The sequence below is a fragment of the Chiloscyllium punctatum genome, chromosome 31, assembly GCF_047496795.1.
Source record: "Chiloscyllium punctatum isolate Juve2018m chromosome 31, sChiPun1.3, whole genome shotgun sequence".
Lineage (NCBI taxonomy): Eukaryota > Metazoa > Chordata > Chondrichthyes > Orectolobiformes > Hemiscylliidae > Chiloscyllium > Chiloscyllium punctatum.
The window spans coordinates 63,300,756-63,444,934 of record NC_092769.1 but is presented as its reverse complement, the minus strand read 5'-3'; the positions used below and the strand labels follow the sequence as shown (position 1 = coordinate 63,444,934).

At 45.2% G+C, this 144,179-nt stretch overlaps 4 protein-coding genes across 5 annotated transcripts; all 4 read right to left on the bottom strand.

Moving 5' to 3' along the window:
• Nucleotides 1-11,793: 11,793 nt before the first annotated feature.
• On the bottom strand, nucleotides 11,794-17,406 carry LOC140457218 (uncharacterized). 2 transcript variants are annotated; one of them, XM_072551322.1, is made up of 2 exons: nucleotides 17,051-17,406; nucleotides 11,794-12,912 (listed from the first exon to the last, which is right to left on the bottom strand). In XM_072551322.1, exon 2 carries the CDS (start codon nucleotides 12,802-12,804, stop codon nucleotides 11,935-11,937), a length of 870 nt encoding a protein of 289 aa, XP_072407423.1. In that variant the 5' UTR covers nucleotides 12,805-12,912; nucleotides 17,051-17,406; the 3' UTR covers nucleotides 11,794-11,934. The 2 variants fall into 2 exon arrangements, with proteins under 2 accessions (XP_072407423.1, XP_072407424.1); XM_072551323.1 differs by having other exon boundaries at nucleotides 17,288-17,387.
• Nucleotides 17,407-24,557: 7,151 nt separating this feature from the next.
• Nucleotides 24,558-25,598, bottom strand: LOC140457211 (uncharacterized). The gene has a single exon (XM_072551300.1). It carries the CDS (start codon nucleotides 25,596-25,598, stop codon nucleotides 24,558-24,560), a length of 1,041 nt encoding a protein of 346 aa, XP_072407401.1.
• A 19,580-nt stretch (nucleotides 25,599-45,178) lies between these two features.
• Nucleotides 45,179-129,746, bottom strand: LOC140456896 (uncharacterized). Its single transcript, XM_072550806.1, has 6 exons — nucleotides 129,526-129,746; nucleotides 98,212-98,334; nucleotides 79,132-79,254; nucleotides 70,709-71,363; nucleotides 47,658-47,747; nucleotides 45,179-46,082 (listed from the first exon to the last, which is right to left on the bottom strand). The coding sequence occupies exons 2-6, from the start codon at nucleotides 98,322-98,324 to the stop codon at nucleotides 45,303-45,305; spliced, it is 1,761 nt and encodes a 586-aa protein (XP_072406907.1). The 5' UTR covers nucleotides 98,325-98,334; nucleotides 129,526-129,746; the 3' UTR covers nucleotides 45,179-45,302.
• LOC140456895 (uncharacterized) lies at nucleotides 118,943-121,555 on the bottom strand (the record flags this gene model as incomplete). The annotated part of the gene is made up of 1 exon (XM_072550804.1): nucleotides 118,943-121,555. A coding segment is annotated over one exon (963 nt), but the record flags the coding sequence as incomplete, so codon positions are not given.
• Nucleotides 129,747-144,179: the final 14,433 nt, after the last annotated feature.

Sequence of the window (144,179 nt, the reverse complement as noted above, 5' to 3'; positions counted from 1 at the left end):
GGAAACATCTTACCTTCATCTACCCTGTCCATACGTTAAGCAGGTAAGAGCTAGGAGCAGGAGTAGGCTATCGGTCCATTGAGCCTGCTCTGCCATTCAATAAGATCATGGCTGATCTCTTCATGGACTCAGCTCCACTTACCCTTAAACTGTTCAAAAATCTAACTATCCTTGTCTTAGAAAAAAACATTAAATGAGGAAGCCTCAACTACTTCACTGGGCAGAGAATTCCACAGATTCACAACCCTTTGGGTGAAGAAGTTCCCTCTCAATTCAGTCCTAAATCTGCTTCCCCTTATTTTGAGGCTATGCCCCCTCGTTCATTGAAACTTTGTAAGTTTCAATGTGGTCATCTTTTTTTTCCTAAGAATACAGACCCACTTTTCACAATCTCTCTTCATAGGATGATCCTGCCATCCTGGGTCCAATCCAGTCAACCGTGGTTGCATTCCCACTCTGGCATTATTATCTTTCCTGAGATGAGATCAAACTTGCACACAATATTCCAGGTGCAGTTTAACCAAGCTGCTATTCAATTAAAGCACTATTCCTGGCTCAAATCCTTTTGCGATCCCAGTAGCTTGCTGCATGTTAGCCTTCAGTGACTTATTGACGAACACAACTGGATCTCTATGTACATGAACACTTTCAACGTCATACCATTTCTGAAATACTCGTACACATCTACTTCTTCAAAGTGGATAACCTCACAGTTTTTGCAAGTTACATTCCATCTTCCATGTTCTTGTCCATTCACTAAGCCTGCCCAAATTGTCCTGAAACCGCTTTCTATCTTCCTCACCACACACATTCTCAGTTGGCTTTATAACACCTGAACACTTGGAAATGTTACATTTAGTCCCAAGTTCCAAGTCATTGATACATGTTGTGAACAGCTGGGGCCCAAGAATTGATCCAAGTTAATCAAACATGATTTCTCATTAGCAGATCTATGCTGACTCTGCCCAATTAGATCATATTTATTCCAAACTTTATAATAGGTTCGAGCATTTTCCCTATTGCTGATGTAATGCTAACAGGTCTGCAGTTGCTTGTCTTCTCTCCTGCTCCCTGAAGTAATGGAATCATGTTTGCTATGTTCCAATCTGTTTCTTCGTGCTTAACGAATTCCATTCGTACATGTTTAGTGTACAAAACTTGTGATCTTAGTTTGCCTCCCAATCAGAAAATATGTCTCTTGTAAAATGTGAATGAGTTTCTCTTTAGATCTGTGTTGATTAATACAATTTGAAATCTAAAACTGAGCTGTGCGGATATTCTCGGTTGAATGCTGTCTGCCAAACTGGATGATTTCAGTCAGCTTGACCATTGAACTGGCTTCAGCGCCCTGGATCCGGGAGGGGAAAACTTCAATGCGGGACAGTGATGTGCTGGAGATTTCATGTACCCAGACATGAAATAACATCATAACTGGGTTGGCTACTTCTGCAGTTAAATGATCTTCTTCACACCTGGTAAACACTGGTTCCCATTGAATCGTATCCCTTAGCTCCAGAAGTGTGTCATAACGTCTCTGAATAGGTTGATTTAAAAAGTAATCTAGCTGTCATTCCTTTCAGGATGGTCGAGGAAAACAACACACTGTCACCTGTGTGAACCAAGATGTGAGTGTCATTGCTGCCTGTAGCAGAGACAGAGCTATAGCAATGTGTGACTCTCAACTGCCCTCTGAAGTGACTTGGCAAGCCGCTCAGTTGTATCAATTGCAATGAAGTCTCAACAAAGCAATGAAACTGGTTGGACAACCCAACATTGATTTCAGCACTGGAAATGGCAACGGAAAAAACAGCCCGGTTTATCCTGCAAAGTCCTCTGTATTGATATCTGGGGCAGGGAGATGCTAGTGCCAAAACTGGGAGAACTGTCCCACAGACTAGTCAAACAACAGCCTGACATTGTCCGTAAGGTATGATTCCACAAGTATGACTATGTTCCAGGCATCACTATCACCATCCCTGGAGATGTCCGGTCCCACCAGCAGGACAGATCCAGGAGAGGTGGGTGTCACAGTGGGATACAGACAGGAGGGAATTGCTCTGACAGCCCTCAACATTGACCCTGTTAAGTCTCGGGGCATCAGGTTAAACAAATACATGGAAACTCAGCTGTTGAATCACTACATATTGAACAACACTTGGAGGAAGCACTGAGCATGGCAAGGGTGCAAAATGTATTCAGGTTGGGGGGATTTCAATGTCCACCACCAAGAGTAGTTCAGCAACAGCATTATTGAGCTGCTAGACTGGATCCGCAGTCGGTGGGGAGGGAAAACACACTTGACCTCATCCTCACTGCATATGTCCATGACAGTATCGGTAAGAGTGACCACCACCTTCCTTGTGGAGATAACAATTAGCCTTCACATTGAGAATATGCGCCATTGTGTTGTAACGCATCATCACTGTGCTAAATGGGTGTAGATCTGCACAGATCATTGAAGGTAGCAGGACAGAGTGGGAGACTAGTTCATAAAGCGCACAATGCTCTCAGCTTTATTAATTAGCGCACAGAGCACAAGAACAAGGAGATGTTGAATGTGAGTGTGACGCTTGTTAGACGTCAGCTGGACTATTTTGCGCAATGTGGGCAGCACATTATAATTGAGATGGGAATGCACTGCAGATAGTGCAGAAGGAATTTACACAAATGGCCTCAGGAATGAAAATCTTAATTAATGAGAATAGGTCTAAGAAGAAATGTCTGAGAGGAGATTTTATACCGGTTTTCAAAATCATGAGACAGATCAGAACAAACTGTCCTGCTCGTAAAAGGGACAAAAATGAGAGGTCATAGTTAGACAGTCTACATGTGTTTAAACACTTAGCTTAAAATGTAATGCTGAATTATAGAGCACATTTACGACACTAGAAAATAGACAGGCAGAAAGGCTCAGAAAAAGGGGGGGAACTCAAGGAATGCAGAAGATAGGGACATCTGGGCTCACCAAGTGGTAATAGGATACTGTAAGACAACTAAGAACATTTGCCTTAGCACCGGTGAATCTGTGTGAACGGGACACCAATTGATAACATTCACAGCCGTTTCCTTGTGAAATTAAGGACAGTGTTCGATTCTGACCCTGAAGCAAAACTCAGTACTATCGAAAGCTTTGTAATTAACGGTCAGATGCTGCCAATTATAATGGATTCTTATTACCCCCTTGCAAGCGGGACAGACACAGAGAGAAAAAAAAACTTTGCTGTTACAGGACCCTGACTTGAGAGTTCAAAAAGGACCCTAGAGAGAGAGAGAGAGAGACCATTTTAGTACTGAGGCTGTTGGAGCCAGTAGAAGATTAACACTTTGTGCTTATCTGCTATGGATTGAATTTAATTGCATTTTGGGACTTTATGATGATACTGAGTAGCCATTACTGGTTACTAAATACAAAGCTCTGTAAAAGGTAGTAATCATGAAGATTTAACTTACTTGCTATTCTTGCAGACCACTCCATAGATCTTACAGACTGCCCTACTGTCAATTTTAACTAATCAGATCTTATTTAAATTTGAGTCACAACCTTGAAAAGAAAGCATGTTTAATTCAAAGACTAATGAGTTAGTTTATATGCAGCCTTATGGTAACATCTCAGCCTCAGGTACAGAGTGATTCAGTGCTTAAAATGCAGGGGTCTGCTCCTAGCGTAGAAATTATTCTAAGCCTAACATTGAAGAGATTCTGGCACAATATGTCAGGAAGCCATTTTATGATCAAAAGTTTTGTAAAACAATTGTATCTGATAAGGGAATATCAAGAGGTTCTTCATCCTCAAAGGTGTTCGGGAGGCGAGAGAGAGGTGGGGAAAACTGTCCCAACTCCAGGAAAGTGCACAGAACCTGCTCCTGCTGCAGACGATGGGGGTCGATGTCACGGAGGACCTCCAGGAGGTGAAGGGCCAGCAAGCTTTGCTCTTTGCCTCGGAGGCCTCCAAGATAATCTTCCAGTCCAGGGTCTGCTCACGTTTCTTCTTCCAGAAGGTGCACAGAAAGAGCTCCGTGCTCATCAGCCTGAAGGAAGAAGATAGCTTGGTAACGTCATCTCAGGCTGACATCATGAGAATCAGCAAATCCTTCAATGCCAGTCTGTATGACGCGAAGCCGACCGACAGCGCGGCCTCCCAGTCGTTCCTGTCCTCTATCATGGAGATCTTAGACGACAGAACACGGGAGAGGCTGGACCAGCCGCTATCTCTGGACGAGCTGACCAAGGCCCTCGAGTCCTTCAAAAAGAATAAAACTCCCGGAAGCGACGGCTTACCGGTCGAGCTCTATTCTGTTCTATGGGACTTGATTGGCCAGGACCTACTGGAGGTGTATGTCAGTATGCTTCTGGCAGGTACCATGAGTGGATCCACGAGGAAAGGCATCATCACCTTCATCTACAAGCAGAAGGGGGACAGGGAGGAAATCTGAAATTGGAGACCAATCTCACTATTAAATACAGATTACAAAATCTTGGCAAAGGTCATCACCAACCGGGTCAGGTCTGCTTTGGGATTGGTGATCCATCCTGACCAAACCTGTGCTGTACCGGGCAGGAAGATCGCTGAGAGTCTCGCAGTCCTCAGGGATACGATCGCCTACGTGCAGGACAGGGGGTTGGACACCTGCCACATCAGCCTGGACCAGGAGAAAGCCTTTGACAGGGTATTACACACGCACATGAGAGATGTCCTCTCCTAAATGGGCATTGGGGAGGGAATTTGTAATTGGATCCGACTGCTCTACACCAACATTGTCAGTGCAGTCTCAATCAATGGGTGGGAATCAGATAGCTTCCCAGTCAGATCTGGAGTCAGGCAGGATGTGAGTCCATCAGGAAGGATGTGAGCCTGAGAGGGGTGACTATTCCTGGCAGTGGGGGCCTACAGGTTAAGGCCTCCCTGGACATATAGTGTCCTTGAGACCCTTCGGGAAAAGGAGAGGGTAGATCCTGTCGAGCGGTTCCCTAAGCAGACTGTCAAAGTCATTTGACAGAATGCCTCATCACCAGAACTTTCCAACAAGCACCAAGACATGAGCCTGTGAGATCCTACATAGAGGCCTGGACTCTCTGCCGCACCACACACTGCCCTCAAAGCAGCTGTGGAGGGGACGAGACTCACACACCTACTTCTGGAATGTGCCTACGCAAAGGAAGTCTGGAGACGAATGCAGTGGTGTTTGTCGAAGTTCGTCTCGAGCACCTCCGTGACACGGGACTCCGTGCTCTACGGTCTGTTCCCCAGGACGCACACCGAGACGAACATCAACTGTGCCTGGAGGATCATCAACTCGGTCAAAGAAGATCTTTGGTCTGTATAAAACCTATTGATCTTCCAGCTGAAGGAGCTGACCCCAACTGAGTGTTGCGGACTGGCACATTCCAAGGTCCAGGACTACGTGTTGAGGGCCGCGCTGAAGCTTGGGGCAGCGCGGTGGGGAAAGACGACTGAGTAAGGTCTGCCTGCCTAAGAAGAACAGGGGGCCCACTCAGAAATAGGGCCCCGCTGATGCCTCAGCTAAATATCCTGATGGTCAATGTACAGACTTGTACATACGAATGATTAATTCCGATCTCTGTATGGAAAGAAATGCAATGTGTGCATAAGAATGGCACGACCAATTGTATAGATATCAACATAATTTTATGAATAAAATATTATTGAAATTTAATAAAATCTACTGCCTGCAGGATTTCCCCAGTCTGGGCTATTTTGATGTGACCTTCAGGAAATGTGAAGCAGTGCGAGCAGCTCCTGAAGGTTTTCAAGGAGAAGGAAGAGGAGTCTCTGTTCCCCATCTTGTCTGTGGTCCTGTTGTGTGTGCTCCCAGCACAGAGGAGTTGGGTTGTCATCATCCATATGTACAACCCCCATGTCTCAGCAGCTGATGTCCTGACCTTTCTGGGATGGTAATTTCAGGTCGAAGGAGACAGCAACTGATGTGGTCGACCCTTTCAGAATCTGGACCAGCAAGTGGCAGGTCACGGTGGATGCCAGCGGGAACATCCTCCACCCATCCTCCAGCTTCGCAATCCGAGGGAGCAGACCTGACTTACACAGGGCAGCCGAAAGTGTGCCGAACCTGCGGGAGGTCAGGCCACATGGCGGCGGATCTGCAGGAACTGTAAGCAGGAGGGTCACCTGACCAAGAACTGCAAAGAGGCGAAGAACTGTAACCTGTGTGGAGAGGCGGGCCACATGTAAAAGGCCTGCCCAAGACGAGGGGGGCAGGCACTTACGCGCAGATGGCCGGAGGTGGCAAGGTGAGCCATGGACCCCCAAAGACCAGCAAGGTCCAACCAGACAGCAGGGAAACGGAGTCTGGGGGTACCTAGAAGGAAGGACAGGCTGGAGCAGAGCAGACGGCAGCCAGTGGAGAGGTACAGCAGTCGGCCCAAGCTCTAGTGGGACGGATGGAGGCAATGGAGGAGGAGGTAACCAAGGAGGTAAGGAAAAGGAAAATCTGCCAGATCCCCAAAACCTCCCAGCAAAGGGGGAAACGGCAGCTGCACGAGGAGGATACAAACTGCTCTTCAGATGGTGAAGGTGGGTGCAAGGAGGGTCGTCACCTTAAGAAGAGGCAGAGCATTGAGGGGAGAAAGGAGGGTAGCACCCTCCAACCAGGAAGCGAAGCACCCTCTGTGGGGGCTGGTAAAGCCAAATCCCCCCAACCACTGAGAACCAGGAGGTACCCACTACACCAAAGCTCCAGATAACTGGGAGCCGCAAACCTTTGGCAGCCCCACTGTCAGACACAGAACTGGACTATGCGGACTCTGCTCCCGACCTGCTGACACCAGGGCGGGGAAATGACCCCCAGCGAGGAGCTGGACAGCTACCTCAGCCCTGTGAGGGTCCTGCAATTCGCCTTCACTATGGGGATGCAGACAGCTGCCCCAGAGACAGGACCATTGACAAATGGACAGTGATAACTTTGTAAACTGTAAAATGGATGTTAAAATTGCAAGTATTAACATATTAACACATTCTATGTGATGTGTTTCTACATTGGCCTTCCTAGCCAGCGTTAAAGCTGATGTCCTGTTTCTGCAGGAGTGTGGGATACCGCACCTGAGCAGTTACAGGAGGTGGTCGAGCTTGTGGGCCAATGGGCCGTCAGTTTGGTCGAGGGTGGGCAATGATAACCACTCCTCCGGCCTGGGTATCCTGCTGTGAGGAGGCAACTTCACCATCTCCAAGGTTAAGGAGGTGGTGGGCGGGCGCCTCCTCGTCACCGACGTCATGTACAGGAATGCTCCCCTGAGACTGATTAATGTGTACGCCCCAGTGGGTAAGAGGGAACGGTTGGCCGTCCTGCAGCAGCTTCCACTGTTGCTGGCTACGTCCAGGCCGGTCATTCTGGCCGGAGACTTCAACTGCATCATTGATGCAGATGTACGATCCGGCGGGGGGGACAGTAAACTGGACGCCATGTCCAGAGTTCTGATGGAAACTGTCAAAAATGCCAAGCTGCATGACGTCTTCATCAGCCCTGCAGATGGAGCGCAGCGCACCTGGTCACGGGCAGACGGGTCTATCCGCTCAAGGATAGATTACCTGTTTGTGTCCCGAATGCTCTCGGTCAGATCCACTGACGTCAAGCCGGTGTTCTTCTCTGACCACTGCCTCCTGCTGGCCAACTGTCACCTACAGGATGAGCAGCGGGCGGGTAAGGGAACGTGGAATCTGAACACAAAGCTGTTGACCCCGGGAAACATCGAGGAGCTCAAGAGGGACTACGCAGGTTGGAGAACCATGAAGCCCCTCTTTGAGTCCCCAGCGGACTGGTGGGAAACGGTTAAAGGGAATATCAAGAGGTTCTTCATCCTCAAAGGTGTTCAGGAGGCGAGAGAGAGGTGGGGAAAACTGTCCCAACTCCAGGAAAGTGCACAGAACCTGCTCCTGCTGCAGATGATGGGGGTTGATGTCATGGAGGACCTCCAGGAGGTGAAGGGCCGGCACGCCTCACTCTTTGATTCGGCGGCCTCCAAGATAATCTTCCGGTCCGGTGAAGCAGGACGAGATGTGCTCACGTTTCTTCTTCCAGCAGGTGCACAAAGAGAGCTCCGTGCTCATCAGCCTGAAGGAAGAAGATGGCTCGATAACGTCATCTCAGGCTGACATCATGAGGATCAGTAAATCCTTCTATGCCAGTCTGTATGACTCGAAGCCAACCAACAGTGCGGCCTCCCAGTCGTTCCTGTCCTCTATCACGGAAGTCTTAGACGACAGAACACGCGAGAGGCTGGACCAGCTGCTATCTCTGGAGGAGCTGACCAAAGCCCTCGAGTCCTTTGAAAAGAATAAAACTCCCAAAAACAATGGCTTACCGGTTGAGTTCATTTCTGCTGTGTGGGACTTGATTGGCCAGGACCTGCTGGAGGTGCATGTCAGTATGCTTCAGGCAGGTACCATGAGTGAATCCATGAGGAAAGGCATCATCACCGTCATCTACAGGCAGAAGGGGGAGAGGGAGGAAATCTGAAATTGGCAACCAATCTCACTGCTAACTGTAGATTTAAGAATCTTGTCAAAGGTCATCGCCAACCGGGTCAGGTCTGCTCTGGGATTGGTGATTCACCCTGACCAAACCTGCGCTGTACTGGGCAGGAAGATTTCTAAGAGTCTCACACTCCTCAGGGATACGATTGCCTACATACAGGACAGCGGGCTGGACACTTGCCTCATCAGCCTGGACCAAGAGAAAGCCTTTGACAGGATATCACACATGTCCTCTCCAAAATGGGCTTTGGGGACGGAATCTGTAATTGGATCCGACTGCTCTACACCAACATTGTCAGTGCAGTCTCAATCAATGGGTGAGAATCAGAAAGCTTTCCAATCAGATCTGGAGTCAGGCAGGGCTGCCCTCTCTCTCCTGCCTTGCTTGTGTGCTGCATAGAGCCATATGCCGAGTCCATCAGGAACGATGTGAGCCTGAGAGGGGTGACTATTCCTGGCAGCGGGGGCCTACAGGTTAAGGCCTCCCTGTACATGGATGACATCGCCGATTTCTATTCGGATCCGCTGTCCGTGCACAGACTCATGTGCATCTGTGACCAGTTTGAACGGGCCTCGGGGCCAAGGTAAACTAAGGCAAGGGCGAGGTCATGCTCTTCGGGAACTGGGCTGACCAATCCTCCATCCCCTTCACCGTCAGGACTGACCACCTGAAGCTGCTGGGTATTTGGTTCGGGGAGGCTGGGGCATGCGCCAAGTCTTGGGAGGAGCGTATCAGCAAAGTGAGGCAGAAACTGGGCAGGTGGAAGCTACGGTCGCTCTCCATCGTGGGAAAAAACCTGGTCATCAGGTGTGAGGCACTTCATTGCTGTTATACGTGGCACAGGTCTCGCCTATTCCCAGAACCTGTGCTGTCGCAGTCACTCGGGCCATCTTACATTTTATGTGGAGATCATAGATGGACCGGGTCCAAAGGGACTCGACGTACAAAGCTCTGTGCAATGGGGGAAAAAGCACGCCCAATGCCACCCTCACCCTGATGGCCATTAAGCTGTGTGTGGATCCCTGGTATACAAACACCAAGTGTCACTATGTACTGAGGTTCTGCCTGTCCCTGGGCCTGGCCTCGCTGCTGCGGAACGCTCCAAGTAATTGGACTGTTCTGTATCACCTGTCTTTCGTAGAGAAATTTATGAAGAAAAACACTTTTGACCACAAATCCATCAATATGTGGTCAGCACGTAGTGTCCTTGAGACCCTTCGGGAAAAGGAGAGGGCAGATTCTGTCGAGCAGTTCCCTGGGCAGACTGTCATTTGGCAGAATGCCTCATCACCAGAATTTTCCAACAAGCACCAAGATATGGCTTGGCTGGTGGTGAGAAGGGCTCTGCCTTTATGCAGACCCGGACTCTCTGTCGCACTGCACGCTGCTCTCGAAGTGGCTGTGGAGGGGATGAGACTGTAACACACCCCCTTCTGGAATGTGCCTACGCAAAGGAAGTCTGGAGACAAATGCAGTGGTATTTGTCGAAGTTTGTCCCGAGCAGCTCTGACACGGGACTCTGTGCTCTACGGTCTGTTCCCCCGGACTGCACACCGAGATGAACATCAACTGTGCCTGGAGGATCATCAACTCGGTCAAAGACGCTCTTTGGTCTGCCCAAAACGTGTTGATCTTCCAGCTGAAGGAGTTGACCCCAATTGAGTGTTGCAGATTGGCACATTCCAAGGTCCAGGACTACGTGTTAAGGAACACGCTAAAGCTTGGGGCAGCTGCCGTTAAGGTGCGGTGGGGAAAGACGACTGAGTAAGGTCTGCCTGCTTAAGAAGAACAGGGGGCCCACTCAGAAACTGGGCTCCACTGACGAGTCAGCTGAACACCTGGATGGTTAACATACAGACTTATACATACACATGACTCAGTCTGATCTCTGTATGTAAAGATGTGCAATGGCATCACCAACTGTACAGATATCAAAAGATTTTTATGAATAAAGTATATTTTTGAAATTTAAAAAAATTGTATCTGACATATGAGCTGTGCAAGGTTATCTTATGAACTCTCCAATTAGCTCAGACTTTATGATAAGAGTTTATCTCACTAGCTGGCGCCTAACTCAGCTGGGTATGTTTTTCCCACCTAATGAATGGTTTAGGACCTGTAGGAGTGATTAATCAAGTGTGCACAGACCTGTCAACTAACTTTTCTCCTTTACGAATTATTGTCTTTCATTGTCTAATTAAGAACAGGCAACATTTTTTTAAACTTTTGTATAAAGTAAGCCAATGTGTATCACTACATCGGAGAAGCTTGCTGGGGCACTTGAAGAGTTGGTACCCTACTCTCCTAGGTTAGTAGAACCTAGTTAGTTTAGCTTGTAGGAATCAGTGTTATATTATAACAGTGATGCTACTCGTGAATAAAGGGGATGGCTAAAATTAAACTAAACTGTCCGTAAGAGGGTTTTATTCCAGACTTCCAAAGAGTACGATCTCCGGGATGAACCAAGAGAGAGGCTTTACAGGTCTGAGTCCACAGGGATTCCCTCAAATCTCCACTTTAACAATAGAGTTAAAGTGACGTGCAAATAAAAGCTCAAGCAATGTCGGAAGAAAACTTTTTCACGCAGTGAGTCTTTACAGAGTATGGAATGCACTACCTGGAAATGTGGTGGAGGTAGGCTCCATTGATGCATTCAAGAAAATATTGGATGGTTATTTGAAGTAGTGTTCAAAGGTTTGGAGAAAAATCACTTGGTAATGACGTTTATCTCAAGAGACAGTGCAGGCACAATGGGCTGAATTTATTGAGAGGCGCAACAATTCTGAGAGTTTGAGACAAGAAGGTGTTTGGAGGTGGGGGTAGTAGTTTTCAAGAATATTGCAGTCAAGTGTATACATTTTGAGCAGATGGTGATGACAGCAGATTTGAGGAGGAGAGACAGTATTTGAAAAGAGAGCGATCTTTGAACAAAGTAACGGACATGAGAACATTGTGGGGGGGGGATCAGGCCTTTCGTAGTAATAGGGTCAATGGACCAGGAGGGGGACTGCTGAACATGAGCGGTACAGAGAGTGTGTGATGAGACAGAGGAGAAAGCTGTGGATTCAAGGCTCAGGCAAACAAGATGTATTTAGGTACTTTGCTGCCTATGATGCGTGGAAAGCAGGGAGGCAGCCGGTTAATGTTAATCTTAATGACAAAAGACGTTGCAGAAGCTCCCTTACACATGTTGTTGGAGGTGAGGATGAAGGAGACAGGAGAGTGACATCCCATCAAAAGGAACATTACTTCTATTAGCAACGTTTAAAAGACTTGACAGACTGTGTTCATGACAAAGCTGATTTATTTGACTTTTATCCAGAATATTAATGCTTATGACTGGGCAGAAGTTTATTAGTATCAGCAGGAACCCAATGAACTTGGTCCTGTCCTTGATCTGATTAACAGCAGAATCTCATCAATGTAGTTATTTATGAACTCGCTGGTGTCTCACCAAGGTGGATGACTTAGTAAATCCCATTCCACACTCAAAGCAGTTGAATGGCCTCTCCCCAGTGTGAACTCGCTTATGCTCCAGTAGACTGGATGAAGTTGCGAATCCCTTTCCACACAAGGAGCAGGAGTACGGCTTCTCCTGAGTGTGTACTCGTTGGTGCCTCAGCAGGCTGCAAGACTGAGTAAACGTGTTCCCACACTGCGAGCAGGTGAATGGCCTCTCCCCAGTGTGAACTCGCTGGTGTCTCAGCAAGCTGAATGACTGAGTGAAACCCTTCCCACAATCGGAGCAGGTGAATGGCTTCTCAGCGCTGTGAACCTGCTGGTGTTTCTGCAGGTTGGGGAACTGAGCGAATCCTTTCCCACACTCAGAGCAGATGAACGGCCTCTCCCCAGTGTGAACTCGCTGGTGTACAGTGAGGTGAGATGATCGTCTGAACCCAGACCCACACTGAGAGCACCTGAAAGGTCTGTCATCAATGTGAACACCTTGATGGCGAATCAGTTCCCCAGAGCTTTTATAGCACTTGCCACAGTCTGGACATTTGAAAGGTCTCTCGTCAGTGTGAACTCTCTGGTGTGTCAGTAGGTTGGAAGACAGAGTGAATCCCTTGCCACACTCCGGGCAGGTAAATGGCCTCTCTCCAGTGTGACTGCGTCGATGAATTTCCAACTGAGATGGGGATCTGTATCCCTTCCCACAGTCTTCACATTTCCATGGTTTTTTCCCAGTGTGACTGCACTTGTGTCTCGACAGGCCAGATGCTTGACTGAAACCTCGTCCACACACACGACACATGTATCGTTTCTCCTCACTGAGAACAGTGCTTTCACCTTCCATGTTCACAGTCCAATGTTATTCAGGTGGGACAAATTGGACAATTCCATCAGATCTGGATGTGATTTGGGGTTTCAGTTTTCCGATTTCAAATCCTCCTGTTCTAATTCCCTGGGAAATTGATTTGAAACAGAGAAAAAAAAGGAATGAGAAATCCCAAACAAATGCAGGTTATGAACTTGACCTGGATGAATCGAGTAACTTGTGGTGCTGGCATGAGTAAACCATTGACCGTAAGAACCTCAAGACTGTCATAAAAATCCAACTGGCTCACTACTGACCTTCAGTAGTGTCCACATTGCTTTGTTTAGACAAGGCTCTGGTCTCTACATAAGTCGAAAGAGACCCAAGGGGTTCCACAGAGCTACAACATGACCAGGACTTTGACAGAAAATCCCAACCTCCATCCCTGAGAAAACACTACAGCAGCAGGCAGATGTGAACTCCATCAGCTACAAGTTCCTCTCCACACACTTCCTTGACTGAGCCGAACTGCAGAAAGGATGAGAAGAAATCTCCATTGGGAAGACTGAAGCCACTGTTTCAGTCTCTGCTACAAAGGCCAGTTCTGAATACACCCTCCAAGCCTCTTGAGGCTGAACTGAATTGTCACAATCATGCTGAAATATTTCATTCCAAGTTGAGCTTCCCACCACAAATCTACATCATCTAAATTACTTTGCTCTTCAGTAGTGGAGTCAGGGAGAGTGCCAGTGAACTCAGACATTGCTAAAGTAATACCCCTGTTTAAGAAGGGAGGGAGATTGAAGACAAGAAACATAGGCTGGTTAACCTGACCTGGGTCATTGGTAACACTTTACAGTTCTTTATTAAGGATGAGATTATAGAGTACTCAGAAGTGCATTAAATAATAGGGCTTCGTCACGGGTAGGTCATGCTTGACAAAGCTGTTACAACTTTTTGAGGAGGGAACACGCAATGGAAAGCCAGTGGGCATGATTTATTTGGATTTCCAGAAAGCCTTTGACAAGGTGCTGCACAGGAGGCTGCTAAAAACGATCAGAGCCCGTGGTATTAGAGGAAAGGTATTGGCATGGATAGAGGATTTACTGACTGGTAGAAAGCAGAGTCGGAACAAAGTGGTGTTTTTCAGGATGGCAGCCAGTGACTAATGGAGTTCTGAATGGGTCCATTTTGGGACCACAAGTATTCATGTTATATACTAACGATCTGGATGAAGGAACTGAAGGAATTGTTGCTATGGTTGCAGATGACAAAAAGGTAGGAGGGATAGCGTTGAGGGAGCAGGGAGGCTGCAGAATGACTAGATCAGGCTACGAGAGTGGGCAATGAAGTGGCAGATGGAATATAAAGTGGGTAAGTGTGAGGTTATGCATTTGGTAGGTAGAATACAGGCATAGACTATTTTGTAAACGGGGAAAGGCTTCAGAAATCTGAAGCATGATGAGATTTGGGAGTCTTAGTTCAGAACTCTCTTCAGGTTAAAACGCAAATTCATTAGGAAGGCAAATGCAACGTTCGCATTCATTTCAAGACAGCTGGAATACAGGAGTCGAGAGTGTGATGCTGGAAAAGATTTTCCTGCTACTCAGATGCTGCCTGACCTGAAGTGCTTTTCCAGCACCACACTCTCGACTCTGATCTCCAGTATCTGCAGTCCTCACTTTGTACTGGCTGGAATACAAGAGCAGAGATGTACTGCCGAGGACATATAAGGCTCTGGTTATACCACATTTGGAATATTGGGGGCAGTTTTGGGCCCCATATCTAAGGGAAGATGTAGCAGCCTTGAAGGATGTCCGGGGTGAAAGGTTTGTCATTTGAGGACTCTGGTTCTTTACTCAATGGAGTTTAGAAAGACGATAGAGGATTTTATTGAAACTTACAGAATATTGAAAGGCCTGGAGACAGTGGATGTCAGACAGGCTAAAACTCAAGGGCACTGCCTCAGATGAAGGAGAGAACGGCGGCACAGTGGCACAGTGGTTAGCACTGCTGCCTCATAGTGCCAGAGACCCGGGTTCAATTCCTGCCTCAGGCGACTCTCTGTGTGGAGTTTGCACATTCTCCCCGTGTCTGCGTGGGTTTCCTCCGGGTACTCCGGTTTCCTCCCACAGTCCAAAGATGTGCAGGTCAGGTGAATTGGCCATGCTAAATTGCCCATAGTGTTCGGTAAGGGGTAGATGTAGGGGTATGGGTGGGTTGCGCTTCGACGGGGCGGTGTGGACTTGTTAGCCCGAAGGGCCTGTTTCCACACTGTAAGTAATCTAATCTAATCTAAAGAACCCTTTAGAATTGAGATAAGAAGGAACTTCTTCATTCAGAAGGTGGTTAATCTTTGGAACTAATTGTGACAAATGGCAGTGGAGGCAAAACTATTTAGTGTATTTCAGATGTATGTTCTCGATTAGTAAAGGTGATCAAGGGTCACAGGGACAAGGCTAGAGAATAGGGTTGAGAAACATAGAAGCCACGGTGAAATGGCAGAGCAGACCTGAAGGGCTGATTGGACTAATTCAGCCCCTGCATCTTATGGTCTTAATAAAAACAGAAAATGCCGGAAAGACCCAGCAGGTAAGGTAGCATCAATGGACATGTGGGATATAGGTAAATTAATGTTACTTCTGCAATTATGCAATTCCATCTTACAAAGTAAAGTGAACTCACACCAGCGTGTAATTGTTTTAGCGAAGAGCTGAGTCAACAAGAATGGAAACGATGTGGAGGAAATATATAATTGTTTTTGTATTAGCTAAAACTGTGTGTCAGAAGGTAGACATTATGGGCAAGTAGATAAGATGTTGTGAGGGGATGAAGTTAAGCTAGATACGCCTGTACAAACAGTAGATATAAACATGTGCTTCCCACTTTTACAAAAACACAGGAACAAACCCCAATTAAAAGGGTCATAGAGATCAGAACGGCCTCGGGAAAGGCACAGATGAAGGGGGTAGATAATGATGAAGAAAGGATAGGCCTAACAATGACCTATAGCAGGATAAGGTCAAACAGCCTTGTGAGACCAGAAATAAGCATTTTATCACAGACAAGGCCGGATAAGGCAAGAGGTAAACAGGGGTAATGGGGGCCGGTCTTAGGGAAGTGGACGATGTAAGCAGGGGAGGGAGCAGTGTAAAACAATAGACATCAAATCATATAAATGTTATGTATGAATTGAATTTAGTGTGTGTATGTCCGCTGCCTTTTTAGACACTGGACAGCACACCCACTTGCAAGTGTAAAATAAATGGCACTACTGATTCAGATCTTGTCTCGGACTGAAATTATTGAAGTGAGTGAGCTTTGTTTCTCACAGACAGAAAGATCGTATAGGTTTCCATTCAGGTGATCCTCCCTCAGAAATGAGGAAAGAGAATTAAGTGTGTGAAAGTCAAAGGGGGTGCAGGGGAATAGGGGGAGGAAACAAAACAGCAAGTCTGTGATCAGGCAGATCCACCTCAGTAACATCAGCCAACTTTCCTTCCGTCTCAGCTGTTTCTCAAACTCTCATCAATTCCTTCTTACTCTCTAGACTTGATGATCCTAACACCTTCCTATCCAGTTTTCCATATTGAATCGCTATCAACTTGGGACCATACAATCTTTGCTGTGTTCTTCCTCACCCCATGTCCCCTTTATCCATTGCGCCTTAACTCTGCCTCTTGATCTGCAAAGGCTCCTGGTTAAGCACTCCTCAATATTAAAATTTACCTCTAAAGTATAAAAAAGAACTTTGGAGACTGGAGATCTGAAACAAAAATAGAAGATGCTGGAGAAACTCAGCAGATCTGAGTCTTCAAAGAGTTGGTCATGAAGTATTAACTCTGCTTTCTTGCCACAGTTTCTCCAGCAATTTCTAAATTTGTTTAAAATTCACCTCCCTATTATAATTTCTCCACAGTCTTTTCCTTTCCATTTCGACGTTCAAATTTTTCTCCACAGACGACCTGCAATCCTTCCACATTCAGAAGCTGTTTGCATTCATGTTCTGATTAATCGACGATTTCAGATCTTGATCTGGGGTTCTTCATTTGAGTACCCCCATTGAGAAAACTTTCCCTTCAAACCTCCTGCAGAAGGAGTTCTCCAGAGGCGGGCACCAAGGGAGATGCAGTGCTTTATTTCCCCCTCTAGTTACATTTTGAGTTAGTCCATTCCCTTCCTCCCTACCACCATTTCACTTTTGATGGCTTGCATTGCCCATAATGGGATAAGCCCCATCGGGTTCCCTGATGTCCTGCAGGGGAGAGGATCTGGCCATCCTTACCTGCTGTGGCCCACATGGCACTCCACAATCTTCAGCTATTGTGCTGTCATTCCCTGCCTCCCCTTGCAGGGCCGCGCATGCGCGTCACCACCCTGCCCCCAACAAAGATGGCGGCGGTGGGCCAAAGACCTTCCACCGGAGAAACGCGACTGCCGGTCCAGGGTTAACCCGGCACCAGTCGTTCTTTATTCGGGGCCAAAGAGTATCACTACGTGTTTATGAAGCCTGCATGCTCACAATGCCATCTGTATTATCCTCGTACAGTCGGTTTTAGCTCACGGATTGAGCGTTCGAGATCCTCGGTGTCATTGTACCCAGGTTCCGCAAGGCGCATGCGCTGGTCACTGCCCTATGCTCCGCCCACATTGCGCAATTATTTCGTGTCGTCGGGACAAGGCACAATGGGAGGAGACCATTCAGCCCATCGGCGCAATGTCTTCCGTCCTGAGGTACATCCATGTCATTTGAAAAGTGTTGTTGTTGAATAAAAGAATACTTTGTTTGTTACAGGCCAGGCCAGACACCCCTCAAAACATTTTAAAAAGGTGGGCCAGACCCTAACTTTTTTTTTCAGTTAAAAATCACACAACACTAGGTTTAGTCCAACAAATATATTTGGAAGCACTAGCTTTCGTAGTGCTGCTCCTTCATCAGGTAGCTAGTGGGGCAGAATCATAGGACACGGAATTTATAGTAAAAGATCAAAGTGTCAGACAACTGATGAGATGTATTGAACAAAGATTGCTGTTAAGTCTTTAATCACGTAGAATGGGGATGAGGGTTTCGATTGATTAATACAGGGCAACCCCTGTATCCACGGAATTGTTTCTGCGGTTTCAGTGACCTGCGGATTACTGCACCCCGAACATATTATAGGGAACCAGGGACCAGGAGGCTGCCGGGAAGGTAAGTTTCCCATTGAAATGAACGGGTTCGCTCCTATCCACGGTTTCAGGTTTCCACGGTGGGTCCTGCAATGTATCCCCTGTGGGTACGGGGAGACCAATGTATGTAAATCCCAGAACTTCTTTCAAGTCACAGGCCAGAGATAACTTAAGGTGATTTACCTATTAATCAATCAAAACCTGCAACCCATTCTAATGATTAAAGACTTAACAGTTCTCTAGGTTTGTGTAATACATCGCATCAGTTGTATTTCACTTTGATCTTTTTCTATAAACTCTATGATCCTGCCCCACTAGCTAACTGGCAGCGCTCCAAAAGCTTGTACTTCCAAATAAACTAGTTGGACTACAAAATGGTGTTGTGTGATTTTTAACTTTGTCTTCCCCATCCAATACCAGCTCCTCCACACAATTTCTTTTAGGCGATTGTAAAGGGAATATTCCAGGAGTAATGCAGCTGGTCAAACCACTCGGCTTTAAACAAAACAGAATGTATTTAAACACTACGGATAAAACACGAAGAAAGGAAAACAATTAGAATAACAACTCATTTGAAAACCCAACCGACTCTATTGCGAGTTGACAAAGGAGCTGTTCAAAACCCTGCAACATCCCATAAACACACCCCTCAGCAAAAGGTAAATTCAAACACAGGTTCTTACAGGCAGGAGAGACTTCCAGAGAGAAAGTTAAAGCAAGATCTGTCGAAGCATGGAACATCTTTTCAATGTAGCTGCTTCTCTAGGTCCTCAGCAGTTTTTGACTATCTGCTGAAACTAAACCAAATTTTTAAAAAACCTGAACTGGGAGAACTGGCCACTCCCCTTTCAATGTATAACTGTTTTTAAAAAACCTAAAGATCTCTTTCCATTGTTGACTTAGGGAGGGTCTGTCAGCCATTTCGGCATCACTGACTTTACAATCCCTCTTGAACAAAAACCAAGGCAACATAACCTTGTTAAAGGGACAGCATCATCATGTGATCTATCATGATTGCAGCTGCAGGGATTGAATCCCCATACTGTGGAAGCAAGCCATCAGTCCATTAAGTCCATGCTGACCCAACCCCCTACTCTAACTCAATAACCCTGCATTTCCCACGGTTAATCCGCCCAACCTACACATCCCTGGACACTATGGGTAATTTAGCACGGCCGATCCACCTAACCTGCACATCTTTGTCATGTAGGAGGAAATCAGAGCACCCAGAGGAAACCCACACAGGCAGGGAGAATGTGTGAATTCCACACTGATAGTTGCTTGAGGCTAGAATCAACTCAGGTCTCTGGCGCTGTGAAGTGACAATGCTAACCACTGAGCCATTGTAATGCCCCGACTGATTGTTAAATCATTTGGTACAGCAACCAAAGTGTACAGGCCATTTACTACAGCTCTGTCCTAAGTAATTAACAGCAGAATAACAGCCCCCCCCCCCTCCCCAGTTAGAACTCAGTGTCAGAAAATGGGTAAAAATGTTGAATCTCCAAGTTTCTAAACCTTAGTCAGATGTGTTTTCTATCCCCCTAGCCTAACAGATGGCATCTTGACTCAGATCCTGCAGAGTTGTGCTGTTTACAGACTCCGAAGCAACAATGGGAAACTCCACAAGCTCAATAATCAGCGAAGAGAATTACTGTCGCTGCTTCTCTTAAGGCAGATTTTTAAAAAATCAGTCTTTACCTTGAAAATATGGTCATGGAATGCAATATATAATGTCATAAAAATGGGCAGCACGGTGGCTCAGTGGTTAGCGCTGCTGCCTCACAGCACCAGGGACCCAGGTCCGATTCTAGTCTCGGACAACTGTCTGTGTGGAGTTTGCACATTGTCCCCGTGTCTGTGTGGGTTTCCTCTGGGTGCTCCAGTTTCCTCCCACAATCCAAAGATGTGCAGGTTAGGTGAATTGGCCATGCTAAGTTGCCCATAGTGTTCAGAGATGTGTAGGTTAGGTGATTTGTCAGGGGTAAATATAGAGTAATAGGATAGGGAAAGGGTCTGGATGGGGTACTCTTCAGACGGTCAGTGTGGACTTCTTGAGCCAAATGCCTGTCTCCACACTGTAGGGATTCTATAATTCTCTGAAAAAGGCTGAATGACTGTGAAAGTAGCAACTTTGCTGTAACTTGCTATCTGTTTACATTCCCCAACATCAAAGACCTGGCAAAGTGTTTTGAAAGGGCAGTTCTGGTTCAGTGGCTAGGACTAAAATCTGTGCCAGTAGAAAGAGCAGGATTAAATAAAATGGGCGGCATGGTGGCACAGTGGTTAGCACTGCTGCCTCACAGCGCCAGAGACCCGGGTTCAATTCCCGCCTCAGGCGACTGACTGTGTGGAGTTTGCACGTTCTCCCCGTGTCTGCATGGGTTTCCTCCCACAGTCCAAAGATGTGCGGGTCAGGTGAATAGGCCATGCTAAATTGCCCGTAGTGTTAGGTAAGGGGTAAATGTAGGGGTATGGGTGGGTTGCGCTTCGGCGGGGCGGTGTGGACTTGTTGGGCCGAAGGGCCTGTTTCCACACTGTAAATAATCTAATCTAATCTAAAAAAAATACAGTGGCTGCTGGAGAGCTAAAACAAATACAGAGAATGGTGGATAAACTCAGCAGGTCTGGCACGTGTGTGCAGAGTAAAACAATGTTTTGATTGGCACAATACCGTGGATGCTGTCAGACCTGCTGAGTTTCTCCAGCATTCTCTGTGCTTGTTGTGGTAAGACTCTTGTTATCCAATAGTTGCAACCCTTCTCTGTCACTCCTCCACATTTGTTCCCAACCCCATATGCTAGGTGTGATATGAAACTCTGATTTTGTCTTTCTTTGCTGTTTCCAATGGCTGGGATTGTAAATCCAAACTATGGGAGTGACAACACTGAACCCTAACTGCTGGAACACCGGTGAAGATGTTGTAACACACGTAACTCGTCTTAAAGACACCGGTTTTGCATTTATCCATTTCAGATCACTTTCACCAGAGGTAAGTTTCTCCTACAAAATGACATTGCAGTCGAACACAAACTTCACAGCCACTGACAATGAATATGCTGTTTGATGGAACATTTGCTTTTCCTAAAGTTCCTAAAGCCCAAACTCTTTCACCAAACATTTTCTCGTTTTCTCTCACGTGTGGCTTGGTGTCAGACTTTGTTATAGACATGGGGCAGCATGGTGGCTCCCTCACAACACCAGGGACCTGGGTTCAATTCCAGCCTCGGGTGACTGTCTGTGTGGAGTGTGCACATTCTCCCTGTGTCTGCGTGGGTTTCCTTCAGGTGCTCCGGTTTCTCCCACAATCTGAAGGTTAGGTGGCCTAGCCAATGTACGTTGCCCCAAAGTGTCCAGGGATGTGCAGGCTAGGTCGATTAGCCAAGGGAAATGCGGAGATACTGTGTGTGTGTGTGTGTGTGTGTCTGGTGAGGGTGCTGGGGCTGGGTGGGATACTCTTTGGAGAATCAGTTCAGATTCAATCTGCCGAATGCTTCTTTCTGCACTTTAGGAATTCTATATTTTCTCATCAACCTGGAGCTTTGTTCCTTATCGTAACCGATTTTGTCGGTAATCAGGATCTCCCTGCATCCATCATCAACATCAAAATGTATTAATAATCATGATTATCATTAATAATCAAAATTCCACTGTATCAATGACATAGATCCTGCTACATCAATGCTCAGAGACTGATTACATTAATATCAGCTTCCCACTGCTCAGCCCTATCACATTAAGACTCAGGACACTAACACATTGATAGTCAGAACACAATTACATTAATAGTTTAGTGCCGACTGTAGCTACATTCAGGATCTAAATTGAGAGATATTCAGTGTTATAATTACAATAATAACGTTAATGATCTTGATCTAATTATTTATACAGTTCCTGTTACATTGATAACCACTTGCCCACTCCATCATTAATCAGGCATCAATAATCAAGATGCACATAAATAAAAAAAAAATTTCAATAATTTAGCTATATGCTATCAATAATCAGTTTACATTAGTTATTTGTCAACTGCATCAATAGATTGTATAAGATAAATAATACAGACTAATGCATTAGTCATCCAAATACATTAATATTCTGTTAATAACCACCTACAAGACTCCCACTCCACCAGCCTTCAACAACCCTCATACCCCTCCGAAACTTTACTTTGGAGTCTCACCAAGTCCGAGGCTTTGAAGGGGTCACACCATGAAGGGCTTTGGGGAGGAATTATATAATGCAAGCCCGTTCGGGACTTTAAATGCACTTATTGCTCAAATAATGAACATATAATGATATGTCTCCCTGTTTGATCTTGCCTAGAGAAGCAGTTGTTATTCTTGGTTATCAGGAAGCAGTGTGGGTTGCTGATTTTGGTGTTGGTATTTATTTCACTCCCTTCCTCACCCTGAAACTGTCGGAGGTGGTGCAGTCAGATGGCCCAGGGCTAGATTAGACCGAGGAGCTTTGTCATGCAGACAATTTCACCAAAATCTCGTTGAATCTGGCTCTACTTGACAGCATTGGAAGGTTTAAAGAGATCGACAGAAGTAAGGTAAGGGAGTATACCCTATTCCCTGCTTCTCTTGCATTGGTGAGTGGAGAAGATCCTGTCTGCTCTGGATTGGCCTGCAGAGGACCCTGCAATTTGCTTCTGGAAGCACTCAGTCTGAGAGTAGATGAGCTCTTTTAAACATGATTCTAGTGGAGGCTTTCCCCATGACATTGATTGAGATATCCCTGTAGTCACTGCAAATCCCTCTGTCCCCTTTCTTCATGCAAATTGTGATTTTGTTCCGTCACCCATCCCGCAGGACAGATCTGTTGTCCTGGCAGAGGAGGAAGGTATGGATGAGAAAGTGTGGGGGGAGAGGAGACGGCCTGTCTTTGAGCAGTTCAGCAGGAGTTCCTTATGCTGGAGCAGCCTCTTTGTGTGCAAAGCAAGCAAGAGCCTTTGCAGCCTTTTGGGTTTGTTGGTCAACTCAACCGCGACAGGAGGGCACCAGAGACTGGGAGATGTCATCCGTGAGGGCTTCACCATCTGGCCACAACAGATGGAGAAACGGCTTCACCCAGAGAGTGGTGAGCCTGTGGAATTCCTGCCATAGAAAGTGATGGAGGCTAAAACATTGAATGATTACAAGTTTTTTTTAAATTCATTCAAGTGACATGGGTGTCGCTAGATATAGTTCTGAAGGCAAAAGGGATCAAAGGGGGGGACTGAGAAAGGTACTGATTTGGATGATCAACCAGGACATTCTCCCCATGTCTGCGTGGGTTTCCTCCGGGTGCTCCGGTTTCCTCCCACAATCCAAAGATGTGCAGGTCAGGTGAACTGGCCATGCTAAATTGCCCACAGTGTTAGGAGAATTAGTCAGAGGGAAATGGGTCTGGGTGGGTTACTCTTCGGAGGGTCAGTGTGGACTGGTTGGGCCGAAGGGCCTGTTTCTACACTGTAGGGAATCTAGTCTAAATCTAAATTCAACCAGGCTCGAAGGGCTGAATAGCTTCAACTGTCATGGGCAGTTTTGAATAGTCTTTTGAGAAGTTTTCCTGCCTACTTTCATCGTATTGCAGTGCCCATTGAGCATCGCCATGACTGTCCTTTTTGCTTCAACAGTGGATACCATCTCTGCTGGGTTGGCCTCAAACTAGACTGAAAACAAAAATTTGCTGGAGATCACAGCGGGTCAGGCAGCATCCGTGGAGAGAGAGCAAGCTAACGTTTCGAGTCCAGATGACTCTTCATCAGAGCTTCCACGAAGTGTGGAGAGGACAGCATTTATGCCCGTGAAGGCTGAAACTCACGTGAGGCAAGTCTGAGTCGTTGGCCATCACTGACAAATGTGGCTGTGAAAGCCAGTTTTGGCAAACACCAGCAGTGAAATAGAAAGCAACGAAGATTTACACTGTGATAAAAAAAACAACCAGAATTCTTGTCGGAGGGAAGAGCACAATTTCTTCAGGATGGGGTCTCAAACTGGTCTTTGTCATGGGTTCTGCCTTCAGTCAATATTGCTGTTCCTGTATTAGAAGTAACTGAACTCAGCAAATGTAATCACTATCAATGAAGTTTGTATTGGTGTTATTGTAAAATATTTCACTATTCTGTTTCAAGTGCCTTGACAATTTAGTTTCATATTGGAGTACTGTGTACTCACTGTAACACACTGTGTATGTCAGTCAGAATTGTCAACCCAAATCAATCAAGACTTTTGAATAAGTGATGTTCATCTGTGGAACCTTTCAGACATTGAATTGTAGATTTTACACCAAAGATCCATTTAGGAGTGAAGTAACATTTCACAGTTTTATTGTGAACGAACTCCTGTCGAGAGTTCTTGAATTAGGCGAAAGGTCACAGATACAGGTAGTAATAAAGAATACTGCAGGTCTAAAACTTCAGCAACATATCCAGAATATTAAATTCCAGCCAATTATATAGCTGCTAATATCAGCAGAAATGAAGTAAATCTTTTTGTGTCACTATTCCCGGGTGTGATTAACAACAGCACCCAATCACTTATCGCAAATCGCTTCCTGAGCAGGTAAATGGCATCTCTCCGGTTTGATGGTATTAGCCTACAGCAGATTTAGCAGATTTACTGCTGAAACTCTGCTCAGGACGAAGTGCAGCTGAATGGTTCCTCCTTCGTGTGAACTCGGTGGTGTGACTGGAGGCCAAATAAGCGGGCAAATCCCCTCCCACACACAGGGCAGGTGAACGGTTTCTCTCCCGTGTGAACGCGCTGGTGCCTGACCAGATCGAAGGACTGAGTGAATTTCTTAGCGCACGTGGCGCAGGTGAACGGTCTCTCCCCGGTGTGAATCCGCTGATGTACAGTGAGCTTGGATGAACTGCTGAAGCTTTTCCCACACTCGGGGCAGCTGAACGGCCTCTCGCCGGTGTGAATTCTCTGGTGTGCCGTGAGGCTGGACGAATGCTTGAACCTCTTCCCGCAGGAGTCGCAGCTGAATGGATTCTCCTGGGTGTGGATGCGCTGGTGTGACTGGAGGCTGAATAACCGAGTGAATCCCCTCCCACACACGGGGCAGGTGAATGGTCTCTCCCCCGTGTGAATTTGCTGGTGCCTCACCAGATCAAAGGACTGAGCAAACTTCTTCCCGCACGTGGGGCAGGTGAATGGCCTCTCACCGGTGTGAGTGCGCTGATGGGCAGCGAGGGTGGAGGAATGCCTGAAGCTTTTCCCGCAGGAAGCGCAGCTGAACAGATTCTCCTCGGTGTGCACTCGGTGGTGTGACTGGAGGCCAAATAAGCGAGCAAACCCCTTCCCGCAGACGGGGCAGGTGAACGGTTTCTCTCCGGTATGAACCCGCCGATGCCTGACCAGATCGAAGGACTGAGTGAATCCTTTCCGGCACACGGCGCAGGTGAACGGCCTCTCGCCGGTGTGAATCCGCTGGTGTGCAGTGAGGGTGGAAGAGTTGTTGAATTTCTTACCGCAGTAAATGCAGTTGAAAGGCCTCTCCTCAGTGTGGACCCTCTGGTGTGACATCAGAGAGGTTGTTTGAGTAAATCCTTTCCCACATACGGAGCAAACAAATGGCTTCTCCCCAGTGTGACTGCGTCGATGGCTTTCCAGCCGGCAGGAATAAGTAAATCCTTTCCCACAATCCTCACATTTCCACGGTTTCTCCATGGTTCCAGTGTTTAGGTGTCTCTCCTGGTTGGACAATCAGATGAAGCCCCAACCATGCACACAATTCGTGGAATTTCTCTCCTCGCTGTGAGTGTTGAGATTCATTTCAAACTGTATCCAGTCTGGGTGAATCAAATGACTGTTAATGTTTAAGGCGTTTCTCATCTGTGAATCTTTCCCAATGTCCTAGAAAAGGAACTTACAGACATTATCACTGTCAGTAAAAAACAGAAATTCAGTTGAAACTAATTCCCTTGTCTCTGAAGTAATTTTTCTTCTCCTATTCCCCCAAAACTGGAAATTCCCAAATCAGCATCGCTGCCACCACCCCCCCCCCCCCCCCCCCCCCGCCCGCCCCCGTTGGAATTCAAACCCCTCACATCATGGAGCACAGATAAGGTGAACAGCCAAGGCCATTTCCCTGGGGTGGGGGAGTCCTGAACTAGAGGGCATAGGTTTAAGGTGAGAGGGGAAAAATTTAAATGGGACCCCAAAGGGGCAACTTTTTCACACAGAGAGTGGTGTGTGTATGGAACGAGCTGCCAGAAAAAGTGGTAGAGCTTGGTACAATTACAACATTTAAAGGACATTTGGACAGGCCTATGGATAGGAAATGGGGCAGCAGGGTGACTCAGTGGTTAGCACTGCTGCCTCATTGCGCCAGGGACCTGGGTTCGATTCCAGCTCTCAGGTGACTGTGGGGAGTTTGCACATTCTCCCCATGTCTGTGCTAGTTTCCTCCAGGTCCTCCGGTTTCCTCCCACAATCCAAAAGATGTGTGGGTTAGGGTGGATTGGCTGTGCTAAATTGCCCATGGGGTTCTGGATGTGTAGGTTAGGTGCATCAATCAGGAGTAATAGGGTAGGGGAATGGGTCTGGGTGGTTGACTCTGCGGAGGGTCGGTGTGGACTTGATGGGCCGAAGGGCCTGTTTCCACACTGTAGGGATTCTATAAAAAAAACTTGGTCTATTTCCATGCTGTGTGACCCTTTAACCCCAACTTCTTTCCCTCACTCCCAGTTTCCTCCCTCCCTCCCTTCCTCTGCCTGGGCTTCAGTTCTCCAGCTCCTGTCTACAGACTGAGAAACAAATCAATTGGGGTGGTACTGTGGCTCAGTGGTTAGCACTGCTGCCTCCCAGCATCAGGTTCCCAGGTTTGATTCCAGCCTTGGGTGACTGTGTGGAGTTTGTACATTTTCCTGTCTGTGTGGGTTTCCTCCGGGTGCTCCAGTTTCCTCCCACAGTCCAAAGATGTGCAGGTCAGGTGAACTGGCCATGCTAAATTGCCCATAGTGTTAGGTGCATTAGTCAGAAGGAAATGGGTCTGGGTGGGTTACTCTTTGGAGGGTCGGTGTGGGCTGGTTGGGCCGAAGGGCCTGCTTCCACACTGTAGGGAATCTAATCTAATCTAATCCTCGTTCTGGCAAGACTGTGTGAATTCCACCCAGTATCTCAGGGTTTCCCTCCCTGACCAGAGCCTCATTGATACCCTCACCCAACCCAATAGTGGGTTGACCGACCCTTCTCCCTCAAGAGGATGGTGGGGGGGGAGTGGGGGGTCTATATCCCCGCGGTGAGCAGCCAAGGGAAACTGCCTGGCTGCACCACACAAAGCAATGCGTTTGCTGGAGATCTGGGTCAGAAGGTGCGGGAGAAATTCCGCCTCTGTGCAGAGAAAACCGCGTTAACGTTTACGACTGCGAGTGGGTCCCTCCCTGTCCAGCGAGCGCCCCTGGGAGACCCCTGCAGAGCCTCCCCGTTCTGCCAAATGCAGCGCGTTCCCCTTACCCTGAGGCCAGATCCCCCCGGGCGGCGCCCTGGCTGATTGACGGCACGTCCTGATCAATCCGAAGGAGCGGGCTCACCCTGCAACCAATCGGGATGGAGCGGGGGCGGGAGCATGGATCACTGCCATCGGCTTCAACGCCGCCTCATTTGGGGACCTGTGTCGAGACTTTGGGGGGGGGGGGGAAGCGAGCTCCTTGTTCCTGGCTTTAACCCTGTGAGGAACCAATGCACAAATCATTTCAAGGGTGGATCATTGGTGGGAGTAACACAATGCAGGACCGAAAGGAATATTCAGTGTCCTGGTTGGGGAACTGGGGATTTGCAAACTGAAGGCTCCGGAACTGAAAGAATCTGGGGTGGGGGAAGAAACTGAGGAAGCCAATGTGGCTGTGGTAGCGAGTTTGTTTCAAGACGTGGTTGAAGAGTTTCAGGGCAGAGGAAATGACCTGGGAGTTGCAGTGGGAGAGGGACTCCCTGAGATTCTTGTAGAGAGAGGAGGAAAACTTCTTCAAGGCAGGCATCCTTGCAAGAGGATTCGCAGTAGGGTTAAAACAATGACTGCAGATGCTGGAAACCAGATTCTGGATTAGTGGTGCTGGAAGAGCAAAGCTACTTGGATGCTGCCTGAACTGCTGTGCTCTTCCAGCACCACTAATCCAGAATGGGGGAAGAAACGCCGAGCGCCAGGAACCTCGCTGGAGAAGTTTGAGATTCCATGCAGTGTGGAAACAGGTCATTCCAACAAGAGTAACCCACCCCAGATCCACTTCCCTCTGACTCATGCACCGAACACTATGGGTAATTTAGCGTGGCCAATTCATCCGCACCCGCGCATCTTTTGGATTGTGGGAGGAAACCCGGAGCAAACCCACACAGACACGAGGAGAGTGTACAAGCTCCAGACAAGCCAATAGCGGGCGGCTGGAATCGAACCTGACCCCCCCCCCCGGCGCTGTGAGGCAGCAGTTCCTCACCACAGTGTCCTAAGCCCAAGCATTTTAGCTGCTTCAGCAATGACCTTCCCGTGGAGACCAAGGGGTGACCTTATAGAGGTTTATAAAATCATGAGGGCCATGGATAGATTAGATTAGATTGCCTACAGTGGGGAAACAGGCCCTTCGACCCAACCAGTCCACACCCTCCCTCCAAACAATGACCCACCCAGACCCATCTCCCTCTGACTTATGCACCTAACACTATTGGCAATTTAGCATGGCCAATTCACCTGACCTGCACATCTTTGTGACTGTGGGAGGAAACCGGAGCACCCGGAGACATGAGGAGAATGTGTAAACTCCACACAGACATGCTGTACATCCCTATCACTCTTCAGGGATCTGTGAATAATTACCCCAAGATCCCTCTGTTCCTCGCAGCTACCCAGTCTCCTGCCATATTCCTGAATGTTATCTCAAGTGCTCATCCAAATACCTTTTAAAGGATGTAAGCTTTCTGGTCTCCACTACCTTCCCAGGCATTGTATTCCAAATTCCCACCACTCGCTGAGTGAAAAGTTTCTTTTCCAAATTCCCTCTGAATCTCCTGCTCCTTACCCTAAAACTATGCCCTCTCGTTATTCACCCCTCAACCAAGGGGTCTCTATTCATTCTGTCCATACCCCTCATAATCTTGATTTGGAGATGCCGGTGTTGCACTGGGGTGGACAAAGTTAAAAATCACACAACACCAGGTTATAGTCCAACAATATTTGGAATGGATTGAGGATTGGCTGTCTGACAGAAGGCAGAGAGTTGGGATAAAAGGTGCTTTTTCAGAATGGCAGCCGGTGACGAGCGGTGTCCCGCAGGGTTCAGTGTTGGGGCCATAGCTGTTCGCATTATATATTAATGATCTGGATGAAGGGACTGGGGGCATTCTAGCGAAGTTTGCCGATGATACGAAGTTAGGTGGACAGGCAGGTAGTACTGAGGAAGTGGGGAGGCTGCAGAAGGATCTAGACAGTTTGGGAGAGTGGTCCAGGAAATGGCTGATGGAATTCAACGTGAACAAATGCGAGGTCTTGCACTTTGGCAAAAAGAATAAAAGCACAGACTACTTTCTAAACAGTGAGAAAATTCGTAAAGCCAAAGTACAAAGGGAACTGGGAGTGCTAGTCGAGGATTCTCTAAAGGTCAACATGCAGGTTGAGTCCGTGATTAAGAAAGCGAATGCAATGTTGTCAATTATCTCAAGAGGGTTGGAATATAAAAGCACCGTTGTGCTACTGAGACTTTATAAAGCTCTGGTTAGGCCCCATTTGGAGTACTGTGTCCAGTTTTGGTCCCCACACCTCAGGAAGGACATACTGGCACTGGAACGTGTCCAGCGGAGATTCACACGGATGATCCCTGGAATGGTAGGTCTAACATATGAGGAATGGCTGAGGATCCTGGGATTGTATTCATTGGAGTTTAGAAGATTAAGGGGAGACTTAACAGAGACGTACAAGATAGTACATGGCTTGGAAAGGGTGGACGCTAGGAAATTGTTTCCGTTAGATGAGGAGACTAGGACCCGTGGACACAGCCTCAGAATTAGAGGGTAAATTTAGGACAGAAATGCGGAGACATTTCTTCAGCCAGAGAGTGGTGGGCCTGTAAAATTCATTGCCGCAGAGTGCAGTGGAGGCCGGGACGCTAAATGTCTTCAAGGCAGAGATTGATAGATTCTTGTTGTCTCGAGGAATTAAGGGAGACGAGGAGAATGCGGGTAAGTGGAGTTGAAATGCCCGTCAGCCATGATTGAATGGCGGAGTGGACTCGATGGGCCGAATGGCCTTACTTCCACTCCTATGTCTTATGGTCTTATGGAAGCACTAGCTTTCGGAGTGCTGCTCCTTCATCTGGTGGTTGTGGCTCATAATCTTGTGTACCTCAAACATGTTCCCCCTCAGTCTTCGCTGTTCTAAAGAAAAAGAAGCTGAGTCTATCTAGTCGTTACTGGTCGCTCAATTTCTCCATCCCAGGCAACATCCTAGTGAAGCTCTTCTATTTGACTCGAGTGCTAGTACATCCTTCCTGTTGTGAAGTGGGCAGAACTGCACACAGTACTCCAGCTGTGGCCTAACCAACGCTCTGTACAACTTCAACATTACCTCCTTGCTTTTATACTCTATGCCACGACAAATGAAAGCAAGTCTCCCATATGCCTTCTTAACTATCCTATTTGCATACTCTGCCAACTTCAGGGATCTGTGAATTGTTACCCCAAGATCTCTCTGTTCCTCTCAGCTACCCAGTGTCCTGCCATTCGTTAAATACTCCCTCATCTTGTTTCTTCTTCCAAAGTGCATCACCTCACACTTATCTGGGTTAAATACCATCCACTATTAGTCTCGGTCGAGAGTGTGGTGCTGGAAAAGCACAGCAGGTCAGGCAGCATCCGAGGAGCACAGAATCGATGATTTGGACATCGGCCCTTCATCAGGAAAGAGCTTTTCTCTTTCCTGATGAAGAGCTTATACCTGAAACGTCGACTCTCCTGCTCCTGGGATACTGCCTGACCTACTGTGCTTTTCCAGCATCACACTCTCGAGTCTGATCTCCAGCATCTGCAGTCCTCACTTTCTCTTACTGCCATTGGTCTACCCAGCTAATCAAGCCATCTGTATCTTCCTACAACCGACATGCATTTCCCTCGTCAGTAACCACTCTACCAATTTTGGCGTCATCTGCAATTTTGGCAACCACTCCCTCCATATTTTCATTGGTATCATTTATGTATATAACAATCAATAACAGCCTCAGTCTTGGTACTGTGGGACACCACTGGACACCAGCCTCCAGTCACTTGAACAGCTTTCTACCACTATCCTTTGTGTCCTATTACTGAGCCAGTTTCTGATCCACCTCGCCAGGTTTCCCTCGATTCCATGTGCTTTATCCTTCTCGATCAGTCTCCCCAGTGGGACTTTGTCAAAAGCTTCGCTAAAATCTATATTAACTACATCTGAACTAAACTTTCCTCCTCCACACACTTGAACACATTTTCAAAAAATTCTAACAAATTCGTTAGGCATGTCCTCCCTCTGACAAAGCCATGCTGACAATCTTTAATTAACCCATTCCTTTCCAAGCGGGTATTAATTCACTCCTTCAGAATATGCTCCACTAGTTTCCCTCCCATTGACATGAGACACACTGGTCTCTAATTTCTTGGTTCATTCCTATCACCCTTCTAAGCCATCCTCCAATCCTCTGGCACCTCCCCTGTGGCCAGAGAGGAATTAAAAATTGAAAATTAAAAATCAGAGGCCCTGCCTCACTTTCCACAGCAGCCTGGGATGCAATTCACCCAGATCAGGGGGTTTGTCCCTTTCTAAGCCCTACAGAATCTCCATTTCATATGTAAACTGTGTAAGTTCCGGAGTGTGTGTGTGCTGGGGGGGGGGGGGGGGGGGCGTGGAAGGCAATAGGTAGATGGAGGGGAGGGTAATAGTGATAGGTCGGAGAGGAGGCTGGAGCGGATAGGTGGGAAGGAAGATAGACAGGCAGGACAGTTCAAGGGGACAGTGCCGAGTTGGATCTGAGATGACGTGGGGAGGAGGGATAAGGAAACTGGTGAAACCCCTCCTGCATGAGTCGCCTTCACTTTCCACCCTCCACCCGCACCCCTCTATTCATCTCTCAGCTCCCATTCCCCCTCCCCCACATTCCTGATGAAGGGCTTATGCCCGAAACGTCGATTCTCCTGCTCCTTGGATGCTGCCTGACCTGCTGTGCTTTGCCAGCAACACACTTTTTGACTCTGATAGTCCAGAACCTGCAGTTGTCATTTTCTCTCTGTGAAAGTTCCTCACAGACCCTTTTCCTGAATTCCATACCTCTTCCAGAGTGAAGACCGAAGGGAAGTGTCCATTTAATAATCCTTCCAATGTCCTGCAGCTTCACACACAGGTTGCCCCCTTTGTTTCTAATGGGCCCAGCTCTTACCTGGTTGACCACGTCCCTTTAATATATTTATAAAATATCTAGGATTCTCCGTAATCCTGTTTGCAAGTCCTTTTTTGCTTATCGAATTGCTGACTAAGATCCCTCTTGCACTTCCCATATTCCTGGATGGCTGAATTGCTCCCTTTGAACTTGCTTTTCTCTTGTTCCTCACCCAGTCCCGAATTGTTGTCAACATCTAGGATTTTCTGAATGCATTGCTCCTACATTTCCCTCGAAAGGGTACATGTTAGACCTGAACCCCCCCCCCCGCACTCCTTTTCCTGAATTGCCCCCCGCCATTGCTCCATTGCAGACTCACCCGCAAGGAGCTGTTCCCAGTCAACAGTGACCAGACCCTGCTTTACTTCAATAATCCTTTTATCCTGTCCTGAAGAAAGGTTTAGATTAGATTAGATTCCCTACAGTGTGGAAACAGGCCCTCCAGCCCAACCAATCCACACTGACCCTCCGAAGAATAACCCACCCAGACCCATTTCCCTCCGACGAATGCAGCTAACACTACGGGCAATTTAGCATGGCCAATTCACCTAACCGGCACATCTTTGGACTGTGGGAGAAAACCGGAGCACCCGGAGGAAACCCACACAGACATGGGGAGAATGTGCAAACTCTTACACCCTGAAATGTCGACTTCTCCACCTCCTGATGCTGCCTGGCCTGCTGTGTCCTTCCAGCCTCCTGCCTGTTGACTTCCCCTTATCCAAAGCCATCTTTTGCAGGCCATCTTTATTCTTGTCCAGAACAAATTTGAACCATACCATGTTGTGCCAGCTATCGCTTGGATGTTCTCCCACTGCCACATCAAACATTTGTCCGGCTTCTTTCCCCACAACCAGATCCAGCCCCTTGTTGGGCCTTCAACATGTTAATACAAAAATTCTCCGGGATACGTTTCAAGAAATCCACCCCCCTCTCAACCCTTAATACTAGGGGGCAGTGACGGCCTAGTGAATCTGTGAATCCGGAGACTCAGGTGATGTTTTTGGGGACCTGGGTTTGAATCCTACCACGGCTGATGGTGGTATTTGAATTAAATAAAAATCTGGAATTAAGAGTCTCATAATGACCATGAATCCATTGTCAATTGTCAGGAAAAACCCATCTGGGTCAGTAATGTCCTTTAGGGAAGGAAACTGCCATCCTTACCTGGTCTGGACTACATGTAACTCCAGACCCACAGCAACGTGGTTGACACTTAACTGCCCTCTGGGCAATTAAAAATAGGCAATAAATGCAGGCCTAGCCAGTAATGCCCACATCCTATGAATGAATTAAAAGAACGATGACTATCTCAATGTATGTTGGGAAATTTGAAATCCCTCGTACAATTCCCTGATTGTTACCCTTACATCTCTTTGTGAACTATCTGTACATTTGCTCCTCTATTTCCTGCTGACACTTTGATAATAAACTCCCAGTAAAATGGCTGCCCTCTTAACATTCCAAATTTCGACACACAAAACCTCATTTGAGGTCCCTTCCGAGAGATCATCTTTCCTTATTGCAGTAATTGGCTCATTAATCAATAATGCTCACCTAAAGATCCTACATCCAGTAATGTTGAGTTCCCAGTTCAGCCTTTTTCTCAACCATGTTTCTGTGAATGTTTCCACACCATTAATTCATCAGTTTTACCTGTTACATTTATAGCATTAAAGTAAAGCCTATCCAGTTTTGCCTTAATCTCTTGACACTCAACATAGCTGAACTCTGACAGAATCCCTACAGCATGGAAGCAGGCCATTCAGCCCACCCTGATCTTTGAACAGCATCCTACCTCTTCTGCCCTATCCTTGCAACCCCACAATAGCCACCTAGCCTGCACACTATGGCCAATCCACCTAACCTGCACATTTTTGGATTGTGGGAGAAAACCAGAGTACCCAAAGGAAACCCACACAGACTGTCACCCAAGGCTGTAATGAAACCCGGGTCCCTGGTTCTGTGAGGCAGTGGTGCTAACCACTGAGCCACCATACCACCCTTTATCTTCCTTTGCGTATTGATACTCTGTGTCCCCTTCCCCTGTCAGACTTGTTTGAACTCCTCCCAGCAGCACGAGCGAAAACATACCTGTTAGTCCCACTTGTACATGTCCCACCTTCCCCAAAAACAGTAGCAGTGATCCAGCAACCTAAACCCTCCCTCTGGCACCAACTCTTCAGACACACATTCATCTGCTCTATTTTCCTATTTCTATACTCACTAACACGTGGCACTGGGACTAATCCAGAGATTACAACCATTGAGGTTCTGCTTTTTAACCTGGTGCCTGGCTCCCTGAGTTCTTGATGCAAGACCTCATACCTTCCTTTGTCCAAGTCGCCCATACCAACATGTACTATGACTTCTAACTCATCAACCTCCCCTTTCAGGATGCCCTTCAGCTGTTCAGTGACATCTCTGACCCTGGCACTAGGGAAACAACACCATCCTCAAGTCACATCATCAGCTGCTGATACGCAGGTCTGCTCCCCTGACTAAAGGATCCCCTATTACTATTTCACCTTCCTTGCTTCTTCATCCTCCCCTGTACAGTCAAGCCACTTGCGGTGCCAGGAGCTTAGATCTAACTGCATTCCTCTGAGGTACCAGCACCCTCATCAGCCTTGTGCACTCCTGTAGTACCCGCCTGTTCTTTCTGGGCTGGCTGGTGGTCACCCATCCCTTCTTTCCTCTAAGTGCCATCTTAGCCTTGTGGATGTACCGCAATGTCTTTCACCATTGCTCAGCCTCTGAGACCCGGAGCTCCAGGTTCTGCAGCCGCAGTTTCTTGCAAACGTGGTCATCCATGACACTGGCAGCATCCAGGACACCCCACATGTGACACGTTACACATTCTGCTTGGCTGGCCTCACCTGACATCTCTTAAATTTACAATAAATGCCTTAGACTAGAATTATTAGACTTACTTTGTTCGACTCCCCACTCTATCACTAAGATTATGAAAAGGTTACCTAACTATGATTCCACTGCTTTAAATCTGTATGATAAGAAAGAGTTAACCAGTAATTGTCAGGCGCCCAGAACTCACCGAACTGGAGCATTACTCATCTTTTGAAACTCTATGATATGAACAGGAGCTGCACTTTTCACATACTGCACACATTTAATTATAGCAGCCTCAGTTCTGCATTGATCACCTCCTTTCATCATATTTGTCCCCTTATGTGCCTGAAATTATAGACATGGAATCCCTACATTTCAGAAAAGGGCTATGCAGCCCATTGAGTCCACAGCGACCCTCCGAAGAGTATGCCACTTAAATCAGCCGCTCGTGGTTTCTCTGCAGCTTACTGGTTACTGTGTACTCATCTCCCAGCTGCTTCTGCTGCTCTGAGATAAGTGCCCTGTAAAGTCTAGGCCCGAATCCACACAGTGGTGGATATACAGGCTTACCAGTTACTGTGTCCTTCCCCACCTCCTGGCTGATGCTGCTGTTCCAGGATAGGTGTCCTGTAAAGACTAGGCCCGAATCCGCACCACACTACATTTATAGCCTTATCAGTTAATATGTTCCTCCCAGCTGCTGTTGCTCCACCCTAAGTGCCCTGTAAAGACTAGGCCCGAATCCACACAGTGCTAGATTTACAGGCCTATTAGTTACTGTGTCTCAACCTCCAGGCTGCTGCTGCTGCCCTGAGATAAGTGCTCTGTAAAGACTAGGCCTGAATCTGCACCACATTGCATTTATAGCCTTACTGGTTAATATGTCCCTCCCTGCTTCCCAGCTGCTGTTGCTCCAAGCTAAGTGCCCTGTAACGGCTATTTCTAAATTCTTCCTCATCTCTGTTCTGAAGTGTCTTCCCTTTGCTCTGAGGCTGTGCTGTCGGGTCCTAGTCTCGCCTACAAGTGGAAGCATCTTTTTCACTTCCACTTGAGCCAGGCCTCTCACTATTCTTGTAGTTTTCAATGAAGTGCCCACTCCACCTCACCCCACACTTTCTGTACAGGCCCAGATTCCTCAACTGCACCTAATACGACAAGCCCCTCATTCCTGAGATCATTCTTATGTACCTCTTTTGGAACCCCTCCAAGGCAAGCACACCCTTCCCTAGATACAGGGCTCAAAACTGCTCAGAATATTCCAAATGCAGTCTGACTAGAGACTCATATAGCCTCAGCAGTACATCCCTGCTCTTGTATTCTAGCCCTCTAAAAATTAATTGCATTTCTAACTGCCAACTAAATCTGTGTGTTCATCTTAAGATAATCATGAATGAGGACTCCTAATTCTCTTTGTACTTCAGATTTCCAAGCCTTTCCCCACTTAGAAAATAGTCTATGCCTCTATCCTTCCCACCAAACCTCACACTTGCCCATATTGTATTTCACTTGCCCCTCTACAGTCTGTCCAAGTCTTTTTGCAGTCCCTGCTTCCTCAATGCTGCCTATATCTCCATCTATCTTTGTGTCACCTGCAAACTTCGTAACAATGCCCTCAGATCCTTCGTCCAGATCATTAATGTAAAACATGCATAGTTATGGTCCAACGCGACTCCCTGCAGAACTTCACTAGTCATAGCTGCCAACCTGGAAAAAAAAACCCTTTATTCCCACTCTCTGCCTTCTGCCAGTCAGCCAATCCTCTATCCATGCCAATACCTTGCCTTATTTCACAGCGTCCTGCCTTGCCAAGACCTTCTGGAGAAATAAATCAATGATGTTCATTAACCTTCCTTTGTCTAATTTGCTCATCACCTCCTGAAAGAATTCGAAAAGATTTATTGTTTTATCATGTGCTATCAAGTAGTCTGCAACCTCATCCGTAAAAATAGATTCTTAAATCTCCCCAATGACTGAGGTCAGGCTAACGAGCCTATAATCTTTCATCTTTTGACCCCTCCCTTCTTAAAGTGATGTTATATTAGTCATTTCCCAATCACTGGGATCCTCCCTAGCTCCAAATTCTGGACAATATCCTCAGCTATCTCCTTCAAACTCGAGGGTCTAATCCATCCAGTTTTAACCACCTTCAGACCTTTCAGCTTCCCTATCACCTTCTACTTAATGATGGCCACTACACACACTTTTGCTCCCTAACTCTCTTGAAGTTCTGATGTGCTACTAGTATCTTCCACCACGAAGACCGATGCAAAGTATCTTTTCAGTTCCTCAGCCATTTCTTTCTTTCCCCATTACTACTTCTTTGGTTTCATTTTCCAGTGGTTCAATGTCCTCTCTTGCCTCTGTCTTACCTTTTATAGATCCAAAAAAGTCCTTGCAATCTTCTCTTATATTACTAGCTGGCTCATCCTCACATTTCATCTTGTTCCCCGTTTTTGTTTTTTTAGTCGCCCTCTGCTGGCTTTGAAAGGTTTCCCAATCCTTTGGCTTCCCAGTCAATGTCACCATATTGCATTCTTTTTCTTTTATGCTGTTCCTGACTTCTCTTGTCAGCCGTGGTTGCCTTGTCCTCTCCTCAGTATGATTCTTCTTGCTCGGGATAAATCTCTGCTGTGCCTTCTGAACTACCCCCAGAAATCCCTGCCATTGCTGCTCCATCATCTTCCCTCCTCGGCTCCTTTTCCAATCAATTCTGGCCAGTTCCTCCTTCATATCATTGGAGTTATCTTTACTTAACTGGAGTACTGTTATACCTGATTCCAGCTTCTCCCCCTCAAACTGCAGGGTGAATGCTACCATCCTGTGGTCATAGGGGTTCCTTCACAAAATTTAACGCTCCCAAGTTCTATGCCTCCTAACCCTTTGTCACTTCTTGCTATTGATTTAAATTCATTTCTTACTAACAAGGGAACTTCACCCCCTCTGCCCATCCTTTTGAATATTTAGATCCCAATCTGAACCCCTGGCAGTCACAGGGGTTCTTATTGTACCTGCCAATTTCAATCTGTGCAACATCTTGTTTCATTTACTGCATGTATTTAAGTACAACTCAGTTCTGCTTTGACCTTCAGGTACTTGTAGAATCCCTTTGGATTCTCCTTTACCTTAACTGGTAAAGCTTGGGTACCCATGAGGATGGGATCTTGGGTTCATGTCACACTACAGGTGACCCCACTACACATTCTCTCACACACACACTCTTACATACTCACACACCCATGCAGGCTCTCTCTCATACACACATACACACCCCATTCTCACATCCTTTTACAGGCTTATACTCCATCACCCTCCACACAAATACACACACTCACATGTACTCTCTCTCCTGCACACGGACACACAAATAAGTCTATGGGGTGGATTTGTATTTGCAGAATTATATTTTGCTTAAAAAGTACACAACTGGTAGGTAGTCAATGCAGACAGTTAATCCACATAATATTTTATAAATTCCACTTTGGAAACAGACCCAGTCTGAGTCAAGATTGGGATACAGACAGACTCTGACCTCACACCTTTAAGGCATTGTCTGAGCTGAAATGTCACCTTTTTTTTTAATATGAAACCTTAACTTAGTTACTGGGATCTTCCCTGGCCCCAGTGATTCCTGAAAGATTACCACCAATGCCTGGACAATCTCCTCAGCTATCTCCTTTCGAACTCTAGGGTCTAATCCATCCAGTTTGGGTGATTTATCCACCTTCAAACCTTTCAGCTTCCCCATCACCTTCTATTTAATGAAATGTAGAAGCAGCTGGGATTCAAGTGAATTCCTTGAGGAAGATGGAGGGTGTTGGACTATACCTAAGAGAGAAAAGAGCTAAAAGGCAACACGCGCTGAATTTGGCAGATAGCTTATCTTGGGAATGAGGCTTAAAAGCAGTTTTGGGATTTACATATTAATGAACCAAAATCTGTCACCCATTCTAAAAAATGAAAGACTTAACAATCGAGGTTTGTTAAATATATCATTTTACTTGCATGACAGTACAATCTTGTTGCGATAAATTCTGTGTCTTATGGTCCTGCTCCACAACCACCTGATGAAGGAGCAGCGCTCTGAAAGCTAGTGCTTCCAAATAAACAAGTTGATCTATAACCCGGTGTTGTGTGATTTTTAACCTTATCTGCCAAAGCCAGCTCATGTTCCCTTTTAGCTCTTTTCTCTCTTAGGTGTACTCCACCACCCTCTATCTTCCTGGTGCAATTCACTTGAATCTCAGCTGCTTATACATCTCATATGCCTCCGTATTTTTCTTGACAAGAGGCTCAATAATTCTAGTCAATCCAAGGTTCCCTACTCCTGCCAGCCTTACCCTTCACTCTAACAGGAACATACTGGCCCTGAACCCTCACTAACTCACTTTTGAAAGCCTTCTACTTACCAGATGTCCCTTTGCTTGCAAATAGCCTCCCCCAATCAACTTTTGAAAGTTCCTGTCTAAGGCCATCAAAATTGGCCTTGCCCTAGTTTAGAACTTTAACTGGTAGACCAGACCAATCCTTTTCCATAGCCTTTTAACAACTAAAGGAACTTTGGTCACAAATTACTCTTCTTCCATGATTTGCCCTGCCTTACTTTCCAGGAGGAAGTCAGTTTTGCCCCTTTTCTCATATGGTCATTGACATATTGCATGAGATATTCTTCCTAAACCCAAGTTATAAATTTCTTTCCATCCAAGCCCTTAACACTGTGGCAGTCCCAGTCAATGTTAGCAAAGTTAAAATCCCTGATTGCAATCCTATTATTCTTGCAATTTTCTGTGATCTACCTACATATTTGCTCCGCAATCTCCCACTGACTTTTCACTGTTGTCCCAATACTGATACAGTGTTCCACAAAATACAATCCATTTTTCCCACACCTCCCCTTCAACATGTACTTACCTAATCTTTTAATCTCCTTACCAATTTCATGTGGCTTACAATCCAGAGATTACAACCTTTGAGGTCCCATTTTAATTTTGTTCCTAATTCCTGATATTCCTTAAATAACAAAGAGGATTGATGAGGGCAGAGCGGTAGGTGTGACCTATATGGACTTCAGTAAGGTGTTCAACAAGGTTCCCCATAGGAGACTGATTAGCAAGGTTAGATCTCATGGAATACAGGGAGAACTCGCCATTTGGATACAGAACTGGCTCGAAGGTAGAAGACAGAGGGTGGTGGTGGAGGGTTGCTTTTCAGACTGGAGGCCTCTGACCAGTGGAGTGCCACAAGGATCAGTGTTGGGTCTACTACTCCGCATCATTTATATAAATGATTTGGATGTGAGCATAAGAGGTATAGTTAGTAAGTTTGCTGATGACACCAAAATTGGAGGTGTAGTGGACAGCAAAGAAGGTTACCTCAGATTCCAACGGGATCGTGATCAGATGTGCCAATGGGCAGAAAAGTGGCAGATGGAGTTTAATTCAGATAAATGGGAGGTGCTGCATTTTGGAAAAGCAAACTTAGCAGGACTTATACACTCAATGATAAGGTCCGAGGGAGTGTTGCTAACCAAAGAGACCTTGGAGTGCAGGTTCATAGCTCCTTGAAAGTGGAGTCACAGTTAGATAGGATAGTGAAGGTGTTTGATATGCTTTCCTTTATTGGTCAGAGTATTGAGTACAGGAGTTGGGAGATCATGTTGCGGCTGTACGGGACATTGGTTAGGCCACTGTTGGAATATTGCGTGCAATTCTGGTCTCCTTCCTATTGGAAAAATGTTATGAAACTTGAAAGGTTCAGGAAAGATTGACAAGGATGTTGCCAGGGTTGGAGGATTTGAGCTATCGGGAGAGGCTGAACAGGCTGGGGCTGTTTTCCCTGGAGCATCGGAGGCTGAGGGGTGACCTTATAGAGGTTTATAAAATCATGAGGAGCATAAATAGATAAAGTCTTTTCCCTGGGGTCAGGGAGTCCAGAACTAGAGGACATAGGTTTAAGGTGAGAGGGAAAAGACATAAAAGAGACCTAAGGGGCAGCTTTTTCAGTCAGAGGGTGGTGCGTGTATGGAATGAGCTGCCAAAGGAAGTGGTGGAGGCTGGTACAATTGTAACATTTAAAAGGCATCTGGATGGGTATATGAATAGGAAGCGTTTGGAGGGATGTGGGTGAGGTGCTGGCAGGTGGGACTAGATTGGGTTGGGATATCTGGTCAGCATGGATGAGTTGGACCAAAGAGTCTGTTTCCATGTTGTACAACTCTATGCCCTTCATCTTGGCAACAGATAGATAACACACCATGCAGGCCTCTCAGTCTTCCTCATGGACGACACTATCTGTCTCCTGAATTATCAAATCCTCTACCACTATGACTTTCCCTTTGTTCTCTTACTGCATGGCTTCTTGGATCATTGTGCTGTGGTCAGTTTAATCATCCTCTTTCCTCATCCAACCATCCAGGGAGCAAGCACCTTGGAGCTCTTGGACAAGGTGAAGAGCTGAGGCACTTTCAGTGCTATTTTCAGAATAGGTCTACCTGCCTCAGTGGTTGTCACACCCTCCTGTCCCTCACCAGTGGCCAAATTTGAAATATTTAAGTTACACATTGTGACTGCCTGCAACACAGCGTTAACTTAACTCTCGCCGTCCTGGGTGTGTCACAGGGTCTGAAGATTGGATTCCAGTTCATCAACTCAGATGCTGCTCGAGTTGCAGTCACTCAGTGCAATTGCAATGGAATCCAAAGCTCGAAAACAAAATAAACAATACATCACCTGTGCTGCCATTTCTAATATAGTTAAAAATCACACTACACCAGGTTATCGTCCAACAGGTTTATCTGCAAGGACGATAACCTGGTGTGTGATTTTTAACTTTGTCCACCCCAGTAAAACACTGGCACTTCCGTATCACTTCTAATATAGTTAGATTTTACATATTGTTAAAAATTATGCTTTGATTGGTCCTAAATTGTTGTACTCCTTTCTGAATCTACTACTATTTAATGTCAGTCCCTAACTAGCCAATCAAACCAAAACTTCTCCACTTCATTCTTCCCTCCCTGCGACTCAGGCATTCTGAACACTTTCTCTGCTCTTTCCCAGACTGCTTCACTGTTAGGCCGAATGTAAGGACACACTCTTCTCAGAGTGCTTCATTATGATGCCAACTGGGAGGACACCCTTCCCAGACTGGTTCACTGTGATACCAACAGCAAGGAACCCCTTCCCAGACTGCTTCAAGGCAATGTTGACTGTGAGGATGCCCTTCCCAGACTGCTTCACTGTTAGGCCAACTGTAAGGACACACTCTTCTCAGAGTGCTTCATTATTATGCCAACTGGGAGGAAAGCCTTCCCAGACTGCTTCAAGGCAAAACAGGAACAAAGAACATTTACAGCCCGGGAACAGGCCCTTCGGCCCTCCAAGCCTGAGCCGATCCAAATCCACTGTCTAAACCTGTCGCCCAATTCTAAGCATCTGTATCCCTCTGCTCCCCACCTACTCATACATCTGTCTAGATGCATCTGAAAATGAATCTACCGTGCCTACCTCTACCTCTGCTGACAATGCAATTCCAGCACCTACCACCCTGTGTAACGTACTTGCTGTGTGTATCCCCCTTAAACTTTCCACCTCTCACCTTGAATGCATGGCCTCTCGTTATTGAATCCTTCACCCTGGGAAAAAGCTTATCTCTATCCACCCTGTCTATACCCTTCATGATTTTGTCAACCTCAATCTCCTTTTTTCTAATGAAACCAATCCTAACCCATTCAACCTGTCTTCACAGCTAGCACCTTCCATACCAGGCAACATCCTCGTAAACCTTCTCTGCACCCTCTCCAAACCGTCCACATCCTTTTGGTAATGTGGCAGCCAGAACTGTACACAGTATTCTAAATGTGGCCGAACCAACGTGTACAATTCTAACATGACCTGCCAGCTCTTATACTCAATACCCAGTCTGATGAAGGCAAGCATACCATATGCCTTCGTGACCACTCTATCCACCTGTGCAGCAACTTTCAGGGTACAATGGACCTGAACTCCCAGATCTCTCTGCTCATCAACTTTTCCCAAGGCTCTTCCGTTGACTGTATAATTGGCTCAAGAAATTGACTTCCCAAAATGCATCACCTCACATTTGCCTGAAGTGAACTCATCTGCCACTTCCCCGCCCAACTCTCCAGACTGTCTATATTCTCCTGTATTCTTTGAAGTCCCCTATGCTTTCTACTACTCTACCAATCTTCGTGTCATCTGCAAATTTGCTAATCATACCAACAGTGCCCTCTTCCAGATCATTTATGTATATCACAAACAACAATGGCCCCAACACTGACCCCTGTGGAACACCACTGGTCACCTTTCTCCATTTCGAGAAACTTCCTTCAATTACTACTCTCTGTCTCCTGTTGCTCAACCAGTTCTTTATCCACCTAGCTAGAACACCCTGCACACCACGTGACTTCATTTTCTCTATTATTTTACCATTGGAACCTTATCAAACACCTTACGATAGTCCATGTATATGACATCTACAACCCTTCCTTCATCTATCAACTTGGTCACTTCCTCAAAGAACTCTAAGTTGGTAAGGCATGATCTTCCCCGCACAAAACCATGTTGCCTCTCACTGATAAGCCCATTCAGTACCTTCTCCTGCAACTTTCCCACAACTGACGTCAGGCTCACTGTTCTGTAGTTACCCGGAATATCCCTAATACTGTTCTTGTACAGGGGGACAACATGAGCAACCCTCAGTCCTCCAGCACCTCACCTGTGTTTAAGGATGCTACAAAGATATCTGTCAGGGTCCCAGCTATTTCCTCTCTCACCTCCCTTAGCAACCTGGGATAGATCCCATTCGGTCCTGGGGATTTGTCCCTTTAATAACCTCTAGCGTACCCATCTTCCTTACATAAGGCGATCCTGACTGTGAGGATGCCCTTCCCAGGTAAAGCCACTGGAAAATATTCTAGAAATATTTTGGTAAAGCTTTTCACTGTGCCTCGGAACACGTGACAATAAATTCAATTCAATTCAAATCCCAACATGAAATATAAATTCCATCAATCAAATTTGGAATTGAAAGTTAGTCTCAGTAATGGCGACCGTGAAACTAACAGAGTCATCGAAAACCCATCTGATTCACTGATCTACTCTGCACGTGGAAGCTTACCGTCCTTCCCCAAACGTTCATGTGACCCGAGATCTACTGCAATGTCGGTCATTTCTTAACCACCCTCTGAAATAACCTCGCAAGCCATTCAGTTCAAAATACAAATCAGGAGTGGCAACAAATGCACTGATCAGTAATATCCACGGCCCACAAAAGACTTAGAAGAAAAAAAGACAACATTGCTCCAGATCGACACCAGAAGCCGTATGAGAGTATTGGAATGGTCAGGTTAGGAATAGAAGAGGCACGAGCGAGAGTTTTAGCAGCAAATCGGCTGAAGGCGGAGGAGATGGGAGATGCCACAGAAGTGAAAATGGACAGCCTTGATGGAACAGATGTGTATCAAAATATATATCAGCTCAGGGTGAGGGGGTTTTGTTCAGGCTCGGACATTGCAAAAACAGAATCCAACCGAACCAGTCAGATGTGAACTCTCACTTGCAGAGCAGGCATGACTGGCTAAATGGCCTGTGCCAGCTTGAGTTCCTGGTACCCATGCCCAAGAACCATTAACAATAGGAAGGAAAAAGTGGGCATGTGGCCATGGGTGGCATACAGTTTAATTGCAACAGATTAGAGGGAGAGAGTGAGTGTCATGCAAAGCAATGAGCACTGAGGCGCCATCAGACAGACAGGGAAAAATTAGGGAAGGTTCTGGGTTAACGGATAGGACAAGGGGAGATGTTCAAGGCAGGCTCATGGGAGTGTGTGAAGCAGCAGAAACGGTGGTTTGTCTCAATCTTAGTGACAAAGGAGTCAGTCAAGTCCTTGTGCATCTTGTTGCTGGCGAGGATGGAGGAGACAGAGGAGAGGAGGAGCCCTATGAAAGTAAACAGCTTGTGTTAGAGATATTACAAAGAGTCAACACACTGTACATAACAAAGCTGATTTGACTTTTATCCAGAATATTAACACCAATAACATAGCTGTCAATACATCAATTGAGGCAGACTCCAATGAACATGGTTCAGTCCTGGGTGTGAGTAGCAGCAAAATCCCATTACTGTAGTGACTTGTGAACTCGCTGGTGTCTCAGCAATGTGGATGAATCAATGAAACTCTTTCCACACTTAGAGCAGGTAAATGCTCTCTCCCCACTATGTACTCGGCGGTGTGTCAGGAGGTTGGATGAATTAGTGAAGCCCTTCCCACACTGAGTGCAGGTGAATGGCTTCTCCCCATTGTGAGTGCGCTGGTGGGTCAGCAGGGTGGACGATTGAGTGAATCTCTTTCCACACTCAAAGCAGGTGAACGGCCTCTCTCCGGTGTGAATTCGCTGATGGGCAGTGAGCTCGGATGATCGCCTGAACCCGGTCCCACAACAAGAGCATGTAAATGGTCTCTCATCAGTGTGGACAAGTTGATGGGACGTCAGTTCCCAAGAACTTTTATAGCATTTCCCACAGTCTTGGCATTTGAAAGGTCTCTCACCGGTGTGAACACGCTGGTGTTTCAGCAGGATTGATGACTGAGTGAATCCCTTCCCACATTCAGGGCAGGTGAACGGTCTCTCTCCGGTGTGACTGCGCCGATGAATTTCCAACTCAAATGGATAATTGAATCCCTTCTCACAGTCTCCACATTTCCAGCGTTTCTCCCCAGTGTGGCTGCGCTTATGTTTTGACAGGCCAGAGGACTGGCTGAAGCCTCGTCCACACACAGGACACGTGTACGGTTTCTCTACACTGTGAGCAGTGCTTTTATCTTCCATGTTCAAAATCGGATAATGTTCAGGTTGTGACAATTTGGGTTTCAGTTTTTCCACTGCAGATCCGCCTTTCTAACAGAGAACTAGGTTTAAAACAGCAATAGGTGAGGGACAAACAACTAAAAAAAACACAGGCAGAATCTGAAACTGAGCTGAATGAATCTTGTCATTCATGGGACTAACACTAGGGTAAAGTGAGCATCAAAGCCACTAGATTGTGGTAACGCAGCTGGTTCACTGATGTTTTTCAGGGAACCCAACATCTGGTGTGGACCTATATAAGAACCTGCCCTTTATGGGAGGAGAGAGTGTGAGGGAAAGAGTCAGGGAGGAGGGAGGGGGGAAGAGAGAGAGAGGGAGGGAGAGGTGGGAGGGAGGAGGGGGAGGGGGAGGGGAGGTAGGGATGGAGGGGAGAGAGAGTGTGAGGGAGGTAGAGAGAGAGAGAAAAAGAGTGAGGGAGGGAGAAAGAGAAAGAGGGAGGGAGGGAGGTGAAGGGAGGTAGATAGGTAGAGAGAGGGAGAGAAAAAGAGTGAGGGAGGGAGAGAGGGAGAAAGTGGGAGGGAGGGAGAGAGAGAAAGAGTGAGGGAGAGAGAGATAACGAGGGAGGGAGGGAGAGAGGGAGAGTGAGGGAGGGAGGTAGAGAGAGAGAGAGAGAGCGAGAGGGAGAGAGAAAAAGAGTGAGGGAAGGAGAGAGAGAGAGAGAAAGGGAGGGAGGGAGGGAGAGAGACAGAGAGTGAGTGAGTCAGTGAGTAAGTGTAAAAGAGAGAGAGAGAGAGAAAAAAAAGGTGGTATTATGGGATGATACTGAGGGACATTATATATATGAAATGCAACCAGAACTTCTAACAAAACCTTCTAAGTCCCAAACGTCTACCATTTGAACAGAATAAGGTATTGGGCACTATCGTATTCAAGTTCCCCTCCATTGTTCACTTTCCACTGTACTCCCATTACTTTGGTTTAATCTGAGTACACATGACAATAAATCTGATTCTAATGTGAAATTGTTCTTGCTGATTTGGACTTATTACTATTCCTTCATTATTTACTGTGTGAAACTCCTCACCTGACAGGCCTGTGAGAGTCCCTTCATTACATGGACTGCAATTCAAGGTAGTCTCCATAGGCAGCCAGGGATTGAGGATATCTGTAAGATACCGAAGGGGGAATGGGAAGAGGACAAGCTGATTTGCCTCTTTTAGGGAACCAACACAGGCAAAACTGGCTAAATGACTTTCTTCTCTGTCAATCTGACATAGCATTGGGACACAGACAGACTTCACACCTATTGTTCAAAAACCAGTGCTTTGTTGGGAATGTAATGTAAAAGTAGTTTGGGGATTTACATACCAAAGAACAGAAGCCAGCATATCCTGTTATAAAAGATGGAAGTCTTAATCTAAGATTGTTTTCTGTATCACATCTCCCTGACACTGGGACTCCTTTGGCTATAAATTCTGTGAGTATGATCTTAACCCCCACAACCACCTGATGAAGGAGCGGCGCTCTGAAAGCTAGTGCTTCCACATAAACCTGTTGGACTATGACCTGGTGGTGTGTGTGATTTGTAACTCCTTCAGTCTTGGAATCACTCAATGATTTCACAAAAAGGGTTCGTGAAGACAAACCTCTGTGAGTAACACCCACCTTGTCTCTAGACTCGAGCTTGGGAGCAACGCTGCAAGAAAGTAACAGTAAGATATCTGCTACAAAATGAATAAACTGAAAATGTTCAGCAGGTCAAGCTGTATCTATGAAGAGAGAAACAGTTAATGTTAGCATGTATGCACAAGAATTAGAAAATTAAAAATTATGCCGATATTGATGATCAATGTGCAGTAACAGAAGATAAAATGGACTGGAGCACAGAAAAAAAATTCAGGTGCTGACTATGGAAGAGTCTTTAGGGAGATAAAAGCTGATCAGTGAGAAGCACATGGTTGGGAATGGTTCAGACACATTAAGACATGGTCAGTGGAAGTTAACAGTGAAACAATGAACAGAAGTAAATATACCACTATCATTTACGGAGGAAGTTAGACAAATCGCAAAGAGGTGATTTTTGGAGTATAGAGGCGAAACACACGAGTGGATGTGGAGAGAGTCAAGGACTCTCCCACAGATACGTGATCACAGCACCAAAGGTTCAAACTGTAGATGTATTGTTAAAAATACTCACCTTGGAATCAACTTTTGTTTTCAAGTTAAAAATCTCCTGCTGGAACCCGAGGCTGGAACATTATCATAAGCACTACTCAGTTTGGATGGTGAGGTTCCAGAACTTGGTAAGATTAGTAAGTAGCAGCTTTAGCAGGCATAAAGATGCATAAACTCCCAGCAGCTGATGAGATGAATCCCAGGCTGCTTTGAGAGGCGAGGGAGGAGACTGCTGAGGCCCACGTGGAAATATTTATGTTGCTAGCCACAGATGAAGTCCCAGATAACTGGAAGATAGTTAACATGGTTCTTTGCTTGAGAACGACAGCAGGGATAGGCCAGGTTAGTCTGACTTCAGTGGTAGGGAAATTACTGGAAAAAATTCTGAGGGACAGGATTAATCAACACTAGGAAAGGTGGGATTGATCAGAGAAAGCGAGCATGGATTTGTTAGAGGGAGATCCTGCATGACTAATTTAATAATGCTTTTTGAAAAGGTGACTAAGTATAATGATGAAGTAGTTCAGTCAGTGTGGTTCACATGCACATCAGTAAGGTTTTGGCAAGGCCTCAAATGGAAGGATTGTCCAAAAGGTAAAGGCCCATTGGATCCAAGGTGAGTTAGCAAACTAGATCCAAGATTGGCCTGCAAATAGGAGGCAAAGGGTGAAGGGAGGTTTTTCTGATTGGAAGCCTGTGACGAGTGATGTACCATAAGGATTGCTGCTGGGACCCTTGCTGTTTGCTACCTACATTAATGACTTGGGTGTGAACACAGAAGGTATACATTTGTAAGTTTGCAGATTGCACAAAAATTAGTGTTGTTGACAGTGAGCAGGATGATCGCAGGCTACAATCTGATATTGAGCAACTGGTAAATTGAGCAGAGCAACAGCAGAAGGAATTTAATCTTGGTAAGCGCAAGGTGATGCATTGTGGAAGGTCTAATAAGGGAAGGATATGCTCAAGGAATGGTGGGTCCCTGGGGAGTATTGAGGAACAAAGGGAATCTTAGCGTACAAGTCTGTAGATCCTTGAAAGTGTCAGTACAGGTAGGCAGGCATACAGGATTGCTTCCCTTCATTAGAAGAACCCCTCCTCTTCCACCTCGGAACCCTCCAACCCCTGGGCATCAATGTGGATTTCACCAGTTTCTTCATTTCCCCTCCCCCACCTTACCCCAGTTCCAAACTTCCAGCTCAGCATCGCCCTAATGACCTGTCCCACCTGTCAATCCTCCTTCCCACCTATCCGCTCCACCCTCCTCTCTGACCTTTACCCCTTCCTCCATCACCTATTGCAGTCTCAACGACCTTCTCCCCAACCGGTCAACCCCCCCCCCCCCCCATTTATCTCTCCACCCCGAGGTTTCCAGTCTCATTCCTGATGAAGGGCTCCTGCCCGAAATGTCGATTCTCCTGCTCCTCAGGTGCTGCCTGACCTGCTGTACTTTTCCAGCGACTCACTCTAATCTTGACTCCCTTCATTAGCTCAAACGTAGAACGTAAGAAAAAGAAAATCTGTTACAACTTTATAAAATATTGCTTAGATCACAGATGGAATTCTAGTTGCCACACTATCGGAAGGACATGATTGCGCTGGAGAGGGTGCAGAGGAGATTCACCAGGATCTGGTTTGGGATGAAAAGTCTCAATTACAGGGCAGCCTATATAGGCTGGGCTTGTTTTCCTTGCAGCAGAGGAGGCTGAGAGGGGATCTGATTGAGGTACAAAATTGTGCGACATACAGACAGGGTACATTGTGAGGTTTTCCCAACGGCAGACATGTCGAAGACCAAGGGTTGCAACGTTAAGCTGAGGTGTAAATGGCTAGAGGAGATTGGAGGAAAGGATTCTTTTCACCCAGAAGATGTCGAAACATAGAATGTGTTGCCTGAGGTAGCAGAAACAATATTTAAGAAGTATCTGGATAAGCAGCTAAAATTCCAGAGCATGGTAAGCAATGGATTAAGTGCAGGGAAATGGAATTTGGTTTTTTGGTCAGCATATACATGGTGGGGCAAAGGGCATGTTTTTATGCTGTATGACTGACTGGACTCAGGAAAATAAAGTTGCACAATTGAGGCAGGTCATGACACCGTGCAATTCTGAAGGACTGAGGGAGGGATGTGGGGCTTCAAGTGCATGATTTCCATGGCAACACTAAGATTGTCTTCATCACAGCAAAGGAGACTGAGGGGCGATTTGGTTGAGGTATACAACCTCATGGTATTTTAGACAAGATACAGGAAGCAAGTCTGGTCCCATTAGCTGCTGTAAAAAACACAATGGGCAAGAGATGGAAGGAGATGAGAACAGAGGGGAAAGACTGAACTCTGACTTACAACAAAAAGTATCTTGCACAACTTAAACTTCAAGGTTGATAACATCCCGGTTCAGGTAATTTGGGTCAGCTCAAAATCTGATATTTTACTTCATATTACAAGTTAGTGGCATTGGTTAGCACTGCTGCCTCACTGTGCCAGGGACTGGGGTTTGATTTCAGCCTCGGGCAAGTGCCTGTGTAAAGTTTGCATATTCTCCCACTGTCTCTGTGGGTTTCTGCCTGGTGCTGTGGTTCCTCCTACTATCAAAAACGATGTGCAGGCTAGGTGGAATATCCATGCTAAATGCAGGGTAACAGGGACAGGGTGAGACATGGGTCTGGCTGGGATACCCTCCACTTGATGGGCTCAATGGCCTCTAACTGCACTGTAGGGGATCCTATTCTACATTTCCACCTGCAAAACCTCACATCATAGCCACTTGAAAAGAAGTTTCCAAAATGAACAAAAGCAAATAGGGTTATGGAGAATCCAAAGGGCTTTTTCTAATACATGAAGGACAAAAGGGCAACATTGGAGAGAATACGGCCCCTTAAAGATCAGCAAGGCTGCCTAATGTGTGGAACTGCAGGAGATTGGGGAGATACTGAACAAATATTTTGCATCAGTTCTTACTGTGCAGAAAGATATGGAAGCTAGCGAACTTGGGAAGATAAATAGCAATATTTTGAAAAGTGCCCAAAATACAAACGAGGAGGTGCTGGATGGTTTAAAATACATAAGGATGGATAAGTTCCTAGGACTGGATCAGGTGTACCCTTGAACTTTATGGAAAGTTAGGGCCTCTGGCTGAGATATTTGTATCATCGATAGCAATGGATGAGGTGCCAGAAGGACAGAGGTCGTGTAATGTGGTGCCACTATTTAAGAAAGGTGGTATGGAAAAGCCAGGGAACTAAAGACTGGTGAGCCTGATATCATTGGCGGGCATGTTGTTGGAGCTGTTTCGAAGGGTCAGGATTTACATGCATTTGGAAAGGCAAGGGCTGATTAGGAATAGTCAGCATGGCTTTGAGTGTGGGAAATCATGCCTCATTGATCTGACTGACGTTTTTGAAGAAGTGATGAAGAGGGCTGATGAAGACAGCGCCTTGGACTTTGTCTAAATAAATTTCAGTAAGGTGTTTGACAAGGTTCCGCATGGTAGACTGGTTAACAAGGTTAGATCACATGGAATTAAAGGGAGAACTAGCCATTTGGATACAAAATTGGCTAAAAGGTAGGAAACAGAGGGTGGTGGTGGAGGGCTGCTTTTCGGATTGGAGGCCTGTGACCAGCAGTGTGCCACAAGAATCAGTGCTGGGTCCACTACTTTTTGTCATTTATATAAATGATTTGGATGTGAATGTAGGAGTTATGGTTGGTAAGTTTGCAGATGACATCAAAATTGATAGAATAGTGATAGCCAAGAAGGTTACCTCAGAGTATAATGGGACCTTGATCAGATGGGCAGAGGAGTGGCAGATGTTGTTTCATCTAGATAAACGTGAGCTGCTACATTTTGGTCAGGCAAATCAGGGCAGGACATGCACTTAATGGCAAGGTCTGGGGAGTGCTGCTGAACAAAGAGATCATGGAGTGCAGGTTCATAGTTCCTTGAAAGTGGCGTTGCAGGTAGATAGGGTAATGAAGAAGTCATTTGGTATGCTTGCTTTTATTGGTCAGTGCATTTCAGTATAGGAGTTGGGAGGTCATATTGCAGCTGTACAGGACATTGGTTTGGCTACTTTTGGAATACTGCATTCAGCTTTGGTCTCCCTGCTATAGGAAGGATGTTGTGAAATTTGAAAGTGTTCAGAAAAGATTTACAAAGAAGTTGCCACAGTTGGATGGCGGAGGGGGGGGGCAGATGGGATGACAATATTGGAGTAGTCAGCAGGATCCAAACAGATAGTAATGATCGGGGTGGATAGGCCCACAAGGGAAGATTTTAAACCTTGGTCCCTCTTGCTGTTGCTGTGCGCTGGAGACGGTTCCCTTGCTCCATCATTCTCTATTCTATAGATTCCTCGAATGGTAATAAGTTCAATCGAGAGACAAAATTTTGCAAGTGCACTGGCAGGCAAAGGTTCGAGTCCTCTGTGCTGCTTTGGAGGAGGGAAGGGGGGGTATGATTGAGGTTCGGGTCCTCTGCACAGTATTGAGATTCAAGTCCCCTGGGGTGGGTGTAATTGAGATTCGAGTCCTCTGCGCAGCACTGGGGTTCGATTTCCCTGGGGTGGCTATAATTAAAGTTTGAGCCCCCGGGGTGAGTAATTGCACAGTACGGGGTGCAAGTCCCCTGGTGTGGCTGTAATTGAGGGTCAAGTCCTCTGCGTGGCACTGGGATTTGAGTCCCCTGGGGTGGGTGTAATTGAGGGTTGAGTCCTCTGCGCGGTACTGGGTTTTGATTTCCCCTGGGGTGGTTAACGAGGGTAGAGTCCTCTGCGCAGTACTGGGGTTCGAGTCCCCTGGGGTGGGTAATTGAGTTTCGAGTCTTCGCTCTGTGGTAAGGTTCAAGCCCTCTGCATGGCACTGGAGTTCAAGTCCCCCAGGGGTGGGTATGATTGAGGGTTGAGCCCTCTGCGCAGTACTGGGTTTTGATTTCCCCTGGGTGGATGTAATTGAGGTTAGAGTCCTCGCTCTGTGGTAAGGTTCGATCCCCCTGCGTTTGAGCGAGGTTCGAGCCCCCGTGAGCAGTAAAGTGAGAAAGGGGTTAAAGTCACCTAGTGGCGAAATTTGAGGCTCTGTGAGTCTTTGTTCTGGGGGCAAGAGTGAGGCTTGGATTGGTGCACCATGTAGTCTGTTGTGAGGGCTCTGTTTTTATAAATGTAATTTTAATGAGAGAATGCAAAAAAATGAGAAATGCTGAAATTAACGTTGTACTAATACCTGGGTTGAAAAGGAAAGTTTCAATGTGAATTTTGCCATGCTCAGTGTATGTGATGTTTAAAAATTTTGATTTGTTAAAAGCCTAATTCAGAAAATCCTTTTAAGTAATTGTTTTGCCTTGTTTGAATTAGGATCTCAATTGAATGTGTTTTGTGGGTTATGTAATGGGGCAGATTTTGTTTTTACATTAAAATTGTACAATTTTATGTCCTTTTTTAAAATAATCAAACTTGCAACCTTTAAAACAATTTGACTGAGTGCCTTGAGCCACTATGTGTTTGAAATTCTATAATCACTGTTTAAAAAGGAACAGTTGGGTCAGGGGTCATGCTTTAGCCAGATGAGAGTACAATGTATTGTATTAAAATAGCTTCAATGACTAAAGCACAGGAAACATTTTGTTTTCTTGCTGTTCCAGACTTTTGAAATACTTATCCTGACAGCTTTCACATGAGCCAAGTATCAATTTGTTAAAGGAAAATAATTTTTGAATAACCCTAGATAATTTGATTTTAGGACCATTGATTATTGTTTGTAAATGACTGACTTGTTTAGGTAGGACAATTTACAAGTTTATGGATTGTATAAAACTTGATAATGTCATAACTAGTGAACAGAGTAACAGATTTCAAGAATTCAAAGAATGTTGAAATAGGCAGACACAATTTAGCATAGTTAAATGTGTGACTGTCTTCATACGGAGAACCACCTTGGCAAGGAAGGAATGAGAGAGGAAATGCAAAGATACTTTCAGCAGCTAACATCGTCTCTAGAGTTTCTCCATTCGCAGGTAAAAACATGCCTTCTGCCCACTGCCCACCCTTTCATAGCCTGATCCAACGGATTCAATCAGGTCCCCCAGTCATGAGCACAAAAATTAACAACAATGAAGAGGAGGTTGGTATGCTTTTTGTCAGTGGCCTTCCAATGGACGTTAAACCATGTGCAATTACAACATTTAAAAGGCATCCAGAGGGTTATACGAATAGGAAAGGTTTAGATATGGGCCAAATACTAGCAATGGGACGAGGTTCATTTAGGATATCTAGTCGGCATGGACAAGCTGGATCAAAGGGGCTGATTCTGTGCTGTCCATCTCTATGACCCTGTGGGAATATATGAATTAGGTGCCACAATTGGCATGACCCTGCATTGTCTGATCCATCATTCGTTAAGATCGCAGCTGATCTGACTGTAACCTCAACTTCACATTTCACTCCTCTACTTATCAAAAGTCCATCTACAGCTACCTTAAAAATATTCAAATATTGGACTTCCAACATATCCCATGTTTTATTCATGCATGGGATGTGGGTGCCACTGGTTCAGACTGCTTTTGATTTGGAAGACCACTTGCAGTTGGCGGTGTTTGTATGCATCTGCATCCATGGCGTTTTTAGGTTGCAGATGTTGCTGGTTTGGAAGGTTTTGTAAAAAGAATTTTGGTGAGATACTGTAGTGCATCTTGTAGATGGCAGTCATTATCACCACCATGTGCAAAGTTGCAGGGAGTGAATTTTGAAGATGGTGCATAGGTTGCTAATTGAGTGGGCTGTGTTTTACTGGGTGATGCTTGTAGGTGATTATTAGCACTGTTGATAGGCATTTAAGAGTCCTACAGCACGGAGACAGGCCCTTTGGCCCAAACTGGTCCATGCTGACCAAAATGTCCATCCACGCTAACCCCATTTACCTGCACTTGGCCCATATCCATCTAAACCTTTCCTATCCATTTATTTGTCCAAATGCGTTTTGAATGTTGTTAATGTAGCTGCCTCAACCACTTCCACTAGCAGCTCATTCCACCCTCTGTTTAAAAAAAGGTTGCCCCTCAGGTTCCCTTTTATTCTTTCCCCTCTCACCTTAAACTGATGCCCTCCAGTCCTCGATTCCCCAACCCTGGGAAAAAGACTGAGTGCATTCACCCTGTCCATGCCTCTCATGATGTTATACACTTCTATAAGATCCCACCTCAGCCTCTGCCACTCTAAAGAAAAGGTCCTAGTTTGTCCAATCTCTCCCTATAACTGAAACCTTTCAGTCCTGTCAACGTCCTTGCAAATTCCTTCTGCACTCTTTCGAGTTTAATAACATCCTTCCTGTAGCAAGGTGACCAAAACTTAACACAATATTCCAAATGAGGCCTCACCAACGTCCTGTACAACTGCAACATAGCTTCCCAACTTCTATACTCAATACCCTGACTGATGATGGTCACTGTCTAGATTAGAGTGGTGCTGGAAAAGCACAGCAGGTCAGGCAGCATCCGACGAGCAGGAAAATCAACGTTTCGGGCAAACTCCCTTCATCGGGAATGAAGGCCAGTGTGCCAAAAGCCGCCTTCACTGCCCTGAACACTTGAGAGTCCATTTTCAGATAACGGTACACATGAACTCCCAGGTCCCTCTACTCTCCTTAAGGCCCTACCATTCACCATGAAACTCAGATTTTGATTTGACTTCACAGGCCTCACAATTATCTATATTAAACTTCATTTACCATTTCTCAGCCCACTTCCCCAGCTGATCAAGGTCCCGCTGCAATTTCTGATAATCTTCCTCACTGTCCATGATACTGTCTACGTTAGTGTCACCTGCAAACTCACTAATCATTGATATAGATAACAGAAAGCAATGGGCCCTGCACTGACCCCTGAGGCACTCCTTTAAGTCACAGGCCTTCAGTCTGACAAGCATCCTTCCACTATTACCCTCTGCTTCCTACCATCAAGCCAACTGTGTATCTAATTTGACAGCTCCTCCTGGATTCCATGCGACCTAACCTTCCAGAGCAGCCTACCATGTGGAAGCCTATCAAAGGACTTACTGATACTACGTCTACCACCCTGCCCTCATCAACCTTCCTGAGCACTTCATCAAAGAACTCTAATAAATTTGTGAGACATGATCCCTCATGCACAAAGCCCTGCTGACTACTCCTAACCACACACTGTCTTTCCAAATGCAGAATCATCTCAAGCAACTTCCCCACCACAGATATTAAGCTTATTGGTCAATAGTTCCCAGGCTTTTCTTTGCAGCTCTTCTTGAATAAAGGCACAATATTTGCTGCCCTACAGTTTTCTGGGACCTCATCCTTGGCTAATGATGATACAAAAATATCAGTTAGGGCATATGCAACGTTTCTCTAGCCTCTTGCAGTGCTCTTGGATATAGAGAAACTTCCATTATCTAAACTGAGATGGGCGGGCACTATTTTGTTCAGATAATTGATTATTCAATTAATTGAGCCCCAGAGGAAATCACAGAGGGGAGGGGAATAGATCAGTCATTTAGGGACGGTTCTTTGACGTATTATTTCTATCAGGACCTCGAGATCACCTTTGGATAATCCAATATTCAGATAATTGATATTCGGATAATCGAGGTTTCTCTGTATCTGGTCAGGACGAGGAGATTTATCCACCTCTATACATTCTAATAAGTCCAACACCTCATCTACTGTGATATGAACGGTCCCCAAGATAGGATCACTAACTTCCCCAAGTTACAAGTCTTCATATCTTTCTCCGCCATGGTAAGCAGAAGAGAAATATTCATTGAGGATCTCTCCCATCTCCTGTTGTTCTACACATATATGTCCACTTTGGTCCTTGAGGGGTCCTATACTCTCTCTAGTTATTTGTTTTCCTTTAATATACTTAAAAGAACCTCTTTGGGTTCTTCTTAGTCACAGAAGATGGCTATCTCGTGTCCCCCTTTTCACCATCCTGATTTCCTTCGTCTGTAAACTCTTTTATCCCCTGTATACCACCAATGGATTCCCTTGATCCCGGCTACCTGTACCTGAGCCATGCCTCCTCTTTTTTTAGTCAAAGCCTCAATATCTCTTGTCATCCAGGGTTCCCTATTCCTATCAACCTTGCCTTTCACCCTCACAGGAATATATAGACCTTGAACTCTTGCTATCTCACTTTTAAAGGCCTCCCATTTGCCAGAGGTCCCTTTGCCTGCAAACAAACTATTCCAATCAACTCCTGTAAGTTCCTGTCTAATTTCATCAAATTTCACCTTGCCCCAATTTAGAACTTGAACTTGCCGTGAACACACTTAAATTCCACCTCATCTAAGTCCTTAATGCTGTGGCAGTCCCAGTCTATGTTCAGAAAATTTAAATCTTCTACTATATCAATCCTATTCCTCCTGCCTGTCTCTCTATCTCCCTGCATATTTGTTCCTCTAATTCTTGTTGACTATTTGGGGGCCTATAGTACAACCCCAATAACCTTCACCATCCCCTTATTTCTTAGCTCCATCCACAAAGCCATAGGCAAACAGTACAGAAACAGATGCTTCAGACTAACTAGTCCGTGCTGAATGTAATCCCAAAACTAAACTAGTCTCACCTGCCTGCTCCTGGCCTATATCCTTCCAAACCTTTTCTATTCATGTACTTATCCAGATGTCTTTTAAACATTGTAATTTTACCCACATCCACCACTTCCTTAGGAAGTTGATTCCACACACAAATCCCCCTACGTGTGTAAAACAAAATCCCCTTGGTGCTTTTTAAAAAAAATCTTTAACAATGTGTCCCACAGTCTTGAAATCCCCCATTCGGAGGGAAAGAAATCTACCACTATCGATACCGTTCATGATTTTGTAAACTTCTAGAAGGTCGCCTCCCAACCTCCTGCACTCCAGTGCAAAAAAAAATCCCAGCCTTTTCTCTGTAACTCAAACCGATATTTTGCAGACCTTGTTGCATTTGGATAAGGGCATGTTCCAATTCGTTTGTGCTGCTTATATTGTGTCACCAACATTCAAAACAGACCAACTAACTCTCCTGATTCGAGTTGTGCGTGTGAAGGCTCCCTCTCGAAGCTCATTGCGAAGGAGTTTGCAAAATTCAGGACAATCTCCTTGCTGCTTCCTGGAGCGCCAGGTTGGCTGCATTTGTGCCCAGTGGCATAGTGCCCCTATTAAACATGGCGGCCATGAACTGGGTCCAAGGCAGAGAGGAAACCTCGCTGTTACCTTTCCTATTCGCTGCAATTGTGGAAGCAGCCGGTCCTTATTTGGTGATTGGAAGCCGCACGGAATATTTAGGAAGCTGTCCTACCTACTACCCACCCCGTCCGCCCGAAAGCCGCTCGTTGTCTTGATTGTCAATCTGAGCGCGGACAGGTCCGAGAGCTGACAGTCACACCGGCCCGTCATCCAGAGTGCGCATGCGCCGGAACGTGGTCGCAGCGCCATTGGCAGCGACGCAAGATAATGGGGGGCGGGGCCGGAGGACAGGGCGGGGCTGGACCTCCAACCAATCGGATTGGAAGAAGCGCGGGATCGGGTGTTTTGTCCTCGCCCCCTCCTGCCCCGCAGGAGCCCCTGGGGAATTCCATTGTGAATTTTGTATCAAAGTTCGATTTTAGTAAACTTTGAGTTGCTGCTGAGAGTTCTCGAATTGAGAACAGAGATCATTGATGTTATCAAATAGGTTCAGCACCGAATGTCCAACTCTAGCCAATTACCAGTAATGACAAGCAGAATCAAATATTGTTACACTATTAACCCTAAGTGGCGGAATGAAATGTTAAAGGATTCATTTGTTCTGCTGACATGTAAGAAATTGTGGCTGTGCACTGAAAAAAAAAATTAATGCTACATGTTAAGAAATATAGTAGTAGTTCACGATTCCAGTTTCTGGAACCGTGCAAGTTCCCCCTCAGAGCCACTCACCTTCCTGTCTTGGAAATGCATTGCCAATGTTGCTGGGTCAACAATCCCAGAATTACTTCTTTCAGCAGATGGACTACAGCGGTTCAAGAGGCAGCTAGAGACAGGCAATAAATGGGTCTGCATCCCATGATGAATAACAAAACAAAAACCTGAACTTGTTAACGAGTGTAACAGGCAAAGCAGATGAGTTTAGAGCCTGGATTAGTCATAGAGTCATACAGAACAGTCCAACTCAGCTATTCTGGCCAGGATTCCTAAACTGAATTAGTCAAATTTTCTTCAAATCCCTCTAAATCTTGCAGATGCTGGAAATCAGATACAAAAACAGAAATTGCTGAAAAATCTCAGCAGGTCTGCCAGCATCTATGGAGAGAAATCTAACGTTTTGGGTATAGTAACCCTTCAGAACTGATGGTAGCTAGGAAAAAATTGAAAATGAGACAACACCAGGTTATAGTCCAACAGGTTTATTTGGAAGCACAAGCTTTCAGAGCACTGCTCCTTCATCTGGTGGTTGTGGAATATCAGATCGTAAGACAGAATTTATATCAAAAGTTTACAGTGTGATGTAACTCAAATGATATATTGAAAAGGACCTGGATTGTTAAGAAATCACCACACTCCACAACCACCTGATGAAGCAGCACTTTGAAAGCTAGTGCTTCCAAATAAACCTGTTGGACTATAACTTAGTGTTGTGTGATTTTTAAACTTTGTCCACCCCAGTCCAACACCGGCTCCTCCACATAAGGAAAAAGTTGTTTTTTATGCAGAAGGTAGGTTGGGGGTGGGGTAGGGATCAGGAGGACATAAAGCCCAAAGAGAGAGAAGAACAGTTGGACAGACAAAGGAGCGGATTACGATCGGAATAGCTGCTAATGGGGACTATTAGTGGCTAACAATGTACCCATTGTGTAATAGCAAGCCATGGTGGTGTGGGGTTTGGGGTAAGGACATGGGAACGGTGCCTCAAGCCTTAAAAGTGTTGAACTTGAATGCAGAAGGCTGTAGAATTCCCAGGTGGAAAATGAATGCTGTTAGAATCATAGAATCCTTGCAGTGTTGAAACAGGCCATTGGCCCAACAAATCCACACCAACTCTCCGAAGAGTATCCCACCCAGACCCATTCCCCTAACCTATTACCCTACATTTCCCATGACTAATGCATCTAACTTACACATCCCTGAACACTATGGGCAATTTAGCATGACCAATTCACCAAACCTGCACATCTTTGGATTGTAGGAGGAAACTGGAGCACTTGGAGGAAACCCACACAGACACGGGGAGTTTGCACAAACTCCATACAGACAGTCGCCCGAGGCTGGAGTCAAACCTGGGTCCCTGACACTGTGAGGCAACTGGGCTAACCACTGAGCCACTATGTCTTCCAACTTGTGGCGAACGTCACTGGAACACTGCAACAAGCCTGATATCCTACAGGTTTACTTACAGGTTCACTTTATGTGACAAAGCAAAAGCACTCTGAAAGCTTGTGACTTCAAATAAACCTGTTGGACTATAACCTGGTGTTGTGTGACTTCCGACTATGTCCACCCCAGTCCTACGCCATCACATCCACAACATTGCAGCAAGCTTGAGGCAGAGATGTTGGCCAAGGAACAAGATGGTGTTGAAATGGCAGTCAACTGGAAGCTCAGTCTGCTTTACGGACAGAATATAGTGGTCACTCGGTCTATATTTAGTTTCCCCAATGTAGAGGAGGAGAAAGGGAGGACTGCAGATGCTGGAGATCTGAGTCGAGTCGAGATCTGAAATCTGCTGGAAAAGCACAGCAGGTCAGGCAGCATTCAAGGAGCTAGAGAATTAATGTTTCAGGCATAATCCCTTCATCAGGAATGAGGCCTGTCGGCCGGAGGGGCTGAGAGATAAGTGTGAGGGGGATGGGTTTGGGGCTAAGATAGTTGAGAATGCGAGAGGTAGATGAAGGTGAGGGAGAAGGTGATAGGTCGGAGAGGGGGGGTGGGGCGGATAGATGGGAAAGGTGATCAACAGGGCAAGAGAGCGGTGCTGAGTTGGAGGCTTGTGACTGGGATAATGTAGGGGGAAGAGGAAATGAGGAAGCTGTTGAAATCCACTTTTATCCCGTGTGGTTGCATGGTCCCAAGGCGGAATATGAGGCGTTCCTCCTCCAGGCATCAGGTGGTTAGGGTTTGGCGATAGAGGAGGCCCAGGATCTGCATGTCCTTGATGGAGTGGGAGGGGGAATTGAAGTGTTCAGCCATGGGGCAGTGGGATTGGTTAGTGTGGATGTCCCAGAGATGTTCTCTGAAACGATCTGCAAGTTGGCGTCCTGTCTCCCGGACATAGAGGAGAACACACTGGGTGCAACAGATACAGCAGATGACATCGGTGGAGGTACAGGTAAATTTCTGTCGAATGTGAAAGGATCCCATGGATCCTTGGACGGAGGTGAGGGGAATGGTATGGATGCAGGTTTTGGGTTGAGGGCTGGTGGGGGTCATGGACCTGATGAGGGAGTTGTGGAGGGAATGGTCTCTCCAGAACACTGATAGAGATGGGGAGTGATGTAAATCTCTGGTGGTGGGGTCTGTTTGTAGGTGGTGGAAGTGGCAGAGGATGATGTGATGTATGTGGAGGTTGGTGAGGTAGAAGGTGAAGACTCGGGGGGGTTCTGTCCTTGTTGTGTTGGGAGGTTGGGGTTCAAGGGAAGTGCTGCAGCAAGTGGAGAGATGCGCTGGAGGGAAATTGCGGTTGGAAGAAGGAGGCCATCTGCAATTTTCTAAGGTGGAATTGGTCATCCTGGGAATGATGCGGCAGAGGCGGAATATTTGGGAAGAAGGGATGGCTTTTTATCGGAGGCAGGGTGGGATGAGGTGTAGCTGAAGTAGGTATGGGAGTCAGTGGGCTTGTAGTAGATGTCCGTGGTTAGTCGGTTGGCGGAGATGGAAATGGAGAGGTCCAGGAAGTGGAGGAAAATGCCTGAGATGGTCCAGGTGAATTTGAGGTCAGGGTGAAAGGTGTTTGTCAAACTGATGAACTGTTCAACCTCCTCATGGGAGCATGTGGTAGCACCAATATAGTCATTGATATAGTGGAGGAACAGGCAGGGGTTGGTGCCGGTGTAGCTGCGGAAGATGGACTGTTCCACTTCCTTCCAGCGCATCTCCTCCACTTCCTGTACCACTGCCCAAGAACCCCATCCCTCCCAACGACAGAACCCCCCGGTCCTCACCTTCCACCCCACCAACCTCTGCATATATCGCATTATCCTCTGCCACTTCCGCCACCTACAAACAGACCCCACCACCAGAGATATACATCACTCCCCATCCCTATCAGTGTTCCGGAGAGACCATTCCTTCCGCGACTCCCTTGTCAGATCCACGACACCCACCAGACCACACCCCACTCCCGGGCATCTTGCCCTGCCACTGCAGGAAGTACAAAACCTGCACCCACACCACTCCCCTCACCTCTATCCAAGGCTCCAAGGGATCCTTCCACATCCATCAGAAATTTACCTGTACCTCCACCAATGCTATCTACTGTATCAGTTGCAACCAGTGTGGTCTCCTCTACATCGGGGAGACAGGACACCTACTTGCAGATCATTTCAGAGAACATCTCTAGGACAACTGCACAAACCAACCCCACCACTGAACACTTCAACTCCCCCTCCCACTCTGTCAAGGACATGCAGGTCCTGGGCCTCCTCCATTGCCAAACTGTTACCAACCAATGCCTGGAGGAAGAAAGCCTCCTATTCTGCCTTAGGACCCTGCAACCAGATGAAATAAATGTGGATTTTAACAGCTTTTTCATTTCCCCTCGCCCCACATTATCCCAGTCACAAGCCTCCAACTTGGCATCGCCCTCCTGTCCTGTCCGTCACCTTTCCCATCTATCTGCTCCACCCCCTCTCTGATCTATCACCTTCTCCCCCACCTTCACCTACTTATCATATTCCCAGATACCTTCACCCCCATATTCACACACCCCCTCCCATTTATCTCTCAGCACTCCGGCCCACAAGCCTCATTCCTGGTGAAGGACTTATGCCCAAAATGTTGATTCTCCTGCTCCTCGGATGCTGCCTGACCTACTGGGCTTTTCCAGCACCAATGTAGAGAAGACTATATTGCGAGCAATGAATGCAGCCGATGAGATTGTTTGTGCTCTTGGATGGTGAGGAGGGAGGAAGTAAACAGGCAGGTGTTACACGGGGGATGTGCTGTGGGGCTATTGGGGCAGTGTTGGGAATGAAGGGGGAATGTACCAGGGAGCCCTGGAGAGAATGGTCCTTGCGGAAAGTTGACAAGGGAGAGGAGGGGAATATGTGTCAGGTGGTAGCATCCCACTAAAGGTGGCAGAAATGGCAGCTGGTGATCCTCTTGATAGGTGAGGACAATGGGGACCCTATCACTATTGTGGGAGGGAAGAGAGGCATGAGGGCTGAAGTGTGGGAAATGGCCCTGTCAAATAAGGTGCTGGGGAATCCTGGATTGAGGAAGGTGGTGGACATTTTGGAGGACCCCTTTTCAAAGTTGGCATCACAACAGATGCAATGGAGATGGGGGAACTGGAACAATGGACTAGAGTTTTTACAGGAATCATAGAATCCCTACAGTGTGGAAACAGGCCCTTTGGCCCAACATGTCCACACTGACCCCCCGAAGAGTAACCCACCCAGACCTATTCCTCTACCACTTTACATTTACCCCTGACTCATACATCTAACCTACACATCCCTGAACACTATGGACAATTTAGCATGACCAATTCACTTCGCCTGCAGATCTTTGGATGGCAGGAGGAAACCGACACACCCGGAAGAACCCACACAGACACGGGAAATTGTGCAAACTCCACACAGACAGTTGTTCAAGGCGGGAATCGACCCTAGGTCCCTGGTGCTGTGAGACAGCAGTGCTAATCGCTGAGCCACCATGCCAAAGTATGGTGTGAGGATGTATAATCAAGGTGACTGTTTAAACCTTACTTATCCATGTACCTGACCAAATGTCTTTTCAATGTACCACCTCTTAAACATTTCCTTCGGCACCTTGTTCCATATTCACACCACCCTCTGTGTGAAAAAGCTACCCCTCAGGTTCCTTTTTTTTCCCTTTTACCTTAAACCTACGCCCTCTAGTTTTGGACTCCCCTATCGGAGGGAAAAGAACCTTGGCTATTCACTTAAGCTATGCCCCTCATGACTTTATAAACCTCTATAAGGTCTTCTATGCTCCAGGGAAAAAAAGTCTCAAAATATCCAGGCGGCCCTCTATAATTCAAATCCTCTAGTCTCAGTAAAATTCTTGTAATTTTTTTTGCACCCTTTCCAGTTTTATAACAACTTTCACATAGGAGAGTGACCAGAATTGTATGCAGTACTCCAAATGTGGCCTTATCAATATCTTGGTGCAACGGTAATAATGATATCCTAACTCCTGTATTCAATGTTCTGACCAATGAAGAATTTGTCTTCATTACCTTGTCTACCTGACATGCCACTTTCAAGAAACTATGGACTTCCAGCCCTAGGTCTCTCAGTTCGGACAACACTATCCAGGGCACTACCATGAACACCATGTCCAGCCTTGGTTTGACTTACCAAAATGCAACTACTCACATTTATCTAAATTAAACTCCGTCTGCTATTTCTTGGCCCACTGGTCCAGTTGATCAAGATCCCAACAGATGTTTAGATAACCTTCTTCATTGTCCACTATAAACCAATTTGGTGTCACCTGCACACTTACTAACCATGCCTCCTTTCTGCTTATCCCAATTGTTTGTATAAATAATGAACAGCAGATTCAGCGTCAATCCTGTGGTGCACCGCTGGTCACAGGCCTCCATTTCGAACAACAACCCTCTACCACCATCCTCTGGCTCCTACCATCGAGCCAATTTTGTTTACAGTTGGCTAGCTGTCCCTGGATCCCATATGATCTAACCTTACTAATGCCAAACCTTGTCAAATGGTTTTAAAGTCCACCGCTCTGCCCTCACCAATTTTTGGTTACGTTCCCTAAAAACTCAATCACATGAGACATGATTTTCCATGCACAAAACCATACAGAGTATCTCTAATCAGCCTTTGCGATTCCAAATGCATGTAGATCCTGTCACTCAGAATCTTCTCCAACTACGTACCTACCACTGACATCAGGCTCACCAGTCTGGAATTTCCCTGCTTTCTCTTACAGCCTTTCTCAAATAACGACACAATGTTAGTCACTCTCTCGTCTTCCGGCATCTCACCTGTGACTGTCGATGAGTTTAATATTTCTGCTATGGGCCCCGTAATTTCTTCCCTAGCTGCCTACAATGTCCTGCGATACGCTTGATCAGGTCCCCAGGATTTATCTACCTTTATGCGTTTTAAAACCTCCAGCACCTCCTCTTTCCAAGACACCACTATTAATTTTCCTAGCTTCCATGTCTTTCTCCACAGCTTTAGTACAAAGAACTATGACGTTATAACCATTACTTTGTTGAGAAAAGGGCTAGACTGACAGAACAGTGCTAGAAAAGGGATGTAAAACTGGTGTGGGAGTTGCATTACTGATTAAAGATAATGTAATAACAGCACAAAGAGAGGACATAGAGTCAGAGTCATAGTGAAGTACAGCAGAGAAACAGACTCTTCAGTTCAACTCATTCACGCCAACTAGATATCCTAACCTAATCTACTCCCATTTGCCAGCACTTGAACCATATCCATCAAAACCCTTCCTATTCATATACCCATCCAGATGCCTTTTAAATGTTGCAATGGTACCAGCCTCCACCACATCCTCTGGCACCACATTCCATACATGCACCACTCTCTGTGTGAAAAAGTTGCCCCTTAGGTCTTTTTTATATCTTTCCACTCTCACCCTGAACTTATGCCCTCTAGTTTTGGACTCCCTCACCACAGGGAGGGAGTCTATTTATCCTATCCATACCCCTCATGATTTTATAAACCTCAGCCACCAACGCTCCAGAAAAAACAGCCCCAGTCTGTTCAGCCTCTCCATGTAGCTCATGTTCTCCAACCCAGCAACATGCTTGCTAATCTTTTCTGAACCCTTTCAAGTTTCACAACATCCTTATAATAGGAAGGAGACCAGAATTGCACGCAATATTTCACAAGTGGCCTAACCAATGTCCTGTACAGCTGCAACACGACCTCCCAACTCCTATACTCAATACTCTGACCAACAAAGGAATGCATACCAAATGCCTTCTTCACTATCACTTTCAAGGACCTATGAACCTGCACTCCAAGGTCTCTTGATTCAGCAACACTCCTTAGGACCTTACTATTAAGTGTATAAGTCCTGCTCTGATTTGCTTTTCCAAAATGCACCTCGCATTTATCTAAAATAAATTCCATCTATCCCCCTCAGCCCATTGGCCCATCTGATCAAGATCCCATTGTACTCTGAGGTAACCTTCTTCGCTGTCCACACTTCCAATTTTGGTATCATCTGCAAACTTACTAACTGTACTTCCTATGTTCACATCCAAATCATTTATATAAATGATGAAAAGTAGTGGACCCAGCACCGATCCTGTGGCACTCCACTGGTCACAGGCCTCCAGTCTGAAAAATAACCCTACACCACCACCCTTCTACTTTCAACCTTCGAGCCAGTTCTGTATCCAAATGGCTAGTTCTCTCTGTATTCCATGAGATCTAACCTTGCTAACCAGTCTCCCATGGGGAACCTTGTTGAACGCCTTACTGAAGTCCATATAGATCACATCCACTCCTCTGCCCTCATCAATCCTCTTCTTCAAAAAACTCAATAAAGTTTGTGAGACATGATTTCATATGCAAAAAGCCATGCTGACTATCCCTAATTGGTCCTTGCCTTTCCAAATATGTGTCAATCCTATCCCTCAGGATTCCCTCCAACAACTTGCCCACCACCAATGTCAGGCTCACTGGCCTATAGTTCCCTGGCTTTTCCTTACCACCTTTTTAAATAGTGGCACCACGTTAGCCAGCCTCCAGTCTTCTGGCACCTCACCTGTGACTATCGATGATACAAATATCTCAGGAAAGGGTCCAGCAATCACCTTCCTAGCTTCCCACAGAGTTCTAGGGTAGACCTGATCACATCCTGGGGATTTATCCACTTTTATGCATTTCAAGACATCCAGCACCACCTCCTCTGTAATCCAACATTCTTGGAGGGTTCATCCAGTGAGGTCATAAGGATGGAACTCAGGAATAAGAAAGGTGCAATCACAATGACAAGATCATATATACGCTTGCCAGATCTTGGAATAATACAGAAGTGTTTGTTGTAGTGGGTGATTTTAACTTTCCCAATATTGACTGGGACTCATTTAGGCTCCTGGGCTTTGATGGGGTAGAATTTGATAGGCAGGTTTGTTCAAGCAGTATGTAGACAGTCCAGCTGGGGAAGGGTCTATACAACACCTTATATTGGGGAATGAGTCTGTCCAGGTGATTGAAGTTTTGGTATGGGAGCAGTTTTGAAACATAATACCCCATGAGTTTTAAAATAGTTACAGATAAGGATAAGACTGGTCCTCATGTGAAAGCACTAAATTGGGGTAAGGGTAATTACAACAGTATTAGGGAGGAACTGGAGAAATTAGATTGAGGGCTGGAGGGTAAATCCATAACTGTCATGTGGGAATCTTTTAGGGTGACACAGTGGTTAGCACTGCAGTGTCACAGCACCAGAACTGGGGTTTGATTCTAGTCTCGGGGAACCGTCTGTGTGGAGCTTGCACGTTCTCCCACTGGTCTGCGTGGATTCCCTCCAGGTGCTCCGGTTTCCTCCCACAGTCCAAAGATGTGCAGGTGAGGTGAATTGGCTATGCTAAATTGCCCATAGCATTCAGAGTTTGTAGGTTAGGTGCATTAGTCAAGGGTAAGTGTAAGGGAATGGATCTGGGTTGGTTACTCTTCAGAGGGTTGGTGTGGACTTGTTGGACCGAATGGCCTGTTTCCACACTGTAGGGATTCTATGTTATAGCCAGTTGATCACAGTTCAGTCCCAGCATATTCCGGGGAGGATGAAAGATAGTGTAGCTGCATAAGACTTCAGTCAGGCCACATTTGGTGTATGTTCTGGTCGCCACATTACAGGAAGGATACAGAGAGTACAAAAGTGGGTTTACCAAGATGTTATCTCGTTTGGGGTGTATTAGCTATAAGGTGATGTTGGGCAAGCTTGGATTGTTTTTGCTAGAGCATCGGAGGCTGTGGGGTGACCTTAATAGAAGTACATAAAGTTATGAGGGGTATGGATTGGGTGGATAGTCAGAGTCTGTTTCCCAGGATGGAAACCAAACGTAGGTTTAAGGTGAGAGGGGGAAAGTTTAAAGGAGATGTGCAAAAATGTTTCTTTAACAGAGGGTGGTAGGTGGCTGGAATATGCTGGCAGAGGGAGATGGTAGAAGCAGATACGATAGCAATGTTTAAGAGTCATTTAGACAGACACAAGGACAGGCAGAAAATGGAGGAATATGGACCACATGCATATTAGTTTGGAATGATGGTTGGTCAACGCAGACACAGTGAACTAAAGGCCTGTTCCTGTGATGTATTGTTCAATGATGACGCAGGAGGCTTCTTGACTTAGTGAATCTCTCCCTTCACAGCAGTAGAATTGCCTCTCCTCAGTTGTTGGATAAGTAGATTGAAAGACTTTGTGAATCCCTTCCCACACATGGAACAAGAGAACAGCGTTTCTTCATGTGTGAACTTGCTGCTATGTTTGAGGTTGGAATCCCACTCCACTCCACTCCAGGCAGATCTTTCCCCACGTGTGCGCTGGTGAGTAATGAGGTTGCACGGGTGCTTGAACCTCTTACCACGGACAGTGCAGCTGGCTTCTTCTTAACGTGAATCCATTGCTGTCTCAACAAGGTGGGTCAAATTGTGAACCTGATCATACACAGGGAAAGTTATTGACAAAACCGCTGAAGACGGATGGGCCTAGAACACACTTGGATTGTCACTTAGCTACTCCATTTCAATCATGGGGGGGGGACCTTCAACATAATGAAACATCCCTCAAACAAATTCAAAACCATAATCAGCCAATACAGATATCATGACTAGTGACCAGAGGATTGTAGCCTGATCCTACAGTCCGGTCAATGGAAGTCTGCAACTGTCGGAGGGAATTCACTGGTGGAGGGAACAATGAGTTCCCAAAGAAACGTTATTCAGTTTATGAACTAAGGGAGTGAAATTGAAATCATTGCTTGTGAATAACATGTTCATTTTACTGAAGAGGTAAGAGAGTGAAGCTCACCCACAGCCTCAGTCATCACTTTAGGACAAGCAGAGAAAGAATAGGATGTGGGCACTGAATCTGAAACCGAGTGGAGGAGGGGAGGACTGTGTGGGACAGGAGCCTTTATTTCTGGAATTGAAATGAGAAGAGATCAAAACTGAAGTTGCTTGCTCTGAATATCTGTTTATCTTGTACGATCAGTGACTAAATTTGAAAACTCCTTTCACAGGATGGAAGCGAGAAACAATTTGCCAGAGAACTCTAATGAAAAGCCTTGCCGTTATCTCTCACTACGGATTCTGCAATCATTGATCACAGTCTCCGGTGTAGTCATGACACAGGGCCTATAAACTTTGAAGCGTCAATGGTGGTTGTGCTGTGAGACTCAGCTGGGATCGAGGCTATAAGGCCCAATGTATTTCTGGTCTGTCAAGAGAACGAGGTCCAATGCCTAATCACTGCCGCCCTCAAAAACCTGAAGAACAAAACTATCCCGACCAACTGTAAATCCACGCTGCTCTCAACTTTTATCCCCACTCCCAATTCCACCCCAACCCCTCCAACTCCTGGTAGTCAAAACTGAAGCAAACTAGGGGTTCAGACCATAGCCAGGAGTGTTTGAAACAATATGACCCAGTGGGCTAGTGGCGAGAAGGGAAACAGCTGAATGGATTGTCTCAATCATAGTGACAAAGAAGCTCTGCTTGCTGTTACAGGTGAATATGGAGAAGATAGGGGACAAGGGGGAGTCCTTTAAAAGGAACTAACTTTCATTAAAGCCATTAAAAAGATTCACCACACTACACTTAACACAACTGATTTATTTGATTTTTATCCAGATTATTAACACCTATATCTGGGTTGGAGCTTCAGATATCAGTAGAAACAGACCCCAAATATTAGTACTGGATGCAGAATCCAAGCACAGTAGTTATTTGAGAAGTCACTGGTGTCTCAGCAGGTTGGAGGAGAGAGCGAATGCCTTTCCACACCAGGAATAGATGAATGGCCTTTCCCCGGTGAGACGATTGTTTAAACCCAGTCCAACAATGAGAGCAACTGAATAGGTCTCTTTACAACACGAACACACCAATGGTCATCAGGTCAAGATTATGGCATGTGCTTTAAAAGTTCCTGGCAACTTTTAATTTTCCAAAATTACTCATAGGGTAAGGATGCCGTTGGCTGGGCCAGCATTTAGGACAACTAAGGATGAGCAGTAAGTCTGGACTTTTAAAACTTCCATCAGTATGAACTCATTGTTTACAAATGAAGTTAGGTTGGGTCTTGAACACAGCAAGAACATCTGACTGGGCTCACGTCAATATGAACACATTAATGAGAACAGCAATGGTATCCCCTCAGTCTGGACAATTGAAAGATCTTGCATCAGTGTGAACTCGTTGGTGCCTTAACAAATGAGACAACCGAATGAATCCTTTCCCACAATCGGAGCAGGTGAACGGCCTCTCCCCAGAGTGAACTCGCTGGTGTGTCAGCAAGTTGGACAAACAAGTGAATCCCTTCCCACAGTCAGTGCAGATGAATGGTCTCTCTCCAGAGTGCACGCGCTGGTGTGTCAGGAGGCTGGACAAACAGGTGAACCCCTTCCCGCATTCAGAGCAGGTGAACGGCCTCTCCCCAGAGTGAACGCGCTGGTGTGTCAGCAGGTTGGACGAACAAGTAAATCCCTTCCCACACTCGGCACAGATGAACGGTCTCTCTCCAGTGTGACTGCGCCAATGAATTTCCAGATGGGATGGCGAAATAAATCCCTTCCCACAGTCCCAACATTTCCACGGTTTCTCTCTGGTGTGACTGCATTTATGTTTCCACAGGTTGGATGATCGGCTGAAGCTTCGTCCACACACAGGACATGTGTATGGCTTCTCCCCACTGTCAACTGTTCTTATTTGTTCCATGTCCAAAGCCTGATGATATTCTGGTCCTGCTGGGTCAGGTGTCATGATCAGATTTTCATGTGAGCATCCTGCTTGCAAATCCTCTCTTTCCAAAACCCTGTAAAATTAATTTACAAACAGAAAAACGTGACCATGAAAGCTGCTTGATTGTCATCAAAGCCCCACTAATCCTCCAATGCCCTTCAGGGAAATGAACCAGAGGCTCCACATTACTCTGGCCTATACAGATGGAGAGGGTGAGTTACAGGAGGGGGTCAAAGGAGATAGACTTCATCCATCCACAACTCAGTGGGAATTTTGTCAGAATAGTCAACCCCCTCCACCACTAAGATTCTTGGGAGAAGCTTCATCTCCCAGACATACAAAAGTAGTTTGCCTGTAGGCAGCGTATTTTAACTGGATTAGTGGTGCTGGAAGAGCACAGCAGTTCAGGCAGCATCCAACGAGCAGCGAAATCGACGTTTCAGGCAAAAGCCTTCCTGATGAAGGGCTTTTGCCCGAAACGTCGATTTCGCTGCTCGTTGGATGCTGCCTGAACTGCTGTGCTCTTCCAGCACCACTAACCCAGTATTTGGTTTTCAGCATCTGCAGTCATTGTTTTTACCAGCGTATTTTAACTGTAGACAGTGTATGCACCTGCTCTGTCTGAGAGAGGGGGTCTGATCTAACATCCAACTTTGAGCCATCAGTAAGTTCACCACATTCTGTAGAATTGAACCCTGTTCACGAAGAGATGGGCTTATTTTTGCTGATGTTAAAAATCCTTATCACTGGGGTAGAATTAATATTCAAGCAATCAACTTGCTTTATTTTGTTTCCTTCACTCATTGAATGAAGTATGTTTCGGATTGTTCTCTCAGTTTTGAGATGGAAACTGTACTTCCTGCTCGCGAAGTGGCCTGCTCTACACTGGTAAAAAAACAAACACAGACTGGGTGATCATTTTAGTTAGATCATTGGGTGATCGAACCTCTACTGAGATTAGAAGCTGCACAATTAGCTTCTGGTCATTTGTCATTTTAATTCCCCACACCAATCTCATTCTTGACCTCTGCCCTGTTCCAATGAGACTCAATGGGCACTGCAGGGACAGCAACTGATCCTTAGATTTACCTCTTGAGTTCAGCAGTTTCTGTAATAACAGGGATCTGACAGCATGCAACGACCAAGTTGGTCTATATTCAATCTCAACAGACCTGCCTTAATCCCTTAGTGGTGAATATCTTTAGTTAACACAATCTATCAACGTCAGGCGTAAAATACCCATTGACCTAGCATCGACTGCTATTTATGGAAGGCAGTTGCAAACTTCTACTAACTTTAAAAGAAGAAGGGTTTTGTAATTCAGTCCTGAAAAGAATAGCTTTAAGTATTACACTGTGTCCTTTGCGCCGGATGCCCCAGCCCTTTAAAATATTTTCTCTGTCAACTCCAGTTAATATTGTGAAAACTTTTAGCGCAATCAATTCTTAATTTTCTAAACTCTAAAAATAGAACTCTCACAGTGAGAAGGCAGAGAATGGAGAAGTCAGAAATAATAGAGAGGCAATCTATACTTAGTGGGAGAGATCTAAAGAGCGTGCAGGGATTGAGGGACCTGGGTGTTCACACTGCAAGACATTTTGGAGGTGCAGGGTGTACAAGTGCAGTTAGGAAAATGCATTCACTTTCTCGCCTCATGAATAGACGTACTGAGTCCAACAAGAGGAAAAGATGCTGAACCTCAAGGCAACAACAGTCTGCAGAAGGGGTTTGCCACATTGGTTCCAGGAAAGAATTTTAGCCACAGATTAGTTCCAGAAACGTAGATAAAACAAAAAAACTGTGGATGCTGGAGATCTGAAACAAACAAAAACAGAAATATCTGGAGAAACGCAGCAGGTCTGGCAAAGAAAACAGCATTAACATTCACATCCCGTGTCTCTTGTCCAGAATGGTTAGAGAAACTTAAGAATCTATTTTCTTGAGATAGAGGGTGGTATATTGGATAGAGGTGTGCAGGATTTTGACAGGTTTAGATAATGAGACAAAGAAGTTACTGTTTCTGACACAAGGATTCCGGGACACAAATACTAAGTTTATGAATGTGAATTAAGAGGATATTGAAGGAAAAGTCTTTTTAAGACAGTGTGAGGTAATACTCAGCAGTCTATGCCTACAAGATATTTGAAAAAGCAACTGGAGAAGTGCTGGAGGGAAATAGTTTGGAAGGCTTTGGGCATTTAGTAGTGGAAAGACAAAGACTTGATTGCTCAAGAGAGAGCAACTAACCTGAGGATCCGTAATGCCTCTGTTGTGACTGTAATGAGGTCAGCCAGGTGTAAATAAAGGGTGACAGCATATTGACCTCCGTAAAGTTATTTCAGCCTTTCTCTGCTGTAATGATTCATTTGTTTGACATCTTTTCAATCTAGGTATGAACAAGATAAATCTGTCCTGCATACTAACGTCAATACTTTATAAATAACAACAAAAATTGCTGGAATAACTCAGGAGGTCTGGCAGCATGCGTGGAGAAAAAGCAGAGTGATGTTGTGTCCAATGACCCTTCTTTAGAAGTGCTCCGCTTCTGAAGAAAGGTCATTAGTGCTGAAACTTTCACGCTGCATTCTCTCCAGATGTTGCCAGACTTGCTGAATTTCTCCAGCAATTTCCATTTTTGTTTCATAGTTCCAGCAACGTCACGAACTTGATAGAAGCCTATAAAATTATGAGATGGAAAGATAGGGTTGATAGAAAAATCTTTCTCCCCAGAGTTGAAATGTCTAATACTAGAGGCTATGCATATAAAAAGAGAGAGGGGAAAACTTTAAAGGAGATGTGAGGGGCAAGTTTTATTTTAAACACAGAGTGGTAGGGGTTTGGAAGATACTTCTATGAGTGGTGGTGGAGGCAGATACAATAGTGACCACAACTCGGTTATGTTTAAGTTAGTGATGTAAAGGGATAGGTATATACTGCAGAGGAAGATTTATGGCTGGTGTAAAGGCAACTACAATGCGATTACGCAAGATTTAGAATTAACTGGATGGGGAAGGAAACTGCAGGGGATGGGCACAATTGAAATGTGAAGCACATTCAAGGAGCAGCTACTGCGAGCCCTTGATAATTATGTACCTGTCAGGCAGGGAGGAAGTTGTCGAGCGCAGGAGCCGTGGTTTACTAAGGAAGTTGAATCTCTTGTCAAGAGGAAGAAGGAGGCTTATGTTAGGATGAGATGTGATGGCTCAGTTAGAGGTACAATTTAGCCAGGAAAGACCTAAAGAGAAAGCTAAGATGAGCCAAGAGAGGAATGAGAAGTCGTTGGTGGAGAGGATCAAGGAAAACCCTAAGGCTTTCTATAGGTATATCAGGAATAAAAGAATGACTAGTGTAAGGTTAGGGCCAATCAAGGTTAGTAGTGGGAAATTGTTTTGGCGTCAGAGGAAATGGGGAAGTGAATCCTTTTCGTTAATATTCATTCTAGAAAAAGACAATGTTGTTAAGGAGAATACTGAGAAACAGGCTACTAGCTGGATGGTTTTGAGTTTCACAAGGAGGTGTTAGCAATTCTGGAAAGTTTAAAAATAGATAGGTCCCCTGGGCAGCCAGGGAGGAGGTTGCAGAGCCTTTGGCTTTGAGCTTTATGTCGTTATTGTCTACAGGAATAGTGACAGAAGATTGGAGGATAACAAATGTTGTTCCCTTATTCAAGAAGGGGAGTAGAGACAATCCTGGTAATTATTGACCAGCGAGACTTACTTCGGCTGTGGGTGAAGTGTTGGAATGGGTTATAAGAGATAATCATCCAGAAAGGAACAAGTTCATTTGGCATAATCAACACGTTTGACACCAAGAACTGTTACGTAAGAATCCTACTTTGACTACAGTTCAGCCTTCAACACTATTATCCCCTCGAGACTGATTACTAAACTTAGTGATCTCCGACTAAGCCCCACTCTCTGCAACTGGATCCTCAGTTTCCTGACCCACAGGCCACAATCAGTGAACACTGGGACAATATTTCATCCTCACTAATACTCAACACTGGAGCACCCCCAGGGATGTGTACTCAGCCCCCTACTGTACTCACTGTACACCATGACTGCATTGCCAAATATCAGACTTAATGCCATTTACAAGTTCGCTGATGACACCACCATAGTCGGTCAAATCTCAGATGACGATGAAACAGACTAAAGACAGGAGATGGATGACCTGGAAAACTGGTACACTGAGAACAACCTAGCTCTCAAAGCTGACAAAACCAAGGAACTTATTATTGACTTTCGACGGGATGTTACTCATGCCCCCCCTACACATTAACAGCACTGAGGTGGAACGAGGGGAAAGTAGCAAGCTCCTGGGAGTGGTCATCCACAACAAGCGTTCTTGGACTCTTCATGTGGACACACTGGTTACAAAGGCCCAACAACGTCTCTTCTTCCTCAGACAGCTGAGAAAATTTGGCTGATGGCGAATACCCTTGCCAATTTTTATAGGTGCGCCATCGAGAGCATTCTGTCTTGATGTATCACTACCTGGTATGGCAACTTACCATTGAAGATCTGAGACGGTTACAGAGGGTGGTGAACTTAGCCCAGACAATCACAAAGGCCAACCGCCCATCTGTGGAACCCATATAGATTAGATTCCCTACAGTGTAGAAAAGGCCCTTCGGCCCAACAAGTCCACATCGCCCCTCCGAAGAGTAACCCACCCAGACCCATCTCCCTCTGACTGATGAACCTAACCCTACGGGCAATTTAGCATGGCCAATTCACCTGACCTGCACATCTTTGTGACTGTGGGTGGAAACCAGAACACCCGGAGGAAACCCACGCAGACACGTGGAGAATGTGCTATGTCCACACAGTCAGTCACCCAAGGCTGGGATCAAACCTGGGACCATGGTGCTGTGAGGCAGCAGTGCTAACCACTGAGCCACTGTGCCGCCTGTTTTAAAGCAAACCGAGCCTGCTGTGTTGAGCGTAAATGCTTAACACATTGAAGCACACATGGCAACTCGCACGTATATACTGGGCCCGCTGTCAAGGAAACACCACCAGCATTCTCAAAGATCCATCCTGCCCTGGCAATATTTTTCTACAACCTCTACCATAGGAGAGAAGGTACAGAAGCCTGAACACACGCATCAGCTGGTTTCGAAACAGTTTCTACCCTACTGTTGTTAGAGTACTGAATGGACTCACAAACGCTTAGCATTCGCCTGTACCTCTGCTTTTGTTTTGCTGCCGTTATCTATGCTATTTAACTATGTGATCTGCTTATATTGCTCGCAAGGCAAAGCTTTTCACTGTGCCTGGGCACATGTGACAATAAATTCAATTCAAGGGTATATCGTGCCTCACGAACCTTATTGAGTTCTTTGAGAAGGTGACCAACCAGATGGATAAGGGTGAAGCAGTTGATCTGTCTATGGATTTCAGTAAGGCGTTTGATAAGGTTCCCTACGGTAGGCTATTGCACAAAATACAGAGGCACGGGATTGAGGATGACTTAGTGGTTTGGATGAGAAATTGGCTCGCTCAAAGAAGACAGAGGGTGGTGGTTGATGGGAAACGTTCATCCTGGAGTTCAGCTACTAGTGGTGTTCGGCAAGGACCTGTTTTGGGGCCACTGCTGTTTGTCATTTTCATAAATTACCTGGATGAAGACATAGAAGGATGGGTTAGTAAATTTACGGATGACACTTCGGTTGGTTGTGAATAGTGACAAAGGATGTTTTAAGGTTACACAGGGACATAGATAAGCTGCAGAGCTGGGCTGAGAGGTGGCAAATGGAGTTCAATGTGGAAAAGTGTGAGGTGATTCACTTTGGAAGGAGTAACAGGAATGCAGAGTAGTGGCCTAATGGTAAGATTCTTGGAAGCATAGATGTGCAGAAACGTATCTGTGTCCAGGTACATAGATCCTTGAAAGTTGCCATCCAGATTGATAGGGCTGTTAAGGCGGCATATGGTGTGTTAGCTTTTATTGTTAGAGGGATTGAATTTCAGAACCATGAGGTCATGCTGCAGTTGTACACAACTCAGGTGCAGCCACACCTGGAGAACTGCATACAGTTCTGGTCACCGTATTAGCTGAAGAACGTTGAAGCTTTGAAAAGGGTTCAGAGGAGATTTACTCAATGTTGCCTGGTATGGAGGGAAGGTCTTACGAGGAAAGGCTGAGGACTTGAGGCTGTTTTCTGTAGAGAAGGTTGAGAGATGACTTAATTAACACATAAGACGGTTAAAAAAAGGATGGACAATGAGAGCCTTTTTCCTCAGATGGCAATGGCTAGCATGAGGGGACATAGCTTTAAATTGAGGGGTGATAGATATCGGACAGATGTCAGAGGTAATTTCTTTACTCAGAGTAGTAGGGTCGTGGAATGCACTGCCTGCAATACTAGTAGACTCACCAACTTTATGGGCATTTAAATGGTCATTGGATACGCACATGGACGAGGATGGATTAGTGTAGGTTGGATGGGCTTCAGATTGATTTCACAGGTCGGCGCAACAACAAGGGCCGAAGGGCCTGTACTGCTCTGTAATATTCTATGTTCTATGATAGGGGCACTTAAGGGACTTTTAGATAAGCATATAAATATGCAAGGAATGGAGGGTTATTGACCAAGGGCAGGCAGAAAGGAATAGTTTAATTTGGTGTCAATTTGGCATAACACTTAATGCAACCTTGGAGTGCAGGTTCATTGTTCTTTGGAAATGGAGTTGCAGGTAGACAGAATAGTGAAGAAGGCGTTTGGTACACTTGTCTTTATTGGTCAGTGCATTGAATACTGGAGTTGGGAGATCATGTTGCGGCTGTTCAGGACATTGGTTAGGCCACTTTTGGAATATTGCGTGCAATTCTGGTCTCCTTCCTATTGGAAGGATGTTGTGAAACTTGAAAGGGTTCAGAAAAGATTTACAAGGATGTTGTCAGGTTTGGAGGATTTGAGCTACAGGGAGAGGCTGAATAGGCTGGGGCTGTTTTCCTTGGAGCGTCGGAGGCTGAGGGGTGACCTTATTGAGGCTTTATAAAATCATGAGGGGCATGGATAGGGTGAATAGCCAAGGTCTTTTCCTGGGGTAGGGGAGTTCAAAACAAGCGTACATAGGTTGAAGGTGAGAGGGGAAAGATTTAAAAGGGACTGAAGGGACAACTTTTTCACACAGAGGGTGGTGCATGTACAGAATGAGTTACCAGAGAAAATGGTGGAAGCTGGTATAGTTACAACATTTCAAAGGCATCTGGATAGGTATATGAATAGGAAGGTTTTAGAGAGGGAGATGGGCCAATGCTGGCAAATGGGACTAAATTAATTTCGGATATGTAGTCAGCATAGGCAAGTTGGACTGAAGGGTCCTTTTCCGTGCTGTACAGCTCTATGACTCTACAACATTGTGGGCTGAAGTGTCCGTTCCTGTGCTGTTCTGTTCTAAATACAATTCTTTGGTTTAATTGAATACTTTAGATGGGGTACCCAGAATTGAACACATACACTTGCTATATGATGAGGATTTTAAATGTCCTTGTGCTGAAATTGTTGGGTCTACCTCAGAACCAAGAGGCCTGGATTCAAGTATCACCTGTTCCAGCGGTGTGTAATGACAAGTCTGAACAGGCAACTTAGAAAATAAAAAACTGAAAGAATGATGGATGCTGTAAATCAGAAACAAAAACAAAAGTTACCAGAAACGCGCTGCAGACCTGGCAGCAACTGTGGAGACAAATCAGAGTTAACATTTCGGGTTCAGAGACCCTTCCTCAGAAGCATTGCTTAGAAAATATCTATAATCAGGGTTTTGAATATCTTGGTGATTTTGCAGTCACATCAATATCCGAAATCTGCTCCAACAAAGCAACAGACAAACCTTTTCCCTTCCACACTCAAAGGACGCTGACTGTCATGTTCTGATGATTCAAGCGACGCTGTCACATCTTGATGTGATGCTTGGTTTGAGTTTCCCATCCTTATATTCTTTCCACTTAATACCCTGTCAAACGGGATACAAAAAAGTCATCACTATTAGTATAGGATAGAAGCTCAGAAAAAATACATCTGCTTGCATTTGCTGTCTACTTCCTTCCCTGGTAATTCAGACTGACCGCGCATGTGCGCTGCTCCCCATTGTCCACATAAAGATGGCGGCCGTTACCTGGGCTCGAGACGACGGGGCAGGCTCGCAGCTGATGACTAGTTTGGCACAAATACGTTTCCAATTTGAGTCTAGGGGCCTGTACTATGTGGTTTTTCAGCATTTTCAATCGACGATCAATCCATTTCTATCCTGCAGTCAACCTGTATATCCTCCTTTCCCCACCCAGCAACGACCCACACTTCCGTCAAATCACCAATGCGCCTGCGCGGACACTGCGGCGGTCATGTGACCTAACTAGTATCCACCCACCATTCACTCCAATTGGTTGGCAGCCCAGCCTCAGTCTGATTGACGGAAACTGCTAACCAATCAGTAAGGGTCCATTGTGAGATGTATGACATTAGTGTGTTTCATCGCGCAGAGGTGGTATCCACCCCCTCAGGGCCTAGAAACACAGGTTCAAGTCCCGCCTGTTCCAAAAATGTACAATTATATCTCTGAACAGGTTGATGCAAAAATGAAATGGGGCTAAGTATTGCACACCTTCATCATCACTGGTTCCAATCGCCGGTGGAAGGACGGGCTGTGGCTGTTTGGGAACTTGGTGGGTTGCAGGCACCTGGAGCTGGATCCTGCCACAGAAATTGGCAAATAAAAGGTGCCAGTGGTGAGAGTGGGATGCTGGAAAAGCACATCTGGTCAGGCAGCACCCCAGGAGCAGGAGAATCAACGGTTTGGGCAAGAGCCCTTCATCACGGATGATTCCTGATAAAAGGCTTATGCCCGACGCCTGACCTACTGAGCTTTTCTAGCACCATGCTCTTAACTCTGATCTCCAGCATCTTCAGTCCTTTCTCCCAAATAAAAGGGACCAGTGGATTTCGAGCTCCGAGCCAATGCAAACCGTCACCTGGAAATCACAATGTTCAGACACAGCATTGTGCCTCATTTGGAGGATACTCAGGGATCCCACCTGAACGTCTTCCTGCTCCAATTTCATATCAGACCTAGCTTCCTGAACCTTGCTCAGGAGGCTGCATCCCACAATCTGAGTTGCCTTATGGGAATGCCCCCTCCCCACTATGTCCTTCCACCTGAAGAAGAGCTTTTTTGGTCTGCTGCTGCATGTGGTCCACTTCCTATTCCGTTGTTCGCTGCCCAGACATGCCTTGCATAGTTTTTTTTACCGCAAGACACCTGGGGTGGAGGATGTTGTATAAAGCAATCCCATGTAACCACATACTGTAATGGCTTATGGACTCCCAGACCAACTGTTTATTTTGCAGAGACGTGGACCATCTATATATTGGTACAGGGTGATTTGCCTTTTTAGGTATTTGAAACATTCCACCTTCTCCAGAGCTGTCGTAACATCTCTAAACAAATTGATTAGATAATGGTGTGGTTCTGTTCGCCGAGCTGGGAATTTGTGTTGCAGACGTTTCGTCCCCTGTCTAGGTGACATCCTCAGTGCTTGGGAGCCTCCTGTGAAGCCACCTGCAACACAAATTCCCAGCTCGGCGAACAGAACCACAACGAGCACCAGAGCTACAAATCTTCTCACAAACTTTGATTAGATAATATCCTTGAGGTGAGTCTTGGCGGAGGCTAATAAATTCTACATGTAGCTTTGGAGAGGAACCTGGTGCCAATTTTATGATTGCCACACAAGGGTTGAAGCAGCGCAGACCTGAGCGATGTGGCAGGACCCTGTGGTAACACTCAGTGCCTGTCTGAGAAATTTAAGTCTGCAATTCCTTTGTCGTGATTGTAAACAGGTCAGCCAGGTAGACCTCAAAGAATATGGCTTCCCTGATTGGATGTGGTTTACAGCCCCAGTCAGGGAGCACAGACTGACAGATACAAACAAGAGTGTCAGGGTTCTGCTCACCCTGAGAACTGGCTGAGGAATCCAGACCAGTGTCAAGTATTATGCATGTGTAAATGAAAGGTGACTTGGTGTTGGCATACCAGCCTCTGTGGAGTTATTTCAGTGGTGATGAGATTGGGATTAATGATGTAACCATGCAAAGCACCTGCTAGCTGAAGCCCAAATGGACATCAAACAGACACTACAAAGGTTTAGAAGAACAAGTGCAGGGAAATGTGGATAGCACGGATGGACATTTTGGTCAGCATGGACCAAAGGGCCTGTTTCCACGCTGTAGGACTCTATGACTCTAACTGGCTTTGTCATGAGAAAATATGACAAGTGGAGCATATGAGTTACACAGAGTGCTGATGGAAGTGGACACCCTTACCAGGCTGATGAAGCTTGGAGGACAACACTTGAGTGAAGACAATTGCATAGCCTCACTCAGGACATCATACCCTGGACAGAAGAACTCTAGGTCAACACACAGCAAAAATCTGAAGCAAAGCAAAGCCAAGCCTCGGTCAAACAGTTAACATTTTCTTCAGGATCCGGGGCAGCAAGCCATTGTAGATGCTGCAGGTATGCAGGTTTTATGATTTACAGTATGGAAACAGACCCTTTGGTCCAACTCATCCATGCTGACCAGATATCCCAAATTGAACTAAAGAACAAAGAAAATTTACAGACCAGGAACAGGCCCTTTGGTCCTCCAAGCCTGAGCTGATCCAAATCCACTGTCTAAACCTATCGGCCAAAGTCTAAGGATCTGTATCCCTCTGCTTCCCACCTACTCGTGCATCTCTCCAGAATCACCTTAAGTGAACCTACTGTGCCTGCCTCTAACTACCTTTGCAGGCAACGCATTCCAGGCTCCTCCCACCCTCTGTGTAAAGTATTTTCCTCATGTATTCCCCCTTAAACATTTTACGTCTCATCTAGAATATGTGACCTCGTTATTGAATCCCTCACCCTGGGAAAAAGCTTCTCTCTATCCACCCTGTCTATACCCTTCATGATTTTGCAGACCTCAATCAGGTCCCCCCTCAATCTCCTAACCCTCTCAACCTCTCTTCGTAGCTAGCACCTTCCATACCAGGCAACATCTTTGTAAAATTTCTCTGCACCCTCTCCAAAGCATCCACATCTTTTTGGTAACGTAGGACCAGAACCAAACATAGTATTCTAAATGTAACTGAACCAAAGTCTTGTACAATTTTAACATGACCTGCCAGCTCTTACACTAAATACAGAGTCCGATGAAGGCAAGCATACCATATGCCTTCTTGACCACTCTATCCAACTGTGCAGCCACCTTCAGGCTACAATGGACCTGAACTCCCAGATCTCTCTGCTCATCAACTTTTCCCAAGGCTCTTCCAGACCTCCCAAAATGCCTGGATCGAACTCCATCTGCCACTTCTACGCCCAACTCTCCAGTCTATCTATATTCTTTGACAGTCTCCTCTGCTTTCTGCTACTGCACCAATCTTCGTGTCATCTGCAAACTTCCTGATCATACCACCAATGCCCTCTTCCAGATTGTTTATGTATATCACAAATGACCCCAGCACTGATCCCTGTGGAACACCACTGGTCACCTTTCTCCATTTCAAGAAAGTCCCTTCAACTACAACTCTGTCTCCTGTTGCTCAACCAGTTCTTTATCCACCGAGCTAGAACACCCTGCACACGATGTGACTTCACTTTCTCCATTAGTTGACCATGGGGAACCTTATCAAACGCCTTACTAAAGTCCATGTATATGACATCTACAGCCCTTCCTTCATCTATCGACTTGGTCACTTCCTCAAAGAACTCTATTAAGTTGGTAAGGCATGGTCTGCCCTGCACAAAACCATGTTGCCTATCACTGATTAGCCCATTCTTTTCCAAATATAAATAGATTCTATCCCTCAATACCTTCTCCAGCAACTTTCCCACAACTGACGTCAGGCTCACTGGTCTGTAGTTACCTGGAATATCCTGACTACCCTTCTTGTAAAGGGGGGAACATTAGCAACTCCCCAGTCCTCTGGCACTTCACCTGTGTTTAAGAATGCTACAAAGATATCTGTCAGGGCCCCAAATATTTCTTCTCTCACCTCCCTCAGAAACCTGGGATAGATGCCATCCGGTCTTGGGGATTTGTCCACTTAATATCCTTTCGCCTACTCAACACATCTTCCCTCCTTATATCAACATGATCCAGAGAAAACAAACTTCTATCTCTAATCCCAACATTCATCATGTCCCTCTCCTCAGTGAACGCTGATGCAAAGTAATCATTGAGAATCTCACCCATTTTCTCAGATTTGACACACAACCTTCCTTCCTTATCCTTTAGTGGACCAACCCTTTCTCTAGTTACCCTCTTGCTTCTTATATATGAATAAAAGGCCTTGGGATTCTTCTTAATTCTGCTCGCTGAAGTTATTTCATGACCCCTTTTAGCCTGCTTGATTCCTCATTTACGACTGGTCTTACTGTCCCGATATTCCTTCAAGGCCCATTCTATTCTCAGCTGCCTAGACCTTACGTACGCTTCATTGTTCCTCTTGGCTAGTCAACACATTTGACAGCATTTGGCCCATATGACTCTAAATGCTTCCTATTTATGTATCAATCCAGGTGCCTTTTAAATGTTGTAATTGTAGGAAGTCCACCACCTCCTCCAGCAGCTCATTCCACACACCCACCACCTGTGGAAAAAGTTGCCCCTTAGGGCCCTCTTAGATGGTTCTCCTTTCACCTTAAACCTATGCTTTCTAGTTTTGGACTCCTCCATCCTGGAGACAAGGCCTTACCTATTCACTGTATCCATGCCCCTCATGATTTTATAAACATCAAAGGTCAATTCTCAGCCTTCAGGGTAAATAGCCTCAGACTATTCAAACTCTATGCCTTTAGCACCTGAAGAGGATGAATTTCTTGTGCGACGCTCCGGGCGCAAGAGGCAGGCTGCAGTCTGGTGTACACCCCACTGTATCTGGGAACTGGATCCGGTGGCAAAACACCCCAAGAGAAGCTACAAGAAAAAGGTCAGATCAACGTCCTGCACCCCCATTAGAAGAAGAGAGATGCTGCAATTGGAATGAGGTCAGCCCAGGTGGATTTCCCTGATTGGTGCTGTTAACCTGGTTCAGGAGATTCAGAGTCTTCTCTATGTAGGGGACTGACTCTGTGCTGGCTGGGCCACAGTCAGTGTGTTACTGTTGGTTTCTGCTTTTTTTTTGGAAGGGGAAACCTGATTTCTGAACTGGCTGAATTATTTAGCCAGTTTATTAAGTGGTATTCCTTTAGTGAGGTCAGATTTATAAACTCCTGATGCATATAATGTGTTTCAGGTGTAACTCAATTCTCATTAGGGGATTGTTGTTTCACTGGCTGGTTACAGCCTGTGTGTTACTCTTTTCTCTTTCATGTTTGAGAAAAGGACAAAGTTGATTTTGTGGTAGGGCTTAGCCCTTGGACTCTAGTTTTCTTTGTTTTTTGTATGTGTCTTCAGTGTTCCTGTAGGGAGGCCTAGCCCTGGGACTGGGCCTCTGCAGATTGAACACGTGTGTGTGTGCTGGGATGTGAGCACTTGCTGTATCCTGGAGTTTGGGAGAAGACTTTTCCTTCAGGAGTGGACCAAACCCCTGTGAGTTAACTGCACCTTTACAATATATTGTGTTCCTGTGAGTGGGCCTGGTTCTCCAAGGATGGGCCAGGACTCCATGGAGATTGAATACCTGTGGGGTGTGCAGTTTGGAGTGGACTCCATTTCTGACAATGCACTTTGTATACTAGAGTGGACTCTGTTCCTGGAAATGGACTCTACGATTTGAAGAGAACTTTCTATGCTAATGGACTCTACGTACCAGAAAGGACTCTGTTTGGTTGATAATTAACTCTGTCATGTGGTACGTTGGGCTTATCACCTGCACTGTCTTGTGTGTCCCTTGGTCTGGCAGGCCTTATTGTGAGCTGGGAGACTTAAAGGTCATCCTGAAAGCTGTCACCCCAAGAGCCGGAGGTTGGATAGGCCATCCTATGAACCTGAAGGTTGGTAGGCTGTCCCGAAAGCTGGAGGATGGGTAGGCCACCCCGATGCCAGTCACGCTGAGAGCCAGAAAGTGGGTAGGCCGTTCTGAGTGCTGTCGTCCCGAGAAGGGGTAATCGGAACGGGCTGTCCGAGAGGTGGTCGGCAGCTGTCAGAGCAGCCAAGCGCCAGAAGGCGCGTAGGGGCAGGCTTGTGGGCTACCCTGCGTGCTGTCGTCCCTGGGGAAGGGGACGGGCTGTCCTCGAGGTGGCTGGAAGGTGTGTCAGGGTAGTCCATGGGCCGGATGGTGCATCGGGGTGGGTAAGAGCCCAATGGTACATAGGACAGACCAAGAGCTGGAAGACGGGTAGGCTGTCCTCAGCGCTGTCACCCCAGGTGGGTACCGGGGCGGGCTGTCCTAGAGGTGTTTGAAAGGTTTGTCAGGGTGGACCAAGAACTGCAAGGGGCATGGGTTGAACAGAGAGCTGGAAGGTGGGTAGGGGCTGGCTGCCTTAGAGTGGCCAGAAGGTGGGAGGGATGGGAGGGGCTTGCTGAGTTTCTGGGGGTCTGTATTGTATACACTTTTTAATGTAATTGGACTGTCTCGTATGTACAAATGTCTTTGTTACTGTTTTGTGGTGATTGAAACTTGGATTTGGGGTTTGTCCTCATTTCCCTGAAAACTGGTTGAATGTTAGGGTTTGGGGCCTGGCTTTGCTGCCCCTCTCCCTTGTAAAATTACTGTTTCTCTGTAAACAGCTGTAAATTTTAATTGTTTTGTAAACTGTGAATTGTTTAATAAAATATTTTTAAAAGCAGGCATTTTGATTTAATCCCTGCCCTTCCCTTCACTGTTTGATCACGCAGAATTGCTCTTTGATGTGAAGGGCACTGCTTGTCACTGGCCATTTGGGTGTGTCTTTTCTTCCTGGTGGTGGAAATTGAATAAAAGATTCGTGCACCTTGTGTCTCACACCTGCACGCACACAACATGGGTGTGGAGGGGGGGGGAAAATAAGCACTACCACAGTTAGGCGGTAGTGCAAAGGGAGGAAAGAAAGAAACAGAAAAAAGGAGGAAAAAAAACCCCAAAGTAAACATGAGTGTCAGAGGAAAAAAAAATAAACAGGAAGCTTAGATACCCTGTTCACTCTGAGAGCTGCCTCTGAGGGAGCTGGATCAGTGTATGAAGGACTCTTCACTTTTCTGTGTTAAGAACGAGAGAAAACTGACTTCTGAACAGCCTAGAACCACACAGTCAGTGTATCTTATTTACTGCTGTAAACAAAAACAGGCATTTTGATTTAGTCCCTGCCCCCTCCTTCACTTTTTATTTGATATCGCAGCACTGCCCTTTGATGTGAAGGGCACTGCTCGTCACTAGCCACTCAGGTATTTCCTTTCTCCCTGGTGGTGGAATACCAAAAAAAAACAAGCAGGCATGTAAGCAAAAAAAGAAGAAAAAAAGACATGTCACAGATGCCTCTCAGGAACTGGACCAGTGTCAAGTGTGCTATGCATGTGTAAATAAAGGGTGACTTGGTGACAGGGTACCAGCCTTTATGGAGTTATTTCATCCTGTATCTAGTTTTCTCTTCATTCTTCCAAAGGATGGGAATATTGCTGATAAAGCCACACACATTTCTCATCCGTCCTGAACTGTCCAAAAACCAAGTGATTCGCTGAGCCATTTCAGATAGCAGTTACAGATCAACCACTTTGCTATAGTTCTGGAGTCACATGTAAACTAAACCAGATGGCAGACTATAAATACAAACAGAAAATGCTGAACAAATTCAGCAGGTCCAGCAGCATCTTTAGAGAGAGAAAAACAGCTAGTCTTTGGAGTCCAACGTGACTTGTTCAGAACGTTTAAGAATTTTTATTTCTTTACTAGGGACTAGTTAAAAAAAAAATTACTTCGTGTTTTTTTTTTGTGTGTGTGTATACATCAAGTCCTTACTTAGGGTAAAAAAAACTATAGCAGAGAGGTATCAGAAGGTATTCTAACTCCTACTTGTACAAAGTAAGTAATTAACTAACTAAGCAGAGATGGCTGGGCAGGTGATGTGCTGTGGCTGTATGATGTGGGAGCTGGCTGATCCCATTGTGAACGGCAGTGACCACATCTGCAGCAAGTGTTGGTTGCTGGAAGAACTCCGGATCAGAGTTGATGATCTGGAATCTGAGCTTCAAACACTGCGGCATATCCGGGAGGGGGAGAGTTACCTGGATGCTTTGTTTCAGGAGGCAGTCACACCTGGGAGATTAAGTAATTCCCACTCAGCTAGTGATCAGGCACAAAAGAGTGTGACTGTAAGTGAGGCAGGTAGGGGGAACCTGAGTTCAGGAGTGGAGGAGCCTCAGCCCTTAACCTTGTCCAACAGGTACGAGATTCTTGCTCCCTGTTCGGATGAGGAAAAGGGCTCTGGACAGGATGAGCCAACTGACCAAGGCACCATGGTGCAGAAGGCCATTCAAGAGGGGGGAGCTAATAGACAAGTAGTGGTTATAGGGGATTCTATAATTAGGGGGACAGATAGTATCCTTTGCAAGCCGGATCGGGAGTCTCGCATGGTGTGTTGCCTGCCCGGTGCCAGGGTGCGAGACATCTCTGACCGGCTTGAAATGATATTGGAGCGGGAGGGGGAGGATCCAGTTGTTGTGGTCCACGTTGATACCAACAACATAGGCAAGACTAGGGTGGAGGACCTGTTTGGGCATTACGAAGCACTAGGCAGGAAATTGAAGCACAGGTCCTCAAGGGTCATAATCTCCGGATTACTGCCCGAGCCACGTGCCAATTGGCATAGGGACAAGAAAATTAGGCAAGTAAACACGTGGCTAAGGGATTGGTGTGGGAAAGAGGGATTCCACTTCATGGGGCATTGGCATCAGTTTTGGAACAGGGGGGATCTGTACCAGTGGGACAGTCTCCACCTGAACCGATCAGGTACCAATGTTCTAGCGAAGAGGATAAATAGGGTGGTCAGTAGGACTTTAAACTTCTGAGTTGGGGGGAAGGGAAAGTGAAAGCGACAGGGAGTATGGAGGTAAATGGAAAGATAAGCAGCAGGATAGCATGTTTCCAGGCGGATTTAAAATTGAGGCAGACTGTGAATGCAGAAAAAAGCAAGGATAACTTAGGACATATGACTTCCAACATCTCCAATGATAAGGAAGTTAGCATTAAGGCACTTTACCTGAATGCTTGTAGCATTCATAACAAAGCCGATGAACTAATGGCACAGACAATAGTGAATGATTATGATGTGGTAGGCATCACAGAGACTTGGTTACAGGGGGGTCAGGACTGGCAGTTAAACCTCCATGGTTTTTCAACTTATCGAAAAGACAGAGAGGTGGGCAGAGGGGGTGGGGTTGCCTTGTTAGTTAAGAACAAAATTAAATCTATGGTATTGAATGACATAGCGTCGGATGATGTGGAGTCTGTGTGGGTGGAATTGAGGAACCACAAAGGCAAAAAAACCATAATTGGAGTTGTGTACAGACCTCCTAACAGTGGTCAGGACCAGGGACGCAACATGTACCGGGAAATAGAGAAGGCATGTCAGAAAGGCAAGGTTACATTGATCATGGGAGACTTCAATATGCAGGTGGACTGGGTAAATAATGTTGCTAGTGGATCTAAAGAAAGGGAATTCATGGAATGCTTACAGGATGGCTTTTTGGAACAGCTTGTCATGGAGCCTACAAGAGAGCAGGCTATTCTGGACCTAGTGCTTTGCAATGAACCAGACTCTATAAAAGATCTTAAAGTAAGGGAACCCTTAGGAAGTAGCGACCATAATATGGTAGAGTTCAGTCTGGAGTTTGAAAGGGAGAAGGCAAAATCTGATGTAATGGTGTTACAGTTGAATAAAGGTAATTATGAGGGCATGAGAGAGGAACTGACTAAAATAGACTGGAAGCAGAGGCTAACCGGGAAGACACTAGAGCAAAAATGGCAGGGGTTTGTAGGTATAATTGAGGACACTGTACAGAGGTTCATTCCCAAGAAAAGAAAGATTAACCGGGGAGGGATTAGACAACCTTGGCTGACAAAGGAAGTCAGGAAATGTATTAAAGAAAAAGAGAGATCCTATAAAGTGGCTAAGAACAGTGGGAAATTAGAAGATTGGGAAGGATACAAAAGCAAACAGACGATAACAAAGAGTGTAATAAGAAATGAGAGGATCAAATATGAAGGTAGGCTAGCCAGTAATATTAGAAATAATAGTAAAAGTTTCTTTCAGTACATAAGAAACAAACGACAGGCAAAAGTAGACATTGGGCCACTTCAAACTGATGCAGGGAGCCTAGTGATGGGAGATAAGGAAATAGCAGGAGAACTTAACAAGTACTTTGCGTCAGTTTTCACAGTGGAAGACATGAGTAATATCCCAAAAATTAAAGGGTGTCACGGGGCTGAGTTGAGTATGGTTGCCATTACGAAAGAGATAGTGCTAGAAAAGTTAAAAAGTCTTAAAATTGATAAATCTCCTGGCCCCGATGGGATACACCCTAGAGTTCTGAGAGAGGTTGCTGAGGAAATAGCAGAGGCATTGGTTGAGATCTTTCAAGAGTCACTGGAGTCAGGAAAGGTCCTGGATGATTGGAAGATGGCTGTTGTAACCCCCTTGTTCAAGAAAGGATCAAGGCAAAAGATGGAAAATTATAGGCCAATCAGCTTAACCTCGGTTGTTGGTAAAATTCTAGAATCCATCATTAAGGATGAGGTTTCTAAATTCTTGGAAGAGCAGAGTCTGATTAGAGCAAGTCAACATGGATTTAGTAAAGGGAGGTCATGTCTGACAAACCTGTTGGAATTTTTTGAAGAGGTAACAAGTAGGTTAGACCAGAGAAACCCAGTGGATGTGGTCTATCTAGATTTTCAAAAGGCCTTTGATAAGGTGCCACACGGGAGGCTGCTGAGCAAGGTGAGGGCCCATGGTGTTTGAGGTGAGCTGCTGGGATGGATTGAGGATTGGCTGTCTAACAGAAGGCAGAGAGTTGGGATAAAAGGTTCTTTTTCAGAATGGCAGCCGGTGACGAGCGGTGTCCCGCAGGGTTCGGTGCTGGGGCCACAGCTGTTTGCATTATATATTAATGATCTGGATGAAGGGACTGGGGGCATTCTAGCGAAGTTTACCGATGATACGAAGTTAGGTGGACAGGCAGGTAGTACTGAGGAAGTGGGGAGGCTACAGAAGGATCTACACAGGTTGGGAGAGTGGTCCAGGAAATGGCTGATGGAATTTAACGTGTGCAAGTGCGAGGTCTTGCACTTTGGCAAAAAGAATAAAAGCATGGACTACTTTCTAAATGGTGAGAAAATTAATAAAGCCAAAGCACAAAGGGATCTGGGAGTGCTAGTCGAGGATTCTCTCAAGGTAAACATGCAGGTTGAGTCTGTGATTAAGAAAGCGAATGCAATGTTGTCTCTTATCTCAAGAGGGTTGGAATATAAAAGCAGAGATGTACTACTAAAACTTTATAAAGCTCTGGTTAGGCCCCATTTGGAGTACTGTGTCCAGTTTTGGTCCCCACACCTCAGGAAGGACATACTGGCACTGGAACGTGTCCAGCGGAGATTCACACGGATGATCCCTGGAATGACAGGTCTAGCATATGAGGAACGGCTGAGGATACTGGGATTGTATTCGTTGGAGTTTAGAAGATTAAGGGGAGATCTAATAGAGACGTACAAAATAATACATGGCTTGGAAAAGGTGGATGCTAGGAAATTGTTTCTGTTAGGCGAGGAGACTAGGACCCGTGGACACAGCCTTAGAATTAGAGGGGGTCATTTCAGAACAGAAATGCAGAGACATTTCTTCAGCCAGAGAGTGGTGGGCCTGTGGAATTCATTGCCACGGAGTGCAGTGGAAGCCGGGACGCTAAATGTCTTCAAGGCCGAGATTGATAGGTTCTTGTTGTCTAGAGGAATTAAGGGCTACGGGGAGAACGCTGGTAAGTGGAGCTGAAATGCGCATCAGCCATGATTGAATGGCGGAGTGGACTCGATGGGCCGAATGGCCTTACTTCCACTCCTATGTCTTATGGTCTTATGGTCTTATGGTCTAACTTGAGAATGGCAGATTTTCTTCCTGATATGCCTCTCGCTAAGTCCTTAGAAGTATAAAGCCATAGAGTTGTAAGCATGGAAACAAACGCTTTGATCCAACTCGTCCATGCCAACCAGACATCCTGAATTAATCTCGTCCAATTTGCCAGCAATTGGCCCACGTTCCTCGAAACCCTTTCTGTTCAAATACACATCCAGATGGCTTTTAAATCTTTAATTGTACCAGTCTCCACCACTTCCTCTGACAGCTCATGCCACACATGCACCACTCTGTGCATGAAGAAGTTGCTCTTAAATCTCCCTCCTCTCACCTTACACCTATACCCTCTAGTTTTGGACTCCCTCACCCCAGGGAAAAGACTTTTACTATTCACCCTGCCCATGCCTCCCATGATTTTATAAATGTTTTATAAAGGTCACCCTACAGTTTCCAACGCTCCAGGGAAAATAGCCCAAGCCTATTCAGCCTCTCCCTATCGTTCAAACCCTCCAACCCTGGCACTATCCTTGTAAATCTTTTCTGAACCCTTTCAAGTTTCACAACATCCTTCCTATGGCAGGCAGACCAGAATTGCATGCAATATTCCAAAAGTGGCCTAACCACTGTCCTGTACAGCTGCAACATGATCTCCCAACTCCTACACACAACGCACTGACCAATAAAAGCAAGCATATCAAATGCCTTCTTCACTATCCTATCTACCTGCGATTCCACTTTCATGAACTATGAACCTGCACTCCAAGGGTTTTTTTTGTTCAACAACACACCCCAGGAACTTGCGGTTCAGTGTATAAGTCCTGCCCTGATTTGTCTTTGTAGATGGGCTTCTCATGATGAATGATGATTGTGGCACTGAAACGGTCATTACAACTGGCTTTCAAATCAGAATTCACTGCCATGGCTGGATTGGAATCTATACACTGAATGATAATCAAGTGTAGATTATCGAGCTGGATAACACTAGGATCAGCACCAGCTGTTCACAATATATATCAAGCCGAACTGTATTATTCCCGATTTGGAGATGCCGGTGTTGGACTGGGGTATACAAAGTTAAAAATCACAACACCAGGTTATAGTCCAACAGGTTTAATTGGAAGCACTAGCTTTCAGAGTGACGCTCCTGTGTCACCTGATGACGGAGCGTCGCTCCGAAAGCTAGTGTGCTTCCAATTAAACCTGTTGGACTATAACCTGGTGTTGTGTGATTTTTAACTTTGTATTATTCCCAAACTTGCAAATGATACAAAGCTGAGCAGGAATGCGTGTTATAAGGTTAACGCAAAACATTTTCAGGGAGGTTTGGACATGGCAAACAGAACAGAATATGGGAAAATAAAGAGATCGTCCACTTTAGTAGGAAGAACAGAAGTGCCAAGTATTTCTTAAACTGAGAGAAGTTGAGAATGTGCGTAAAGAGACTCGGGCTGTCCATGTCAATAAGTCACTGAGGGCTAACCTGCAGGTGCAGCATGTTATTCCGAAGACTGATGGGGATGTTAGGAGTACCAAGTGCAGTCTTGGTTGCCTTATCTCAAGATAGATATTATTGCCATGGAGCGAACGCAATAAAAGGTTCGCTGAACTTGTTCTGCCAATGACAGGACTGGCCTACGGAGAAAGATTGGGCAAACTCCGCTTGGATTCCCTAGAGCTTTGAAGAACGGGAGCTCTCTCCCATTTTTAACTCGAGAATTATTTACTGATTACAGCCAAACCTTGCAGGAGTGAAGGTTTGGTCCATGTTCCCTAGTGCTAGATCCACCAAGCAAAGAAAGCCATTTCCAATCTACCTTACTATTCCAATGATATCACAAAATACATTGATCAAACTTTGTCTTTAACTTCCAAAATCCTTTTATGTGTTTGTGGGATATGGGTGTTGCTGGCTAGACCAGCATTTATTGTTCATTCTTAGTTACCCTTAAGGAGGGTGCTGATGAGTTGCCTTTTGAGCCCTTGGGGTTAAACACACTCTCAGCACGATGAGAAAATGACAGGGAAGATAAAGCTTAAGTCAAATCCGAAACAGGAAGTGGTAGAAAGTCCTTACAGGTTTGCCAGCATTAGCTGAGAGAGAAACAGGGTTAACGTTTTGAGTCGAACATGGCTTTATGAAGACCTAACCTTACAGATGTAACAAGAATGTGGCTGAGGGAGAGTTTCGTCCTGTGGAGTAAGAGTAGAACGCTGAACGAGCTGAGTGTAAAAAGGTAATACTGAAGTAGGAAGAACAAAGAATAAAACAGCATAGGAACAGACCTTCTGCCCTTCAAACCTGCTGCAACACATTCTGCCCTTCCATACTAAAACTGGCTTCACTAAGAGGACCCGTATCCCTCTATTCCCTTCCTATTTACGTATTTGCCCAGGTGAATGATGCTATTGTGTCTGCTTCCACCACCTTCTCTGGCAGTGCGTTCCAGGCACTCACCACACTGTGTGAAAAATCTGCCTCACACACCTCCTTTAAATTGCACCCCTGCACCTTGAACATGTGGCCGCTAGTAATTGACCCCTCCATCCTGGGAAAAAGCCTCATACTTTTCATTCTATCCATGCCATTGACAAACTTATAAACTTCTATTATGTCGTCCCTCAACCTCTTGCGTTCCAGTGAAAATAAACCCAGTCTATCTAACCTTTCTTCATAGCTAAAATCTCCCATACCAGGCAACATCCTGGTAAGTCTTTTCTGTGCCCTCTCCAAAGCATCCATATTTTTCTGGTAGAGTGTTGACCAGAATTGTACACAATATTCCAAGTGTGGCCTCACCAAAGTTCTATAAAGCTGCAGCATAACTTGTCTATTCTTATACTCAATGTTCCTTCCAATGAAGGCAAACATGTCATAAGTCTTTTGATCAAGATGGTGAGACATAACCTTCCCCACACAAAATCATGTTGTCTATCGCTGATAAGTCTATTTACTTCAAAATACCTATTGATCTTGTCCCTGAGAATCTTTTCCAATAATTTCCTGACCACCAACATGAGACTCACAAGCCTGTAATTTCCTGGATTATCCCTGCTACCCTTCTTGAACAATGGGACAACATTGGCCACAGGTCCCAGAGGACTCAGAATAGCCAAAGGTGTCTGTCAGTGCTTCAGCAATTTGTTTTCTTGCTTCCCTCAATATTCCAGCATAAATGGGCGGCACGGTGGCACAGTGGTTAGCACTGCTGCCTCACAGCGCCAGAGACCCGGGTTCAATTCCCGACTCAAGCGACTGACTGTGTGGAGTTTGCACATTCTCCCTGTGTCTGCATGGGTTTCCTCCGGGTGCTCCGGTTTCCTCCCACACTCCAAAGATGTGCAGTTCAGGTGAACTGGCCATGCTAAATTGCTCGTAGTGTTAGGTAAAGGGGTAAATGTAGGGGAATGGGTGGGTTGCACGTCGGTGTGGACTTGTTGGACCGAAGGGCCTGTTTCCACACTGTAAGTAATCTAATCTAATCAAAGATCCCCTCAGGACCCAGGGACTTACTACTTTAATACTTATTAAGATGCACAACACCTCTTCCTTTGTTTATAGCAACTTGGTTTAGAAATTCGACACTTCCTTCCCCAAGATCATCCTCTACCAATTCCTTCTTTTTGGTGAATTTTAATTTTGGACCATACCTACCTTTTCAGGCTCCACACATAGATTGCCTCCTTTTGGCCTTGAGTGGGCCAACTATTCCCCTGGCTACCCTCTTGCTCTTTGCATGTGTATAAAAGGTCTTCGGATTCTCCTTAATCTGGTCTGCTAATGATTTTTCATGACCCCTTTTTGCTCTTCTAATTCCTCGTTTAAGTTATTTCCTACTTTCCTTATGAACATCAAGTGCTTCATCAGTTCCCATCTTCCTCAGCCTTACGTGTGCTTCCTTTTTCTTTTTGACCAAGGTCATAACATTCCTGATCATCCAAGATTCATGTAACTTGCCGTAGCCATCCGTCATTCTCACAGGAGAATGCCGCTCCTGAACTCTGTCCCACTGTCGTTTGAAAGACAGGAGTAATATCCCAACAACTAAGGAGAGGCAAGGAGCAGAATTGAGTATGGTAGCCATTACAAAAGAGAAAGTGCTAGAAAAGCTAAAAGTTCTAAAAATTGATAGATCCCCTGGCCTCGATGGACTATATCCTAGAGTTCTGAGGGAAGTGGCTGAGGAAATAGCGGAGGCATTGGTTGTGAATTTTCAAAAATCACTGGAATCAGGGAAAGTCCCAGATGATTGGAAAATCACGGTTGTAACCCCTTTGTTCAAGAAAGGATCAAGACTAAAGATGGAAAATTATAGGCCAATTAGCCTAACCTTGATTATTGGTAAAATTCTAGAATCCATCGTTAAGGATGAGATTTCTAAATTCTTGGAAGTGCAGGGTCGGATCAGAACAAGTCAGAATGGATTTAGTAAAGGGAGGTCGCGCCTGACAAACCTGTTAGAGTTCTTTGAAAAGGTAACAAGTAGATTAGACCAGGGAAACTCAGTGGATATTATCTATCCAGACTTCCAAAAGGTCTTTGATAAGGTGCCTCACGGGAGGCTGCTGAGTAAGGTGAGGGCCCATGGTGTTCGAGGTGAGCTACTGGCATGGATTGAGGATTGGCAGTCTGACAGAAGGCAGAGAATTGGGATAAAGGGTTACTTTTTGGAATGGCAGCTAGTGACAAGTGGTGTCCCGCAGGGTTCAGTGTTGGGGCCGCAGCTGATCACTTTGTATATTAATGAACTAGATGAAGGGACTGGGGCATTCTGGCGAAGTCTGCCAATGATACAAAGTTAGGTGGACAAGAGGTAGTACTGAGAAGCTGGGAAGGTTGCAGAAAGATTTAATCAGTTTAGGAAAGTGGTCCAGGAAATGGCTGATGAAATTCAACATGAGCAAATGAGAGATCTTGCAGTTTGGAATAAAATACAGGCATGAACTATTTTTTAAACTGTGAGAAAATTAATAAAGCCAAAGTACAAAGGGATCCGGAATGCTAGTCCAGGATGCTCTAAAGATTAACTTGCAGATTGAGTCAGTGATTAAGAAAGCAAATGTAATGTTGTCATTTATCTCAAGAGGGTTAGAATATAAAAGCGGCAATGTGCTTCTGAGACTTTATAAACCTCGAGTTAGGCCCCATTTAGAATACTGTGTCCAGTTTTGGGCCCCACACCTCAGGAAGGACATACTGGCACTGGAGCATGTCCAGTGGAGATTCACACAGAATATCCCTGGAATGGTAGGCCTAACATACGACAAAGAGCTGAGGATCCTGTGATTGTTTTCATTAGAGTTCAGAAGGTGGAGGAGAGATCTAATAGAAACTTATAAGATAATGAATGGCTTAGAAAGGGTGGACGCTGGGAAGTTGTTTCCATTAGGCAGGGAGACTAGGACCCATGGGCACTGCCTTAGAATTAGAGGGGGTCAATTTAGAACAGAAATGATGAGACATTTCTTCAGCCAGAGAGTGATAGGCCTGTGGAATTCATTGCCATGAAGCGCAGTGGAGGCTGGGATGTTAAATGTCTTCAAGGCAGAGATTGATAAATTCTTGATCTTGCAAGGAAATAAGGGCTATGGGGAGAGTATGGGTAAGTGGAGTTGAAATGCCTATCAGCCATGATTGAATGGCGGAATGGACTTGATGGGCCGAATGGCCTTACTTCCATTCCTATGTCTTATGGTCTTATGGAAATACTCCCACATGTCTGATGTGGATTTACCCTCAAACAGTCACCTCCAATAAAAATTCTCCAGTTCCTTCCTAATATTGTTGTAGTTCGCCGTTCCCCAATTTAACACCTTCCCATGAGGACTGTTGTTATCCCAATATATGTGTATATTAAACTCACTGTATTATAGTTACGACTCCTGAAATCCTTCCCCACTGAAACTTCACTCATCTGGCTCGGCTCATTTCCCATAATCAGGTCAAGTGTAAACCGTTGTAGAAATCACAATGAGATGGTGCATTTTGGAAGAAGGAATAGAGAAAATAAATATATACTTAATGGTACAGTTCGAGTGTGTGTGTAGGGTCAGAAGGATCAGGGTGTTGATGTGTACAGATCTGTGACTGTGACAGGACATGCTGAGAGAGCATTTAGCATAATATATAGGAACTTGGACTCATAAAGGGAGTTATCGTGCATGCAAAAACAAACAGAAAATGCTCACCTTTTTGCAAGGCTCTAGCTGTTAGGTTTATGGCAGAACAACCATCCATTTCTGGTCTTCATACCTTGTAAAGGGTCCTTGAGAGGAAACAGGGAATTTTGGCTCCAAGTTTGAAAAGCTACAATTGTTGTCCATAAATCAAAGGAATTGAAGGGAGTTTCAATAGCCATGTACAAGATTTTGATCAATTTAGAAAAGGTAGTCAAGGCATAAGTTCTTTCTATTAGGTTATGCTGCAAAGAGCAGGGGACACAGTTTTGGACAAGTAGGAAGGATGAGCAAGGACTTTGTTTATGCTGCCAGTGGTGATACACAAACTGAAGGTGAGGTGGGGAGGTAGTTTGGAGATGATCAATTATGTCAAATTAGCCAAGAAAGGCACCTGATAGGGATAAACTTAGAGGGCTAGGAATGTTCCAAAGAGACACCTTGGACTTGATGGGTTGACCGGCCTTAGTCTGTACTTTACCACCTCTCCTCATTATTTTCACTATTATTTAACCTCTGCTCATAATTTAACCCTTGGAGTTCAGGAATTATCCAGGTAAGTGTGCATTATCCTCAAAGAACCAATACATTCTAGTTTTCTTAGAGTGTCACACCTGAAAGTGAGGATACACTTCATTTGTGGTGCAACCAGGATTTGGAGTTTAACTTCTTTACATTGATACTTGAAATATGTACCCACAAAAAGAACAAACCTTTGTCCTTCCGTTGTCAAAGACCAACAATATTCAGGTACTGGTGAATCAAAAAATTCATTCAAATCTTTCTGTGATGCTTGGGGTGGATTTCCTGTTTGCAAAGCCTTCATATTTAATATTCTGCAAAAGGAATGTAGGAAAACAAAGTACAAGTCAATGACAGAAATTCAGAACAGGCAAACAGCTCACGTGATTCAAATTTACTCCTTCCATACTCACCACATAGAATCATAAAATCTCTACAGTGTGAGTACAGGCCATTAGGCCTAACAAGTCCACACCGACTCTCCAAAAAGCATCCATTCAGACTCTCACCCCTCTCCCCACCCCCCCAAATCTCTCTAACCCTGCATTTCCCACGACTAATCCACCCAATTTACCCATCCCTGGGCACTATGGGCAATTTAGCATAGCCAATCCACCTAACCTGCACCCAAACTTTTGGATTGTGGGAGGAAACCCATACAGACACAGGGAGAACGTACAAACTCCACACTACAGGTGACCCCATTACACTATACACTGTCACACAAACACACATGTTCACACAGATCCTCTCTCATACATGTGCTCCCCCTCTGAGACACAATCCCCACACACACCCAAGCATGTGCTTATAGTCCGTCACACACATACAAATATACACTGGCTCTCTCTCTCACACACATCCTCTCCCTCTCATGCACGGACACACACATACAAGTCTATGGGGTAAATTTGCAGTTGCAGAATTATAATTGCTGATTCATTCAAAAAGCACACAATCTGTATGCAGTCAATCCATGTAACATTTTATAAATTCCTACTCTGGCAATAGAACCAGGCTGACTCAAGATTGGGATATAAACAGACTCTAACCTCACACCTTTAATGTACTGTCTGAGCTGATGAGATGTCACTTTTATTTATAAAACCTTAAGTTATCTTAACAATGTGACTTGAAAAAAGTTCTGGGATTTACATACTAATAAACCAAAACCTGCAACCCATGAAAGACAACAGCAATCTAAGTTTGTTCAATATACTGTATCAGTTGCATGACACTTTGATCTTTCACTATAAATTCTGTCTTATGATCCTGCTCCACTAGCTACCTGAAGAAGGGACAGCGCTCTGAAAGCTATCACTTCCAAATGCACCTGTTAGACTATAACCTGGAGGGGAGGGACAAACTACACACAGTCACCCGAAGGCTGGAATTGAACCCAGGACCCTGGCGCTGTAAGGCAGGAACGCTAACAACTGAGTCACCTCACAAAAATGGAAGGCTACGCATGCGCCCTACTGCATTTTGCCCCCTATTAAAATGGAGGCCGTACATGCGTCCCACTGAATATTACCCCCAATAAAAATGGCGACGGTTAATTTGGGCCAATTTAAGCGCAGAAGGACAGCAATCACTGCCCCAGCTCAGTGCAAACGAGTGATGGAAGCGTTTCCTTGTAGTCTGTATCACAAATCTCAGTCGTGCAGGATCACAATTTCCCTCCTTCACTTAATTATAGCTTAGCCTTTCTCGTGGCCTTCTATCTTCAACACGCAAAATCCCGCTTACAGGCGCAACAAATCTACGCCTGCGCGGAAGCGCCAGGCGGGGTAGTCATGCGCGATCCAACAAAACCCCACCCACACTTCATTCCTATTGGTGATAAACCGTCGCACGTCCCTGCCTTCTATTGGTTCATGCTGCCGTCGATCATCCGGGCCCGCCCCTTTTTCTGACCTGGGGCGGGCGCAGACAATGGTGAGCGTGAAACAAGCGCAATGTCAGAGAATCAAACCCACAGCGTTACTGCCGAACCTTTCTGAGGAAGAGTCACTGGACTGGAAATTTATTTTGCTTTCTCTCCACAGATGTTACCAGATGCAAAGTTTTCATCTATCTCAATGCATTATTTCCACTCATTTGTTCTTGAGTGGAGCTACCCTCTTGCCCTTTTAAAATGCCTTGGGATTCTCCTTAATCCTTTTTGCCAAGGACATTTCATGACCCCCTTTTAACCTTCCTAATTTCTTGCTTAAGTTCTTTTCTGCTTCTTTGAAACTTCTCAAGGATCTTGTCTGATTTGACTCTTATGATTTCAGTTTCCTCAACGTTATGCATGTTTTCCTTTATTAGGGGAGATCTAATAGAAACTTACAAGATGGCTTGGAGAGGGTGGACGCTAGGAAATTGTTTCCGTTAGGTGAGGAGACTAGGACCCGTGGACACAGCCTTAGAATTAGAGGGGGTAAATTCAGAACAGAAATGCAGAGATATTTCTTCAGCCAGAGAGTGGTGGGCCTGTGGAATTCATTGCCACAGAGTGCAGTGGAGGCTGGGACGCTAAATATCTTCAAGGCAGAAATTGATAAATTCTTGATGTCACAAGGAATTAAGGGCTACGGGGAGAATGCGGGTAAGTGGAGTTGAAATGCCCATCAGCCATGATTGAATGGCGCAGTGGACTCGATGGGCTGAATGGCCTTATTTCCACTCCTATGTCTTATGGTCTTATGGTTTCTTTTCTGACTCGTCTTTCAATCTCTTGTCATCCAGAGTTCCCCAAATTTGCTATCCTTATTTTTCGTCATCACAGGAATGTGCTGGTCCTGAACTCTTAATCTTCAGTTTCTGCCTAACACTTTTGTAATTAAGCCTTAAAGCTTACAGAATTATTATAATTGTTCCAAAAATGCTCCCCCGTTGAAACTTTGTCGACCTGTTCAGGATCATTCCCCAGTACAAGGTGTAAGAAATGGGGAAGTGTGTTGTTTTTGCAGAAAGAGAAAAGCAAGGGAATGTATGTGCAGACAAGGGGTACAAGAAAAATATCAGATAGGCAAGCATTAGGGAAATGTATCTTTATCTTTAATGAATAATTGTGGCTAATTAAATACTAACTTTAGTGCAGAATTATTAAAGCAAATAATTCTTTTTAAATAATAGTCTCAGCAAAATAGCTGAGACAGCTGAAACGCATAAACCAAGCATGCAAAGATACATTGTTAAAACGTATGTTCAAGAATGGAATGTACTTGTGAACAATGGAAGATGTTACAAGCAAAGTAAAAGAACATCAAGATACAAGTTTAGTCTTATGTCAGCACTTACAGAGGGAAAGGTTGCCAACTTGGAGAAAAGGGGGCAATAAGGTCGGAATGCAGCTGGGCAGTGGTAGAATACAATAAGAAAGATTGGGTAATGTAAGAGTCGGGAGAGGTGACCTCACGCAGCTCAAAAGTATAACTGTGTACTAGTTTGAATGTTCATTGCTCATTTGCTTCTGCATTTGATGCCCTTTCTTGCAAGATCGTGGAATAAATTGTCTTGTTTCCAGTTTGGGTGGTCTTGTCTAAATTTTATTAAACTTGTTTCTAACAGAATTGGGGGCTCGTCCGGGATCCCAAGCTCCGGTTGCTCGGCATTTTTGGGAAAACGGAGAAGGTGCACCTCGCTGATTTCGGCGGTCTCTAGTTTCCTTCCTTGCCGCGTCCACTCGGGCGAGCGTGATCTGGACTGAGAGACCCTGGAAACAAGACGGGTGGATGCGGTGGGTTCGGTCGGGTGACTCTTGTGTGCACAAGACCCGGGTAAGAAAGGTCTTAAAAGACTTATCCAGGCAACCGGGGTCGGCAGCGGTGTTTGCTGCCAGTCGGACATATCCAGGAAACAGCGGTTCTGGGCGACCGGGTTAGGCGAATCCGGTCGACCAGGGTAGGCAGTGGTAATTACTGCTGCCAGTTGGATATATCCGGGTGACCGGCAGCGGTAGTTGCTGCCAGTCGGATATATCCGGGGAACCGGGGTTCTGGGCGACCAGTTAAGCGAATCCAGTTGACCAGGGTAGGCAGCTATAGTTACTGCTGCCAGTTGGATATATCCAGGGAATTGCTGCAGGACAGGGGGCGCTGACACGCGGCGGGAAGTTTGGTTGGGTAAGCGACCGGGATAGGCAACGGTAGTGGTTGCCAGGTATTGCCCCGGGACGGGGTGCACTGATTCGACCAGGTAGCTCTTGTGCGCAGACCAAGGTATGAAAATAGAGCTTTAAGTCTTGCCTTGGTGGTCGGGCACGTATGAGAAGTACGGGGAATTGGCAACACATAAATTAAAGAATTTAATTGGCTAGATTAATCTGAGTAAGGTATCCTGATTCGAACACCCAGCCTTAGACTGGTTGTTAAGAGGGGAAATTCCCCATGTGAAGATCAGGACCCTGAAGTGGGTGTGGAAGAAGGTGACACCGGACCTCAGTAAGGTTAATTAAATTACATAAAGAAACGGCCGAGTTTTAGTTGTTTAAGTGTCAAAGGAGACATGAGAGGGACGTCCGAGGACCATATCCCAACGGACAGTCCTTTAGGAAAAATGTTAAGAGATTGAAAGTACAATCCTTGGATGTGAGGAAATGATAAAAAATGATAAAATGTCAATTGAAAACAGCCTTACAGTCAGGAGGAATCAGATTATGCTTCGTGCCAGAAGGGCTAGTAGCTGAAGGGCTACTGAAGGTGCACTTCGTAACTAATTTATCGCTGTACAGAAAAATATACAAAGGCTATAGGATTCATTGCGGGAAGCTCAAAGTGTGTGTGTGTGTTTGTGAGTGAGAGAGAGAGAGAGAGAGAAAAAGCTACAGTTAACAGAAAGTTTAACCCTTTGTGATTCGGTTTGAATGCACATTTATTTGTTGGTGATTGAATGTTTGTGCTTTGTTCGCTGGAGCTTGAGTTCTGGGACTGTTTTGAATCTGATTTCTATTATGGAAATTTTAACATGATTTCTTTTAAGGTTAAGGATTTTACAGATTATGAAATAAAATGTTAACTCCTGCTCTTTTTACAGGTCATGACTGCCTTACTATCAGTTTCTAACTAATCTCTTTTATCCTTACATAAAAGCGATTTATGGAGGACAGTTAAGTTTTAACTTGAATAGACAAATCCTTTTTAAGGCAGCTCTGGTTATTTCACGACCTATAGCATTGTAATTGAGCAATGACTGGTCAGGACTACTTGGGAGGACTAGTTTTGGATTTGAATCAGGGGACTGGAACCGGGTGATTGTGGTGGTTTTCAGAGTTGGGAACTGTGTGCATTTTGCATTTTGAATATTAAACACTGAATAAATGAATTTATAATATATAAATATAAGTTTACAAGTAAGATTCCAAAATGTATAGTTAGGAACATGCTTTAAAGAGAAGCAAGCATAAATTGATAAATTGTATTTGAGATTACAGGGAGCAAGAAATATTGAAATATTTCTTTTTAAAAAAAATCAAGGTCTAAACAAAACATTGGGTGATGTGGAATGGCCATGAGGTGGCCCTAAAGCTGTTCAGTTGGTTAAATCGGCTCTGGCAACGTAACATGAGAAGCAGAAACGGAAGGCAAAAATAATGATAGCCACGGTTGATGAGGTAATAAAGAAAAGGACAAAACTATAAAAGGAGAAGGAAACTGGAATGGTGGCCGGCAGCATGTTGAAAATAGTGGGAGGAGAAGGGATCGGGGAGGAGATGTTAAGGGGTCTGGTAGACAGGAACAAGGATCAAAGTGGAAATCCCCACACTCGGGATGTTATTACTGTGGAAAGACAGATCACTTTAAGAGAGAGTGTCCAGATCTGAAAAAGGAAGTAAAGGCAGTGCTGTTTATGAACCTTGATGAAAAATAGGGGTGTCAGGAGTTCCACCAGGAACCCTTGATAAATTTAAAGGTGGGACCTTACAAAGAGGACATAGTTTTCTTAGTCGATAAGGGGGCAGCAAGGTCATCCTTAAACTTTAAGCCCAAGGGAGTGGGAACGAAAAAGTTAATTGGATTATGGCAACAGTTTTGTGATGAGAGGCACGAAGAATCAATTTTGCGCTCATGACGCGATATTGCCACCAAATTGGGGATTGAATTTATTGCAAATGGCGCGATGGAATCTGTTGAGGTTCTTAAAAATGAATGTGCTCGAGCAAAACAATTACAGAATCAGAATGAGAAGTCACAAGTGACTGGTAAACAAACAGAACTGCGCGATTACAGTTGTTAAAATGTTTTAGTCACTTGTTGCATTTCCGCCCTGAATTATATAATATATAATTAATAATTAATATTTATAATAAGTCAATTATGTTAGCATGAATCAATATTAATTGGCAGGATTCCTTCACACCTTCTCAGTGACCTGCCATATTGATTCATGGTTAATTTAAAACATGACTGCATTAATTCATTGTTAATTAAAGAATGGAAAGCTACATTACTGGCCAGAGTGTGTGCAGGCAGTGGCAGCAACAATGTTATTGGTAGAGGAGAGTCGGAAACTTACTTTTGGGAGAGCCTTAATAGTCAGCACCCCACATCAGGTACGGACCATACTAAATCAGAAAGCAGGACGATGGCTCACAGACTCGGGATCTTGAAATATGAAACAATCTTAATAGAACAGGATGACTTTGTGTTAGTCACAGACAGTTGCTTGAATCCAGCTGCATTTCTGTGGCAGGGAGAGGGGGTGGCCCTTGGTAATCCAGAACACGGCTGCCTTGATATTATTGAATATCAGACTAAAGTGTGAATGGACTTAAGAGACGTACCGTTGCATGCGGGAGCTCGGTTGTTTATCGACGGATACTCCTGGATAATTAAGGGTAAAAGGCTCGAGTAGACGGGATAGAGGGAAGTGTTATCGAGGCTGAAAGACTGCCTAACGGCTGGTCAGCCCAAACTTGTGAACTCTATGCCCTAGAAAGAGCTCTCAGAACCTTAGAAAACGTATGTTCAAGAATGGAATGTACTTATGAACAATGGAAGATGTTACAAGCAAAGTAAAAGAACATCAAGATACAAGTTTAGCCTTATGTCAGCACTTACAGAGGGAAAGGTTGCCAACTTGGAGAAAAGGGGGCAATAAGATTAGATTAGATTACTTACAGTGTGGAAACAGGCCCTTCGGCCCAACAAGTCCACACTGACCCTCCGAAGAACAACCCACCCAGACCCATTCCCTTACACCTAACACAACGGGCATGGTCAATTCATCAGACCTGCACACTTTTGGACTGTGGGAGGAAACCCACGCAGACACAGGGAGAATGTGCAAACTCCACACAGACAGTTGCCTGAGGCTGGAATTGAACCCAGTTCTCTGGCGCTGTGAGGCAGCAGTGCTAACCACTGAGCCACCGTGCCACCCATAAGGGCGGAGCACAGCTGGTTAGTGGTAGAATACAATAAAGATTGGGTAATGTAAGAGTCGGGAGAGGTGACCTCACGCAGCTCAAAAGTATAACTGTGCACTAGTTTGAATATTCATTGCTCATTTGCTTCTGCATTTGATGCCCTTTCTTGCAAGATCGTAGAATAAATTGTCTTGTTTCCAGTTTGGGTGGTCTCGTCTAAATTTTATTAAACTTGTTTCTAACAAAGGTCGAACATGGCCCCATGCCCAGTTGGAGTAACAACATATTGGTTCATGAAACCCTCCCAAATTATTCTAACAAATTCTGTCCCACCTAAGCCTCTGGCACTAAGGGATTCCCAGTTAATATTGGGGATATTAAATCAACTGTGACATCAACCCTGTTGTTCTTACATCTCTCCATGACCTGCTTACATATCTGTTCCTCTTGTGAGACGTATGGTAGAATCCTATCATAATGACTGCACCTTTCTTATTCCTGAGTTCTACCTCTGTGGCTCCACTGGATGAGCTCTCCATGATGTCCTTTCTTTCTGCAGTGTTGATACTTTCCTTAATCAGTAATTCAACTCCTCCATTCCTTTTAAATCTCTATCACACCTGAAATATTTAAACCCTGAGCTGCCAAACCTGCCCTTCTCGCAATCAAGTTTCTAGTAACAGCTACAACATCGCAGTTCCATGTACTAATCCAGGTTATATAGCTCATTTACCTTCTCTATTATGCTCCTTAAAATAAACACACGTTCCACCTTGTTCATTAACCTAGCCCTGCCTATACTTCCTACTGGAGCGACCTAGTTCTGTATTTTTTCAGAATTCCATCTCACTCCTGACTTACGTTTTGTCGATGATGACAGATTCTGTGGAGTCAGGAGGTCAATTACTCACTGCAGTGTTCCAAGACCTGTTACATTAGTTACAGTACATGGTGAAAGTGAGGACTGCAGATGCTGGAGATTAGAGTCAAGATTATAGTGGTGCTGGAAAAGCACAGCAGGTCAGGCAGCATCGGAGGAGCAGGAAAATTGACATTTCGGACAGGAGTCCTTCATCCGGAATCCTTGGGATTGCTTTTCCAGCATCAGTCTAATCTTGACTGTAGTTACAATAGATGTCTAGTCAAGTTCAGTTTTCGATCAATGGTAAATTTCTCCACCCCCCCCCCCCACCCCAAATTGGGGGATTCAGTGATTGTAATGCCATAGAATGTAAAAGGCCAATGTCTAAACTTTATCTTTGAATGGTTCAAATATTATCTGAGGCAATGCACAAAAGGGTAGAGACACGTCAAGATCCTGTAATGACCGTGTTACCCTAAAGAGAAGAAAGAAACAATACAATCAGCCATAGAAACTAGAATTTTCTTCTGAATTTCAATTCTGGTCTCACCGTTGATGCGTAAACAGCTAACTCTTCTCAGTAAAAAGCTGCTTCACAGAGGAGGAAAATAACAAAAGCTTCAAATAATTGGCAAAACAGGAGTTACCGTGATCTGGAATGCACTGCCTGACGATGGCATGGAAGGGAATTGTGCTTAAAAATGTGTTGCTGGAAAAGTGCAGCAGGTCAGGCAGCATCCAAGGAGCAGGAGAATCGACGTTTCGGGCATAAGCCCTTAAAGAAGGGCTTATGCCCGAAACATCGATTCTCCTGTTCCTTGGATGCTGCCTGACCTGCTGCGCTTTTCCAGCAACACATTTTTAAGCTCTGATCTCCAGCATCTGCAGTCCTCACTTTCTCCTGGAAGAGAACTGTGTTGATGTCACTGAACTGGTATTCCAGAGAAGCAGGTAATTGTTCACGGACACTGGTTTGAATTGCATCATATCAGCTGCATAATGAATTACAAACATAATGTGCCAGAGAAACTCATCAGCCATTTGGCATAGAGAAGAGGTCTACACATGGACAGATCTGGAGACAGTTTTTTAAAAATCTGGAGATTGAAAGCAGAATATTGGATTATTCAAAGAAGAGTCTTTGTTTTTTTTAGTGAAGTGTTTGATTTCTTTTTGATATTTATAATTTTTTTTCTTTTTTTCATGCTTAATATTAAAATTATCACTATTATTAAGATTAAACTGTGATTAAGGAAAGGTAATTTATTTTTCCATACAAAGTTTTATTGAGAGCTTTGTAGACTTAATGTCATTGAGGGCATACAAGAGACACAAAGTGCAATGGCTAGTAGATTTAGAGAAGTGGTTACACAATAGGACCAGCCAGATAGATAATTGGAAAGTTAAGAAGGTGGATACATCCCCGGGACCTGATCAGGTGTATCCTAGAATTTTGAGGCAAGCTGGATTGCTGGGCCCCTTGCTGAGATATTTGTATCGTTGATAGCCACGGGGGAGGTGTTGGAAGACTGGAAGTTGGCTATCATGGTGCCATTATTTAAGAAAGGTGATCATGCAAAACCAGGGAACATTAGACCAGTGAGCTTGATGTCAGTGGTGGATAAGTTGTTGGAGGGGATTCTGAGCAACAGGATTTTCAAGTATTTGGAAAGACAAGGACTGATTAGGGACAGTCAGCATGGCTTTGTGTGAGGGAAATTGTGTCTCACTAATTTGATTGAGCTTTTTGAAGAAGTGACGAAAAGCATTGGTGAAGGCAGAGTGGTAGACGTTGTGTATATGGACTTCAGGAAGGCATTCAACAAGGTTCCTCATGGTAGACTGGTTACCAAGGTTGGATAACATGGAATACAGAGAGAACTAAGCATTTGGATTCAAAATTGTCTAGGAGAAAGTGAGGACTACAGATGCTGGAGATCAGAGCTGAAAAATGTGTTGCTGGAAAAGCGCAGCAGGTCAGGCAGCATCCAAGGAGCAGGAGAATCGACATTTCGGGCATAAGCCCTTCTTCAGGAATTAAAAATTGTCTCAATGGTACAAGAAGTGGGTGGTGATGGGGGATTGCTTTCCCTGCAGATGATGTGGAGAAACCGATATTGGAGTGGGGTGACATCTCTACAGGCCACATCAACCTCCATTACAGCAGCAGCAGAGTACAGACTCCCAGTACACTGCCCTCTGCAAGCAAGTTAAAAATCACACAACACCAGGTTATAGTCCAACAGGTTTATTTGGAAGCACTAGCTTTCAGAGTGCTGCTCCTTCATCAGGTGCTATCTGTGCATTCAGCTACCCGATGAAGGAGCAGCACTCCGAAAGCATGTGCTTCTAAATAAACCTGTAAGACTATAACCTGGTGTTGTGTGATTTTTAACTTGCTTGCAGAGGGCAGTGTATTGGGAGTCTGTACTCTGCTGCTGCTGTAATGGAGGTTGATGTGGCCTGTAGAGATGTGACCTTAGGTGCTGCAGCCTGTCTGCCTGCCTGAAAGCACTCCAGCTTGGGATTTGCTGCTGCTCCCCTGAGAAGCATGGTGGCCTGCACTTCTGTGCCTAGGATTCCTGGAGCCTGGATTACTTCTTCAGATGAGGATTCTGGCCTGGATATGAATTGCTTTGGGCCTGAACACTTGCAGTGAGAGACTGTACTTTGGAATCTGGGGACTGGGCCATCTCCTTGTCCTGGGCCATGTAGCATTACTTTGTGCCTGTGCCTTATTTACTGCCAGTGACTATTGTCTTTGGGCATTGGGGGCTGTTGTGTTGCACCTAAGAGTTGGGTGGCAGATTGGGACATGGCTGTCTGAGGTGACTAGACTGGCAAGCGAGGCCTGACGGGACTCTCTCTCGTTTCCTTTACTTGCTGTTTGTGTGAGAGGAGATGTTGGTGTTGGTTTGGGAGGGAGCGGAGCAGAGGACTTTCTAAAATAATATCCAGAGTGGGGCCCAATTGTTCCTATGTGGTGGTTGCATCCTCTCCGTCCCCTTGGGAGCCTCATCGCTCTTTTAATTATGTAACAAAACACCACCCAGTGTAAAATGTTGCATTCACCCCAACGTGACCATTGAGGCATATACAGTGGCCTTGGTGGGGGTAGTTGATGCCCCTGTCATTGTTGCTATGTTGAAGATGTATGGGAAGGTGATGTTCTTCCTGAAGAATAAAGAACATTACAGCACAGGAACAGGCCCTTTAGCCCTTCAATCCTGCGCCGATCCAGTTCCTTTATCTAAACCTGTCACCTATTTTCTAAGGATCTGTATCCCTCTGCTCCCTGTCCATTCATGTGTCTGTCTACTTACAACTTAAATGATTCTTTTGTGTCCACCTCTACCATCTCCCTGGCAACGTGTTCCAGACACCCACCACCCTCTGCGTAAATAACTTTCCACGCATATCTCCCCCCTTAAACTTATCCTCTCTCACCTTGAACTCGTGGCCCGTAGTAATTGAGTCCCCACTGTGGGAAAAAGCTTCTTACTATCTTCTTACTATCTGTCGACACCCTGTATCCCCCATTATCCGAAAGTAGAGCATTCCTGTGGAACCTTTCGTAAATCAAAATGGCGTAAAGTGAAGAAGCATTAATTTATTGGGAGAAATTTCCACCTTTTTTAGTAAAAATGAAAATCCTCTTTGGAGTTCTTTCTGTTAGCAAAACCAGGTACTAATGTCGGTCCTTCGTAAAAGCGAAATGGCAAAAAGTGAAATTTGAAAAACCAGGGATACCCGTATAGCTGTCATGATTTTGTCGACCTCAATCAGGTCCCCCTTCAACCTCGATCTTTCTAATAAAAATAATCCTAATCTACTCAATATCTCTTCATAGCTAGCGCCCTCCATACCAGGCAACATCCTGGTGAACCTCCTCTGCACCCTGTCCAAAGCATCCACATCCTTTTGGTAACGTGGCGACCAGAACTGTACCTTTTTCATATGAAACGTCTTTGCAGCAAAAGACTGAAGATGACCCAGGGAGATCATCAGCCAGAGGGAGACAGACACCGACGGCAGCCGCTATGTGGTTTTGAAATTGAGTTGATGTAATTTTAATACTGGTTTTTATAGGAACAGTATATTGTTGGAGGCAGATAACAAAGCATTTAAGAGAAAGGAGACATGGAGTTGTAAATAGTTGTCGTTTAACGTTCACTTTTAGAGTTAAAGAATAAATTGATATTTATTTCTTTAAATAGTGGAATTTGGGAGTTCACTGTCACTCATACTTTAACAGATTATGAGGCGAGGTGAGCTTTTCTGGGTGTTTGGTTTAATTAGCAGAAGGGTTCGCCACCGTGTCATAACAACAACAGAGTGGGCGGAGAGTGCCTGAAGGGGAGGGACGTCTGGGGGGAAGACTGAACATTTGAGGGTGGCCTCCCAGGAGGATTCCCTGAGTGATTCCGAGACCATCGATCCCCAGTCTGGGCGGAGCTCCCTCGCAAAGGTGCACGGTCCCATGCCCATTGGGAATTGGACCCTGATCCGGGGTCCATCGGTGATGAAAGCTGGAAGGAGCAGATGGATGTCCCCAGTTTCCTTTGGCCCCGGCGTGCATGTGAGGAACAGGAAAAATGGAGGTCATTTTGGGTGGGGAGGCGGCAAGACAGTGGAGACTTGTCTCTTGTTCTCCCCACCCCTCCTGGAAAAGGTGCTACTCTTCTTGGTTGGACAGCGGTTGGGGGGGGGTTAGTTCCAGTACTAACAGCATGTCCCCCAGTGACGAGGGAGTAGCGTCCCCCAGAAACCCCTCTCCCTCCTCACTAGGGGCGGGGAACATGAACCCACCCTCTGCAGTCCACTACAACTGTGCCAGGCACTGAGGTGGGCATGGGCGCTAAGGAGCTGGGGGTGCAGGTTTCCAAACCATTGTTATCTAGGGAGCTTGGTGTTTTAGCCAATGTTTTAGTTGAGTCTGGTATACTCCCAAGACTTGGAGGTTCCTGCGAAGAATCTCCTGCTTTTGACCCTGGTTGGGGTGTGGGGTCACGATCGGGAGTTGTGGCCAACTGGTGGCTCCTGGTGACCGACACCCTCAGCACTCGATGGAGATCTTGAGACTCAAGGAGCATGTGCCAGGCCGTCTGCTGCAACTTGTGGTGCGTTTTGAGGCGTGGTGCTTTCCATGAACACACACACACGCTTTGGATGGGATCTGAGCAGACGTGCTTCTTCGCGGATATGTCTACTCTTAGTTTAATCAGTGAGGGCGGCCTCATCCTTCCTGGGGGAGATTTTGATAGCACCCTCGAGAGGTGGGACCATGGCAGTGCTGAGAAGAGCTCAGTAGGGAAGTTGAGGGACTTGGTTAAGACCTTTGCCTTGGTAAATGTCGGGTGAAATCTCCATCCTGATTCCATTGCCTTCACTTTCGTGAGCCCTGGGGTTGGGGCGTCCAGAATTGACCACTTCTGCATTTCACAGGCGCACGCCTCCTGTGTTCGGAAGGCCTGCTGGCGTGAGGGGAGCTCCTTCTGTTCCACGCTGGGGTGAGCGTTAATGGCACTTTTAACAACCCGCTGCTGGAGGATGAACGGTTCCGGAACTCGTTTCGTTCACTTCTGGAGAAGGAAGTGGAAAGGGCTCCCCTCCTGGAGGCTGCAATGGGACGTGGACAAGGCTCACGTCCATGTCTGCTGTCAGGTGAATGCTTGGGGGAGGTGGGGGGTGGTTGTCGAAGAGGCGGAAATCCAGGATCGAGGAATTGGAGAAGGAGGTGTTCGACCTGGAGTCACATCTCGGTCAGGCCAGGGGTTGTATTAAGAGAACGGGGCTCCACTCCAGAATCTGCATCTCACTGGGTCCCAGGGCACATCCGTGAGATTGTGGGTCCAGTTTCTTTGGGATCACCACTGCGAGTCTCCCTTCTTCTGCTCGCAGGGACCCGTAATCCTCACTAGGCGCTCCACAGCAGCGTACAGAGCTCGGATCTGGGGAGGGGAGAAAGTCCGTCCTGAAGCTGGAAGTTCACAGAGTCTCGTCATCCCATTCTGTCGAACGTCTTTTCCTCATCAATGAAGTAAAGGCGCAAATACGGGCTACTGGGTATGGTCTTACAGCCATTATGGAGGCATGTCTGCAAGGAGATTATAGCCACTCAATACATATTCAGGGTTATGCTAGAGAGGAAACCCTAAGAGTAGGAATTAATAGGTCCTTTTCAAATTTGCAGGCAGTAACTAGTGGGGTGTCACAGGGATCAGTGCTGGGTGCCCAGCTATATATACTAATAATTTGGATGAGGGAACAGAATGTAACATCTCAAAGTTTGCAGATGATACCAAGTTGGGTGGGAGGGTGAACTGTGATGAAGATGCAGAGATCCTTCAGCATGAACTGAACAGGTTGGGTGAGTGGGCACATCAATGGCAGTATAATTTGGATAAATGTGAGGTTATTCACTTTGGAAGCAAAAACAGGAAGGCAGATTGCCTGTACATTGGGAGAGGGGAGTGTGCTGTGGGACCCGGGTGTCCCTGTGCACCAGTCGATGGAGGTAAGCATGCAGGTGCAGCAGCTGGTAAAGAAGGTAAATGGTATGTTGGCCTTAACTGTGAGAGGTTGAGTACAGGAGCAGGGATGTGTTGTTGCAGTTATTCAGGGCCTTGTGAGGCCACACCCAGAATATTGTGTGCAGTTCTGGTCTTCTTTTCCAAGGAAGGATGCTCTTGCTCTTGAGGGAGTGCAGCAAAAGGTTGATCAGGCTTATCCCGGGGATGGCGGGACTGATAATAGGAGGAGAGATTGACAAAGTCAGGATGTGTTTTTGCTGGAGTTCAGATGAGTGAGATGGGATTTCATAGACACCTATAAAATTCTAACAGGACCAGACAGGGTAGATGCAGGGAGGATGTTCCTAATGATGGGTGTGTCCAGAATCAGGGGTCACAGTCTGAGGATTCAGGGGTAGACCATTTAGGATGGAGATGAGGTGATATTTCTTCACCCAAAGTGTGATGAGCCTGTGGAATTCATTACCACAGGAAGTAGTTGATGCCAAAACACTGAATGTATTCAAGAGGCGGCTAGACATAGCACTTGGGGTGAATGGGATCAAAGGTTATGGAGAGAAAGCAGGATTAGGCTAGTGAGTTGCATGATCAGCCATGATTGTGATGAAGGGCAAGATTAGAGTTGAAGGGCTGAATGACCTCATCGTGCTCCTATCTTCTATGTTTCCAAATGCTGGCCTAGAGGGCGAGAGTACATAGAACAATACAGTGCAGAACAGGCCCTTCTGCCCACGATGTTGTGCCGAACATTTGTCCTAGCTTAAGCACCTATCCATGTACCTATCCAATTGCCGCTTAAAGGTCACCAATGATTCTGACTCTGCCACTCCCACAGGCAGCGCATTCCATGCCCCCACCACTCTCTGGGTAAAGAACCTACCCCTGACATCCCCCCTATACCGTCCACCCTTCACCTTAAATTTATGTCCCCTTGTAACACTCTGCTGTACCCGGGGAAAAAGTCTCTGACTGTCTACTCTATCTATTCCCCTGATCATCTTATAAACCTCGATCAAGTCACCCCTCATCCTTTGCCGTTCCAATGAGAAAAGGCCTAACATCTCAACCTATCCTCCATTCCAGGCAACATCCTGGTAAATCTCCTCTGCACCCTCTCCAAAGCTTCCACATCTTTCCTAAGATGAGGCGACCAGAACTGCACACAGTACTCCAAATGTGGCCTTACCAAGGTCCTATACAGCTGCAACATCACCTCACAACTCTTGAATTCAATCCTTCTGCTAATGAACGCTAATACACCATAGGCCTTCTTACAAGCTCTATCCACCTGAGTGGCAACTTTCAAAGATCTATGAACATAGACCCCAAGATCCCTCTGCTCCTCCACCTTACTAAGAACCCTACCGTTAACCCTATATTCCGCATTCTTATTTGTCCTTCCAAAATGGACAACCTCACACTTGACAGGGTTGAACTCCATCTGCCACTCCTCAGCCCAGCTCTGCATCATATCTAAGTCCCTTTGCAGACGACAACAGCCCTCCTCACTATCCACAACTCCACAAATTTTCGTATCGTCTACAAATTTACTGACCCACCCTTCGACTCCCTCTTCCAAGTCATTAATAAAAATTACAAACAACAGAGGACCCAGAACTGATCCCTGCGGAATTCCACTTGTAACCGGGCTCCAGGCTGAATATTTACCATCTACACCACTCTCTGACTTCGACTGGTTAGCCAGTTCTCTATCCAACTGGCCAAACTTCCCACTATCCCATGCCTCCTGACTTTCCGCATAAGCCTACCATGGGGAACCTTATCAAATGCTTTACTAAAATCCATGTACACTACATCCACTGCTCTACCCTCATCCGCACGCTTGGTCACCTCCTCAAAGATTTTAATAAGACTTATAAGGCAAGACCTACCCCTCACAAATCCGTGCTGGCTGTCCCTAATCAAGCAGTGTCTTTCCAGATACTCATAAATCCTATCCCTCAGTACCCTTTCCATTACTTTGCCTACCACCGAAGTAAGACTAACTGGCCTGTAATTCTCGGGGTTATCCCTATTCCCTTTTTTGAACAGGGGCACAACATTTGCCATTGTCCAGTCCCCTGGCACCACCCCCGTTGACAGTGAAGATAAAAAGATCATTGCCAACGGTTCTGCAATTTCCTCTCTTGCTTCCCACATAATCCTAGGATATATCCCGTCAGGCCCGGGGGACTTATCTATCCTCAAGTTTTTCAAAATGCCCAACACATCTTCCTTCCTAACAAGTATCTCCTCTAGCTTACCAGTCCGTTTCATACTCTCCTCTTCAACAATACGGTCCCTCTCATTTGTAAATACTGAAGAAAAGTACTCATTCAAGACCTCTCCTATCTCTTCTGACTCAATACACAGTCTCCCACTACTGTCCTTGATCAGTCCTACCCTCGTTCTCGTCATTCTCATGTTTCACACATACGCATAAAAGGCCTTGGGGTTATCCTTGATCCTACCCGCCAAAGATCTTTCATGCCCTCTCTTAGCTCTCCTAATCTCTTTCTTCAGCTCCTTCCTGGCTATCCTGTATCCCTCCAACGCTCTGTCTGAACCTTGTTTCCTCAACCATATATAAGCCTCCTTCTTCCTCCTTACAAGACATTCGACCTCCCTCGTCAACCAAGGTTCCCTCACACGACCATCTCTTTCCTGCCTGACAGGTACATACATATCAAGGATACGTCGTATCTGTTCCTTGAAAAAGTTCCACATTTCAACGACATCCTTCCCTGACAGCCTATGCTCCCAACTTATGCTGCTCAGATCCTGTCTTGCAGCATCGTATTTACCCTTCCCCCAAATGTAAAACCTACCCTGTTGCACGCACCTATCTCTCTCCGTAACCAAGGTGAAAGTCACAGAATTGTGGTCACCATCACCAATATGCTCACCCACTAACAAGCCCATCACTTGTCCCGGTTCGTTACCAAGTACCAAATCCAATATGGCCTCCCCTCTGGTTGGACAATCTACATACTGAATTAGAAAAGCTTCCTGGACACACTGCACAAACAGTGCCCCGTCCAATCTACTTGATCTAAAGAGCTTCCAATCAATATTTGGGAAGTTGAAATCGCCCATGACTACTACCCTGTGGCTTCTGCACCTTTCCAAAATCTGTTTCCCAATTTGTTTCTCCACATCTCTGCTGCTATTGGGGGGCCTATAGTAAACACCCAACAAGGTGACTGCTCCTTTCCTATTTCTGACTTCAGCCCATACTACCTCCAGAGGCAGATCCCCCTCAAACTTCCTTTCTGCAGCCGTTATACCATTTCTAATTAGCAACGCCACCCCCCCTCCTTTTTTACCACCCTCCCTAATCTTACTGAAACATCTGTAACCAGGAACCTCCAACAACCATTCCTGTCCCTCTTCTATCCACATTTCCGTGATGGCCACAACATCATTGTCTCAAGTACCGATCCACACCTTACGTTCACCCACCTTATTTCTGATACTCCTTGCGTTGAAGTATACACACTTGAGCCCATCTCTGTGTCCACAAGTATTCCCTGTCAGTGCTACCTTCTCCACAGCCTCCCTACATTCTTGGACATCCTGAAAAACAGCTAACCTACTTGCTGGACTACAAGTCCGGATCCCATCCCCCTGCCAAATTAGTTTCAACCCCCCCAAAGAGTGCTAGCAAACCTACCCCCCAGGATAATGGTGCCCTTCTGGTTCAGGTGCAACCCGTCCTGTTTATACAGGTCCCACCTTCCCCAGAATGCAGTCCAATTGTCCAAATACCTGAAGCCCCCCCTCCGACACCATCCTTGCAGCCACGTGTTCAACTGCACTCTCTCCCTATTTCTTGCCTCACTGTCACGTGGCACCGGCAACAACCCAGAGATGATGACTCTGTCCTAGCTTTTAGCTTCCAGCCTAACTCCCTGAGCTCCTGAATGACCTCCCCACCCCTCTTCCTACCTATGTACAAGGACGCAGAAGTTATAATGTAGTTAGACAAAACCCTGGTTAGATGCCATTCAGGAGAGATGTTAGGAAGCATTTCTACATATGAAGGGTGGTAGATGTTTGGACCTATCTTCCACAAAAGGCAGTGGATGCTGGATCAGTCATTAATTTTGAATCTAAGATTTTTCTTAAGGGATATAGGCCAAAGGCAAGTATGTGAAGTTAGGCCCCAGATCAGTCATGATCTCATTGAATGGCGGAACAAGCTTGAGGAGCTCTATGGGCGACTCCTGCTCCTAGAAGCAGAGAAAGAATTGGAAGATAATGAGAACATGTAACAATATTAATCCCGGGTGACTTTAACTTTCATGAAGATTGGGAAAGTTAGATGGGCCGAGTTAACCATGAGGAACAAGTCATAGAATGTATTCAGGATAGTTTCTGACAACAATATATTGTCCAGGTATCAGGCTATTTTGGATCTGGTGATGAGAAATGATGCAAGAGCAAAAAAATCCCAAGGAAACAGTGACCATAACGAAAACAATAACAATGGAATTTGACATTCGGTTTGAGAGGGAGGCACTTGGGTCAGAAGCAACTGTGCTAAGCTTAAATAAAGTTAATTAACAAGGAATGAGGGCAGTTTATTTGTTTATCTGCCTTTTCTGTGAAGGGGGCTCGACAATGATTAGGTTACTTTGTTGTTGAATTTTGCTCTGCTAAAGTCAATGTACTTTTAATAAATTGCTAAGTCTTTTGTTTAAGCTGCAAACCAGTGTTGAGAATTATTTATTCACAGACCCTGGGATTAGTCATTCAAAAGTCTGGTTAGGGATCGTTGGGGTCAATTTTGAGGATCTTTGAAAGTGTTAAATTTTACTGTGTTGCAAATACAGAGGTAGGAAGACTGATTTGGTTTGGCCGGCCGTCTCCATGTCATAAAAATATAAAAAGGGAGAGAAAAGCCAAAGCAAACGTAGGCCCTTTCGAGAAAGAGGCTGAAGAAATACTAATGGAGAACAATGAAATGAGAGATGAGTTGAATAAATACTTTGCATCAGTCTTTACAGTAGAAGACATGAATACCATTCCAGAATTACTAAATAATAAGGGACAAGAGAGGGGGAAATAAATACAATAATCATCACTAAAGAAAAAGTGCCAGCGCCACTAAAGGAGCTGAATACTGATAGGTCCCCTGGATGCATCCTAGGATATTAAAGGATATTCAGAGACAGTGGATACTCTGGTGGTAACCTTCCAAAAATCCTTAGATTCTGAAAAAAAAGTCCTAAAGGATTGAAAAACAGCCAATGCAACAACTTTATTTGAAAAGGGGCAGAGACAAAAACCAGGAATTACTGACCAGCTAGCTTAACATCTGGGGGAAAGCTGGGCGGGATGCATATGCAGGTCGGAGGTGGCTGTGATTGGGGAAGGGTGGAGTGAATAGGTGGGAAGGAGGATGGACAGTTTAGGAAGTCGGGGGTAGAGAGGGAGGGCTGGGTCTGTGATGAGGTGGGTGGGGTGGGGAGATTTGGATGCTGGTGAATTCTATGTCGAGGTGGAAGATGAGGTGTTCCTCCTCCAGTTTGCGTGTGGCCTTGTGTTGAGGAGGCACAGGGTGGACATGTCATCGGGAGAGTTGAAATGGATGGCGACTGAAAGCTGGGCTTGATTGGATGGTACACACCATAAATGTTCCCTGAATTTGTGCTCGGTCTCGCCAATGTCGAGGAGACACACTGGGAGCAACAAACGTAATAAATCAGGTTAGAGGAAATGCACGTGAATCTCTGCCAGACTTGATTCATCCGTGCCCCTGCTACTGGGCTTAATATCTGCTGGTGCAGAACTGTGTCTGCAATGCCGACAGTCCCTAGGATGAGGTAAGTCATGCTGTTTGGAGCCAATGAATGAAAGATGGTGTAAATTCGCTGACAATCCAACCCATAGTTTTCTGACCAATTCCATTCATTCTGTTGCCTGGTCCTTCACTCCACACAGCCTGATCCGTGTAAAGTTGTAGATGGTCATCAATTGAAAACTAGTTACAAAACACAAAGTTGGGATTACAACAGCTACTCAGACGGAGAGATAATGGGAAGTGATGTTCCTCAGGAAGCGATACTGGGAATACGATCATTCCCAATTTACCTCAGAAAAATAGAATGTCAATTTTAAAATGTGGAAGTAAAATTATTGTCAATTACAGAAGAGCATTTCCAAAAAGTCAACAACGTTTTGTTGTACGGTTCACTAAATCTTTATTTCAACAGCACAACAAAACAAGGACACCAGGAAGTGAATACTTGCTTTAGAATTACTACATTAGGAGGTGAAGTTAATACTGACAAAGACTACATCAAAGTCCTGCTGTTTAACATCAAACAAAGAGTTTGTGGAAACACGCTGCAGGTCCTTCTTTATCAGAGGACTAAACATTTGTTGTATAATTGTACCAGTAGTCAAAAGAGTCCTGGGAACTCATTCATCTGCATTTAAAATTGAGACAGTAATCTGTTTTTCCTTCTTGACTACATTTTACTATGTTAGAGATGCTACATAAATACAAGTTTTTGTTGGTTGACTGGACTAACACACACACAACAATGACATTTTACACAATAATGACCACAATTAGAATCATAGAAGTGTTACGACACAGAAGGCGGCCATTTGATCCACTGTGTCTGTGCTGCGAACAAGCATCATTTATTACATTTACAAATTCTTTGCTCTTTTCTTGATCCTTGTGTGAAGATTTCTTCCTATCTATTCTATCCTGACCTCATGATATTGAACATTTCTATGAGGTCACCTCTTAACCTTATTCTTTCAAAGAGGAACAGTCCAAACCTCTCCAAATTATCCTCAGAACTGAAATTTCACATTCCTGGGAACATTTTTGTAAATCTCTGCTCCATTCTCTACAATGTGTGTTCACATCTTTGATAGTGTAGTGTCCAGAACTGTACACAATACTCTCAGGTCTAACAAATGTCATAACAAAAAAAAGAGGCTCAGCATCTCCTGCTTGTTATTGTACTCTATGCCCCAATCAGTAATGCATGCTTGATTCACATTTTTCAAGTTGGAAACTTAATACTTCACTTGCAGTCACAAATCGATCACAGGTTGGCACCAATCTTCAATTTTTCAGCACATATCCATCATTCACTGTGGTTCTTTTTGACTCTAAATACTTGTAAAGAAGTATCTGCTCCATGCCTTAGCAGTTCTGAATCATGGAAGTGGCTCAGTGGTTAGCACTGCTGCCTCACAACGCCAGGGATCTGGGTTCAATCCCAGCCTCGGGTGAACTGTTTTGCACATTCTCCCCGTGTCTGCGTGGGTTTCCTCTCACAGTCCAAAGATGTGCAGGTTAGGTGGATTGGCCATGCTAAATTACTCATAGCGTTCAGGGATGTATAGATTAAGTGCATTAGTCAGGGGAAATGTAGAGTAATATGGTAGGGATTTGGGTGGACTTGTCGGGCTGAACAGCCTGTTCGCATACTGTAGAGATTCTACGATGCTATAACAGCAGCTGGAGCACACCTCAAGATTAACCCTTTGGTCTTTCTCATCTCTCATCATTGACAGCAAAGTGCCTCTCAATGTAACCCTGAAGGACTACTTTGTTCCTGCCATATGACCTTCTCCCCACAAGCTGTCCTTTCTGAGCTCCAGTCAGATTACGTCAAACACTCAGTGGAAAGTTCAGGGATAGTTAGGTCTCTACAATAATATATTTAGAACAGATCTGCTATGTGGCATTTCTCCAGAATGTTAAATAGCAATCTGCTATGGTTTATTAATGTCAGTCGAAATAAGCCCCAATGATGAACACAATTAATAACAGCAGGAACAAGCCCTTGCAATCACTTGTGAATTCGCTGGTGTGTCAGACAAGAGGATGACTGAGTGAATCCCTTCCCACAGATAGGGCAAGTGAATGGTCTCTCCCCAGTGTGAACCCGTTGGTGTGTCAGCAGATTCCTTCGACTTTTAAAGGTCTTCTCACAGTCAGAGCATTGAAAAGGTCTCTGATCGGTGTGAACAAGTTGATGTGTCAGAAGGTGGGATGATCGAGTAAATCCCTTGCCGCATGCAGAGCAGGTGAACGGTCTCTCCCCTGTGTGAACGCGCTGGTGGGTCAGCAGGTCGGATGAATTTGTGAATCCCTTGCTGCACATGGAGCAGGTGAATGGCCTCTCCCCGGTGTGAATATACTGGTGTGTGAGTAGTTTTGATGGCCGAATAAATCCCTTTCCGCAGACAGAGCAGGTGAATGGGCTGGCCCCGGTGTGGATCCGCTGGTGTTTCAGAAATCTGGACAGTCGATTAAATCCGTCCCCACAGAAGGAACAGATAAAAAGACTCTCCCTTGTGTGAATGCGCTGGTGTGTCAGCAGGTAGGATGACTGTGTGAACCCCTTTCCGCACTCAGAGCAGGTGAATGGCCTCTCTCCGGTGTGAATTTGCTGGTGTCTCAGAAGGCTCGAGGAGTGACTGAATACTTTGCCGCACAACGAGCAGATGAGTGAAATCTGCTCTGTGTGAACCCGCCGGTGTCTCAGCAGGTTGGAGGAATGAGTGAATCCCTTCCCGCACTCGGAGCAGGTGAATGGTCTCTCCCCGGTGTGACTGCGTCGATGGGTTTCCAGCTTCGATGGGGAGCTGAACCCCTTTCCACAGTCCCCGCATTTCCACGGTTTTTCCGTGGAGCTGGCGTTCTCCTGTCTCTCCAGACTGGACGATGAGTTGAAGCCTTGGCCACACACACACACACACACACACACAACACGTTTACAATCTCTCCCTCTTGTGAACTTTGTGAAGGTTTATCGATTCATTCAGTTTGCCGGTACATTTCTGCATCTATATTAAAAGGCAAATTATGTGCAGCTCCTCATCTACTGACTGAATCTATCAGGTTGAGACATGATGCTTGGTTTGAGTTCCAATCTGCACATCCTTCCATTCTCAAGAGCTGTAAAAGGAAAGAACAGAAATTCAGAACAGATGATTCTAATTGCTTTTTGTCGTTTGTTCATGGGATGTGGGCTTCACTGGCAAAACCCTGTATTAACCAAGGGTGTGCGATAGACTCTGTCTTGTTGCAGATGGTCATTGTGTAGCATGTTAGTGAATTGTTGTGAATCAGTCCAAGCCTGAATGTTGCTTTGATTTTCTTTCACATGGACTTGGGACTGCTTCATTATCTCATGAGCTGCAAGTGGAATTGAGCACGGTGCATTCATCATCAAACATCCTCACTTTTGATAAAGAGAGTGCAATTCATGAAGCAGTTGACGGTGGTTGGGCCTGGGACACTGTGCTGCACAACTCAGACTGACGTCTTAAGGTTGGGATGATTACTTTTCAACAACCACAAGCATCTCCCTTTTGTTCTGGGCATCACTCCAGTCAAGAGATTTCCACCTGATTACCATTAACTTCAACACTTCTCGGGCTCATCAATGCTTTCTTAGATCACATTTTGCCTTCATAGCAAGGGCAGAACCCACCTCATCTCTTGAACTGAGTTCAGTTTTTGAGCTCATTGGCTAGGAAGGCACCACATCATAGAATGATATAGAGATGTACAGTACAGAAACAGACTATTCAGTCCAACTCATCCATGCCGACCAGATATCCTAAATCAATCTTGTTCCATTTGCCAGCATTTGACCCATATCCCTCTAAACCCTTCCCATTCACATAACCATCCAGATGCCTTTTAAATGCTGTAATTGTATCAGCCTCCACCACTTCCTCTGGCAGCTCATTCCATACACGCATGTAACAGTTGCCCCTTAGGTCCCTGTTATATCTTTCCCCTCTCATCCTAACCTATGCCCTCTGGTTTTGGACTCCCCAACCCCAGGGAAAATACTTGTCTATTTACACTATCCATGCACTTCATGATTTTATAAACCTCTATAAGGTCACCCCTCAGCCTCCGATGCTCCAGGGAAAACAGCCCCAGCCTATTCAGCCTCTCCCTATAGCTCAAACCCTCCAACCCTGGCAACATCCTTGTAAATCTGTTCTGAACCCTTTCCAGTTTCACAACATTTTTCCTAGAGCAGGAAGAGCAGAACTTAATACAGTATTCCAAAAGTGGCCTAAGCAATGTCCTGTATAGCTGTAACATGACCTCCCAACATTTACAATCAATGCAGTGACCAATAAAGGGAAGCATATCAAACACCTTCTCCACTACCCTGTCTACCCACTACTCTGCTTTCAAGGAACTATGAACCTGTACTCCAATGTCTCTTTCTTCAGCAACACTCCCCAGGACCTTACCATGGGTAAACCCTGCCTTAATCTACCCAACCAAAATGTAGCACCTCACAATTATCTAGATTAAACTCCATCTGCCACTCCCTGACTCATCTGATCAAGGTCCTGTTGTACTCCTGAGGTGACCTTCTTCGTTGTCTACTATACCACCAATTTTGGTGTCATCTACAAACTTACTGTCAAAATGTTAAACGCAGTTTGACCTGAGCAGCTCATAGAAGGGAGGGATGCAACAGAGGAAACTGATCTCACTGTTTCAATCTTAGTGACAGAGTTAAAAATCACACAACACCAGGTTATAGTCCAACAGGTTTAATTGGAAGCACACTAGCTTTCGGAGCGTTGCTCCTTCATTAGGTGGTAGTGGAGGGCTCAATCCTATCACACAGAATTTATAGCAAAACTTTACAGTGTGATGTAACTGAAATTATACATTGAAAAATTGATTGTCTGTTAAGCCTTTCATCTGTTAGAATACCGTGATAATTTCACTTCTTTCATGTGTAGATTACAAAACCTTTTTTTATAAAAAGTTGCATTCTCAGGTTAGCTGTTAACAATGGTGATAGCTAGACAGTATGTTGAAGGTGTTAGCCCCCTGTGTTCTCTGTCTATGACCTGATGTTTAGATTGATTCTAATCTAAAAATTGAGATAACAGAGTTTTACATAAATTCATGCAGTTTTTGAGCTCAGAGTTCTACATGAATGTATGCAGTTTTTGAGCAAAGTAACTCTGCAAGTACAAATTCACCCCACAAAATATATGTGTGCATGTGGGTCTTTGTCTGTCTGGGTTGGGGGTTGTGAGTGTGTGTGTGTGTGTGTGTGTGTGTGCAGTGAGTGCAGAGTGTCTTAAGTCTGTGGGGGGTGCACGTGAGAGTGTGGGAGTGTGTGTCTGTAAGGGTGTGTGTGGGTGTCTGTGTGCGCGTCTGTGTATATGTGTGTCCGTGTGTATGGGAGTGCCCATATGTGTGTGCCTATGTGTGCTCAGATGAGGAGGAATGTGACAGACACCTGGAAGTACTCAGGGATGCCCTCACAAGAACGGGGTACAATGCCCAACTCATTGACCGCCAGTTCCGACGTGCCACAGCAAGGAACCGTAATGACCTCCTCAGGAGACAGACACGTGCTGCAACCGACAGGATACCCTTCGTTGTTCAGTACTTCCCAGGAGCTGAAAAATTACGCCATGTTCTTCGTGACCTGCAACACATTATCAATGAGGATAAGCACCTCACCAAGACCTTCCCCACACCTCCACTACTTGCCTTTAAACAACCGCCAAACCTCAAACAGATCGTTGTTTGTAGCAAGCTGCCTGGCTCTCAGGATAACTCCATACAACCCTGTCACGGTAGGCGCTGTAAGATGTGTCAGAGTGTGGACATAGATACTACCATTACGCGTGGGGACACCTCCCACCATGTATGTGGCAGGTACTCATGTGACTCAGCCAACATTGCCTATCTTATACGTTGCAAGCAAGGATGCCTGGAGGCATGGGGAAACATGAGTCATGGAGTACATTGGGGAAACCGAGCAAAGGCTACGACAACGGATGAATGGGCACCGCACAACAATCAACAGACAGTAGGGTTCCCTCCCAGTTGGGGAACACTTCAGTGGTCCAGGACATTCGACCTCGGACCTTCGGGTGACCATCCTCCAAGGCGGACTTTGGGAGAGGCAACAGCAAAATGTGGCTGAGCAGAGGCTGATACCTCAGTTCGGTACCCATAGGGAGGGCCTCAACCGGGACCTTGGGTTCATGTCACATTACAGGTGATCACCATTGCACTATACACACACACAGATACTCCTACATGCACACACACACACTTAGGCACTCCTATACACACATACACACGGACACACATATACACTGACGTGCATACAGACACCCACACACACCCTTACAGACACATGCACCCCCTCACAGACTTAAGACACTCGGCACTCACCACACACACACACACACACACAAGCACACAGACAGACAAAGACCCACATGCACACATATATTTTGTGGGGTGAATTTGTATTTGCAGGGTTACATTGTACTTTGATCAAAAACTGCATGCATTCATGTAGAACTCCGTTATCGCACTTTTTAGATTAGAATCAATCTAAACATCATGGCATAGACAGAGAACACAGGGGGCCAACACCTTCAACAAATTGTCCAGCTATCACCATTGTTAACAGCTAACCCGAGAATGCAACTTTTTAAAAAAAGGTTTTGTGATTTACACATGAAAGAAGTGAAACTATCCCTGTATTCTAACAGACGAAAGGCTTAACAGACAATCAATTTTTCAATGTATAATTTCAGTTACATCACACTGTAAATTTTTGCTATAAATTATGTGTTAGGATTGAGCCCTCCACTATCACCTGATGAAGGAGTGATGCTCCGAAAGCTAGTGTGCTTCCAATTAAACCTGTTGGACTATAACCTGGTGATTTTTGTGTGATTTTTAACTTTGTACACCCCAGTCCAACACCGGCATCTCCAAATTAGTGACAGAGAAACTTCATGAGCTCCTCTCACTTGTTGGAGGTGAAGATAGAGGAGACAGGAGATAAAGAGCCCTTCAAAATTAGCTGACTTTGTTAAAGTACCCCAAAATGTATTTGACACATACAGATTTATTTGTAATTTATTAACATCAGGAGAAAAAGCCCTCAAAGAACATTGTTCAGGCATGGATATGATTCAAAGAAATATCTCATCACTAGTTACTTGCAAACTCACTGATATCTCATCAGGTTTGATAACTGAGTGAATACCTTCACACACTGGGAGCAGTTGAAAGGTCTCTCCCCACTGTGAACCCTTTGGTGCAGAGAGAGAGAGAGAGAGGCACCTGAACAGGAAGGGAATAGAGAGATACAGACCCTGTAGGTGAACACAGTTTTAATATGGAAGGGCAAAATGTGTCAGAGCATGCTTGGAGGACCGAAGGGCCCGTTCCTGTGATGTATTGTTCTTTGTTCTTCTTTATATACCTCCTAAATTCACAGCCAAATCATTTATATAAGTGACAAAGAGCAGTGGACCCAGCACCGAGTCCTGTGGGACACCACTGGTCACTGACCTCCAGTCCGAAAAGCAAACCTCCACCATCACCCTCTGTCTCCTACCTTCTAGCCAATTGTGTATCCACTTGGCTAGTTCTCCCTGTATTCCATATGATCTAACATGTTAACCAGTCTACCATGTGGAACCTTGTTGAATGCCTTTCTAACGTTCATAAAGATAATGTCCACTACTCTGCCTTCATTAATCCTCATCATTTCTTCAAAAAAAAACTCAATCAAGTTAGTGAGAGACAATTTCCCATGCACGAAGCCATGCTGACTATCCTAATCAGTCCCTGCCTTTTCAAGTACACGTGAATCGTGTGCCTCAGAATCCCCCAACCACTTCCCCACTACTGATATCAGACTCTCCGGTCTGCAGTTTCCTGGCTTTTCCTTACCACCTTTCTTAAATAATGGCAACATGTTAGCCAACCTCCAGTCTCTGGCACCTCACCCGTAGTTATCAATGATACAAACACTTCAGCAAGACGCCCAGCAATCACTTCCCTAGCTTCCCACAAAGTTCTAGGGTACACCTGATCCGGTCCCAGGGATTTATCCATTTTTGTGCATTTTAAGACATGCAGCGTCTTCTCCTCTGTAATATGGACACTTTTCAAGATATTGGTGTTTATTTCCCAAGGTCTCCAGCTTCCATATCCTTCTCCACAGTAAACACTGATGCAAAATAGTCATGTAGTATCTCTCCCAGCTCCTGCGGCTCCACACATAGCTGATCAGAGGGAGTCAAGATCAGAGTGGTGCTGGAAAAGCACAGCAGGTCAGGCAGCATCCAAGGAGCAGGAAAATCGATGTTTCAGGAAAAAGCCCTTCATCAGGAAGAGCTTGATCTTTAAGGGACCCCATTCTTTCCCTAGTTACTTTTTTGTCCTTAATGTATTTGTAAAAGCCCTCTGGATTCTCCTTAACCCTATTTGCCAAAGCTATCTCATGTCCCCTTTTTGTCCCCCTGATTTCCCTCTTAAGTATATTCTTACTGCCATTGTACTTGTCAAGACACTAACTCTATTTCTGCTGTCTAAACCTCATATATACTTCCTTCTTTCTCTTGAACAGAATCTCAATTTCTCTCAACATCCAGCATTCCCTACACCTACCAGCTTTGCCCTTCACCCCCCCCCCCCCCAACAGGGACATACTGTTCCCAGTCTCCCGTTGTCTAATTTTTGAAGGCTTCCCACATAGCAGCCATCCTTTTACCTGTGAACATCTGGCCCCAATCAACTTTTGAAAGTCTTGTCGACTGTTGTGAAAATTGGCCTTTCTTCAATCTAAAACTCTGACTTTTAGATCAGATGTATCCTTTTCTACAACTAATTTTAAAAAATAATAGAATTATGATCACTTTCCACAAAGGGCTCAGTGGTAACCACTGCTGCCCCACAGCTCCAGATATCGGGTTCGATTCCAGCCTTGGGCGATTGTCTATGTGGAGTTTGCACATTCTCCACGTGTCTGTATGGGTTTCCTCTGGGTGCTCCAGTTTCCTCCCAAAGTCCAAAGATGTGCAGGTTAGCTTGATTGGCCGTGCTAAATTGACCATAGTGTGCAGGCTCGGTGGGTTAGCTATGGGTAATGCAGGGTTATGGAGATAGAGGGTGGGTATGGGGGGTGGGGGTGAGGACAAATTTCTTTAGAGGGTCAGTGTGGACTCGATGACCAAATGGCCTGCTTCCACACTGTAGAGATTCCATGGACGTGCTCCCCGGCTGACACCTCAGTCACTTGTCCAGCCTTATTTCCAAAGACTCAGTCAAGTTTGCTACATCCACATACTGAATAAAGACAATTTCTTCTACTTATAACAAATTCCTCTCCATCTGATCCCTTAACACTATGGCAGTCCCAGTCTATGCTTGGAAAGTTAAAATTCCCTACCATTACCATCCTATCATTCTTATAGATAACTGAGATCTCCTTACCAATTGGCTTCTCAATTTCCTGCTGACTATTGACGGTTCTATCCCAACAAGGTAATCATCCCTTTCTTATTTTTCAGTTATGTAATTTAACCCCACTTTCTTGTCTTTCCCAAAGTTCTTCATTTTTTGCCAGTTAAAGTGCTCATCCATTTTGAAAGTTTTGGCTGAATTTGCTTCCTGCACCTTTTTCAGGCAGCATCTTCTTTATCATCATCATCACAATTGGCAGTGATTTAACTGAAACTTTTCCTGTCTGCTTCCAGGTCCCCCACACAATGGATACTGCCTTCTCCTTATTGAGAGAATGAGAGACCTTGAGGAGATCACAGACATCACAAGTCGTGAGGTCATGGAGGGAACTGCAATAAGTGAGAATTTCAAAGGCCGAAACCACCATTACGGAAAGGAATTCTCTTTAAACAATAAACGCGCAGAGAAGTGAGAGGGAATTCATCCTGTTGATGTAATTTTACACCACAGCTGACCATCTCGTCAACTCAGCTGATGGGAATGAATAACCTTTAAATCATAGTTCACTCTGCACAGAAGTATCTGAAACAAACAACAGGAGCTCCAGAAAGAGAAAAAAACAAAATATCATTCAAACTTTTTGATGAACTATTTTGTCAGCACAACAAATCTCTCGCTAAATGTGATAAGACAAATAATTTACTGGAAACTCACATTGACTGACTAGTTCTGGTTTCAGCTCTCAATCTCTGCAATCCTGACAGAACTTGCTACTGCCTTGTTCCCCTGGCCTCCTCTTCCTGTGGGTTCTCAGTGAAGGCAATTTTCACCAGCTAATGTGACCCAGTCACAGAGAGTTCAAGATAGTCAGTCCTCACATGCCAACATGAGAGTTCAAGGGCTCAGAAGAAACAAATAAAAACCAGGCACTGAATCGGAGTTGGGAGAAACAAGGAATGAAACAGGATCCAGTCAGCACGGTGGCACAGTGGTTAGCACTGCTGCCTCACAGTGCCAGAGACCCGGATTCAATTCCCGCCTCAGGCGACTGACTGTGTGGAGTTTGCACATTCTCCCCGTGTCTGCATGGGTTTCCTCCGGGTGCTCCGGTTTCCTCCCACAGTCCAAAAATGTGCAGGTTAGGTGAATTGGCCATGCTAAATTGCCGGTGGTGTTCGGTGAAGGGGTTAACTTAGAGGAATGGGTGTGGGTGTGTTGCGCGTCGGTGTGGACTTGTTGGACCGAAGGGCCTGTTTCCACACTGTAGGTAATCTAATCTAATCTAAGTCCCAGACAGATGGTGAGGTTCTGTCCTTTCAATGAAGCAGTAATCAGGCTAATACCCTGCCAATACAAATCTCACGGCCTGTGAAATCTGAATTCAAATAATGCATCTGGATTATAAAACTGGTCTCAATAATAATGGAACTACCATCAAGTCCTTTAAAAAAAAATCTGGTTTACTTACAGCGCCTGACGATGGAAATCTGCCATCCTTACCTGATCTGGCCTACATGTTACTGCAGATCCACAACAATGCTGTCGATCTGTTAGCTGCTCTATTAAACCGTCTGGAGTGTCACTCAGTTCAAGAGCAATCAGAGCTGGGCGACAATGTGAGTGGTCCCCCCCAGTCCCAATGCAGCATCAGGACAGCGCCTTTCTCAGCGCCGCTTCTGCCGAGATCGAGTCACAACAAAGGAACCCCCACAATGCCCTGCGCCAGGCCTGGGGAGCATGCGTATTCCAGGCTTCTCGGGGCAATGCGGGCAGGGGATAGAACCATTTCTGCCGCGTGAGGGATTGTGGGAAGTTAAGTCGCCATTAGTTTAAAAAATACCCCCTTTTATAAGATTACGCCAACATCCAGCCTTTCTGCAAGTAACACGTTAAAGAGCAGAGACAACACAAATTTATGCGTCCACTAACCAGACATATTGGCGTTTTTCCTTGTACTCAGACTCACAGATACTGACCACAGAGAGGACAAAAAAAGATACAAAATAAACAAACACATGACTGGCGTTATCAATGCAGAAATCGGCCACTTCTCTGCTGCAGCAAAAATTGCCGGTAGTATGGAAATACGATGAAGGAATAGAAAAAGAAACTGATTGCAGAAGTATAACAAAGGTGTCACATTATCAAGTTGTGAGGTGAATCGCTCTGATTGCTATCCAAGTAGCATTAGCTTTAATGGTTTACTAGAGATTCGCTTTTGCAAATTATTTTCTGGCAATTCACTTTTTCTGATAAAAGAGTTAAGCTACATTAAGATGGCCATCAAGAGAAAATTTATGATTCACTGAATTCAGTTTGTAAGAGAAATTACCTGTCTCCCCTGGTTATTTCACTTATTGAGAAGTATTAATATAACAAATAGTAAAAGAGAGTCTAGTTAAATTACCTTGCCAAAGTCTTGAATCTTATTTAAAATTGACAACATTTTTTCTTTGAGATTTGTTATGATGTATTTATTCTGCAGATCATCTGTCAGAAAAGTGACAGACACTGAGAGTCATAGAGATGTGCAGCACAGAAACACACCCTTTAGTCCAACTCGTCTATGCCGACCAGGTATCATAACCTAATCTAGTCCCATTTGCCAGCACTTGGCCCATATCCCTCTAAACCCTTCCAATTCATATACCCATCCAGATGCCTTATAAGCTCACATTTATCTAAATCAAGCTCCATCTGCCACTCCTCAGCTGATTGGCCCACCTGATCAAGATCCTGTTGTACTCTGAGGTCACTTCCTTTGCTGTCCACTATACTTCTAATTCTGGTGTCATCTGCAAACTGTCTTATGTTCACATCCAAACCATTTATATAAATGATAATCAGTTGACCCAGCACCAAATCTCACGGTCAACCACTGGTCACAGGTCTCCAGTCTGAAAAGCTACCCTCCACCATCACCCTCTGTCTTCTACCTTTGAGCCAGTTCAGTATCCAAATGACTAGTCCCTCCAGTATTCCTTGTGATCTAACCTTGCTAACCAGTTTGCCATGAGGAATCTTGTCGAATGCCTTATTGGAATCCATGGAGATCACATCAACCAATCTGCTGTCATCAATCTCTTTGACATTTCAGAACACTCAGTCAGGTTAGTGACATGATTTCCCACGCACAAAGCCATGTTGACTATCTCTACATATATAAATCCTGTCCCTCAGGATTCCCTCCAACAATTTGTCCACCACTGATATCAGCTCACTGGTCTAAAGTTCCCTGGCTTTTCTTTACCACCTTTCTTAAATAGTGGCACTATGTTAGCCTGCCTCCAGTCTTCCAGCACCTGTGATTATTGATAATCCAAATACCTCAGTAAGGGGCCCACAAATCACTTCCCTAGATTCCCATAGAGTTCTAAGGTATACCTGATCAGGTCCTGGGGAATTTTCCACCCTTTATGCGTTTTAAGACATCCAGCATCTCATCCCTTATAATATCAACATTTTTCAAGATGCCACCATCTACTTCCCCACATTCTGTATCTTCCATGTTCTTTTCCACTGTAAACACTGACGCGAAATACTCATTTAGCATCTCCCCCATTTTCTGCGGTTCCATACATAGGCTGCCAAGCTGATCTTTGAGGATGTTCTATTCTCTCCCTAGTTACCCTTTTGTCCTTATTGTATTTATAAAATCCCTTTGGATTCACCTAACCCTATTTGCCAAAGCTATCTCATGAATCATTTTGTCCTCCTGATTTCCTCTCAGTACACTCTTACTGCCATTGTACCTGTCTAGACATTCACTTGATCTCTGCCATCTATACCTCACACATGCTTCCTTCTTTTTCTTGACCAAAACCTTAATTTGTCTAGTAATGCAACATTCCCTAAACCTACCAGTTTTCCTTCCCTCCGTAACAGGAACAGACTGTCTCTGGACTCTTCTTATCTCCTTTCTGTTGGCTTCTCATTTTCCAGCCATCCCTTTACCTGCAAACATCTGCCCCCAGTTAGCTTTTGGAAGTTCTTGCCTAATACCATCAAAATTGGCCTTCCTCCAAACTAGATCTTCAGCTTTTAGATCATGTCTATCCTATACCATCACTATTTAAAAATTGTTAGAATTATGGTCGCTGGCCCCTAAGTGCAGCCCCACTGACACTTCAGTCACTTGCCCTGCCTTATTTCCAAGAGTAGGTCGAGTTTTGCACCTTCTCTAGTAGGTACATTCACATACTGAATCAGAAAATTTTCTTGTACACACTTAACAAATTCATCTCCATCTAAACCTGAACACTACCCTGCCATTATGACCATATTATTCCTACAGATAATTCCTTACAAATTTGTTTCTCAGTTTCCTGCTGACTATCCACGCATAGGCTGTGTGGATAGCCTATCCACACATAGCCTGCTGACTATAGATTGTATCTATAGTACAATCTCAATAAGGTGATCCACCCTTTCTTCTTTCTCAGTTCCACCCAACTAACTAAGTACAGCTGTAATGTTGTCCCTTATCAAAAATGCCACTCCCCCTTCTCTCCTGCCCCCTCCTCCTTTCTATCTTTCCTATAGTATTTGTATGCTGGAACATTAAGCTAACAGTCATTTCCATCCGCGAGCCACGTCTCTGTAATTGTTATGATATCTCAGTCCTATGTTCCAAACCATGTCCTGAGTACATCTGCCTCTGTGTTAGGCTTCTTGCATTGAAATAAATGGAGTTCAATTTATAAGTCCTACCTTATTCTCTGCTTTGTCCCTGCCTGCCCTGACTGTTTGACTTGCTCCTTTTCCCAGCTGTACCAGTCTCAGACTGATTGTTTTCCTCACTATCTCCCTGGTAGCATGGAAATTCTCCCTAATCCTTCACATTCAACAGGAAGAGCATATCACTCTACTAAGGGTCATCTTTGCGCCTTAACATGATGGCAGTTCAATATTGCATTTTTTGGGGGAAAAATGTCATCCATGGGATCTGGACATATTTGGGTCAGTGCTTGTTGCCCATCCCTAGATGACCCTGAGAAGACGGTGGTGACCTACTTTGTTGTAGTACATTCTTCAAGGATAGATACAAAAAGCAAAGGCAATAATCTGGTGCTATTATCTCCAGACTGTTCAGAGAACTATGTAATATTCTGGTGGACCTGAATTTGAATCCTGCCATGATGCAGGTGAAATAAAAATGTGGAGTTAAAACAGTAATCATTGTCAGGGAAAAGCCCACCTGGGTGACAAAGGAGGCTGTTATCCTTACTTGATCTGGCATGTGACTTCAGAACCAATGCAATGTGGCTGACTTTGAACTGCCCTCTGGATGGTCAATAGTTGCTGGCCTAAACATTACCCACAAATTAACAATTAAAATGTCATGGGATTCAAATAACAGACCTCCAACAAACACACCCAAATTCCATGACTCCAACCAAAAGGTTTCTTACAGTGTCTATTGACCCTGTTTTACTAGTGCTCCTGGTAACTGTTAGAAACAAAATTCAATAAAATTTAGATGAGACCACCAAAACTGGAAACAAGACAATTTATTATGAACTTGCAAGTAAGGGCTTCAATTGCATAAGCAAATGAAAGCAAATTAGAACTTAGGTTAGTGTACAGTTATACCCTTTGAGCTGAGTGAGGTCATCTCTCCAGACTCCTAATTGCCCAATCTCTCTTACTATTTCACCTCTACCCATCTATGCTCCATGCCCATTGCCCCTTTCTTTCCAAGTTGGCAATTTCCCCCTTGCACGTGCTGTCATAAGGCTAAACTCTTATCTCGATGTTCCCCTTTGTAACTTCTTTAGTTATCCATAGGTACATTCCATTCTTGTACATACATATTAACGTATCTTTTTCATGCTTCTCTTATATGTTTCAGTTATCTTAGCTTTTTGCTGAAACTGTTGTTTTAAACATTATGGTAAAAGGAATTATTTTCTTTAATAAATCTACATTAAAGTTAGTACTTAATTATCCATAATTATGCACTGAAAAGTAGAGATACTCTTCCCTAAATACCTGCAGAGCTAATAGTTCTCTTGCTGTACCCCTTTTCTGTATGCTTTTTCTATATCTGCAAAAACAACACTTTTCCCCATTTCTAACATAACCATTACTATTCAACAGCAACAGAGCTGTAATGGCTTGCTGAGTGGGATTTTCACTTTTATCTGACAGCACATATCAATATATGTAATAGGCTTCTTCATCTTACCGACTGCTTCATTGCTGATACTGAGGTAACCTATTTCTTGAGACTTGTCTGCAACTGTCATGAAAATTTAGTTCCCCAGATTGCTTATAATCCAGTCTGGTTTCATGCCAATTTCTGTTGATACCATTTGGTTGTGTAAATATCTGCCATCAACACCTCTTACTGCAGGGAGAGCAAGCACATTGTGACTTCACTCAATTCAGGAGGACAGACCGATTATGACCTGACTCACTGCAGGGGACAATCCCAGTGTGACCTTACCCCTTTCATTGGGACTGTCTCACTGTGACCTCACTCACTGCAGATGGACAATCTCATTGTGACATTATTCACTGCAGGCAGACAGTCCCATTGTGACCTCACTCACTCCAGAGAGACAGGCTCATTGAGACATTACTCACTGCAGAGGGATATTCTCATTGTGACCTCACTGCAGAGGGACAGTCACATTGTGACCTTACTCACTGCAGGGGGCCAGTCCCATTGTGACCTCACTCACTGTAAGGGGACAGTCTCATTGTGACATTACTCACTGCAGGGGTTCAGTCCAATTGTGACCTTACTGACTGCAGAGGGACAAGCTCATTGTGACTTCACTCACTGCAGAGGGACAGTCTCATTGTGACATGACTCACTGCAGAGGGACAGTCTTATTGTGACATGACTCACTGCAGAGGGACAGTCTTATTATGACCTTACTCACTGCAGAGGGGCAGTCCCATTGTGACCTCACTCACTCCAGAGAGACAGGCTCATTGAGACATTACTCACTGCAGAGGGATATTCTCATTGTGACCTCACTGCAGAGGGACAGTCACATTGTGACCTTACTCACTGCAGGGGGCCAGTCCCATTGTGACCTCACTCACTGTAAGGGGACAGTCTCATTGTGACATTACTCACTGCAGGGGTTCAGTCCAATTGTGACCTTACTGACTGCAGAGGGACAAGCTCATTGTGACTTCACTCACTGCAGAGGGACAGTCTCATTGTGACATGACTCACTGCAGAGGGACAGTCTTATTGTGACATGACTCACTGCAGAGGGACAGTCTTATTATGACCTTACTCACTGCAGAGGGGCAGTCACATTGTGACCTCACTCACTGCAAAGGGAAGTCTTATTGTGACATCACTCACTGGAGGGGTTCAGTCTCATTGTGACCTCACTCACTGCAGAGGGACAGTCTCATTGTGACATGACTCACTACAGAGCGACAGTCTCATTGTGACATGACTCACTGCAGAGGGACAATCTCATGGTGACATGGCTCACTGCAGAGGGACAATCTCATTGTGGCATTACTTAATGCAGAGGGACAGTCTCATTGTGACCTTACCTGCTTCAGGGGAACAGTTCCATTGTGACAGTACTTACTGCAGGAGGACAGTCCCATTTTGACATTATTCACTGCAGGGGGACAGTGCCATTGTGACCTCAGTCACTGCAGAGGGGCAGTCCCAATGTGACCTCGATCACTGCAGAGGGATACTCCCATTATGACCTTACTCACTGCAGGGGGACAATCCCAGTGTGCAGAGGGACAGTCCCATTGTGTCCTCACTTACTGCAGAGGACCTTATTCTCTGGAGAGGGACAGTCCCATTGTGACCTTACTGACTGCAGAGGGACAGTCTCATTGTGACCTTACTCACTGCAGGGAGACAGTCCCATTGTGACCTTACCCACTGTAGTGGGACAGTCCCCTTGTGATCTTACTCACTACTGAGGTACAGTCCCACTTTGACCTTACTCATTACAGTGGGACAGTCCCATTGTGACCTTACTCACTGCAGGGGGACAGTTTCATTGTGACCTTACTCACTGCAGTGGGACAGTCCCATTGTGACCTTATCCACTATCATGGGACAGTCCCATTGTGACTTATTCACTGCCAAGGGACAGTCCCATTGTGACCTTACTCACTGTAGTGAGACTGTCCCATTGTGACCTTACTCACTGCTGAGGGACAGTCCCATTGTGACCTTACCCATTGTACTGGGACAGTGTCATTGCGATCTCACTCAGAGGATAACAAAGAGAAATAAGGAAGGAGAGGATCAAACATGAACGTAAGCTCGCCAGTAATATTAGAAATGATAGTAATAGTTAGTTTCAATTCATAAGAAACAAACGAGAGGCAAAAGTAGGAATTGGGCCAGTTCAAGTTGCTGCAGGAAGGCTAGTGATGGGAGATAAGGAAATAGCTGAAGAACTTAATCAATACTTTTTGTGTCAGTCTTCACAATGGAAGACATGAGTAATATCCCAACAATTAAGGAGAAGCGATGAGCAGAGTTGAGTGTGGTAGCCATTACAAAAGAGGAAGTGCTAGAAAAGCTAAAAGGTCTAAAACTTGATAAGTCTCCTGGCCGCGATGGGCTACATCCTAGAGTTCTGAGGCAGGTGGCTGAAGAAATAGCAGAGATGCTGGTTGTAATCTTTCAAAAATCACTGGAGTCAGGGAAAGACTCAGATGATTGGAAAATCACTGTTGTAACACCCTCGTTCAAGAAAGGATCAAGACAAACGATGGAAAATTATAGGCTGATTAGCTTAACCTCGGTTGTTGGCAAAATTCTAGAATCCATCGTTAAGGATGAGATTTCTAAATCCTTGGAAGTGCAGGGTCAGATTAGAACAAGTCAGCATGGATTTAGTAAGGGGAGGTTGTGCCTGACAAACCTGTTAGAATTCTTTGGAGAAGTAGCAACTAGGTTAGATCAATGAAACCTGGTCGATGCTATCAATCTAGACTTCCAAAAGGTTTCTGATAAGGTGCCTCATGGGAGGCTGCTGAGTAAGATGAGGGCCCATGGTGTTCGAGGTGAGCTACTGGCATGGATTGAGGATTGGCTGTCTGACAGAAGGTAGACAGTTGGGATAAAAGGTTATTTTTCAGAATGACAGCTAGTGACAAGTGGCGTCCCACAGGGTTCAGTGTTTTGGGCTGCAGATGTTCACTTTATATATTAATAATCTTGATGAAGGGATTGGCGCGTCCTGGTGAAGTTCGTCGATGATACAAAGTTAGGTGGACAGCAGGTAGTCCTGAGGAGGTGGGAAGGCTGCAGAAAGATTTAGACAGTTCAGGGGAGTGGTCAATTTAGAATGGAAATGAGGAGACATTTCTTCAGCCAGAGAGTGGTGGCCCTGTGGAATTCATTGCCACGGAGTGCAGTGGAGGCTGGGACTTTGGGTGTCTTCAAGGCAGAGATTGATAAATTCTTAATCTCACAAGGAATTAAGGGATACAGGGAGAGTGTGGGCAAGTGGAGTTGAAATGCCCATCAGCCATAATTGAATGGCGGAGTTCACTCGATGGGCCAAATGGCCTTACTTCCACTCCTATGTCTTAGAACATAGAACATAGAAAAATACAGCACAGTACAGGCCCTTTGGCCCTCGATGTTGTGCCGATCCAAGTCCACCTAACCTACACTAGCCCACTATCCTCCAAATGCCTATCCAATGCCCGTTTAAATACCCATGAAGAGGGAGAGTCCACCACTGCTACTGGCAGGGCATTCCATGAACTCATGACTTGCTGAGTAAAGAATCTACCCCTAACATCTGTCCTATACCAACCCCCCCCTTAATTTAAAGCTATGCCCCCTCGTAATAGCTGACTCCATACGTGGAAAAAGGTTCTCATGGTCAACCTTATCTAAACCCCTAATCATCTTGTACACCTCTATCAAGTCACCCCTAAACCTTCTTTTCTCCAATGAAAACAGCCCCAAGTGCCTCAGCCTTTCCTCATACAATCTTCCTACCATACCAGGCAACATCCTGGTAAACCTCCTTTGCACCCGTTCCAGTGCCTCCACATCCTTCCTATAGTATGCCGACCAAAACTGCACACAATACTCCAGATGCGGCTGCACCAGAGTCTTATACAACTGCAACATGACCTCAGGACTCCGGAACTCAATTCCTCTTATTGTCTTATTGCAATTGGCCAGTCACATTGTGACCTTACTCAGTGCACTGGGCCAGTCCCACTGTGGCCTTAGTCATTGCAGTGGGCCAGTCTCATTATGACCTTACTCACTTTAGGACAACTGTACCATTCAGACCTCACTCACTGTAGAAGGACTGTACCATTGAGACTTCACTCATTGCAACTAGATGTGGACCTTGTGACCTCATTCAGGGTGCTATCCCCATTGGCTAAATCAGATACTTGATACATTTTAAGGTTGGACTTAGCTCACTGAATGTTTTCCCTAAGCTTTTGATGCTCTCATGAAAATAATCCTCATTTGTCCAAACTCTCTTTATAGCTAATACACTCCAAATCCAGGCAACATTCTGGTAAACCTCTTTAAACTCTTCTCCAAAGACTCCACAATCTTCCTATAGTGCGGTGACCAGCTTTCACACATATTCCCTATGTGGCCTATCTAAAGTTTTATTCAGCTGCAACATGACTTGCCAACTTTTATACTCAACCGATGAAGGCAAGCATTCCATATGCATTCTTTGCCACCTTAGCCTCCTGTGTCATCCCTTTCAGGGAGCTATGATCTTGCACCCCAAGATACAGTTGTATATAGATGCTTCTAAGGGCCCTTCTATTTACTTTAAGGCTTTACTCTTGCACTTGACCTCCCAAAATGTATCATCGCACATTTGTCCAGATTAAACTCATCTGCCATTTCTCTGCCAAACTTTCCAAACTTTCTATATCCTGCTATATCTTTTGACAACATTCCTCACCAATTTTCATGTCGTCTGCAAACTTGTTAATCATACTTGCATTTTCATCCAAATCATCTGTATATATTACAAACAAAAGAGGTCTCAGTACTGATCCTTGCTGAGCACCACTGGTCGCAGACATCCGGTAAGAAGAAAAACATCTCTCCACAATTACCCACTGTTTTCTATGGCCAAGTAAATTTTGTATTCAACTTAGCAACTCACCATGAATCCAATGTGCTTAATCTTCTAGATATGCCGACCATGACAAATCTTGTTATGTGCTTTAGTAAAATCTATGTAGATAACACCCACTCTACCCTCATCAATCACCTTCGTCACTTCTTCAAAAATCTCAATCAAATTTGTGAGACAAGACCTCACCCACATAAAGCCATGCTGACTATCTTTAATAAATTCATTATTTTCTGAAATCCATGTAAATTCTATTCCTAAGGATCTTCTCCAATAATTCATGGTCTATAATCTCCTGGATTATACCTCTTCCTTGTCTTGATCTAAGGAACGACATTGGCTATTCTCCAGTTTTTTTTGGGACCTCACCTGTGGCTAAAGAAGATACAAATATCTCTGTCAAGGCCTGGCAATCTCCTCGCTTTCCTCCCTCAGTATCCTGGGATAGATCACATCTGGCCCTGGGGACTTATCTACCTTACTGTTTTTCAAGTCACCTAACCCCTCCTCCTTCTTAATATCAGCATGCCCTAGAATGACAACATACACCTCCCTAATCTTACCATCATCCATGTCATTCTCCATGGTGAATATTGATGTCATTAAGGACTTTACCTGCTTCCTCTGGCTCCATGAATAGGTTTCCTCCTTTGCCCTGCAGTTGAGCTACACTTTGTCAAGCTAACCTCTTGCTCCTAATATATGTATGAAATGCCTCCTTCATTCAACTTGCTCAGAATATTTCATGGTCTTTCTAATTCCTTGTTTAGGTTCTTTCTGATCCTTTTATATTCCTTAAGAACCTTGTCTTATTTGACTTTCCTAAACAGTATTTTTCTTTTTGATTACTCTTTCAAGATGTCTTGTCATCAAGGTTCCCGGATCTTCCATTATTACCTTTCATCGTCACAGGAACATGCTGGTCCTGAATTCTGATCAACTTCCCAACTATCAGATATGAATTTGCCCTCAAACAGCCGCTTCCAATCAAATTCCTACCTAATACTGTTGTGATTAGCCTTCCTCAGTTTAGCACTTTCAACTGTCTTAAAACTTACAGAATTATCATCACTGTTCCTAAAGTGCGCCTCAACTGTAACTTCAATAATCTGGACAGACTCTTTCTATAATATTAGATCTAGTATGACCCCTTCCCTCACTAGAATATATACACATTGTTTCATAAAACCCTCCAGTATGCACCAAACTAATTCTGCTCCTCTTATGTCCAAAGAAATAAGGGAGTCCCAGACAGTATTGGGGAAGATAAAATCACCCACTGCAATAAGCCAGTTGATTTTACATCTTTCCATAATCTGCATATATATTTGTTGCTCTATGTCCTGCTGCCTTTTGGGAATCTAATAGTATAACCTGATCATAGTTATTGAATTTTCCTAATTCCTGAGTTCTACCCATATATTCAAGCTGGACGAGAACTCCAAGATGTCCTCTCTTTATGCAATTGTGACATTCTTAATCAGTAAAGCAACTCCTCCACACCCCTTTTAATTCTTCTGCTGTCAGGAGGATATAAACTAGTGTGGCAGGGAAATGGGAACCAGAGCAGGAGGTAAGCATGTGGAGTGACTGAGGAGAAGGGTGACATTAAATCAAGCAGGAAGAACAAGCAGGACCAGGTTAATGAAAATGGAGGAGCTGACAGCCTGAACTGTATTTCTATGCAAAAAGTATAATGGGTAAGGCAAATGAGCTGACAGCCTTTATTGTTACATTGAAGTACCATGTTGTAGCCATTACAGAAACTTAGTTGAGAGAAGATCAAGGCTAGCATCTCAACTTTCCAGGGTTTAGATGTTTCAGGATTCTTTGCCAACTTAGCCTTCTGTGATCCTGGGTGGCAATAGCAAACCTCCCTGCTAAGAACTGGGATGATCCTCCAATTTAGTTGCAATCGGCCTTTCCTATCCAGGTCCATCCTGCCCAGGAGGATATCCCCATGATCCTGATATTAGTAACCCTCCCTCCTGTGCCAACTCTTTAGCAATGCATTCAACTGTTTCTCTTTCTATTTCTGGCCTCACATGCAAGTGGCATGGAGACTAATCCCAAGATTGAACCCGAAAGATCCTGCTTTTCAAAATACTACCTCATTTCCCTTTGCTTCTCTCAGTCTGCCTATTTTGTTAATACTAATATTTATTTTTTAGACACTCATGGGATGAGAGCATCTCTGGCTAGGCCAGTATTTATAGCCCATCCCTAATTGCCCAGAGGACAGTTAAGAGTCAACCACATTGCTATATGTCTGGAGTCTCATAAAGACTAGACCAGATAAGGGTAACAGATTTCCTTCCCTAAAGGACATAAGTGGATGGATTTTTCTGACAGTCGACAATGTAATCATTAGACACTTAATTCCAGATAATTTATTGAATTCAAATTCCACTCCAGGTCCCTGGAGCATAAACTGAGTTTCTGGATTAATAGTCAAGATTAGAGTGGTACTGGAAAAGCACAGCAAGTCAGGAAACATCTGAGGAGCAGGAAAATCGATGTTTCGTGCAAAAGTCCTCCATCTTTTGCCCAAAAAAGTCGATTTTCCTACTGCTTGACCTGCTGTGCTTTTCTAGCACCACTCTAATCTTGACTCTAATCTCCATCTTCTGCAGTACTTACTTTCATCTCTCTGGATTAATAGTCTAGTGACAGTACCGCTAAGGCTATTGCTTCCCCACAACCTCTGGCTACTCATCCTCCTCATTCAGAATGTCCTGTCCCAGTGAAAGACATCATTGACCCTGGCACGAAGGAAGCAACACATCATCCTGGAGTCTCACTTGCAGCCACAGAAAGACCATAAGACCATAAGACCATAAGACATAGGAGTGGAAGCAAGGCCATTCGGCCCATCGAGTCCACTCCGCCATTCAATCATGGCTGATGGGCACTTCAACTCCACTTACCCGCATTCTCCCCGTAGCCCTTAATTCCCCGAGACAACAAGAATCTATCAATCTCTGCCTTGAAGACATTTAGCGTCCTGGCCTCCACTGCACTCTGCGGCAATGAATTCTACAGGCCCACCACTCTCTGGCTGAAGAAATGTCTCTGCATTTCTGTTCTGAATTTACCCCCTCTAATTCTAAGGCTGTGTCCACGGGTCCTAGTCTCCTCACCTAACGGAAACAATTTCCTAGCATCCATCCTTTCCAAGCCATGTATTATTTTATACGTCTCTATTAAGTCTCCCCTTAATCTTCTAAACTCCAATGAATACAATCCCAGGATCCTCAGCCATTCCTCATATGTTAGACCTACCATTCCAGGGATCATCCATGTGAATCTCCGCTGGACACGTTCCAGTGCCAGTATGTCCTTCCTGAGGTGTGAGGATCAAAACTGGACACAGTACTCCAAATGGGGCCTAACCAGAGCTTTATAAAGTCTCAGTAGCACAATGGTGTTTTTATATTCCAACCCTCTTGAGATAAGTGACAACATCGCATTCGCTTTCTTAATCACAGACTCAACCTGCATGTTGACCTTTAGAGAATCCTCGACTAGCACTCCCAGATCCCTTTATACTTTGGCTTTACGAATTTTCTCACCGTTTAGAAAGTAGTCTGTGCTTTTATTCTTTTTGCCAAAATGCAAGACCTCGCATTTGTTCACGTTGAATTCCATCAGCCATTTCCTGGACCACTCTCCCAAACTGTCTAGATCCTTCTGCAGCCTCCCCACTTCCTCAGTACTACCTGCCTGTCCACCTATCTTCGTATCATCGGCAAACTTCGCTAGAATGCCCCCAGTCCCTTCATCCAGATCATTAATATATAATGCGAACAGCTGTGGCCCCAACACTGAACCCTGCGGGACACCGCTCGTCACCGGCTGCCATTCTGAAAAAGAACCTTTTATCCCAACTCTCTGCCTTCTGTCAGACAGCCAATCCTCAATCCATCCCAGTAGCTCACCTCGAACACCATGGGCCCTCACCTTGCTCTGCAGCCTCCCATGTGGCACCTTATCAAAGGCCTTTTGGAAGTCTAGATAGACCACATCCACTGGGTTTCCCTGGTCTAACCTACTTGTCACCTCTTCAAAGAATACCAACAGGTTTGTCAGGCATGACCTCCCCTTACTAAATCCATGTTGACTTGTTCTAATCCGACCCTGCTCTTCCAAGAATTTAGAAACCTCATCCTTAATGATGGATTCTAGAATTTTACCAACAACCGAGGTTAGGCTAATTGGCCTATAATTTTCCATCTTTTGTCTTGATCCTTTCTTGAACAATGGGGTTACAACCGTGATCTTCCAAGCATCCGGGACTTTCCGTGACTCCAGTGACTCTTGAAAGATCTCAACCAATGCCTCCGCTATTTCCTCAGCCACCTCTCTCAGAACTCTAGGATGTATCCCATCGGGGCGAGGCGATTTATCAATTTTAAGACTTTTTAGCTTTTCTAGCACTATCTCTTTTGTAATGACAACCATACTCAACTCAGCCCCCTGACTCCCTTTCATTGTTGGGATATTACTCCTGTCTTCCACTGTGAAAACTGACGCAAAGTACTTGTTAAGTTCTCCTGGCATTTCCTTATCTCCCATCACTAGGCTTCCAGCATCAGTTTGAAGTGGCCCAATGTCTACTTTTGTTTGTCGTTTGTTTCTTATGTATTGAAAGAAACTTTTACTATCATTTCTAATATTACTGGCTAGCCTACCTTCATATTTGATCCTCTCCTTTCTTAATACTCTCTTTGTTATCCTCTGTTTGTTTTTGTAGCCTTCCCAATCTTCTGATTTCCCACTGCTCTTGGCCACTTTATAGGATCTCTCTTTTTCTTTAATACATTTCCTGACTTCCTTTGTCAGCCATGGCTGTCTAATCCCTCCCTGGATAATCTTTCTTTTCTTGGGGATGAACCTCTGTACAGTGTCCTTAAGTATACCCACAAACCCCTGCCATTTTTGCTCTACTGTCTTCCCCGCAAGCCTCTGCTTCCAGTCTATTTTTGTCAGTTCCGCTCTCATGCCCTCATAATTACCTTTATTTAACTGTAACACCATTACATCCGATTTTGCCTTCTCGCTTTCAAA

Coding starts and splice junctions, on each gene's coding strand:
- LOC140456896 (XM_072550806.1), bottom strand. CDS start 98,324: ATGAAGGCTTTGCAAACAGGAAATCCACCCCAAGCATCACAGAAAGAT. Junction 71,364..79,131: donor TTGAGTGTGGAAGGGAAAAG/GTTTGTCTGTTG, acceptor TTAATTTTACAG/GGTTTTGGAAAGAGAGGATT. Junction 47,748..70,708: donor GATCTTTCAATTGTCCAGAC/TGAGGGGATACC, acceptor ACAGCTTGACCT/GCTGAACATTTTCAGTTTAT.
- LOC140457218 (XM_072551322.1), bottom strand. CDS start 12,804: ATGGAAGGTGAAAGCACTGTTCTCAGTGAGGAGAAACGATACATGTGT.
- LOC140457211 (XM_072551300.1), bottom strand. CDS start 25,598: ATGGAGAAACCGTGGAAATGTGAGGATTGTGGGAAAGGATTTACTTAT.